This window comes from Peromyscus leucopus, chromosome 22 (genome assembly GCF_004664715.2).
Source record: "Peromyscus leucopus breed LL Stock chromosome 22, UCI_PerLeu_2.1, whole genome shotgun sequence".
NCBI lineage: Eukaryota > Metazoa > Chordata > Mammalia > Rodentia > Cricetidae > Peromyscus > Peromyscus leucopus.
Window position 1 is genome coordinate 35,596,007 of NC_051081.1, and position 125,340 is coordinate 35,721,346.

Here is a 125,340-nt window from a genome sequence, read left to right on the forward strand (position 1 = left end):
AGTTGTTCTAGTCTCTGGAAGGCTCACCTTTGGTAGCTTAACAACATTTGCTTGAGGATGGAGACAAAGGCTAATTGAGAGTTCTGAGCACATGGCTGGGGATAGCCGAGTGTGAGCTTTCCCGCAGAATGCTCAGGTGACCATTTTAGAGAACGCTGCACGCCCCAGCTGAGTGGAGGGGAACTGATACCCATATTCAAAATCTGTGCATACACCTTCAACGTGTCCCCCGGCTTTGGCCTCCCTGCGTCCAGAGGCCGTCGACTAAACTGACTCAGTACAAAAGGACACCGGGAAAGGCAGCTATGTAGTGAGTGGCGGGGAAACTTGTAGGGGGGTGTTTGCTAGTCACCTTGCAGCGAGCCCTGCCCGGCTCTCACTGCTCCAGTGGCAGAGGGATTCGATGCCATCACTTTGGGGCTAGCGATGGCTGTTGTGTGGGACGTGCTGGCTCAGTTCTGCCCCTGCGGTCTTAGGAGCTGCTGAAGTCAGAGTCTACTTGTCCATCTGCTTTGTAACTTTCAAAAGTGTTGCTGCCGCTTTTGCCTCTGTGGTTCTCCCCCATCTTTGTGAGACTGCGATGATGTTCTTAACTCCATAGAGAATCGTGTTTGGGCAATTTTCCTTCTTGGCGTGAGAGAGCTGACTCCATGGTTTTCTGGGTTCTCTCTGTGCTGCCGGGAAGTCGCGCCAACCATTACTCTTTGAAGCTAATACTATTTCCTTGATTTTTCTTTTCTTCCGAGATTTCTCCTTGTTGCTGGTGTTCTGCAGTGTCATGATGCTGTGTCTAAATGCAGGCTTCTTCTCACTTTGCATGGCATTCATGGGGCCTCTTGAATATGAACTGATGTCTTTTCATCAGCCCTCACCCGTTACCTCTGCAAACACTGCCTCTCCCCAGTCTCGCTCCTCTCCTGAATTCCCAGTCACCTGCTCTTCAAGCCTTTCCCCTGCGTCCTCTGTCGATGCTTTCCGATGATTTCTTCTGCCCTACTTCCTAATTCATTGAGGGTTGTTTTTTTTTTTCCTGCAGCTATTCCTAATCTACCTTTAAACTTTTCCATTTTCTTTTCATTTCGTTTTGTTCTATTTTGAGGCAGGATCTCACTCTACAGCCCTGGCTGGCCTGGCACTCACAGAGAGCTCCCTGTCTGCCTCCCAGTGCGGGGATTAAAGTGTCTGTCAACAGTTCTGTCCTTTGTCCATTTTCTTGATTTCAGTTGTTGTGGGGTTTGTTTTCTTTCAGTTTTAGTTTATTAGTTTTATGGTTATTATTTGGTTTTTTTTTTTTTTTGGTTGTTACTGTTTTGTTTTGTTTTTGAGACAGGGTCTCACATAGCCCAGGCTGGACCCAAGCCTGCGTGTGGTCAAACATACCTTGAACTTCTCCTCCTGCCTCTGTTTCCCAGTGCTAGAGTGGTAGGCATGCACCGCCGTTCCCAAACCACCGTGCCCACCATTCCTTTTAATTTTTTATGTTACTTTTTATAGATTCTTATTCCCTGCTGAAAACTCCAAGTCTGGCCTCTTTCTCTCTCCTTTAATAATGTAAGCAGAGTTGTTTCTGGGCTGCTGGGTCTGATGTTTTGAGTCCCTGTGGATCTGTTTCTATATATGGTTTCAGTTAGTTCTCAGGTGTGGTCTCCTGTCTCTTCAGTGCCTGTCACTTCTAGATGAAGAAAGGAAATGAGGTCTCAGGTGCCTTCCGGAGAGGGTCCTTTCTCTCCCACCAGCCACCCCGAGGCACTGAAAGTCCACAACACCTCAATGACTTTCACTCACTCACTCCACAAGAGCAGCAGCTTTTTCTGGGTGGCATCCTGTGCTCCAGCCTCCAGCTCCCTGTTGAATTTATTTCAATGGTATTGTTTCTAGGAATTGAAACATTCCACTAAAAAAAGTGTGTGTGTGTGTGTGTGTGTGTGTGTGTGTGTGTTGTTTGTACTTTGATAGTATAGGTGTTTGTATCTGTGTGTGCAGAAGCCAGAGGTGACCTCGTCTATCGCTTCTCCACCTTATTCCCTCGAGACAGGACCTCTTACTGAAACTGGAGCCGACTATCCCTCAACCTCAGCAGGGCTGCCGACGGTAAACCCAGCAGACCTCCTGCCTCCAGCCTCCTCTGCCATAGCTCCAGGGTTACGAGTGCATAAGGCCATACTCAGCTGCTGGGGATGTCTGTCATTCTGCATGCTGTGAATGTGTTGCTCTGATTGATTGGTAAATAAATGCTGATTGGCCAGTAGCCGGGCAGGAAGTATAGTATAGGCGGGATAAGCAGAGAGGAGAATTCTGGGAAGCAGAAGGCTGAGTCAGGAGACGCTGCCAGCTGCTGTCACCATGAGAAGTAAGATGTAAAGTACTGGTAAGCCACAAGCCACGTGGCAACTTATAGATTAATAGAAATGGGTTAATTTAAGATATAAGAACTAGATAGCAAGAAGCCTGCCATGACCATGTGATTTATAAGTAATATAAGTCTCTGTGTGTTTACTTGGGTCTGAGCGGCTGCGGGCCCGAGCAGGACTGGAGAAAGCTCCAACTACACCCAGCTTTTTACTTGACTGTCAGGGATCCAAACTCGGGTCCTCATATTCACATGGCAGGTACTTTAACAGCTGAGCCCTCTCCCCAGCTCCTCATTAATTTTTTTTCTTTTTTTTTTGGTTTTTTGAGACAGGGTTTCTCTGTGTAGCTTTGCGCCTTTCCTGGAGCTTACTTGGTAGCCCAGGCTGGCCTCGAACTCACAGAGATCCGCCTGGCTCTGCCTCCTGAGTGCTGGGATTAAAGGCGTGCGCCACCAACGCCTGGCCTAATTTTTTTAATTGAAGTATTTGCATACCTTTGAAAGGCAATCACAAATCACAACTTCACAGCTCTGAAACACCAGTATAACAGTGCTTGGATTGAGAATCAGACATTTCCAGCTTCCCAGAAGCCTGCCCTGACCCCACTCTGTAGATGCTTACTTGGCAAGGTTGATAATCCTGACTTACAGATCAGTGCAGGGTGTTGTTAGAAGAAATGGTAGACGATGTATTCTCCTGAGTCCCCTCCATTTGTGAGATCTGTATTTTTTCATGCAGTCAATTCTTGTGGCTGTGTAGACAACCCTCTATATGAGTTCTCCTTCCTTGGTTTCAAACAATCTGGATAAGAAAAAATCTGGGGGGAAATGGCATCTGTGCTGAACATATACAGATTTTTTTTTCCTGTGACTTAGTCTCCCAAACAAGTGTAACGACCATTTTACATTGTGTTATGCATTAAAGTGGCACTGAGATGAGGTTGTGTATATGAAGAGGTGTATATGGGTTATTCGCAAATACTCTGCTTTAAACAAACAAACAAAAATTAGTTCTTTCTCTTGTAGATCAGGCTAGCCTCCTGCCTCAGCTTCCCAAGCAGGCATTCACCACATCAGGCCAAACTACAATGCCTTTTTATATAAGGGACTTGAGTATCCATCCACATGAGATCTTGAAACCAATTCCCTGTAAGCACCAAGAGACAAATACAAAATATTCCATTGCATGGATATAGCCAAAATTGTATTGGACGCTTAGGAAGATTCGTGTTTAAAGCTATTATAAATGTTGGGCGTTCATTCTGCTTAAAAATTTATGAGTGCAATTATTTGTAAATGTTTTATAAATATTGTAAAGAAACCATTTCAATTCAAAAATATATTTTGAATTTCCACATAACTCTATGAATACATATTTCATGCACTTTTGAGAGATGAGCCATAGCTAAAATTAAACCTTAAGGTCCACCATCCGTGGACAGTTATAAACCCCCACTCTAGAATTAGACGACCTATTTTGTCTCAAACCTCATATTCTGGATAAATACTGCATTTTGGGGAGTTTGTTTGTTTGTTTTGTTGTTTTTTTGAGACAGGGTCTCACTATATAGCTCTGGCTGTCCTAGAGCTCACTATGTAGACCAGGCTGGCCTCAAACTTATAGATATTCCTGCCTCCGTCTCCCAAGTGTTGGGATTAAAGGTTTGCACCACTATGCCCAGCTTAAATATTGCAATTCTTTGCTGTAGACATTTTTATATGTTCAAAGCTCGCATGGCATGCGTTTGTGGAATAGCTGCCTCAATTCTCCATCCCATAGGACACCCCTCTACTTGGGTAGGAGTAGTGATGGGTCCGTCTTTCCAGTGATAATGGTCTTTAGCCCCCCATGTGTGTTCATGATGACAGACAGCACATCATTTCCTGGAGACAGATCTGGAGCCCAGCAGCCGGGCAGCAGAGTGTTTTACCAAGGGTTTCTCTCCCCTCCCCCACCCACACTGGGCCAATATCGCTGTCCCACGTGATACCCAAGGGAAGAAGTTGATTCCTAATTGTTTCCAGGATCGATTTAAAGTTATTTCTGCAACCTCGGTTACTGCCGCAACCTTTAAATCCATGTCCCTGGGATTTGATTCAAGACGCAATCTTGACTACCTTGGCATCTCCCAGCCTCCCTCCTGACTCCAGTCTACTTGGCTTAACTCACCCCATCCAGTGGGCTCCCAAGTTCCTGTCTTCTTCCCAGCCCCAGGCAGCCCCTTCCCAACACCACTTAAAGATTGATTGCTTTTTGACAAAGAAAACAATCATTCCCATTTATCCCCATGTACCTGGGACTCCTTGGCTGGGCTTGAGTGCAGAGTGTCTGCAGCTCTGGGCTTTTGCATGGGCTGTAAGGGCAGAGCTTTAGGTGTGCACAGTTGTGGAATTTTCCAGGGCCATGGTCCTGGGAGGCAAGATTGACTTTCCATCCTCGAGGTAGTGGCGTTCTCTAGGGGAGAAAAGCCAGAGGGTATCCAAGGTTCCACCTTTGGGTGGTGTGAGAGGCAGAGAGTCTCCAAGTGCTGAAAGAAAAGGCCAAGGCACTCCCCAGGGTTACACTAAATCCAAGTAAGTCACTATGTCTCACGTTTGTTTTTTTTTTTTTCCTTTGAGCTAAAAGGTCCTTTTAGGAGGCCCCTCAGCTGTCTTTGTTCCCTATACCTTACGTTTAGCCCAGATCCATCACAGATTTCAGGGTCCAAAGGTATCTGAAGTCATTTAACCCAATCTTCTAGCAAATGTAAATGTCTTCTGTTAACCTAGCCTTTGTTCCCAAGCCTTACTTAGTGTTGGAAGACTCTGTATTTACCCACGGGATCAAGTTTTAGAAAGCTGTCTTGACGTTTAGTATGCACAGTGTGAAGTATGTCCATAGTTTATTAATCATGCTCCCTAAGATCCCAGAAAACTATTGAATGTCGACTCCCTTTAACTAAGGAGAGAAAACACGTCCTCAATTGATGGATTATCACGGTCAAAATTAAGGGGTGGTTGACTTACCACTTTTCTTTTTAAAGTAGGTTGTGGGCTGGGGATGTAGCTCAGAGTCCTTGCCTGGTTCAATCCCCAGCACCACATAAACGGGGTTGGTGTCACACATCTGTGATTACAGAGCTCAGGAGGTAAAGGCCAGAGGATCAGAAGTTCAAGGTCATCCTTGGCTAAGTAGTGAGTCTGAGGCCAGCCTGGAATACATGAGGCCTTATCTAAAAAGGACCCAGGCTGAACAGATGCTTCATGCTTAAGAGCACTGGCTGCTCTTGCAGAGAGAGGACCCAGTTCCATTACCAGAACTCACATGACAGCTCACAACCATCTGTAACTCCAGTTCCAAAAGATCAGGTTCCTTCTGGCCTCTGCAGGCACCAGGCACACAGGAGGCGCCCAGGTGTGCATTATATTCAGGCAAAACACCCATACACATAAAACGAAGTAAATAAAAAGTTTAAAACACTATAGATTTTATGGGGAAAATACATTGACAGGAACATGTCAAAGTCTGGTTCCTAAGTCTGTGAGAGATGATTTGGGGACTGGTAGTGTGTGTACAAGAGCTCTCTAAACCCAGAAGAGATGTCTATGGCTTAACTGGAAATAAGGGAAGACGAACTTCCATTTTAAAAGGCATTGGCAGCCAGGCAGTGGTGGCACACGCCTTTAATCCCAGCACTAGGGAGGCAGAACCAGGCGGAGCTCTGTGAGTTCGAGGCCAGCCTGGTCTACAGAGTGAGATCCAGGAAAGGCACCAAAGCTTCAAAGAGAAACCCTGTCTCTCGAAAAACAAACAAACAAAAAGAAAGCATTGGCAACTGATGGAAACTACTCAAATGCTGTGGTATTTCATGACTCCTTGCTATATGCTATTTGGGAAAATAAATCTGGAGATTTAACCTGACTCTGGGTGGGTGGGGAGATTTTCTCTCTGGTGAAGGTTCTGGGTAGTTATTTTTTTCCTTAGTTTTTTTCCATGTATGTATGTATGTATGTATGTATGTGTGTATATATATATATGTACCTATATAGACACACATCCTCCCTCTGTCAGACACTGTATACCCTGGGTAAGGACAGACTGACATGGGCTGGAAGGCAGGATGGGGGAGATGCTTCCAAGCACCTGTTCTCCATGGAGCAGAATAGATTGCAACAGTCAGAAGGGACTGTTGTGACCATGACCACACCTCTGGCGCCTGTGCGTCATGGTCGAAGAACTAGGGAACTAGGCCAGAGGCAAAGACCCTGGGTGGGACATGTGATCACCAGAGAAGTTCTCTCATTTCTTCGATTCTTGAGCATGTGTGCACATTCTTGCTTGCTAATTGTAAGCGTGCTTTATTTAATATTTTCATGGTAGAGCCTACAAACACCACGGTGTATATGCAAATCATCAAAATGTAGGTGAAATGTTAATATGAAATTAAGAGAAAGGAAGCGTGCGCATGTCTTTTTTTTTTTGTTTGTTTTCTTTTGAGAAAGGGGTAGCCTCGAAGTCACTATGTAGCTGAGGCTGATTTTGAACTGATGTAGCTGAGGCTGACTATGAATTGATGTAGCTGAGGCTGATTTTGAATTGAGCCTCCCAAGGGCTGAAATTACAAGTGTGTGCTACTGTGCATTTTGGTACATATTATGGAGCAATGCAAACAGCAGGGAGTTTCCATGATATATCTCTCTTTGTACAAGTTACATAGACACGCCGTACTGATTCAGAGTTGAGAAACGCAGCTCCGGAAATCCTGAGATAGCCACCCGCTGTGCCGCCTTCCAGGAGGTTGGTAGGTTCTGTTTCCATGACAATGAGGTCAGCCAGGGGAAGCTGCAGAAGATGCTGGGAGACAACAGAGAACAACCTGGGTCAAAGTCTTTAGTATCTGGAGACCCCATTTCTTCTCCCCTTTCTTGGCAGGCCCTCACAGGAGCTGTCCCAGGGCTGGGGCTCTTTGTACCTTTACAAAGGGACCAGACGTCGCTGGGAAAGTAAGGAACTCAGTTCTAACTCTGACAACACTGTTGCCATGCCTATCTGGCATCTTGACTTCATTTCCAGAGTTAAACTCAAAAGGCAGGGATTTCCCAGGTAACATTATTGTTCCTGGAGAGCAGAGCTCTTGGGTGACATGAAGCCATCCATGAGCTATAATCTGCACCTTTCTGTGATGGACCAGAAAATGTTCAGCAGATGTCCCAGGAATAAATTGATGGGTTTTTTCCCTTCAGAATTGAGTTTGCAGGCCAGCCTCTTTGCCTCAGCGTGGTCCTTGAGGGCATTTTCCAGTCTTTGAATTCTGCAGCGTTCTGAAACCACCAGGGAAGTCTGCAAGTAAGTATGGTAACACCCACAGGTACAAAACTCATGACTCTTCCCAATGATGTCTGGTGTTGCTGATGTGCATCAGGCTCACCAGGTACCCCATGCTGAGCCCATGGAGGAAGGTTTGCACTTTCCAAAGACACACATTGTGCCCCCTTTGACAGCTTCAGCCAAGTAGAGGAAGTCAGGGACAAGAGGCACTTCAATTCAGTGGGACAAGGCTGAGGTGGAGGGTATCTGTGACGCTCATAGGAGATAGGTGGGTTCCTCTTCTGAAGCTGGCTTAGTGCCACAGCCTACAAAGAGGACCTGCCTGCAAGGGGCTGTGTCTTACCTTCTTTTCCTGTTGCTGTGATAAAACACCTTAAAAGCAATTTAAGAAAGGAAGGAGCTAGCCAGGCGGTAGTGGTGCACGCCTTTAATCCCAGCACTCGGGAGGCAGAGCCAGGCGGATCTCTGTGAGTTCGAGGCCAGCCTGGTCTACAGAGCGAGATCCAGGAAAGGCACAAAGCTACAGAGAGAAACAGAGAAACCTTGTCTTGAAAAATTAAAAAGAGTGCCGGGCAGTGGTGGCGCACGCCTTTAATCCCAGCACTTGGGAGGCAGAGGCAGGTGGATCTCTGTGAGTTCGAGGCCAGCCTGGGCTACCGAGTGAGTTCCAGGAAAGGTGCAAAGCTACATAGAGAAACCCTGTCTCGAAAAACCAAAAAAAAAAAAAAAAAAAGAAAAAGAAAAGAAAAATTAAAAAGAGAGAGAGAGAGAGGAAGGAAGGAAGGAAGGAAGGAAGGAAGGAAGGAGCTATTTTAGTTTGTAGTTCAAGTCTGTCAAGGCAGCAGGGCCTTGAAGTAGCTGGTCACATCTTACTCACAGTCAGAAGACAGCACTGAATGCATACTGCTCAGTTCCCTTTCTTCACTTATGGAGTCCAAGATCCCAGCTAGGGAATGGTGCCCCCCATAGTGGGCGGGTCTTCATACCTCAATAAATACAGTCAAGACAATCCCCTACAGACATTCTCAGAGGCCCAGCCAAATCCTACCAAGGTGACATTTAACACTAACCACCACAGGCTGTACAGTCTTGACCTCTATGGCAGGCTGCCTCCTCGTGAATCCCCCAAGACTAAGAAATAAAGCAAACCTCCTGCATCCTACAAGATTACCTCAGTGAGTACTGCAAACTGCAAGTCAAAGCAGGTCACCTTAGGGAGCTCAGGCCTGTAAGAAGACCAGGTTCTGACAGGGTAGTTATCCTTGAAGATCAGCAAACCACAGGTGTTACATTCCCTACCATATAACAGTTTCCTGGAGAAAAACCAGTCAGGAGCCAAACCACTCATGGTATGTTGGGAGGGATCGGGGACAGTTCCCGGGGAGTAAACGCATGAATCCTGAGCCTTCAGCCAGCAGAGGGCGCCACGCACCTCAAGATCAGGATGGGATAAGCTTGGCTGAGGACCAAAGTAACAGCTGCTGACAAACAGGATGTGCCTGTGGCTTCGCAGGGCAGATACCAATAGCCCAGACACGGAGTACTAACCCCGAGAAGCCCCTTACTACAATTCATTTTAAGGTCCTCAATGAAGCCAGTCACGGTTATGTGACAAAGGAGCCATTCTTCTCGGAAGAGATGAGCAACCACACCCTAGAGTCTAAATGCAGTAAACGTAAGATTTTAGAATGATAGCTGGGTGGTGGTGGCGCCTTCCTTTAATCCCAGCACTCAGGAGGCAGAGGCAGGTGAATCTCTGTGAGTTTGAAGCCAGCGTGGTCTACAGAGCGAGTTCCAGGACAGGCTCCAAAGCTAGACAGAGAAACCCTGTTTTGTGGGGAGGGGAGGGAAGATTTATACTAGATGGCCCTTCAAGTCTATCCTACACACACTCTTTGTTAAGAATGAAGACAGGGCCAAGGAAAGGAGAAGTCTTTTCGCTACAGTTGGCTCGACCCCAGGCTTTTGCAACACAGAGCCTCCACATGTGTGTTTGTCTTCCCAGTTCCTAGCCCAGGTCTCTTAGAATAAACACGGAATGAACAAATGAGCAGATGGATGGATGGATGGATGGATGGATGGATGGATGGATGGATGTTTTGTGGCTGGAATGCATGTTATCCTATATGCATTAGAGTCTGAGTTTCATCCATCTGTCATTTTAGGAATCCTTTAGTCCCAGAGGTCTGATCCATGCAGGTTCATTTCACAGTCGGAATATCTAGAACCCAAAGTAAGGGGATTAGAGATAAGAGTTGGCACCAAAAATACTTAATGTGTTTCCTTCCTTCCTTCCTTCCTTCCTTCCTTCCTTCCTTCCTCCCTTTCCTCCTTTCTTTCATTTATTCATTTGTTCTTTCTTCCGTGTGTGTGTGTGTGTGTGTGTGTGTGTGTGTGTGTGTGTGTGTGTGTACATGCATATGCAGGTGTGCCTGCCGCTGTGGGCCAGGGAAATCCAGTGACTGACACTGAGACATCTTCCTCTATGGATCCCCCCAGCAGGCAGTATTACGATGTATTTGGGGGCAGGGTCTTTCACTGGAGCCCTTCATTTCTGTTAGATTGGCTGGTCAGTGAGGCTCAGGTCTTCCTGTCTCTGCCCCCCCCCACCGGGGTTATAAATGTGCACCACCATGCCCAGTTTTTAAGTAGCTAGAGATCTGCACTTATTTGGGCCTCAAACATCACTGAGCTTCTTGCTCCCATGGTTAAACAAGCCAATCAATGCTGATGTGAGTCAGTTGTATTTTTTGGTTGTTTTTTTTCTCCCAACCCCCTGTCTCTGCTTCTCTCTCTACACCACCATGGGGTTGGCAACTGCTTTGACCCCAGGATGTAGAATCTGATTAACATAATGAAAGGGAAGGCAAAGTACTTGACCCCGAGAAATCAAAATTATAAGGAAAAAGGTGCAGTCACTCCAGAGGGGTCTGTGGCAGCTAGAGGCCACTTGGTCTCTCACTGACCAACCCGGCAATGAGCTACAGGGGAAGGAATGTTAGCGCAGGCATGGTTACCAGCGTGCAGAAAACTGTTGGTGACCAAAGATGTGCCATGCTACAAGTGTGGATCAATGGAGTGGAAACTGTCATTGAAGAAGATGGCATTGAGAGATGGATAGACACTTCTCATAGCAAGGTGTTTCGGGAGTGACTGAAGCTGTTGGAGGATACACTGGGAAGCAAGGACCGTATAAAACTCAAGATTACTCGGCACTGCACGGAACAGAAAATGAAAGAAGCCATAGACGTGGAAGAATATGAAGACTGCATTGGTGGAGACACATGGGGGTACCCTAGACACCAGGAAACAGTAAAAGTGTGGGCAGGGGGGGGGGGACAAGAGGCGATTTTGCACACTAGAACTCATGCCTAGATGGCAGGACCGTCCGTGGTTGTTTGGCTATAATGAGCATCAGCAACCTTTGACAGCTAGCTGAGCAGATACTCGGTCAAGGTCACGGGAGGAAAACAGTGACCACTGAAAATGAGCCTCATGGCCCATCACCTCCTGTGTAGTTCGTTCAGCCATGTGACATGCTGAAATGACAAAATCACTGAGAGTTTCGGGAGAAAGAGAACATGGCATCTGTTTGTATGTTTTAATTTGAATAAGCTATTATTCCAGTGATAGACTGCATAAGACACCACACAATGTAAAACACAAGGCAGAACCTATTATTATTATTATTATTATTATTATTATTATCATTTTAGACAGTGTCTCACTCTAACCCTAGATGGCTTGGAACTCACTATGTGCCTCAAACTCACAGACATCTGCCTCTCTCTACCTCTAGAGTGCTGGGATTAAAGGCCACCACACCCCTTGTGTTTCTGATTTTTATTTTTTATTTTTTGGTTTTTCGAGACAGGGTTTCTCTGTGTAGTTTTGCGCCTTTCCTGGAGTTCACTTGGTAGCCCAGGCTGGCCTCGAACTCACAGAGATCCGCCTGGCTCTGCCTCCCGAGTGCTGGGATTAAAAGCATGCACCACCAACGCCCGGCCTTGTTTCTGATTTTTAAAGAATTAACACATAAAAGTGACCATTGATCATATTCACCTGCGACGCACTCCTCGGCCAGCGAGGAAGAATGACCACCATGCGAGGATTCTTCTCAGATCACACTTTATTGGAGCGCCTCTTGGTTAAGGGCGAGCGGGAGATGAGGGGCCCCGAGGACTAAACTGCAGCTGCTTATAAAGGGAATCAGGCAAACATGCCGTACTGTGATTGGGTCCGGCCAGAATGCTAGCATGGGGAGCCACGGGATAGGCTGAGGACATAAGGCCAATTACCATACTCGTGCATCATAGCCAAATATGGAGTTGTTTACATCCTCTACTGACTGGGAGCTGGCTCATTACCTCCCAAGGTCGTCTATTCATCAACTGTTTCTACCCCATTGAGACTACAGACCAGACCTCACACCTCTCTGGCATGACAGGCATCCCTATAAAAACAGAGAGAACCCTGTGAGACCTTCAATATCATGCTATTCAAAGTGGCTGGAAAGAGAAGGCACCAGGCCTAGATGAAGTCCCTCCCTACCTATTGCTGTGATGAAACACCATGACCAAAAGCAAGTTGGAGAGGAAAAGGTTTATGCTTCCACATCCATAGTCCATCTCTGAAGGAAGTCAGGACAGGAACTCAAACAGGACAGGAACCTGGAGGCAGGAGCTGATGCAGAGGCCATGGAGGGGTGCTGCTTACTGGCTTGCTCCCTCAGGCTTGCTCAGCCTGCTTTCTTATAGAATTCAAGACCCACCTGCCTAGGGTGGCCCCACCCACAATGGGCTGAGCCTTAACATGTCAATCATTAATTAAGAAAATGCCTTACAGGCTTGCCTACAGCTTGACGTTATTGGGGCATTTTCTCAGTTAAGCCTTCCATCTCTCCAGTGCATCAAGTTGGCATAAAACTAGCCAGCACACTCCCTCAGACCTCTGTCACGGAGCCTCCTACCACCAAGTCTTTCCTTAATCACTCTTGTGGCCTTTAAGGATGTGGCATTGGTGCTCAACTCCTGTCTCCTGGGAGGACAAGAAGGACCAAAGCCCTTGGGACCACCAAAGGTAAGTCCTAGAAGATATGGAGGATGCTGGGGACCTTGCCTGTGCCTGTCCTTGGCCACTGCCCTGACGTAGACGACTGTTCAGCTGCAACCTCCTGCTTTATCCGGAAAGCTCCATTCCTCTCTCTCCAAATCCCACCCTTTCAGAGAATCTCCAACAAAGAAAAGGCACCCAAAAGCCCAGTTCCCCATTCTTGGTAGCTATGGCAGCTCCTACCCTAAAGTAGCCATTAGCCCAAGACCCCGCCTAAAGCGGCCAGCTTTTGACCACACTTGGGCACAAACCCAGCTTGTGGAGGACACGTCATCACCCCTCACCGACAGGGTATATAAGCTCCCTGCTTTAGTTTGGCCATGTGACTTCTCCTGCCTGGATTTCTGGGGCTGGAGAACTCACTGGGGAGTTTCTTTGCTCAAATAAACCTGTTCTTTGACTTTTTCAGTTTGGCTTGATCTGGTTTACTGCATCAGCAGAGAAACCTATTGTCGTTACAGAAAACCTATTAGACTAGCTTGGGGGATACCTCTAAAATATCCTGTTGGCCCTTGTTATGGGTCAAATTGTTTCCTAAAAATCCATGATGTTGAAGGCCTAATCGCCAGTACCTTCAGAGTGTGTCTGTACTTGGGCACAGAGTCTTTAAATCAATTGAGGTAAAATGAGGCCATTAGAGTGGTCCCAACCCAATGGGATTGATGTCATTATAAGGAGGATTAATTAATGCATATTATTAATTGATGCATAATTAACTTATAAGTGCATATACTAATATATTTTATTATGAGATTTTTACACATGTGTATAACGTAATTTGATTGTATTTGCCCTATGATCTACTCTTGTCCCCCGCCCCCTCTTGCTCATCTCAATTAGTCCCCTGGAGCTTTTATGTCTTTTAAAATACATGCCTAAAAGAAAACATACAATGTTTGTATTTCTGAGTCTGGCTTCTTTTGCTGAACATGATAGTCTCCGGTTGTATATCACTTCCTGGAAACTGCATCATTTTATCTTCCTTTATAGCTGGATAAAAATCTTTTTGTATGTTAGTGCATTTTGTGTCTGTTCATCTGTTCTCGGACTGACAGACGGATTCTAGGATGTGGCCATGTGATCAGCGCAGCAGTAAACACGGATGTGCAAGTGTCACTGGCGTGCTGACTTAGGGTCCTGCTTAGTACATTCTCGAGGACTGTAGTTGGACCATATGGTAGGTCTATTTTTAGTGTAGTTTTTTTGGAGGACCCTCCATTTCCATAGTGACTGCATTAATTTACATTTCCACTTAGAGAGTGTAAGGATTCCTCTTCATCAGCCCCTGCTTCCTCTCTAGCATGTGTGTGTATGTGTCTGTTTGTCTGTATGTCTGTAAGTTAGTGATGTGTCTGTATGTGTGTCCATGTCTGTGTCTGTGTGTGTCTGTCTATCTGTCTGTGTCTATCTGTATCTCTATCTGTCTATTCATGTGTGTGTGTGTGTGTGTGTGTGTTGTGTGTGTGTGTGTGTGTGTGTGTGTGTGTGTGTGTGTGTCAGTTTGTCTGTGTGTTTCCTTGACAATAGCCATTCTAACTAGAGCCAAAAATTCCATATAGCCTTGCTTATGATTTCCCTAGTGGCCATGGATGGTGACATGGTTCCAAGGAGAGGAAGGGTATTCCGAGACAGAGGGAAACCATGTGATGTCTTGGGGCAAAGATGGCCATCTGCAAACCAAGAAGAGATCAGCCCTGAGAAGTCCTTGACCTCAGGCTTGCAGCCTCTAGCCCTGGACTTCTTCATTATGGCAGAATGATAGTTCTGCAGTCCTTCATTACGGCAGCCTCAGGGGACAACATGGCTCCCACCACCACCCGAACCTCCACCGTGTAGAGGCAGCCACAGAAGCCACACAGAACAGGTGTGCCCACAGAACACAGGTGTGCCCACAGAAATGGACCCTGGGCCCTCCCAGAGTGCCTGTATGGAGGAAAGAAAGAGAAAACGAAGCATCACCCCAACAGCCCCCAGACATCAGCCGCGTGTCCATGCAAGAGAAGACACCAGCAAGAAGGCTGGACCCTGAGCCCCTGGGGGTAGAGGGTTGTCCTGCTGGAATCTGCAGAGGAAGGATTCTGTGTCCAGTAAGGGAATGTAGACCCTGTGGTGAGACAAGAGACCCGAAATGCCACTGCTCGACCCTAACTCCAAGGTGACAGAAGCCACACCGTGGGGAGAAGAGAGACAGGAGAAGGCTGGGGAGGCAAATATGAACAAAGCGTGGTACGAAAGTGTCGCCTGGAAGCTCCATTTTTGTACTTTAATTTTTAAAAAATTCTAATCTAAAAATTCAAAGAAAGGGAAACAGCATCGGGGCATGGGTGATGGGAGAAAATAAACCTGGTAGACCATCACATGACAGCAGCTATTAGTTAATGAGAGCCATGAGAAGGCCTAGAGGCAGAGCACAGTAACTCAGATCCCTCTGTGTTTTCAGAACTTTCATGTGGGCTGATAACCCTTTCTTCCCAGTGACGGCTGTGAGAGGGTGTCCAGAGCCTCGCTTTCCCAGGAAATAATGAAGCATGTCGGTGACGACGGGATGGAGCCCTGAGTTTGTAACCCCATGACCCTGGCCAGGGTGCTCCATTCCTTAATGATGACAGACCCTCCCTGCTGGAGCTGTGGATGAGAAAGCGCCTGGGGAGCCAATGGTGCCTGCTCCAGTCATCACTGCTATGTGGTACTAGCATTCGCAGAGACAGAGGTTAGTTATCTCAGGCTAATTCAAGTAGATCCAAGGTGCAGCCGTAATTACCAGGACGCGGCTAGTGTGGTGGCTGCTCTGGTAAAGATGCTCGCCACGGAGTCTGAGAACCTGGGTTCGGTCCTCAGCTTGCACATGGCGGGATGCAAGATCCAGACTCCCACAGGTCACCTCCTGACTTCCACACACCGTAGTGCGTGCACCCCTACACACACACACACACACACACACAAATAAACATACATACATACATACATACATACATACATACCAGGAGAGGACAGCCTGGGATAGAGCAAATAGCATGGTAACATAAACAGGGTTTCTGCTTCAAATCCCTGTCATAGGGAACCTGGTTTCAGGACCACATATGAGGGGAAAGCATGGGACAATAAGGAGGCCAGGCTCAGGGGTTTTAAGCACTTCCAAATGGTTGTCACTAACTATTGACCAGGATTGGTCACCCTGAGTAGCAAAGCAGGAAGACTAACGCGCTGTGACATCTTGAATTTACTTGGTGCCATCCTGCCAAGCAGATCAAAGCACTTCAAAGTAAGTTTTTTTTTTCTCAACTTCTGAGAAGAAGCCACTGAGGAAAATTCCAGTTCACCTACAACCTTCGGTATCGTAATAAATTGCCAAGAAGTGACAATTCTCTCTGGTTTCCAGAAAGGTTTTCGCACATGTCCTCAGTGACACCCTGGGGAAATGGGCAGGGAAGACTGGCCCCATTTTCCAGAGGGGTAAAGCAGAGAGCTCGTGGGCCTGTTCCAGAGAAGCCATCATCCATCCCAGCTTGTTGCTGCTGTTATCACGGCTCAGCATCATGCCACAAAGGTCACAGACAGAGCCAGTTCCTGAAGGCCAGAACAAGACTGGGAGGTGATCCCTGAGCACCATCCACCTGACTATTTCCTCCTCCTTAAGATATCCAGTGTCCTGGGTGATTTTGTGTGTCAACTTGACACAAGCTAGAGTCATCAGAGGAAGGAGCCTCAGTTGAGGAGATGCCTCCTGGAGATGCAGCTGTAAGGCATTTTCTCAATTAGTGATCATTGAGGGAGGGCCCGGCCCATGGTGGGTGGGGCCATCCCTGGGCTGCTGGTCCTGGGTTCTATAAGAAAGCAGGCTGAGCAAGCCAGTAAGCAGCACTCCTCCATGGCCTCTGCATCAGCTCCTGCCTCTGGGATCCTGCCCTGTTTGAGTTCCTGTCCTGACTTCCTTCAGTGATGAACAGCCATGCTGAAGTGTGAGCCAAAGAAACCCTTTTCCTACCAACTTGCTTTTTGGTCATGGTGTTTGGTCTCAGCACTAGAAACCCTAAGACACCTAGTATTTCTGTGTTCCCAACACCTTCCACTCATTTGATCCTACAGGACTCTCCTACATGCGCGTGCGCATGTGCGCGCGCGCACGCACGCACGCACACACACGCACCCCTAGACCTAACCTGTCTTCGCCTTCTGGCTTCCTGCAAGGACTCTTCTCCTCATCCATACGCACGGCCCTGTCAGTCCCCTCCAGTCCCAACACGCTTCCCCTGCATTAACCTTCACCCTTCCTGCCTTTACTCCCTAGCGACCCCCTGATCTAAGTGAAAATCACCCGACACGGACTGCAAGCGCTGTGCTTCTACCCCGTGCCGCCTGTGAGGTGGGCTCCACTGGCCCAGCTTCCCGGCGGTTCTCTCGACCGGGACATCAGGCATTCCCCAAGTGTCCTTCTTGTCCCTATACACCTCTCCCTAGGTGTTGCGTCACTTTCCTGGAGAAGTGTAAAGAAATGTCTGTTCATCCCAGGTAGAGAGGGCAATGGTAGACCCAAAAAACGATTCCTTCCAAGTCCAGCTTGGAGAACCAAGCTGGGTATCGGAGTTACAGGAGGAGCCTGCCCAGTCACACCGCTGTAAAGCCAATTGTTCCCCTTTTGGGTTGTGGCTATTGGGATCTCAGGAAGGGAGTAGACTTGAGAGGATCAAGGCCTGCTGAGCATCCCTGCAGGCTCTCCACACGGAAATGCAAATAGCCCTGATCTCTTAGGGCTTCTGGGTCATGACACTGTTTCAAGATGGTGGTGGTCCTGTCCAACCTGAAGGAAAACCAGGGTACGCAAAGGGCCCCAGGAGATGGACCCCAACACCACCCCGCTGGCTCTTGGGACCTCCCAGGTTTGGATTTCAAATTCTCAGTTGCATCATTTCACAGTCCCGTGGGCTGCTCAACTTCCGGTGTCGTTTTGGTGTGGTGTTTTTAGTTTCCAAACCCCGTTCTCTGCCTTCTCCTCAGGCCAGTCTCCATCCTGGAGCTTCCCTAGAAAGTTTCTTCCTTGCCTTCCGCCAAGAGTGCCGGGATCCTCAGCTGCCCTGGGCTCCTCTCCAAGCAGGTCCTCACATACAGGCAGGTCATAGAAGCCTGATTCTGCCCGGCTCTCCAGGCCAGCTCTCGTTTCTTCTCATTCCACAGGACTGAGCCACTCCCTGCCTGCTTGGAGGCCCCAGCTCTGGGTCTCCAAGACTTTTGCACATACTGGTGGCACTGATTCCTTTTAAGGAGGACCAAAGGGCACGAAGGACTAGGGGTTAGACAGATCCCCAACAGACAGACAAAGAGAAAGAGGCCACAGATAGATAAATGATGGCAAGCTTCCAGCTTTTTTCTCTCTCCCCATCTGAGACAAAGGCTTGGGGGGGTGGGAGGCTTTGTTTTCTACCAACAGGGCCATTGGCTGCTGCTTTCTGGCTAATCAATCCAGCTAGCCAAATAAGCTGCAGGTAGAATCTGGACTGTTTATCCCAAGATGCAGGCTTATCATCTACCCTTTCTTTGTCTAAACCAATGGTTCTTCAACCTTCCTACTGCTGCGACCCTTTAATGCAATTCATAAGGTTGTAGTGACCCCCCCAACCATAAAATTATTTTTGTTGCTACCTCATAACTGTAATTTTGCTACTGTTATAAATCATAATGTAAATATCTGTGTTTTCCAATGGTCTTGGGCAACCAACCAAGGGGTCATGACCCACAGGTTGAGAACCACTGGTATAAACTGACCGACCTTAAATTGAGATAGGATTCATTCCCAGCCACCAAAGACCCTTAAGTCCTTTAGTCCTCTAGGAGAGACAGGGCTTTGGCTCTGCATAGGAGGTCTTTCTGTGTGCCTTGGTCAGTATGTCTGTATGCTTCTCCACCTTTTTAAAAAATATTTTATTTTTTTAAATAGTTTATTTATTCTTATTTTATGTACATTGATGTTTTGCCTGCATATATATATATATCTGTGTGAAGGTGTCAGATCCCCTGGAACTGGATTTATAGGCAGTTGTGAGCTGCCACATGGGGTCTGGGAATTGAACTTGGGTCACTCTGGAAGAACAGCCTGTGCTCTTAACCACTGAGCCATCTCTCCAGCCCCCGGCTTCTCCACCTTTAATAACTTCTTCCCTCTTGTTCCATCCATCTGCCGTATCTGAAACGTTCCCTGCTGCCCGAAGTACTGAGCTTTCTCCTGCCCTTTGATTCTTGAATTAGTGGAAACAAACCTGATCCAGACCCTTAGATACGAACAGGCCCACTTCTCAATTCTGCCCTCCAGATACAAGCCCATCCTCCCAACCTGAGTACCACAGTCAGCCGCGTCCCACCCAAGTCCCCTGCAGGGAACATCATAAGAAAAGCCATCTTCCCTGGGTGGCCTTCCCTTTCCCCTGCTGAACTTTGGGACACTAGTGGCCTCCTCTGTGACTGACCAAGACTAGCCTGCCAGTCTCAGTGGGAAGAGCCGAAACGCACGGCTGAACTTCAATGTTGACAAAACACCCGGCATAGTACTGGCATCAGGTGGCGGCCAAATTGATAACACAGGCCAAGATACACCCAGTCCCACCTACCCTGACCCATACATGAGTTCCTCGGCCTTGGACATCTCTCTGGAGCAGGGAAGGCAGTGATGCCCCAGTCAGGAAACACCTGCAAGGGGACAGACAGCCTGTGACACAATGGCATGCCAATGGGAGGCAGAGAGTCATGTGCTTGAAAACTAACTCCATCCCAAGGGCTGCAGCAAATAAACAAAGCCTTTGTCTTAGGAGCGAAGGGCCTGGGCAGGCTGGGTGGCTGGGTGGCTCTCCCTCTAGGCGTAGGCTGAGCCCATGAAGGCCCTCCTTGGGCTGGATATCGTCTCACTGGGGGTGCTGTTAGGGGCTTGACCAGTTCAGTGTTCTTCCCTGTTGCCTTCCAATTCTGAGCTGCAGCTAGAAGCCTTCCCCCTGCTTCCCACACCCAACGTGGCTTCCCAGGCTCTCACTCAAGATCCCTCACAGAGAGTCGAGCTCCACGAGGTTGTAGACTCACACTACTCTACCAGACTTTCTACATGGGTGCTGGAGAGCCAAGCCCAGGTCCCCAGACTTGCACAGTAGATGCTTGACCAAGCAAGCCACCTCCCAAGCCTCAGAATTCAGTTTTTATTCCAGGAGCTATTCAGCTGGAGTAAGAGTAGTGGCCGCAACTTAATCCCAGGGAATGATGATTCTCTGGGGGTGGAGTACCTCTGCTGTAAGTTGGCTAGTTTTATAGGGGTAGTCACCACAAATGGGGGAGGGGCCAGGGCAAGTCATGGGGCCCTCCCTGGTACCCACAAGAGCAGCCCATCCCCACCACACCTGGAAACCTTTTTCATGTCCAAGCATGAAGACTTGCTCACATTCGTGATCTTCTGAACCTACTGACCCAGTTTCTTCCCTCCAGAGCCCTGGGCTTCAGAACCCCAAAGGAGGGGTTGCCTCCTTTTCCTCTCTGCTTCTGGCAAGTGCCTGCCTTCTTTCCCAAGGAAATATTCATACAGCGTCTTCCCAGGCACAGCTGTCCGTGATTAAAGCAAATAAAAACCACTCCTTAATTTTGCCCTTCATTATGGTCATTCATGTTCTGGAACAAACTGACACTTGATGTGTGTCATCCAAAGGTCCTCAAAGGAGCCCTCAAGATCCTCTTGGGGGGAGTTCATGAGGTCAAAACTATTTTCATAATCATAATAAAACATTGATTCTCCCCTCTTATTTTCTTTTGAGCATTGAATGAGACTATAAGACGTGTGAGAAATGAGATTGCATGCCAAAGCAGATATGCGAATCCCGCAATCTTCTATTCAGCTGCCCATTAAGATTTGAAAGTACAAAATGATGCCACTTCTTATTTTTGTGGAAAACATAGTATTTTTCGTAAAATGTGTTAGTATGCAGTGACTTCATCATTTCCACAAACAATTTTTTTTTTAAATTCTGAATTAATTTTCTGTGTGTTGATTTAGTAACTGTAGCCCACTGGGGCAAAAACTGTTTGGTACCCACAATAATTTTTAATGTATGCCCAGGGTCCTAAGACCAGAATGCCTGGGAATTGCCATATTAGGAAAAACTGCTACTCTCTCTCTTTTTTAAGTATGCACACACAGTCTTACTTTTTTTTTTACTATTATCTCTAGAATGTTCTCACATATCAATGATAGCCAACAATCAAAGTAATTTCTATTTCACAAAGAAAATCAGCAGCTGGATAGCTAAGACATGCCCGTCACATACATATTTTCTGAAGGACACATAACACGACTTTGCATGGCTGCACACACCCCCTTTATACCATTTGAAAGTGACAGAAATACATACCTCCAGCCGAATGTGGTGGAGCGTGCCAGGAATCCCAGTACTCAGGAGACTGGAGCAGGAAAGCCAGAAGTTCTCGGTCATCCTTGGCCACACAGCAAGCTCTAGACCAGCCTGGGCTCCAGTGAGACCTTGCTGCAGACAGACAGACAGGCAGACAGACTGATAGAATCCCTCGACTGCTACTTTTCCCCCATGGTAAAATACCTGAGAAAAGCGCCTTGAGGAAAGGTTTGTTTTGGCAATGGTCTGAGGGGTTCCGGTCCACTCTGATGGGGGAAGAGATAGCAACAGGATGCTGCTGGATGTCATTACACTCACCATCAGGAAGCAGAGAGAGGGCAGCCCCGGTGCTCATCTGGCTTCCCCTCTTTTCCCTTTTAGATGGCACCACCTCTCAGATTGAGGGTGAGCCTTTCCCAAGTTAAATTTCTCCGGGAACTCCCCCACAGACATAGCCATAGGTGTTTCTCCTAGGTGACTCCAAATCCAGTTGACAATGTAGACTAGTCATCATCTCATAGGCCTCAAAGCCAGACCTTCTCTATAATATACAAAACATAAAAAATGAGCACAATGTCTAACTGTAAAATTACCTTGATACTTTGTGTCGGTGTTCTTTATCATTTGGTATTAAGTAATCCATGACTATTAATTAACTCTTAGACTTCTGCTGAAGGTTTTACACTACCCAAATATCATGGTGAAAATATTCAAGATAACATCTAAAGAATTCAATTGCTGTTGGTGTAAAAGCTTATAGACATTACTGACACATAGATGTACAGACACATATGGTAGTTGGAACAGCTTTTATGGCAGACCAAGAGTACATGTAGGGACTGATATGTAGCTCAGCCATAGAACATTAATCTCAAATGCACCAGTCTCTGGTACTACCTTGTTGGTTGGTTGGTTGGTTGGTTGGTTGGTTGGTTGATGGATTGTATGTAGGACAGGAGATTGAACCCAGGACCTTGCACATTCTAGGTAGGTGCTCTACCACTGAGTTCTAAGTCTAGCCCAATGGCATTAGTCTCTGGGTTCCATCCCTAGAATCACACACAAAAAAGTAAGTTTGTACTTAACAATGAGTAAACACAAAATTTGCCGGTTCTGAGGTCAGGGGCTTGTTTTTCTTCCCAGTGAGCACGGTTGTCTCAATTGGTTCATGCCCCAGATAGCCACATAAACAAAAAGAAATTCTGTCACACCTTTCAACAGAAGAAGACAATTTCTATCATCCATCTATGGGGATCCTCAAACACTCAAGCTATAAACGTACATTTGCTGTCAAAATTGTTGCCACTGGGGGAATAACATCGGCCTGGCAGGCGTGAGAAGCAAAAGGCAAAACCTGTAAAGAGGCTGATGAAGGAGAGACCACTCAGGTTCCCACTCCCGCTTGGGAGTGCCCCGTCTGGATTAGACATGTTTCCCACAGGCTCATGTGTTTGAATGCTTGATCTCCAGCCGGAAGCCCTGTCTGATGGGGTTCTTACACCTGTGGGACATGGGCCCCAGCTGGGAGATGTAGGCCACTGGGGGCGGGCTTTGGAGGATTACACCTACCTCTGCTTCCAGTCTGAAGTTGCATACTTCCTGATCTATCAAGATGTGAAAGGCTGCTGCCTTGTGATCCCAGCACTGTGGAGGCAGCTGTCCCGGCCACCTCACCTTCCTCACCGTGACGCTGGTGCCTTTAAAACCATCAGCCCCAGGAAATCTCCCAGAAGTCACTCCTGCCAGGTGTTTGGTCAGAGCAACGAGGAAAGTGACTGAATATAGGTGATCACTCTGAAGGCCAAGGAGAAACAGGCCGTGCCAGCAGCCCTCAGGGGAGCTTCTCTGGCAACAGTTACCTGGTCCTGTCACGTGACTTCACCGGGCACCTTGGCAAGACCCCCCCCCCCCACAGCCATTAAAAAACAATGGCTAAAATACATTTTTCAAATGACAAAGTCATGACTCATGATTGGTTCATAATATAACAGGAACACACATCAAAGACTTATTTAACTTATGGATTGAGTGGGGATCCGTAACTTACACAAACTGGAGAAATTTGAGAGAAATTCAAAAGATAGAAAGCTGGAAATACTGGAAAGCATTGGCTGACAGAGGCAGGACTGGCTTCTTCCATGGAAATCGAAGTCAGTTTCATCTTTTTTTTCCCCAGGAAAAACTCACTTGCCAGCCTGTAGACAGGCTTCCCACAAGTGGATTTCTTCCATTGCTGAGCTGCAGAGTCTCCAAAGACAAAGAACAGCGTAGGCTCTTAAGAAGTGGAGAACCTAGGAAGGGTCTTCTAGAAATCTATGAGCTGTATTTTTTAAAGATTTATTTATTTATTATGTATACAGTGTTCTGTCTGCACATATCCCTGCAGGCCAGAAGAGGGCACCAGATCTCATTACAAGTGGTTGTGAACCACCATGTGGTTGCTGGGAATTGAACTCAGGACCTCTGGAAGAGCAGTCGGTGCTCTTAACCTCTGAGCCATCTCTCCAGCCCACAAGCTGTATTTTTAAAACTCAAAAAGCACCAATTAATTTTAAGAGCATAGTGTACTGAACCCAATCATTCCAACATGAAATTTCTGACGATGTACTGTGTGTTATGGGGGCACTTTTGAACTGTCTTTGTAATTCAGTGTATACCAGACTCGTCATATTTCAAGTGGCCATTGTGGTTTAGCAGCCTGATAAGTACCGTGAGACAATGTCTCATCCCAACAAAAGGATACCCAGGTGTCATTTTGCATATTTAAAAGCCATTCAGATTTTTTTCTGAAAAAAAAAAAAAATACAATGAGTTAAGACAGAAAGATTTTTTTTTGAGGCTAAGCAAATGTCATTTAAAATATAATCTCATTTTTAATGAGAAAAAAATTATGCTAAGAGAGTGGAGAAATTAGTTAGACAAGGTGGCTTACACCTGTAATTTCAGCCCTTGAAGATGGACACAGGAGGATCAGGGGTTCAAGTTCAGCCTTTCTAGGGCATCTGAGGCCAGCCTGGGCTACATGGGACCCTGTCTGTAAAAAACAAAAGTGCATGGGAGAGGGGTGATGTCAAAATCTTTGCTGTGATTCTCTCTGAAGAAAGGAAATGTAGGTGTGGATTTTTCCTTTTTTTTTTTTTTTTTAATTTATCCTCTATAATTTTCCCACAGCAAATAAACCTGCTTCTACAATAAAAAGAAATCAATAAAACGCAATTTTGAAAAGAGCACATTTTAAAGCTGCCAAGCTGGGTTTTATTTACCGTGAGCAAATTTTAGTGCCATATCGGGCCACGTGCTCCCAGGCCATTTATGTTTCTGGAATCTTCTTTGGGGGTTATTCTTAAACCTGGGACCTTATTAGAAAAAAGCCTCCAAAAATGATGAAATGAGGTTCCTGGCATGAAAACGGAATGTTCTCAGGAAGATTCGGGGTCTACAGCAACATGGATAAATGTTGCTTTTCTTCCTTCTTCCCGCCTCTGACCACATGCAGGTCAAATAACCTTTGAAGGCCAGTGTCCCATTCTTGACTTCCATGCCCCATGGATAGGCCGTTCTGGTCTGGAGTCCCGACCTCTAACCTCACCTGGACCTCTTCAAGTGTTATCCACTCTGGGATTGATTTTATCCCCAGTATCCTGTCATGTGAGTTAAGGGTATAAGGGACACACACCCAAGGTCCCCCACAGAACCTGGACCCACAGCAATTCCTTTCTCACAGAGAATCGGCCCTCAGAGATCAGGGCTACTGTGCCCTTTAGCACACTGAGCACATCACAAACTACCATGACTAGTTGCTGGGAGCTGGACCTGGGCACACCTAGAATCCCAACACTCAGGGAGCTGAGGCAGGAGGATTGTGAATTCAAGACCAGCCTGGGCTACATAGTGAGATCACGTCTCAAAACAAACAGCTTAGCGGCGGGTTCTAGTGTCTGCCCCCCCCCCCCCCCCCCCCCCGCACCTCTCTCACACTAGCCAGCTGCTACGAATATTTCTCCTACCATGATAAAAACAATTTTCTTCCAGCCTTGTGGACTCTATGACCACATTAAGCCGATATGGAACTATGTGGGACAGAGCTTGGCACGCATAAAGATGTCCTCGGTGTCGGCTGCGCACGTCACTTGTACACAAGAACCCTCTCTATCAAAAGAGCGAAGGGGTGTTGAGAAGGGAGTCTTGTGTTTTCCTATGAAGAATGGCAATCTGGGCTTCTCCAGTGGTCATCGGGGCGGTTTCCTCTGGCAGCAGATGGGAGCGGGTGCAGAGACCCACCGCTGGACGTTATGTGGGGAGAGAGTCTAAACTGGAGGTCTCTCTCCATCGGGTCCCTCCCCTCAGAGCTCAGGGAACCCTGCAGAAGAGGCGGAGGAGAGATTGGAGTCAGAGGGGGTGCAGGCCACCAGGAGAACACGCTGGCCCACTGCATCAACTGAGCAGGCCTCGTAGGGGCTCACAGAGACCGAAGCTGCAAGCATAGGGCATGCGTGGGTCTGCGCCGGGTCCTCTGCATACGTTATGGCTGGGAGCTCGGTGTTTTGGTGGGACTCCCGGACAGGGGGCGCCGGTTTGTCTCTGGCTCTTTCGCCTGCCGTTAGAACTCTATTACTCCTATAGGGTTGCCTTGCTCAGCCTCCTTACGAGGGCTTCTGCGTTGTCTTATTGTATCTTGTTTTGTCCTGTTTGGCTGCCGTCTCTTGGAGGCTTGCTCTTTGCTGAAGAGGAAATGTGTGGTGGTGGGGGGGTGGATTTGCGGGGGATGGGGACTGGGAAGAGTGGAGGGAGGGGAAACCGAGGTTAGGATATATTGTGTTTTTGGAGACAGGGTTTCTCTGTGTAGTTTTGGTGCCTGTCCTAGATCTCGATCTGTAGACCAGGCTGGCCTCGAACTCACTGAGATCCACCTGCCTCTGGCCCGCAAGTGCTGGGATAGGTTCTTTACTGCTTTCAAAAAATAAAATAAAATTGTATAAACTACTCAGGAGCAGAGGCTGGACTTCTTTCCAATGTCCTCAGCCCCTCGGGGGAGGAGGGAGTTATTGAGGCAGTATGCCGTGGGGTATGACGGGTGCAGGTCACAAAAATGACTGAAGATCTAGCCCTTACGCTCCCTGCTCTCCGAAGTGATCAGAAGAGTTGCTTCCTCGCCCTCATTATTTATTATTCTTGCTTAGTACACAAGCGAATTTGGTGGAGGGAGAAAAGAGCAGAAAACAAAGCTTCATTATCCTTGTCTGTATAATGCTGGCATTGTGAGACTCAGCAACTTCTAGGTGCCCTCCGACTTGAGGAATCTCTGTGTGTGTGAAAGAAGTCCAAGTTTCCAGTTGTGGGTTTCAAAGACGGGGCTAGAGCAGCTCCAATCATCCGGCGGGTTCTTCCAGGATGCAGGTTGGGACCGTTCTGATCGGAAAAAGAAGACGAACTTTTATTTCCAATTTGCAATTGAAAAAAAAATATAGTAAATAAAATCACACTGTAGGCTAGAAGGCATGGTCTTTAATTTCTGGAGTGTTCTCTGCATTTCAGGCAGTGTTGACACACGAGAACTAACTGATGTTTTCACCTCCAGCCCCTCTGGGTCCTCTCTCCTCTGTCCCCTGTGTCAGGCTGGATGGCCTGCATCTCATTTCCCACGGCCCCCATTTGTGTATCTGATTGTCTGCTTGCTGGGTGGCGACTGAATGCAGGACCTCACACATATAAGAGCTCAGCCCTTGACACTCCCCCATCTCACCCCACCCCATCTCTACAAATCTTTAGATCTTCTTCACGCTTTCTGTGTCCTTTCTTCCTCTCTCAGTATCCACCTCTCTGTTTTCTTGTCCCTGTTCTGGTTCCTGCTCCATGGCAATGACCTAGATACAGAGGTTTGACTCTCAGCTCACAGTTATTTTAATGGCTAAATAGATTTTAAAGTGTTCTCCACCTAGGGCTGTTGCTGAGGGATGTGAGGGAGTAGACGGTGAAAAGAGCAGGCTGATGGTAAACCTTTTTCAGGAGGTAGGGATTGAGACAGGGTCTTTCTGTGTAGTCCTGGCTGTCCCGGAGCTCACTATGAACTAGGCTGGCCTCAAACGCACAGGGATCCACCTTCCTCTGCCTCTCAAGTGCTGGGATTAACCATGTGTACCATCATCACATCCTGCTCAGTTGAAGAAGGATCTTAATACCACTTCTCACTTATCCTGGAGAACCCCTTTCCCAGAAGGAACCAAAGGAGAAACAGTTGAAACAGAAGGGGATAGACTGAGGCCAGTGGAATGTCAATAAGCCATCCAGGAATCATTTACTATTTACTCTGGAGAGTCAGCTTCCTGGGGTGAGGGCAGGAGCCAGCAGCAGCTGAAGAGGTTGGCTTTCCATCAAGCAGATGTCCTTTGGAATTCTTTTGCTCCTCAGAACAGTGCGACTTTCTGGGCATCTCAGAGTAAGTTGAACTGGTAAGAAATGATTCCTGTTACCTTGCTGAGTGGAGCTGTAAGGATGGAATGATGTATTGTAGACTAACTGACCCTGCTTGTAGCCAAGAGTTTAAGTCCTTCCTCCTCCTTTTATAACAGCCCCGACCTGTGCCTTGTTCTCATTTGTTGTAAGGTTATTTCAAGCCTAGTATGTGTGGACTTGTAACAAGTAGCCTTGGGGTTTGTGGGGTCTGTCTGGCCCCAATCTCTGCCTATTCCCTTCTCTTCCCACCACCTCCATTCGTGGTTGGCCTTGGCTTCTAAGCTTTGGGAAGGTCCTCCACTGTCTCCCAAACACCCCTAGGTTCCCTCACCCACATCTTATACTCCTTCATCCTGAATTCTCAGACCTCGGCTTCGATCTGCCCATCAAGTCAACAGCCACACGAAACATGGCTCCTCCATTCCATGGTGATGGGTTCAGAACCTGTTTCTCCCTCATCTGTTTCATTTTTTTTTTTTTTTTTTTTTTTCTGAGACAGGGTTTCTCTGTGCAGCTTTGGAGCCTGTCCTGGAACTCTCTTTGTAGACCAGGCTGGCCTCGAACTCACAGAGATCTGCCTGCCTCTGCCTCCTGAGTGCTGAGACCGCCCGGCTGATTTCATCTTATCTTTCATCTGACCTTATAAAAGGAAATCTAGAGTAAGTCACACCAAGCTGACCTTTGTGGCTATTCTTGTGGAAGTGTCATATGTCTTTACATCCCTCACATTGTTCTACAACTTTGAATAAATAATAGTTACATTTGTGAGTATGCTCTATGTATGCCAGACAGCGGGCTATGCCCTTTATATGAATTCCCTCACGAAATGCATGATGACTCTGGATACCATATGAAGAAGCTCCTTTTCCAAAGTCAGGTATCCATAATGTGACGGGAACAAGGATTCAAATTCAGAGATAGGTGGCTCTATGCTCTAAATCAAATAAAACAGAGAATAAATTAAACAAAAAACAAAATAGCTAAAAATCAAGCACTGAGGATATCTGAAACCTCAGGTGGGTAAGGTTTTTATCGATGTTGCCGGCCGACTAGCAGTCAGAAGTAGGCGGGTCGGAGAAAGCAAACATTTAAATACAAGCCCAACTAAATGCTGCAGAAAACGCTTGTTGCCACTAGGGGGCTCCCTCCACCTTAGGCAAAAGGTGATCAGAGGATCTTGCTCTGAGCTAGCTGGGTAATTAACTACATCTTCCAGAGGCGCAAAGCATTTTGCAAAAATTTCCCTGGATAGCTGGGGAGACCATAGGCAGGGCCCTAAGGTGGAGCAATTTTCACAGACACATCCCAGGCTCTCTAGGGTTAGGGGTGTTTTGAGGATGGCCCTAAGCTTGACTGGGAGGTTCCTTGCCCAAGTTCACTACCAGGAAAACACAGGACAGAGAGAAGGCAGAAAAAAAAAAAGCATTTTTCCTCTCAGAATTGGAGACCAAAATAGAGCAAGCTGGCATCCCCTAGATTAGCGGTTCTCAATCTGGGGGGGGGGGTGTCAAATGAAGACCATTGGAAAACACAGATATTTACATTATGATTCATAACAGTAGCAACATTATACACATGAAGCAGCAACAAAACAATTTTATGGTTGGGGGTCACCACAACACGAAGAACTGTATTAAAGGGTCGGAGCGTTAGGAAGGTTGAGAACCACTGCCCTAGATGCAAGCCGTGTGGCCCTAAACTCATCCAGAATGTATCGCCCAGTGGGACACACACACACACACACACACACACACACACACACACACACACACACTTTGGAGGACTGGGGTTTCACAGCTGGTGTACTGTTTTGTTAAAATTCAGTGGATCCCGCCCCCTCCAACCGAAGTTATAAAAGCACGGTTTTCTTTGAAAACATGCCTGTAGGGAAAAACACCTCAGGAAAGCAGCCGTGGGATTCACACCCACATCCCCACCCGCGGAACCAAGGGAAGCCCTGGAAGGAATCCTCTTCTTCAACAGCGGATGGAGATCCCCAGGAATCCAGGGCAGGGGTGAGGGGCAGGATTGGTGTTGCATTTCAACACGGCTTTGCAACACCTTTAGGGTGACATCGATTGAAAAAAAGGAAATTCTGAAGCCATGTTTAAGCTGTCACCACAGCTTCAGACGGAGCTCAGGGAAAGCCTTGGGCGTTAGGTCAGTTCAGGGAGAGGGAGGGGCTCCTCTGGCTCCTTTTACAGATTGTTTTGGTTAAATCAAGTGTGTACAAATGTGAAACTAAGCCAGGTGCGGTGGTGTACATCTGTAATCCCCGCACTCGAGAGACAGAGGCAGGAGGATCACTGCAGGTTCCAGGCTAGCGGGAGCTGCAGAACAAGACCGTTAAAACAACAGCCAGGAAATAAAACAAGAATAGGTGACGCCGATGTGAACTGAGTTCAACACACACACAAGTACGCATGCACACTCCATCAATTTCACTCTTTTAAAGGAGATGCCAAAAATAGGGTAGGCATCTTGAACCTGGTCGCTGCCCTGGACAAAACTGCAGTCACCCAGAGATCTCAGAGCGCGCAGATGCGAACCGAGGCGACCCAGAGTGGCCGTTCCCGTGGTCTAAGAGAACAGTTTTCCTGGGCCGACCACCCCTCGCCTTCTCCAGCCTGCAATCCCGCCAGCGTCAGACTCGGTGGGGCGCTGACCCGGTGGAGCAAGTGGGGACCCGCAGCCTCGGAGAGCCGCCGCCGCCGCATTGTTTCAGCCCCTCGGGTGGGGTCTTGCAGGGGGAGGGGAGGCGATGTGTCCTCGGGAGCCGCCCCATACCCTCCCAGGGGACCCGTACAGCTGCGCGCCTCGGCGCCGGGGCTTTGTGAAGTGTCGCTAGTTACCATGGGACCCGAAAGGAACGCGGAGAATGGCGCTTAGAGGGCAGGGGGCTGAAGAGGTTCTGGGGCCGTGCCCTCTGTCCCCTCTCGGACCCCCGGCCCTGCAACAGGGACTGTCGGGATTTGTAGTCCCAAAGGCGGCGGCCGCGAGAAGGATGCGGGGCGCTGCTGGTCCCGCCTCCCCCTAACCTGCTGGCGCGAGGTGGCTAGCGCTGGGGCGGAGCCCTCGCATCCGTGATTGGCCCAGGCGGCTCCCAGCCCCCACCCTCGTCCCCACCCCCGCTCGCCACTCGGGACTCCAGCTCCAGGCGCGCAAGGCGGCCACCGAGCGAGCGCGCTAGCAGCCGCTCCCGCCTCGTGCATCCGCAGCTACCGCGCCGCGGCGAGACCGGCGAGACCCAGAGACCGACCGACGGACCCGCACAGTCGCAGCATCCTGGAGGAGTGGGTGATGGCGAGGGGAGGGTGGTGGGCTTCACCTTCCCGGGGCCGGAGCATCCGTCCCGCTCTCTCCGTGTCGCCAAGAAGCGCACAAAAGGGAGGGAATTGGGATGCGCCTAGGCTCCCCGGGCCGCGGAGAGAGATGTTGAGGATTGGGGCAGCCATCCCGACTAAGGTGGGGCGCCAGTCGGGTTCTTTGTACGCCCACCGAGCTCGGCTTGGTGCCTTGCGGCGCCTTAAGGCGTTTAATGTGCGCTGGAGAGATTTACAAATAACTAGAGTGAGGAGGCGGCCGAGTTGAAGGGGTTCACGCCTAGCCCCCAGTAGTCGCGCTGCCGTAGCTGGTCGTCGTAGAGTAAATGGCTAAAAGGGTGGGACTACCGAGGAGCGTTTCTCGAGTGGCCGACCTGCCCTCCGGTATTTCCCTGGATCGCCACTGTCCCTGGTTCCCACCCACCGCCTAGATGCACGTCCTTGGTTCCTTTCGCCTCCGGGTTGAGGTCTGCCCAACCTGGACCAAACCCGGACGGTCTGTGTCTTCTGTCCCGCGGCAGAGCGGAGGCCTTCGAGGCACCTGCGGGAACCACAAAGGCCTCTTGCATCTGCCCAGCCCCTAGCGGCGCGGCCCTAGGTCCCTCCGCTGGAGCCCTATCGCCAAGTCTGCCACGCAGCATCGATCTTGGTGGGCGAGGGACGTCGACGCCCCGGGGGCCTGGGGGGAGCTGGCTGGAGACTTAACCGCGAAGGGGACCAACGGGGGGGGGGGGGGCGGAGACCTGGGTTTGAGCAAAAACAAAAAACAAAACCGGGGAGCTGGGTGGGGACAGGTGATCGCATCTGAGGGAGGAGGCTGTGGCTTGGGAAGGACTGAGGAGTGGATGGGGGGCGGGTCTGAAGCTCGGGCGCAGGTGGCGCGAGGCGAGGCTGGGCTGAAGAATGAAGAGAGGAGGAGGAGAGACGAGGGAGGGTGGAGACCTCCCGGGTTTGTGGGGAGCAGACAGGCATGGGGAGGGGACTGAGGCTGTGCAGGGGAGGGGTCCTCCTCCTGAAGGGGGGGGGTCCTCCATCGGGGGAGGGGCAGGCAGTCGAGGAGGGGCGAGTCTCCGCTCCAGCTCTGTCGCCGCACGGCCTGGGAGGCTGGCTGGGCGTGGTCCTTGGACTGGGCAAGGGAGCTCCGGTAGCGGGTCCCCGACGGGGCTGGGCTGGCTCGGCTAGGAGCTTTGTTTCTAAAGCTTGGAACAACCCATGGGGACTCGTTTAGAATTTTATGATAATCCGCAGCGCCCCCCGGCACACCCTGTTCACGCTTAGCTGAAAGGCTTTGCCCAGCGGCAGATGCTGCCCGGGAGGCGGATGCGGCGGAGCGGGGGGGCGTCTCCCGCCCCGGAGACCCTGAGAACAATAGCCTGCATAGTGTCCGCCCGTCGTCGAAGCAAGACACCCCCCCCCCGCGCCCCAGAATTCAAGTGCGAGGTGTTCTGGTGCAGAAAAGGCTCGGCGAGAGACCTCAGAGCACGTGCTTGTCTCTGGGGTTTGCCTTAGGGCACCTGGCACCCCTGGCAATTATGAGTAGGAGTCGCATGTTTCTCTCCCCCCCCTCAGGCTCCGAGGGCGGGAACAGCCCCCCCCCCTGGGTTCTAGTGTGGCTCGACCTGCCCGTCTCTGTCCCCCGCCGCGATTGACGAGTTTAGATAGTGGCGCGGAGCAGCAGCGTTGCAGCCGCGCTAGTCCCAGAGGCCGAAGGTCGCCGTGGTGCGAAACAGGCTTTGTCTGCCCAAACCGCCGTGAGCCCAAGTCTGGGGCCTGCTATGCTTCCTAAAGGAGCCCTCGGGGCTGGTGAGGTTTGGGGTAAATTGGGGAGAAGCCTTAGTGGTGGGGATTACGCGTCCAGGGTGCGGCTCTTGGGTTTTAGAACTTGCCGCCGGGGGACTCAAAGCTTTCTCTTGCCGGTGACCACACCCAAGCGAGGGCATCCTCTGCAGATTTCACCCATTTTGTCTGCCGACCTAAGAGTGAGAAGATAGCTGTGATGTAGGTGGTGGCTGCTTGCCCATAGGAAAGCTGATGATGAAGCGAGGGTAAGCACGCCGAGGTCTTCGGTCTAAACGCCCTCTCTATGGCGGGCTGGCCAAGCACCTTGTGTGTCAGGGGCAAACGAACGGCCGAAAGCCTGAATTCTGTTATTTGTCATGTTAATTCTGTGACTGAGAAGTTAAAGGTGAATCTTGGGCATAAAGTTCAAATCATCACCGATTTGCAGAAGACAAAAAGCAAATCAGACAGGTTTTTCCTGCGAGATGCAAAGACTAAATTTCAAAACGTCATAGAACCGACGTTATCTAGGTTTGCTATCAGATTAACTGATGAGCCATTTGGCCCTCCTACCCTGGCCCTGACGGTGGAGGTGGAATGTCGCCCACCTCTGGACCACTTCTCCAAGGACCTGACTATGGGAAATCAGTAAGTCAGAGCTCATTGGTTTTAAAAGGTGATGATTTGAGATGGTGCATCTTGGAATTTACAAAACTAGTCGCCAAAGGCTAGCTGGAATGCTGCTCACTGGATGTTTTTAACTACAGTTTTATTAAATCTTAAACAACACACACACACACACACACACTGTATATATGCACATGTATTTATATCTGAATACGTTCATCCTGGTATATGAAAACTAGAATTTTAACATTGCAAAACCAGAAATCTGACAATAGCTTTTCTTATAAAAGAGATGCTTATTTTTTTGTTTTTGTTTTTGGAGAGGGACCGTTTTGTTGATTTGCTTTTTTTTTTTTTTTTTTTTTTTTTTTTTTTTTTTTTTGGTAACAAACCTATGAATTTAAAGGTTTGGTTTGGTTTTTTTGGAGGCAATTTAACCCAAACTGGCTTTAAACTTGCAGCAATTCTTCCTCAGACTCCCTAGTGCCAAAATCATAAGCATGAGTCACCGTGTTGGCCAATCGTATGGATTTTTCAAGAAGGTTTGATCCTGAGAGTGCTCTGTGAACATCCAGCACAGCGCTCAGGAAGGAGAGTCTGTGAATAAGGGGTGTGCCCAGCTGGCTTCTGCAAGAAAGAGGGAGAGAGAAAGCAACCTCCCCATACCTCCCCCTGCTTCTTCTGCTGGGGCTGCTCCTATGAAACCCCTAGAACATAGAACCCAGGAAGAACAGAGACAGGTGGCCCCAGAAAAGGACTTCTAGGGTGCCATTCTTAACTCTCACTTCCATGAAACCGGGGACTTCATTTAAGTTCACGATTTTGTAGTTGGCCCCGGGACCCCAGGAGTTTCCAGCATGGCCTCTGGGCGACTCTGGAATTAGCCTGTGTGGTTGCTTAATCCCCACACGCTGCATGCTCCTGTCTCTGGAAACACTTCCCACAGCAAGGTGGATTTACACAGTTGACCAAAATCAACTGTGAACCCAGAGTAGCCTTCATCCGAGATATCTTCACCGCTCTCCAGCTCCACCCTCCTTCTGCTTCCACTTGGCTCCTCGGAGCAGGATTCAGATGCTCGGCGCCAGGGGCAGATCTCCAAGGCAAAGGCAATCTACGTTCACCGATGTTTTTCTTTTTAAGTAGAACTTAGCAAAGTAGTCGGGGTGGCAAGTTGGAATTGTAAGACTAGAGTATCCGAGACCCAGTGTGTCTTTCTCATATAAAAATAATTCCCAGGGTTCTGATAGGATCTGGGGTCTTTTCCCCTTTCCTCTCTAAACCACGGTTTCAGAACGAGTTCCTGGGAGACTGTGGAGCCATTATACAGAATGCCTTGTCAATGTGAAATACTGTAGAAAGAAATTGGTACCATATGATAGCAAAGAACCATACGTGTGTTTCATTAATTTTTTAAGAGATCAGATATTTGATTTATTGCACTGCTTGTGAGTAAATAAGAATTCATTTAAGATTGCTTCAAGACTTTTACAGGGAGCCAAAAGGTTGAAATGCTAAGGTATGAATTTTATGAACTTCCATCTGTATGCCTGAAAGCGGCTGTCAATTTAGCAAAATAGATTCAGGAAGGTACGTTTATGACTTGTTCCGTTTCAGTCTTTGAAGCTTGTTTTATTTAAAAATAAATTGACTAACCCTCAACATCACTGGTGCCTGTGAAGGACTGCTGTCAGTCACTTGTTCCCTTATTCCTTCCGTCCGTCCGTCTGTCCGTCCGTCCGTCTAGGCCTGTACTCCTAATCAAGGCTCAGAGATAGTGTCCTGGTGGGAGAGCAGACCCTTACCCGCCGCCGCCGCTATTTCCTATCTGACTAACCTTAGGTGAATTGTCTTTCAGATACAGTAAATGTAGTTGGTGGGTACAGTGTGTACCAGAGGATGAGATGATTTAGTAGCTGTGTGGACCTGAGAACAGTGTCTGGCACCTAACAAGTGGCGCATAAAAATGATGCCACTACCACCACGGTCGCACTCTCCCCTGTAACCCGTGCCCACAAGCAACATTCAGAGTTCTCGTTTGGTCTTTATTCCCCAGGACAGGCTTCTGCCCTGTGAGGCTTTTCCCCTGCGAGTGGGAACACCGAGCGTGGTTAGGACTCCTTTCTGAAACCCCACCCTCGCAAATAGTAGGAATAGCATGACCTTAACACACAGCTGTTTAGAGCAGCTGAGAACTTGGAGAGTGTAAGAAAGTTCCAGAAGGGCACTGACCCCAGGTTTGGTGAATCGCCCCGACATATAGGGTCAACCTGCTGTCCTCCCCTCCCATGCCACCCAAAGGAGCAATTTAGTACCTGAGGGATGCTGTCCCCGAGCTGCTTTGTCCTGGGAGGTGGGAAGAGTGACCATGCTTAGTTAATGGTAAAATGTTGGGAATAAAATAGCTCTAGTTTTCCAGCTAAGAACTATACGTCCTGGGGCTGAGAAGGCTCAGTCGGAAAAGTGCTTGCTGGTCAGGCAGGAAGGCCTTGTTCGGGATCCAGGTTAAAAGCCAGATGTAGTTTGTAGTCTGGGGAGAGAGACAGGCTGACTCTCATTGGCCAACCAGGTTCAGTGGGACTCTGTCTCAGATAGAAATGAGATAGAAAGCCATTGAGGAAAACACTCAGCATTGACCTCTGGCCTCCTCTGTACCCCTGCCCATGCATATTCACCCAAAGTGTGTGTGCTCACGTCCACACAGATACGGACATACACACACATGCGCACCCCATGTAAAGAAATAAGGATCTCAGAATTGTTGACTTCCCAAACACGTTCAAAGCATTTTCTCCACCCAGGAGTAGATAGATCCCATGGTTATTACCAGTTTACAAATGAGGCCACAGAAATACGAAGGATCGCTCACCCAGAGAAAGAAGTGGTAGTCTGTGCTCAAACCCCAGGAGTCTGCTTACAGCTTGTGTTGTCGGATTGGCTTGGGAGCTAGCACGTCTGGTCCTTGGTAGGGCAGGCTGATGGGTTAGAAATATGGACGGGAGCCAACGGTCCAGTTGTAAGTTAAATCGCTTCTTGGTTTTCCTTGGGGGATGGCAGCCTGTGTTTTTCTTTCTTCAACTAATGAGATGAACACTGTTCACGATTGAGGAAATTCTCCTTTGCTTCCGGCCGACGGATGGCAGATGCTAAACACACCCTCGGCATCCATTCTGGGCAACTTAGGTGGTGAACTCAGTACTTGGACGTGGTAGCCTAACCAGGGTGACACAAAATCCGACCATCTGCACATTCCATGCTCTTAAAACAACCCCAAGCTTAAACAAAATTACTAGTTGGGTATAAGGTTTATAGCAAACTAAGAAATTTTCACAAGTACTGTGACACACACCTGTCATCTCAATGCTTAGTAGGTAGAGAGATAAGAGAATCAGGAGTTAAGGCAGTGTATCAAAATCAGGGCTAGCCTCAGCTACCTGAGACCTTGTCTCAAAACTAACTAAATAAACAAACCAAAACAATAGAGGCTGGAGAGATTGGTAGTGGTTAAAAGTGCTTATCGCTCTTGCAGAGAGGTGGAGATCGGTTCTCAGCACCCACATGAGGCTACTTACAATTACATGTCCCTTCAGCTCCAGGGGATCGAATGTTCTTGCTTGGCCTCCCAGAACATCCTAATGCGCACACATACAAGTGAAAATAAAGTTGATTTTTAAAGAAAACTGAAAATAAATATAGTGAATTGAGTGGTAGACCCTGAAATTACGCAGAAGTATACATCACCATGTTTAAACTGGAATTTGTTCCTCTTTTCTCATCTGTTTTCAACACAAAATACTGCTCACTTAATGGGCGGTACCAGAAGAGCAACTGGCTGACCGAATTAGAGGATATTTTGTGGAATTTGTCCCGCCTCTGAGACCTCCGGCTCCTCATTTAAATTTGCAGTCATTTGAGCTCAATGAAGTTAAGGTTTTGTGAATGGCCAGTTTCTCTTAGGGAGGTAAAAAAAAAAGAGCATTTCTACAATCTGAATTGAGCATTGTCGCTTCCCGCCCCCTGACATCTGTCCATTTTCACTGGCTTGGCACAGTGTTTTGGGTCTGTCCCTGCATCAGCTGTGTGTGTGAGTGAGTGTGTGTGTGTGTGTGAGTGAGTGTTTGTGTGTGTGTGTGTGTGTGTGTGAGTGTGTGTGTCCCACATATTCCCCAGTGCCCAGCACTCAGTCACGTCATGCCACCTTTGTGTCACACCAGGGTCCGTTTCCAGGCTGCCCCTTTGTTGATTTCAAATCCGCCATTGGCTTGCAGGAATTTCTCAGGCCTGGGATCTTTCTTCTCTCTCCTTTTGTCTGGTCCTGTGGTTCCCTTTGTCCTTCTGCAGAGCAAGGCCCTCTATTGATTCAGAAGCTGCCTCCTTCCTCATCGTTACTAATTTAGACCTCTGTCCACGGGGACTGTTTTGCCTAGTCTGTCATATAACCCAAATGCCACCTCGGATTTTAAAACCAAACGACCTGTTTCTAGCATGTGCAGCATCAGTCCCATCGGAGAGATGTTACTTGGACTGACTTAAGTTTGCCAGGTTCCCAAGTGGCAAAGCATATGCATAAAATGGCAACTTTGGGAGAGATAGGCAGAGTGGCTGGGGATGTATTTGAAATACATATGTGGGAGCTGGGGTTATAGCTCAATGATAGAGTGCTTGTCTAGCATACAAAAGGCTCTGAGTCAAGTCCTAGTGCCCCACCCCCAAATAGTTTCCAAATGGTTTATGGTCCAGTGAGATGGCCCAGCAGGTAAAGACACTTACTGCCAAGCCTGACAACCTGAACTCAATCTCTAGAACCCACATGGTCATGCCTTGCCATGCATGTGCCCCCTAATAAATAAATGTCAAAAAAGAAAAAAAATATGTATGTATGCTTGCTTATGTTTGTAGATATTTTAATGCTAGGGATTGAACCCAGGGCCTTGTGCATTCTTGGCAAGTGCTCAACCACTGAGCTGTACTTCCAGGCACGCGCGCACACACACACACACACACACACACACACACACACACACACACACCTTTTTAGTGAAACCCAATAGATACTCAGAAAAACACCTAAGTGTATAGCTTGATGATTTTTGCAAGCTAAACATAACAACATACAATAATCATCTTCAAAGGATCAGATAACCAAATATTCAAAAACTCCTGTGCCTGCTTCCAGTTATGAGCATTTCTTCCAGGATAACCAGATACTCTTCTGACTTTTTTTTTAAACTTTTTAAAGTATGTGTATGTGTGTGCGTACGTATAGGCACATGTGCCATGGCAGGTGTGGACAACTTTGGGGAGTGCTTTCTTGCCGTCCGCCTATAAACACAGGGTCTGGTTTCTGCTGCTCCGCTCTCCACCTCTCATCCGGCCTTAGTGATGCTGGGATTATTGGTGACCAGCACCATATCAGGCTGTTTACGTGGGTTCTGAGACGGCACTTGGATTGCCAGACTTGAAAAGCTAGACTTTTACCCACTGAGTAATCTATCATCCATCTCACAGCGCAGGGTAGCGTCACCCATTATTGAATAAAGGGGAATCGTACAGTGGACACCCTTCCTGAGTGGCCCAGAGTTTTGTGCGATACCGCCTACAGCCACTGTTTAATTTACCCAGGTCCTTGCTGTGTGGTGTGAGTTGTGGGAACACCCTGTAGTTTACTCACACGTTGTTGATGACCATCTGGGTAGCTTTTAGTTTGGGGATATCATGAACACTGCTACCATGAACTCTCAGGTGTGTTTCTTGATTGAACATGTGTCTCTCTCGAGTGTATACTGAAAAGTGGAGTTGTTGGGTCAAGGGTGTACCTGTGTGGTTATAGTAAATTGTGTCAAACAGTAAGATAAGTGGTGAGCATTTTTTAAAAGGGTTATTACATTTTACTTAGTGTGTGTGTGTGTGTGTGTGTGTGTGTGTACATTGTAGTACACATACACATGTCAGATGACCATCTAGGGGGGTTGGTTCTCTCCTTCCACTTTGTGGGTCCCTGGGATGGAACTCCGGTTGTCAGCCTGAGTTCCAGGGACCTTTGTCCTCTGTCATGAGTCACCCCGCTGGCCCCAAACTCTTTATCTTTGAGCAACACCTTAAGCTGTGTCTCTTGAGTCCACAGTAGCCTGTGAGGGGGTACAGTTTCATCCATGGTAAGTGATAAGGGTTTTCTTTTTATTTATTTATTTATTTATTTATTTATTTATTTATTTATTTATTTATTTATTTTTGTTTTAAGATAGGGTATCGCTATGTAGTCCAGGCTGACCTTGAATCCAGAGATTCACCTGCCTCTGCCTCCTAAGTTCTGGAATTACAGGCATGTACTCCTGGACCTGGCAGTGATTCTTAAATATAGAGAAGTTATAAGTAAGTGTTAGTTTCTTGGCTTGATCAACTTCACAAATCTGTCTGATTAGAGATTTCTCTTTTCAGTGCTAGAGAGGAAACTGTGCCTTGTGCATGCCTGGCCAGAGCTCTGCCACTGAACTACCTCCCCAGAGAATGCGTCCTAGACAGCCGCGTTGGCGAGATGGTCATCAAAGAGTTTGTGAGAAAGTTGGCATAAAATTGTCTGAGGTGGTGCTGGAGAGATGGCTCAGTAGTCAAGAGCACTGGCTGCTCTTCTGGAGGACCCAGGTTCAAGTCCCAGCACCCACATGGCTGCTCACAACTATCTGTAACTCCAGATCTAGCGTGTCCTATACCCTCTTATGTCCTATGGCCTCTTCTGGCCTCCATGGGCACTTCATGCATGTAGGTAGAACACCTATACACACAAATATAGGTAATAAAACTTTAAAAAAAACTGTCTGAGGTAATCAGTCAAGACGTGCAAGAAGAATTTGGAAAGACAAAGGACCCGAAGAAAAGGCTGATTTTTATCAGCAAGGTCTATCTAATGATACTATATCTTATTAGCAGGTAGCGCCAAGAATTGGCCACTGAGAGAAATTGCTGTGGGATGGTCTGTATGTCAAATTGCTCTGATTGGTCAATAAATAAAACAGTGATTGGCCAGTGGCCGGGCAGGAAGTAGGTGGGACAAGGAGAGAGGAGAGTTCTGGGAGGCAGAAGGCTGAGCCAGAGAAAACTGCCAGCCACAGCCATGACAAGCAGCATGTAAAGACTCTGGTAAGCCACCAGCCATGTGGCAAGGTATAGATTTATAAAAATGGGTTAATTTAAGATATAAGAACAGTTAGCAAGAAGCCTGCCACGGCCATACAGTTTGTAAGCAATATAAGTCTCTGTGTTTACTTGGTTGGGTCTGAGCAGCTGTGGGACTGGCGGGTGACAGAGATTTGTCCTGACTGTGGGCAAGGCAGGAAAACTCTAGCTACAAGAAATGAAATGATCTCCCTATTGTGGAGAGAGGAGACAGTTCTGGGGCTTTGGGTAGAGTCACAGTGTCTGAGAACACAGTGCCCACAGTCAGGAGCAGGGATGGATGCTGGCAGGTTAAGCTTAGTGTGGATCGACTTTCTTGCTGACTTTCTTGGACCGCCAACCTCCAAGTCATGTCACAGAGACATTATTAATTATGAAAGCTTGGCCTTTAGTGTAGGCTTATTCCCAACTAGCTCTTATAATTTAAATTAACCTGTTTCTATTAATCTGCATTCTGCCACATGGCTCAGTTACCTCTCCTCTGTACCCATATGTCTGACTTCCTCAGTGTCTCACTGGCCTCTCTTTGTGTGCCTGGATTCATCCCGAGTTCCTCTCTCTCTCTGGAAGTCCCACCCGTTCTCTCCTGCCTAGCTATTGGCCATTCAGCTCTTTATTAAACCAATCACAGTGACATATCCTCACACCGTGTAACCAAATAATTCCGCAACAGCTTAGTAACCGGGCATTTGGAGGAGAACTTGACTTTCCTCAGAGCTAATATTTGAAATGAGCGTCCTCTCTCAGGACTGCCTGCATTTGCTGAATGCCTACAGCAGGCGCTGATCCATCCCCAGGAAGGAGCTAGCTCGAGAAATGGGGCCTGGGCCTTCATCTCCCTAAAGCCTGTTTCTTTGTGAACTGAGGGGTTGTTAACACCGTCTTCACGGGTTTGTTAAGGCTAATAGGACGAGGTACTCAGAGCCGGAGGGGTGTTGTAAGTGTTTGGCAAGCGGGGCTAATGATACTGTTTAGGTGATGAGTGGGAGACTTTGAGCTGTGTAGAGATGCAGGTGCATAAAGACAGAGGGTCCAGGTGGAGCTGGGGTAAAGAACCTGTTAGAAGCAGGGTGGGTGACCTGGGTGACCGTGGCCAGCACTGCATGGTGTGGCCCTTCCCACTCTGCGTGACCCATTCCAGAAGCCACTTCAGTTCGTCCCCCGTTGCTCTGGCTGTGCTCTGTCTGAGTGAACTTGACGCATCCCAAGCCCTCCTTTTGGGAAAGCCCCCTGTGCCAGCTGGCCCGTGGTCTTGGAGGTTTCTCTCCACCCGGGAAGGAGATGCCTCTTTTCCCTGCTCTCCGCCTCCAGAGGCATCTTCCTCAGAAGCCGTCTGGGGAGCCTAGCCCTTTCCCACACGCTGCGTGGCTCCGTGGAGTTGAAGGCCCTTTCTGTCCACCCCGAGTCTGTCACCCCAGTCAGCCCATTGTGTGAGTCAGAGTCAGCTCTGCTCTGTCACATCCCTGTGCCTCAGTGCCTTTGCCACGACTCAATGTGGGCTCTGGAATGACCCCTTGAAACGGCTCTCGATTCTTGGCCCTGGTCCCTCTTCACACTGTCCCTGCTCGGCCACTTACCAGGCAGGACCCGTGCCCACAGTCCTGACACTCACTGCCCCCTGTCCTCTTTCTCGATGCCCTCCTGAAAAGCCTGGGCCTCCTCCACCCCCTTCACACTTCACTCTACCGTGGAGGAGCATCCCAGCCTGAGAACCCATTTTCTTGACTTGCCCAGGCCAGCCTGGAATTTCCCTACTTTCCTATTACTGCTTCAAGTTTGCCCCGGGCAGCCAAGAAAAAGCCCAAGCCCAGGGAGCCAGGGCCTGGCCTGGAGCGGCTCTTTCATGATCTGGAGTTAGACGTGATCTGAATACCGTAAAGTTGCCCTGTGTGCAATTCCACGGGCTCCGATATGTTTGCAGAGTGGCACAAATGCCACCATATTCTAATGTTAGAACTTTCATTGCCCAGGAAGGAACCTCAGGCCCAACAGCAGTCACCCCCATCCCCCCCCCCAATGCATTTTCTCCCTGCCTCTTCACCTCCTAGCTACCATTCAGCTACTTCTGCCTGTGTGATTTGCCCATTTGGCCTTGTGTGACCATTGAAGCCCCATGTTTCAATCACTTAAACAGTAAAGCGATGTCTTCCCTCTAGTCCACAGTATACGCTTTTATTTATTTATTTATTTATTTGCTTTAATATAATGATTAAAGTCATTTGGGAAAGTGCATGCTAAGGCTAGAAACTAGCTCAGTGGTTGAGGGTGTGTCTGTTATGTGTGAGGCCCTAGGTTCAATCCACATTAAAGAAGAGGAAGAGGAGAAGCCTGGTTATCTGGTGCCACACTGAAAAGGACAGCTGATAGGACATCTAGACCTCTCTCTGTCCAGAGCAGGAACAAATCCCACAGTAGAATCCTTGAAGTAGATGGGGCCGATGGCTGACATCTAAGTAGCTCGGAAGGGAAAAGGTGATTGTGTTGTTTCCATCACCGTGGCAAAAAAAACCCCGAGAAAACAGATTTGCTTTGGATCACGGTTTCAGAGGGCTCACGGTGGGCTGGCGCCATTTGCCTGTGGTGAGGTAGAATATCATGGCGGCGGGAACTCGTGGCAGGGGAAGCTGCCCACCTCAGCAGAGTGACAAAGAACATAGGAAGGGCGAGGATAAGAGCATCCATCAAAGGCATGCTCCCAGTGATCCTCTTCCTCCAACCAGGCCCACCCAAAAATCTCCACCCCCACCCCCCACCAAGAATGCCATCAGGTGATGAACCCATGCATGAGTGGATCCGCTGAGGTACAATGACTTCTCCAAAGCCCCACCACTGAGCAAGTCATTGCTCGGGGCCCAGATCTTCTTCAACAAGTGAGCCTCTTGCAGAGACCATTTCACATCCATCACCGTAACAAAGCGGCTGTGGGGGTGCCAGCTGCCTTCTGGGTAGAGCCTGGCACTGTGTGGCTGCAAATAACTAGCGCATAGCACAGCTGTAGGGCTGCCCCCAAGAGGACCTTCTTGGCTGCCGGGATCCAACCTACACTTCGCTGGGCTGGTGTTGGGGTGGGTTTGGTAGGGAAAGCGCTCCATGCAGAGGGCTAGGTGTGAAGTGCCCACAGATCGGAGGAGCTGGTGGGATCAGAGTGGCTGGGAAAAGGGGGCGTGAGAGGCAGAGAGAGGGAAGCAGACAGAGAGGTTAAAGGCGGCCGAGACCATGCCATGACACTGTTTCGATTTTTTTTTTCCTTGGCTCTTCCTTACTGGCACCTATCGGCTTTCTAGAGTCCAGGGCTGCTAGGCCTGAGGAGTGGGGTTCGAGACGTGGGACATGAGCAGCCCTTGGCTTCATCTACATTAATTTGGGTGAAATTATTTACCTTAAAGTCCAGGCATTGCACTGAGTCTCTAGACTGCCCTCAGAAAGTACCTTCCTTTTCCTGTGCATTAAACTCCATGGCAATGCCTGGCCGCATTGGGAAAAAGTCTTTAGTATCTGTGTATGTTTAAGAAAATGCTGTGCATACATGCAATGCGTTTATTTCCTGTGGACCCTGAGTAAAATAACATCACACATCTGTCTTCCCCTTGGGAACCTTCCTTAGGTCTTTTGTGCTCCAAGTAGCTAACAAATAGCATGAGACACGTGGCCTCTCCTCGACTATAGCATCTTGTTCCAGTTAAGATGTCACGATTTTTGTGTTGTTCCACCTTTAGGCTGACCTTGGGGTCACCAGAGCATATTTTATGATATACAAATTTTATCATAATGTGTGTGGACCTCAAGAAAGACCCTGCGTGGAAAAGAGAGTCCAGAGGCTGGAAAATGTAGCTCATGGTTTCTTGTGTTTGAAGCTAAGAATTTGTCAATGACTAAAGGTTTACAAGGGCCAGTGCCAAGTATTACCACCCATGCTATGATCGAGATTTCTGTAACACAGTCCTCTGCCCTCCCCCAGGCACCACAGACTGAAACATTAGCAGTCAGTGGTTTTATTTTATTTTATTTTATTTTATTTTATTTTATTTTATTTTTTGTTTCTCGAGACAGGGTTTCTCTGTGTAGCTTTGCGCCTTTCCTGGGACTCACTTGGTAGCCCAGGCTGGCCTTGAACTCACAGAGATCCGCCTGGCTCTGCCTCCCGAGTGCTGGGATTAAAGGCGTGCGCCGCCGCCGCCTCGCATCAGCAGTCAGCAATTCTTGACGGCAGGAAGAACCCATTTTGAACCCTGCCATCAAGGGTATTGAGGGCCACCACGTGTGCCCGTGTGCGTAGATCTTGCCTTGTCGTGTTTATTGATCATGTGTGTGCTATGGGTCAAGTCACTTCACCTTTCTGAACGTGATGGGCCTCATCCATTGCAGGGCTGCTGTGAGAATTAGGAATAAGTATACTTAGCCCTTCATGGCGGCAGGCTCTAATTCCTGAGATTATTCAACCAAATGGGGACTGGAAGATATTTTGGGGAAAAAATTGCATGTCTTCAGCATGTACAGACATCGTTTCCTACAATATAACAACTACTTAGGTGGTGTTAAAATTATATTAAGGAATTGTAAATAATGTAGAGAATACTTCTTTTATATTATTGTATGTGTTTAGTGTGTGAGGGTAAGGGGGTGTTAGTGTGCCTAGGGAGGTCAGAGGACAACTTGCAGAAGTTGGTTCTCTTCATCCAATCTGAGGGACTGAACCCAGGTCATCAGCCTTGGCAGCCAGCACCTCTCCCCAACCGAGTCATCTTGCCAGCCCGAGAATGTCTAAAGTACACAGGAGGCTGTGTAAACGTCCTGTAGAAATGTATGCCATTTCTGAATAAGCTGCTTGAGCATCTTCAGATTTTAGCATCTTGGAAAAGGGGGAACCTGGAACCCAGCCCTTTTCAGGGATGACCGGATGACTGCATATAAAACCTACAGCCTGTGCTCGGCGTGTGATAGTGCTGAGCAAAACCAAAAGGCTTTCAAGGGTGAGAAGTGGGACAGCCAGACATGCTGTAAGAAAATACCACGAGGAAGGGAGGAAGCAAGAAGGGAGTGAACCCCTCAGGTAGCCGCCATGAGTACTGTGCCGACCATCTTTGATGCCCCGTTATACAAATGCGTACATACAACACCCATTCTGGTATTTTTTTTTTCTTTTTAGATTTATTTTTATTTTTATTTTTTTAAAGGTTTTAAAGGTTTATTTATTTATCGTGTATACAATATTCTGTCTGCATATATTCCTACACCCCAGAAGAGGGCACCAGATCTCATTACAGGTGGTTGTGAGCCACCATGTGGGTTCTGGGAATTGAACTCAGGACCTCTGGAAGAGCAGTCGGTGCTCTTAACCACTGAGCCATCTCTCCAGCCCCCTAGATTTATTTTTATTTTTAAATTATGTGTATATGCCTGTGTTTGTGCATGTGACCACAGGTGCCAGTGGAGGCCAGAAGAGGGTGTTGGATCCCCTGGAGCTGGAATTACAGGTGGTTGTGGGCCACCTAATGTGGGTGCTGGAACCAAACTAGGTTCTCTGTGAGCTCAGTACATGCTCTTAATGGCTGAGCCACCTCTCCAGCCCCAGGTCCATTGTTTTAGTGGTTGATATCTTTCTTTTTTTAAAAAAAAAAAAAAATAGGAAAGTCTTCTCATTTGACCATCTAAAAATTACCACCCCAACATGAAGCAACCCATGGGGTGTCTCAGTCCCTATTTACACCATGCACATACACGCCAGTTTATGTTTATAGAAGTATGAAGGAAGATGATTTTTGTCTTTGTTGATTTGTGGAAATGAACAGTTTGCAACGATCACAGTGCCTGCATTGGATTTCCATGTTAGTGAAATACATGTCTGTAACTTGTCTGGTCCGGTGGAGTTCTTGTGTACATATCTCACATTCAAAGGGATGGAGGCCACTGCAGCTTACCCGACCATTGCCCACGGACGGCCATCCCATCCGCTTCCAGTGCTAATGTGTGAGGACAAGCAGTGTGGCTGCGGCCGTCCCTGTGGCTGTCTCCTCAGCTTCCAGTGTCTTTATCTGTGTGCTTAAAATCCTAGCAGTGGAGCCGCGGGGCTTTCAGAAATCGTGGTAGCGATCTCTCCCGACATCTCCAGAGAGGTGTGACTTCCTCAGTACCGCCTGAGACTGTCCTTATACCAAACCTGTGCTCTCAACGCCTGCCAATGTCAGGAATCGCCTCACTGCTACCTTCCTTTGCATGCCCTGGACTGCTGCAGAGGCCGGACGTTTAGATTTGCTCCATTGTGCATTGCTCAGTCCACACACTTTGTCTTGTTTGCATGTGCTGTTCCGATCCGTGTTTAAGAGCCCAGAGCTGTCACGCGGACCGCACTCGCTTTCCCAGGGCACTGACTATTTGCTTGGTGACTTTGTTTCTGTGACGCTGTCTCGGTTTCTTTTCCTGTGGCTGTGATTGGGGGGAAAACGGTGCATTCTCTCTCACAGTTCAAGGTAGGGAAGTCAAGGCTGCTAGAACCTGAAGCAGCTGGTCGCATCCCTGCTGCAGTCAGAAGTGAGCAATACGTGCATGTGTGTGTGCCCTTCAGTTTCTTTTCTCTCCATATACACACCCCAGCATCCCCACCCAGGGAAAGGGAGCCCACCCGTAGTCAATGCAGTCAGGATAATCCCCCTACAGGCCCGTTTCCTAGGTGACGCTAGACCATGGGTTCTCAACCTGTGGGTCTCTGGACCCCTTTGGGGGCCAAATGACCCTTTCACAGGGGTCGAATATCAGATATCCTGCATATCAGATATTTACATTACGATTCAAAACAGTAACAAAATTACAGTTATGGAGTAGCAACCAACATAATTTTATGGTTGGGGGTCAGCACAGCATAAGGAACTGTATTAAAGGGTGGCAGCATTAGGAAGGTTGAGAACCACTGTTCTAGACTAAGTTGACAGTTAACACTAACAGTCAAAGGCGCCTTTTACTTTATCAAGTTAATTGCACAGTATCAGAAAGCTGTCCTGTCCTTGGTGGTTTGGGTTTCCAGATTCAGCTGGAAAGTCTCCTCGGCTCCTTGGTTGGGGGTGTCATTTTTGTGGATCATCCACCTTCTAGCGTTTATAATGTTTAGTGTTTTACATTCAGATAAATTCCAGGTGGATGACCGACTCGGGTGTACTATAAGGTGGAATGCAAATTTAATGTCCTTCCTGAGTCATAACCAGTTATGCTACCGTTGAGGGCATGAGTCATTCTTCTCATTGATGTGAATTATCACTTCTGCTAGACAGAGCGCTTTGGAGTCCTCCGCCAAGCACTGTGTCCCCACTCATGATTTTGACTAATCAGATGCTGCTGCCTCAGTTTTAACGACAGGGGTTTGAAAGAGTGTCAGAGCCCCCAAAGATTTCCTAGTGAGACCTGAGCTTGCTTTACACAGCAGGGCTGCATTAGGGGAGGGCTGGACCACGTGCATGGTCACCGGGTGTCTGGGATGGTCTGCCCTTGGCTGTGCTGGGGGGAGGTCTTTTGCTCCACCCCTTGGCATTCCTTTAAAAGCCCTTTGGAAGAGACAGAAGGGGCTGGTGGGTTTTGATCCAGGCTATCCTGAGGCTGTCCTGTATTTCTATCTAAATATTTCTCACTTCTCCCTCCTCAACAGTACCCTGGAAGAAAAACTGAGAGCTGGTCTCCCACAAGAGAGCATATTTTTAATACTTACTAAGGTAGTAGTCTTTAACAATCACCCACCCTAATGATGCAGTCCATTGATGATTAGAAATATGTAGCCGTGGGACTGGAGAGATGGCTTAGCAGTTAGGAGCACTGGCTGCTCTTCCAGAGGACCGGGGTTTAATTCCCAGCAACCACATGGTAGCTTACAACTGTCTGTAGCTCCAGTTCCAGGGTGTTTGACACCCTCACACAGACACACATGAAGGCAAAACACCAATGTATAGAAAATAAAAATAAATCATAAAAAAAAGAAATATGTAGCCATGATAGTGAGGAAGCCTTCTGTGACTGAAGGACTGAATCCTTTAGTAGCCATTTACCATGACTTCTCCTCCCATCCCCAGCCCTAAGGGAAAAGTTTCCCTACTCTGATATTGGATTTCTCCACCAACGCAATAAATCAAATCAGGCCGAATTAAAGTCCAGGTTTTAATCTGAGTGAAGCATTCCCGGGTGGTCTCAGAGGATGAGGGGAAACCACCAGGCCAGTCTATGGCCGGGTCTTAATTAAACACCCTGTAGGCGTGGTCTTTGAGCAGCTCCGGGGTGGAGCTGCTGTTTGGCAGGCTTTCTCAGGGGGCGGGGTCTGGAGAGAGGCGGGGCCGGGGTGGGGCTTCCACCTAAACCCCAAGGAAACCACCTATCAAAACAGATCCAAGTAGAGAAGGTGCTGTCTGTAGAGGTGGGCCTTTTCTGGACCAGTCCCTGCTGCTGTGGTTTTTGTTGTTTTTTTTTTTTTTTCAAACGTTTTTCCCTATTTCAAATACAATGTTTTCCCATTTTTTTCTGCTACCCACTTGCTAGGGGAAAAAAAAAAGCCTACTGTATTTATCTTATTTTACTAATAAGATAATTTTACTAATAGACTATCAGGCCTTTTTGGGTTTTTTAAAGATTCATTTTATTTTGCCGGTCAGTGGTGGCGCACGCCTTTCATCCCAGCACTCGGGAGGCAGAGCCAGTGAGTTCGAGAACAACCTGGTCTACAGAGCGAGATCCAGGAAAGGCGCAAAGCTACACAGAGAAACCCTGTCTCGAAAAATTAAAAAAAAAAAAAAAAAAAAAAAAAAAAAAAAAAAGATTTATTTTATGTGTATGAGTGTGTGCCCGCATGTATATATATATGAACCGTGCATGTGCCTGGCTCTTGAGGACACCAAAAAAGAGCACTGGATTTCCTGGAACTGGAGTTACAGAAGGTTGGGAGCCACCATGTGGGTGCTGGGAATCAAACCTGGGTCCTCTGAAAGAGCAGCCAGTGCTCTTAGCCACTGAACCCCCTCTCCAGACCCCTACCGTTAGTTTTTAAACTACGTAATTGTAATTAATTTACTCGTGTTTATCCTGAGGATTTTTCTTGCTACATTTTCTAGTAGCCTTAAATTATTACTTAATAATAGTGGTTAGAAGAGTCACACACACACCCCCATCCTATCCCTGTCTGTCTATTGTAATGACTACAACTTGTGTGTGTGTGTGTGTGCATGTGTGTGTGTGTGTGTGTGTGTGTGTGCGTGCGCGCTCGCCCGTTAGGGTCTCACGTACCCTCAAACTTTCTATTTAGCCGCAGAAACCCTTGAACTCCTGATGCTATCTCTCCAGATTGCACGCATGCACCACTACACTGATTCTTGTGTGCTGCTGGGGATGGAGGCCAGGTGCGGTGGTTTGAATAAGAATGGCCCCCATGGGCTCATCAGGGAGTGGAACTCTTTGGGAAGGATGAAGAGGCGTGGCCTTGTGGGAGGAAGTGTGTCGCTGGGTGGGGGGTGATGGGCTCTGAGGTCTCAAAAGCCCGAGCCAGGCCCAGTGTCTCTCTCTGCCCCCCCCCCTCTTTCCCTGTAGCTCACAGCTACTGCTCAGGTGGCGGTCTACAGGCCCCCCTGCGCTCTGCCATGGTGATAACGGGCTAACCCCCCGAAACTGTGAACAAGCCCCCCAGTTAAATGCTTTCTTTCATAAGAGTTGCCTTGATCTCTGTGTCTCTGCACAGCAATAGAACAGTGACTAAGACACCAGGACCTTGTGCTTGCTAGACAAGTCCCCTACCACTGAGCTACATCCCCTGCCCTGGAATATTTCTTTTTCATGTTTTCGTGGAAAGGTTTTGTGTTTTTTTCTTTTTCCTTGGAAACCTGACCTCCTTATACTTCACAGTTCTGTTCCATGGTTAGAATTTTTACTTGGAGTGGCTTTTCGGCAAACTTTTCAGAACTTATTAGTTCTGTTTACTTGCCTATTTTGGGGTGGATTTGTTGATGTAAAGAATGGTGTTCCATGATCAGGAATTGTCCTTGTTTTGTGTAACAGACCTCAGGAGGCCAAAGCTTAATAAATCTTTCGATATTTCTTTTTTCTTCTTCTTCTTTTTTTTTTTTTTTTTTTTTTTTGGTTTTTGAGACAGGGTTTCTCTGTGTAGCTTTGCGCCTTTCCTGGAGCTCACTTGGTAGCCCAGGCTGGCCTCGAACTCACAGAGATCCGCCTGGCTCTGCCTCCCGAGTGCTGGGATTAAAGGCATGCGCCACCACCGCCCGGCCTTTCGATATTTCTATGTACCCTGTTTGCTAGACTGTTTTACGTCCTTTATTGAATCATCTTGGCCTTTTTGTCAAAAATCAATTAACCCTCTGTAGGTGGTTCTATTTCTAGACTTTCTCCTATATCTTGCCTGTATCTGTCCAGTCTCACACCAGGACCACACTACCTGGCCCTATATCTTTATAGTAAATCTTGAAACAGGATTGATTGCCTTCCTAATTTATCCCTTTTCAAAATTGGTTTGTTTATTCTAAGTCCTAGATTCCTGTTGGAATCTGATTATCACTATCTACAATGGCCTATTAGGACTTTGATTGCAAAGTCCTAGGGTGGATAGGGTGGATCCAGTGACCCCACAGGGGAGAATCGACTCCTTTATAGGAAGTCTTTACAGCCTGCGAACTCACTTTTTCTTGAATCTCAAATTCTAGTACTGTATCATCTCATTATATAGATTTTACCTATATCCTGTTCAGTGTGCCTCTTTAGATGTTATTTCAATGAGATGAACACATTTTAATGTGGAGACTGGTCTCACTCTGTCAACTTTCAGAGTGGCAATAGATCACTCGATTACCTCCACAGAATAAGGCCCAGTGGGACAAGCTAGGCCTGGAATAGCTGGGGTGGGGTAGAGGGGTGACAGATGACAGACACTGGAACTGCTTCGCTCTCCTGGGAAGAGCAGCTGTGATGGAGAGGGACAGCTGGTCGATAACCCGCAGGCATGTGGTGTGGAAACAGGTGGGCAGGCACCGTGGTGATAAGAACCTAGGCGCAGGTAGGGGGGAGGCAGGCGGCTGATGTCAGGAGAGAGCATCCACAGGAGGAGTCCCCCAGACACAGACAAGTCCCTTCTCCCTGCAGGAGGGAATGTCACCAAGCAAGAAGCCAGTTTACCACTTTACAGGAAATAAGATAGTAGCCCTTTACAACCAGGGCCCAGGGCCAGGAACTCAAAGCGGGACTGGGGAGCTGGGGTCTGACTGTCAGGGCCACAGAGTTGCTATCAAGGCTGGTCTAGCACCAGACGTCCCAATCTGGAGTCTCAATGTGATGGACTCTAAACTTGCCTTAAGAGATGGCCCATAGGGCTGGAGAGATGGCTCAGAGGTTAAGAGCACTGGCTGATCTTCCAGAGGTCCTGAGTTCAATTCCCAGCACCCACATGGTGGCTCACAATCATCTGTAATGAGATCTGGTGCCCTCTTCTAGCCTGCAGGGACACATGCAGACAGAACACTATATACATAATAAATAAATAAATCTTGAGAGAGAGAGAGAGAGAGAGAGAGAGGAGAGAGAGATGGTTCTTAGCTTCAGTCCAGAATGGCCAGGGACCAGGCACAAAGGAAGACTGGCCAGCTCTTCTGGGAAGTCAGGAGGGATAAACAAGCATTGATAGGAAAGAATCGTGGTGTCTGACCGTCGGTTCAGCACTACAGCTCTCACGGCAGGAACAGTGAACTGGCGTTCGGGATGGGTGAATTACACACGCAGACAGCCACACCCCTGTTCCCACATTGGACTGGCTTTTGAGGGACAGCACACGCATCTCTTCTGATATATATATATATCACATTCCTGCTCAAGACACTTCATAGCCCTGCCCTTGTGTGGAAGGGAAGGCTCTGGAACGCTGAAAGGTGACTTCCGCTTTGCAGACTCGCCCCCTAGGAAGAGCCTGGAGACTTCATTCTATCTCTTATCTCTTCCCCCATTTGTTCAAGGAAGGCAGCCTCCGGGTGGGCGGGATCACCGGGTGGGACGGGTGCCTGTTTTGCGGCCATGTGGCACACGCCACATGTCCGAGGTTTCAAGAAGCACAGTGGAGAAAGGGGGCCACTCGCCACTGCTTGCCCAGGTGGTCCTGCCATTTACTCTTCTCACTGAAGATGATGTCTTGCTGCTAGGGCCAGGCAGGGCGAGGGTGACTTTTACTAAAGCTGGGGACACTGGCACCAGAGCCAGGTGAAGGCATAGCATGATGATCTTTGTTGGGACCAGTGAGAGACCAAAGCAGACATTGCCAATAGGCCAGCGGTTCTCAATCTGTGGGTCGCGACCCCCTTTGGGGATCACATATCGGATGTCTAGCCTATCAGCTATTTACATTACAATTCATAACAGTAGCAACATGACAGTTATGAAGCAGCAATGAAATAGTTTTATGGTTGGGGGGGTCACCACCCCACAAGGAGCTGTATTAGAGGATTGCAGTGTTAGGAAGGTTGAGAACCACCGCAATAGTTCACATGCCGCACATGTTCATTGTTAAATAAGTGTGCAAGGGGCAATAAGTAGGTCACCAGGGAATTTGACTGCCCCGGCACAAGTTTCTTCCACCTGTGTTTTTGTGCTGCTGACCCCACTAGCCAGGGCTCTTGCTAACTACACCACCACATTACGGTACAAATGCCTTCAAATCCAAATAGTGAGGCAAGGCTGTGTCCTGCCTCAACCACACCTCCCTGTGTCTATAACAATATGCGATATATATTACATATATAATATTTTTTATTTTGAGGCAGGGTCCCGTGTCACCTGGGCCAGCCTCAAACTCACTTTGTAGCCAAGGATGACCTCGAACTCTGATCCTCTTGTCCTCACTTCCTCTGAGTGTTGGCAATATAGGCATGCGCCACCGGCCCTAGTTTTCTGCAGCTCTGAGGGTCAAACCCAAGGCTCTCTGCATGCGCTGTATCTGCTGAGCTACATCCCCAGTTTTCAGGGTTTATTTATTTGTTTGTTTGTTCGTTCGTTTGTTCATTCATTCATTCATTTATTTATTTATTTATTTATTTATTTATTTATTTATTTTAAATTAAGATGCTTTAGCTAGGGCCGGGCGATGGTGGCACACGCCTTTAATCCCAACACTCAGGAGGCAGAGGCAGGCAGATCTCTGTGAGTTCGAGGCCAGCCTGGGCTACAGAGTGAGTTCCAGGACAGGCATCAAAACTACACAGAGAAACCCTGTTTCGAAACCTCCCCCCCCCAAAAAAAAAAGATGCTTTAGCTCACATTCAAAATCAAGTTTTCACTATGACATTTTCATATTTATATATCACTGTACTCCGTTCATATCCGCCCCATTACTCTCTCTTGTCTCCCCTCCCCCTCATTTTCATGGTATGTGTGTGGCTCAGGCCGTCTTGAACTTGCAGTGTGGCCCAGACTGACCTTGAACTCACAGTCCACTTGTGTCTGCCCCCAAGTGCTGGGACTGTAGGCGTGTGTCGCCAGCCCTGCGTGGAACCTGCCTTCCTCACTCACTCCGGGCGTTGTTCCTTTTCCTCTGGGCCCCCGTGACAGGTGTAAAATGGAAGCTCACCTTGATTTGCATTCCTCTGAATATTAATAAAGGTGAACATCTTTTCATTTTCTTGTTAGCTGTATGTGTCCTCCTCTCCCAAGAGCTTGCTGCTCAAATTCTTCTGTCTTCTCTACTGGAGGATTTTTCCTCGGATGATTTGTAAGCAGGCCTATATGTTGCAAATGTTAATCCTTGATTTTATGTTGGGAACATGTCAGGACCCGTTTTTATTTATTTTTATGGAAAGCAATTTGTAGTACCTTTTGCAGTATTACAGTTTCCCAGTATCATATAGTCTTAGCTAAATCAATCTTATTCTTTCTGGTTTTGGATTCCACTGTGGAAATACCCATCAAGTTTATAAATACCTCTTCTATGTTTTCTTCCAGTGTGTGTGTGTGTGTGTGTGTGTGTGTGTGTGTGTGTGTTTTAATCTAATGATGACACTTCTTTGCTCAAGACCCTGGCAAACCTTCCTGCTGCTCTCAGAGTCCTGGCCACATGTGGGCCCTGCCCTTGAGATTCCCACGCATGACATGTACCAGTTGTCGAATGCAGAGCCAAATGGCCTCTGGGGCTGGCTCCTGTCTGAAATTCCCTTGCTTGGCCTCTCCCATGCCCCAGGGAGCTGAACAACCACCAAGTTTCAGCTCCGAAGCATTTCCGAGAGGCAGTCCTCTACTCCCGTCAGAGATGAGTGTGTACCCACCTTTCTCAGGGCTGCCATACCACGTGTGGTTTCCATCTCATACTGGAACTCTCTCTGACTATGCATTTCTTCTGCTATAAACGTCTGACTCATTGGTTGTTAATGCTGTCTGTCACCTTGTACAGTGCCATCATGTGGTGGGCAGTGACCTTGCTTTTGTTTGTTTGTTTGTTTTGTTTTTTGTCCCATCCCCGTCCGAGTGTGTGTGTGTGTGTGTGTGTGTGTGTGTGTGTGTGTATCTGTGTGTCTGTGCCAGCTATGATAAAATACCTGTAGGAAACAACTTAAAGGACAATTTGTTTGGCTCGGGGTGTGAGAGGACGGTACCTGGCATGAGCGGGGGAGGGCACAGTGGAGTCCGTGGCGGTGGACCATGAGGAGGCTGCTTGCTCACATCTCACACATCACGCAGCAGAGAGCTCAGGCCATAAGCAGGTGGCTGTCACCTTCAAGGCTCACCTCCCGATGACCCAGTTCTCGAGCTAAGTTCTACCTCCTAAAGGTTCCACAACCTCCCCCAAACAGTGCCACCAGCTAGGGACCGAGTATTCAAACACATGGGGCAGAGGAGGGGGTCCCCACCAAACTGAGGCCCCCTGTCTCTGTAATCTGGATTACAGTTAAGCAGACTCACGGTTAGAGCAGTGTAGAGATCCACACACCAATTAGAGTATTCAGGAAGTAGCAGTGTTGTAGTTCAGGTAAGCCATAACGGTCTGGCTTGAGCACAGTGGGACAGATGAAAACATCTGTTTAGTAGACAGGAATGAGCTGAAAGTGCTTGAGTGCCAGGCTGGATTTGAGGTGTCTCCTAAACAGTCCACGTGAGAGAGAGGGGGGGTCAATGTGGTAGCCCATTAGCACCGTCCAGACCTTGGATCATTATATAATTATTTAGAATTACTCCTGTCCTTACCCCTTTTCACAAAGCCTGTGACCTGGCCTGGTCATTACCACCACATTATCTGTTGAGTGAAATTAGCATCACCCAAGGCCAGATGTGAGGCAGGCATCCTGAAGGGCCATGTACTAGAGGAGCAGTACTCAGGGCCAGGTCTCTGTTCTCCGCCTCCTCCTGATCATTATGGGTTAGTTGCCATCTCCTGTCTGGACTAAGGGATTTCAAGAAAGAAAGTAACAATCAGCTTTTTGAAAATGTGTATTTATTTAATTTTCAAGACAGACCCTGGCTATGTATAGTTTGGGTGACCCCCTCCATTCTTCCCCTAAAAACATTCGATCCCTTCCTACCTCTGTTCCTTCCTTTTCTATTCTGCGGGCCACCTAGTTAACTCAGGGCATCCTCAGCCCCGACTGCCATGGACATGGCTTTTCTGCCTCCAGGCAGCTCAAGATCCTAAGGCCGGCGTCCCATCACATTTTCATCCATGACCACACTTTGGCTGCTGCTCTGGCTGCTGCTCACACCCCATGCGTGAACCGTGTCTCTCAGAGCCGCTGCTGCTGGTTCTGCACTCGTAGACTTCACCCCGTGTCTCGAAGCAGCTTCCTCATCCCAGGCCCACTTCTAAGGCCCCAAGACTATGAACGAACTTGCCACCCCAGCCCACACTGTTGGCTCCTTCCAAAGAAATGAGAGATGCCTCCTGTGGTCCTCTCCCAAGTCCTTGGCCCGCCACTGGCCCACAGGACTCTCAGTGAGAAGCCTTCGTGACCATTTCTTTCGGCTCTTCTTATGACCCACACGTCTTATAACCAACCCTTGACGCATGCAAAGCGCCACCCCCGTCCTCTGGCCCGTGTTTAGTGAGCGCCTTCGTCTCTCTCAGAAGGATGCAGTGGATTCAGCAAGGCTCAACTGTCAGGGGACTGATTCCCAGGAACTCGCTCAACCCTCCTCGGCCACAGCAAGAGTCACAGTGGTTTCCTCAGAGGGCTCTTGTCAGCGTTATTGAGGCTGACATGCCAAGGCGCTCAAGAGTTAGGATGCGCTGATAGGGTTGATGTCACCCGACAGCCACAGCTGTGTGTTCACAGGGGTGAAAGCAATTCCAAGGCTCCTGGCTCTACCTTATGCTGAAAGCCACCCCGTTCCCTCCTCTCACACATCCTCGGAAGCCTGGGTCTCTTCACTCACTCCCTGTTTGTGTCCCCCTAAGACAGGGGCCCATCCTGATTTTGTTTTGTTTTTATTTTTAAATGTTTAATGAATGGCAATAGTTAGTTCATACTAATTTTCAGTCAAAATGAGAAAAAAAAAATGCAGTTCTTTTTTATCTTCCAGTTCAATCTAAATCTAGATTTTTAGAAGGTAGTCCAGGCTCGTGGTAATTTTGCAGTTAGGAAAACTTGGGTTTTGTTTTTAATGATTTGTTTACTTTTTGTGAGCGTTGGTGTTTTGCCTGTACATGTGTCTCTCTGAGGGTGTCAGATCACCTGGAACTGGAGTTACAGACAGCTGTGAGCTGCCATGTGGGCACTGGGAATTGAACCTGGGTCCTCAGGAAGAGCAGCCAGCACTCTTAACCACGGAGCTATCTCTCCAGCCCTGGGTTTTTGTTGTGTTATTGTTGTTGTTTTCCTGCTTGTGACTATCAACCTCAGAACATAGGTCTCCACTTGAGAAGGATCCATTGCCTGTTCCCTCCTGGCTCGGGACATCTGGCCCTCTACACCGTGGCTGGCTTCTGGGAAGCAGCCACTCTGGAGGTCTTTGAGCCGCAGCTGCTTCCTTCAAAGGGTGCTGGGGAAATTCTTTCTAGGGTCTGGAGACAGCTGGCTGGGGCCCTGGAGAGCTCAGCAGAGCTGAAGAATCTGCCGGGGATCAGGGAGGGGACTGTGGGATGGTAGTGAATGCTGGTCCCTGGTTTTGGGTGTTCTCTGGCTAAAGCCTCGGTCAGAGGTCTAGAGTGCTTGTCCCCCGTGTATACATACCTCTGTCAGCCTTCTCTGGGGTCTGGGGGACCAGGATTGTGAATGTGGGGTTTTGTTGTACTTACATTTTTTCAGAATACTTGACCTCTAGACATTTAGAAAGAACCAGTGTCTGCCTCCGTGGTCAAGGCAGAACCCAGGGACATCCAAGATGCTTATGGGCATCGACACAGTGAAGGTTACCTGTCCCAATCTATCCCAACCCACCTCAACACACATGCACACATGCATGCACTCTCATGCGCGCGCACACACACACACACACACACACATGTTGATCTCTGGCTTCTGACAGCTGCCAATGTTTCCCCCCCTCACCACCCCCCACTCCGTGCCTTACAGCTAACCTCCCTGAACAAGTGTTCTGTGATCCGCTTCTTCCCACCCTCTCACAGCTAATCCTTGGGAATGTAGCCTCTGTCCTCTTCAGACTGCTGCTGCTGCCTCATTAGGGCCGGCCACGCCGATCCAGGCCAATCCAGATGAACTGCTGGGATTAAAACCTCTTACTTGCTCTTAGCCTGTTAAGGACTCAGTGCCCTTGGATTCCACTTCCTGAAGTGGACTTGTTCCTTTATCCCCTCCCTGGCCTGGGTGGAGGAGCCAGCTGCTCTTGGGTGGGTGGGGTTTGTAGCAGCAGCTCCTTTGCCTTGAGTTAGTTTTTAATCTTTTCCAAATACAAAATACCTGGTCCAGCCATCACATGGGCATCCTAAAAGCAGGGCTCTCTTCCTTGAAAGTCCCTTAGGGTGCTGGCTCTAAGTCCCGACACCTCAGGCCTCTCCCACTTTTCTTTGTGGTGCAGTGACCCAGGAGGGACACTACTACAGATGTAGATGCTTTGTGATCCCTGGTTTCAGACACCCTGTGCAGTCCTCCACCTAAACGATACCCTCTACAGGCCTGAAGCTGCCCAGCCTCCAAGCTAAAGAGAGAGAGGTCCCGGGGCTCATTAAGAGGGTTCTTTATTAGCCAGTCTGGACTATTAGTGTGTTTGTGGGTACAAAGGACCCAAGATGGTGTCACAACTTTCTAGTTGCTTGTCTAGGTATTCCTTGTCTGTCTGTTTGGCCTTTCTTCGTGTCCAGATCCCTGGTGTCCAGATCCCCAACCAGTCTTTGGAGGTCCCAGACAAAATACAAAAGATCTGCCCTTTGGTCCTCCCAGTTCCTCTCCCCGTGATGATGAGGTTCTACTTGCAGGATCCCTCAAAACATTTTGCCTGAGCCTCCCAGCTGACCCAAATCAGGCCTGTCACTCAAGCCAGCTCTGCTGGGCAGTCACACTGTCCTGGGGCTCACGGAAAAGGCCAGTTTTCTGGGAAAATTGACAGGACAATAAAATTTGTTTCGGACGAGCTGTGTCCCTACTGCCTGTGGAACATTCCAGAAGGGTCTGATGGGTACCTGGATAATAAGAAATGGAATGGGTTTGTAGATTCCTGCTTATTTAAAAAAAAAAAAAGGAAAGAAGAAAGAAAAAAAGGAAGGAAGGGAGAGAGAGAAAGAGAGAAAAAAAGAGAACCAGGGTTGGTGAAGAGCTCCGCCCAGGGCAGGTGGGGTTTGCTTGTGGAACATCTGGGGAAAGACACAGGAGTGGAGACAGCTGTGGCTTTTTTCTTCTTCTGTGATCACCTAGTTGTCACTGACACTAAGGAGTGCCTGCCTCTCTCAGAGGAGCTGGCTGATGGCAGTGCAGAGCTTCAGGGCCACCTGTCATTGCCTGCTTGCCTTACTTGTGTGTCCTAAATATTCTACATGGTTTTAGTTTAATGCTGGAGATTGAACCCAGGACCTCCCACATGTTAAATGCATGTTCTACCCCTGAGCTGACCCCATAAATATCATTTAAAATCTACTCAATTGTTGATAAAAAATTAAGAATTAATTATAAAATTTTACTGTTTTATATTAGTTAAGTACTACTTTGTGCTTTCTAAATTTAGAAATCAATTTTACTTTAAAAAAAAAAAAATTGAGACTGGAGAGATGGTTCAGTAAAGAGCACTGGCTGCTCTCTTCCAGAGGACCCAGGTTCAGTTCCCAGCACCCACATGGCAGCTCACAACTGTCTGTAACTCCAGTTCCGGGGGATCTGATGCCTTGTTCTAATGTCCATAGGCATCAGTCATGTACATGATACACAGACAGACAAGCAAGCAAAACACCCACACATCTAAAATAATTTACCATATTTAACTTATTAATGTAAACTCACCATTTCCCCCACTTGCCTCCAAGTTCCTGACTCTGCTTTTCAGGATCTGTTGAAGCTTTGTTGTTATGTTTTTAACTCAAAAGCAGAGATCCTTTCCCGAGTGGCTCGAGGGTGCTGGTCAACTCTCCCAGTACGCCCTTCCTTTTTTTTTTTTTTTTTTTTTTTTTCCTTTCGGTGCCAAGATCAAACCAAGAGTCCCACATACTAGGCAAGCTCTACCACTGAGCCACACCCCCGTATCCTCACACCCTTTGAGGATGGCTCTCTAATGGAGAAAGCTGCTAAATACCATGTCTCTGTTGCTTTCTTTTGTGCTGATTAGAAGGGAAAAATAGCTGCAGTCTTTCTGCTCGCGTTATTCTGAAACAGCTGTGAGTGTTGATCCCCAGGCAAGGGGTAACTAACGACTTAGGTCGACACCAGCCAGCTCATGTCAGCTTCAGATTGCACCAGCGTCTTTCAGCCCTCAAATTGCCACCCAGCTAGCAGTTGGGTTAGTTTAAGTGCCACGGGAATGCCTTTTTTTTTTTTTAATGTCTTAGGATCAAGTTATATGGTAAACCACATTCACTACCCCCTCCCCCGCATCTCCCCCCCACACCGCCTTCTCTCACCTCACTTTGCAAAACAGAAGCAAGCTTTATTAAGACTCGTCACAGAAAAGTGAAGAAATCAAGCGGAAAGAGACACACCCCAGAGTGGGCAGGGTTCCCAAAGGGAGGAAACAAGTCCCCACACACTTTTGTGCGGATTCTCTTAAAAGAGAAAATGGGAGCCTGTTAAAAAAATAGGAATCTATGTCTTAAAAACCGATGCCGAGTTCGTGTTGAGGCCCCGGTGCGGGAAGAGGCCCCGTTGCACCCATGTGCCCGTGCAGCCTCCATGTGCCCGTGCAGCTGAACTGCGGCGGGGGAGGGCGGGCCAGCTGTGCGGGACAGACTGTGCGGGCTTCCCTTGTCTGGCGCCTCCCCACAGGCCCGGGGAGCTGGGGAAGGTGATGACAGCAGACATTTCCCAAGTGCAGGCTCGGGGTCGGCATTTCCTTGGCAGAACACCGCCGCCTTCGAGGAGTGCAGGGTGTGTTTTGGTGGCCGCTGCCTTCACCTGGACGGTCTCTGTAGGAGGCAGGATGATGCTCCCAGGGCGGATTCTGCATTGGGAACGCCCACCTGCAGTTTCCAAGGGGCGGGGCTTCTGCCGTTCAGCACGACTGTTGCTGGATAGCGGTAATTGTTGCTATTTTGAGCCGGAAGAGGCTCACTCCGAAAGACCTCGCTTCCTGCTCACAGTGTTGCCTGCCGCCCAGAAAGCCCGGATCCCAGCTGGACATGTCCCCTCAGCACTAACCCGGGACTGAGTGAGGAAATACAGACACCAGGCCACAAAATCAGGAAATCTGGGGATGCAAGCTGTGTGCCGTTAGATAAATCTTGGCACATCAAGATAGGCACCATCTTGCTGTTGAAGGCCTCACTGCTCATGAATAAATTTTAGGATTTTTCAGATGCCTCGGTTTGCAGGAGAACACTACCCTTGTCCCTCCTGGAGAATCCTTTGTTGATAAAACTCCGGAGACTGGAGAGAAAGTCTCACCAAACTGGACAATAGGTGCAGTTCTGGAATGCCATTCTTTATTCCTTCTAATGGCTTTAACTATCTGGCATTTTTTTTTTTTATCACTTCTGCCCGAGACAGACATGTGTTCTGAATTCTTTTGCGCACAGACAAATGACCATCTGATTAAAAATTTTTGTTGTTGTTAAACGTAGGGCCAGAAGCCACTAAATGCGGTGACATTTATTTCAAGGCCCAGTTGTCCCTTAGTGGTGTTTTAATTATAATGCCCATTACTGTCTAATGTGATGTTTAGGCCATTCAGAATGACAGAAGGAAAAAGCATGGATTTGGTGATTTGACAGTTCTGAAGCCTGGAAGTGCTGAGGTCAAGGTACCCACTGATTTGCCTTTTGCTGGGGGTTCTGTTCCTGGCTTTTGGGGACAAATGCCTTGATGTTGTATCCTCATGGGGAGGAGAGTGAGAGCGAGACATCAGACTCCTGCCTCTTCTAATAAAGACAGTAATCCCACCCGTAAGGGTTTCACCTTGTAACCTAATTACCTCCCAGAGGCTCCATCTCTAAGTACCATCCATAGCCCCGAGGAGTCAGGTTTCAAGCTTGGGAGGGAGACACACAGCGTTCACTCCGTATAACGAACCCGTGGGCCGGATATGGGCTCTGCCTATGGCGTCGCACCGTGATTGGGGGATAAACTGGGTGATCTGGTTAAAAATCAATACTAACATCCTGTACGGTGTCTCTGTTCTTTTGATTGGAACCTTCTGACTAGAATGCTGCCCGGGCCAGCTGGCTCCACCAGAGCAGAGGGACAGAATAGGCAGGGGCATTGATGGCGGTGCTAAAGAAGATTTGAAGGCTATTTATTACAATGGACGGGTGCTAAAGAGCGTATGTTACAGTTTGCCTTCAAACCTCTCCCTTTTGGACCAGCGTATCCACACCGACTCCATTCTGTCCCAGACCCTTCCACATGCAGGCGGCTGGCAAAGCTGTGGAGAGAAGCCAGGAACACGCTTCTTCTGTTTAGTTCAGCAGAGCTGAGCAGGGCAAGCTGTAGGAACAGGTGCTAATGAGGTTACAGGGGAGGTGAGAGGCATAATGAATGTCAACAGCCCACAGCAGGGGGACCTGGAAGGGCTTGGCATCTTGGCAACACAGACTTGAAAATGTAGAAACCCGTGGGAGGATCCTGATGTCAGAAGGCTTCCTCCCTACCATCACTGGACAAGCTGCTCTCCCCCATGCCAGCTCTGGTCTGGCAGACTGGGAAAGGCACCCAGTGTGAACCAGTATCCATCAGGGTTTATCTCTTTACCATTTGGTGCGTCTGCGAAGTGGTGACCCATGTCTCCCTCACACGGCAGGCTGGGTATCCTCAGAGCAGGCCTTGGGTCTTTTCCACAATCATGTCCAGTAAAAAAAGGAAGAAGTTACGAACGATTTCAGTATTGCATTTAAAGAAATAGTCTCCAGATGCTTGAGCCGGGATGTGTTAAACAACTTTGCCTCGGTATTATCTGAACAAGGCAAGGCAGGTTGAGGGTGTTCCAGGATAACAGTCCACTGTGCCAGGAGGAACCAGAAGTCAGGATGGTGCTTACGGAACCGGGTCCAATCCTGCCTCAAGGCTAGGCTGTGGTTAATACCTAAGTGGCTCCACTGGGCAGCTGTAGATCTAGGGGCTAGGCCATCCACGTCCATATTGGTAGCATAGCTTAAGGCTAAGAGTGTGTGCATTCGTATTTGTATGCCAAGGATGCTGTAACAAAATGTCACAGACTGGGTGGAGGAAACAGTGAAAACTTAACTTGCTTCTAGTTCTGAGGCTGTAAGTCTACTTTGGAGAGGGCCTAGCTGGTAGATGGCTACCTTCTCAGTGTTTTCATATGGATTTCCTGTTAGTTTTCTGTCTGCGTTGTGTTCTTACCCTGTAGGAAACGTCACAAAACACGACAGAATCCGCTTATAGAGTTTATTAGAAAACAAAGGACAGAGAGTGTGCAGGCCTGTGGGAGAGACACGTGCGTGGAGAAGAAGGGGAGTAGGGAAAATGGCGCTGGACTTTTAAAACCGGCTGGGGGCGTGGCCAGGTCACGTCACTACTCTAGCGTGTGCGTAGATCACATGGTCACGTTGCGCGCTTACATGACCATGCAATGCCACGGACTCTTGATCACGCGAGACCCCTTGGCCCGGAACTTGCTAGGCGGAGATATCCGGGCCCATCAGGTATCCTAGCTACGGGACGCTCTTGATGCGGAAATGGCTAGGCGGAAGTGTCCGCCTGGTAAATGTAACCGTGTTGTGAACCCTTCATTTCCATGTTTATTTTTTTAACATTCTTAGAAAGAAAAAGAAGAAAAAAAAATGACCATCTGGTGTTTCTTACAAGGGCACAAGTCCCATCAGGTCAGGGTTTCTTCATCCTATTTATAACCTCATTTAACTTTAAAGATTCACCTGCAGATACAGCCCCCTGCCCCTGGGGCATAAGGCTTTGGCATACACACTTGAGGGTGGGGAGATATGAGGGGAGGGGCAGATGAAATCCCAAGTAAATACGAGTTGACACCAGGACAGCCATGTCAAGGACCCCAATGCCTCAGGATCACAGAAATGGCAAGGCCATCCCGAGGTCTGTGTGCAGATGTTGGCCGTGTGGTGCAGTGTTAATCACAGCTCACTCCTCCTGTGGATGAGTAATGAAAGAATTTCCCCCTCAGTGGTTCTAAGTGCAGTCCAGCCTGGCTATCCAAGGCTGGCCCAGCCCTGGAGGATAGTGTCTCCAGATCAGGGGTGGGGGGGTGGGGGGATGTAGGATTACTTGCTATTCTTCAGGGGAGCTGTCAGGGCTACATTTGCCTTCAGGGATTACAACTGGGAAGTAGCGGGGAGGGGGGGGACCACATGTTTAGATGGGCAGCCCAGAGATAAGGGGAGGGTGTGCTGGAGCCCTCTGAACAGCAATGGCTCTTCTGAGAAAAGAGGACATGGGCTGAGTCCTGCCAGCTGGCCTGGACCACCTTACATCCCTCCTGCCTCTCTTTAGGAAAAAAAGCAAAGCTTTCACACATCCGTTGAGCACATTGGTGCAAGTCTTTAGTCTTTGGAGGCAGAGGTAAATGGATCTCTGCGAGTTCAAGGCCAGCCTGGTCTACATAGGAAGTTGCAATTCAGCCAGAGCAACATAAGGGAGACCCTTTCTCAAAACAACAGCAAAAGGCCAAACAAACAAACAAACAAACAGGGAGAGTCAGAGGAGGTGCCTTCGCAGAGAGGACAGTAGGATCGAGTCCTGAAGGACAAGACATTTACCATGTATGAAAGTGGACTTCAAGCTGGGTATAGTGGTACATGCTTTTAATCACAGCACTCAGGAGGCGGAGGCAGATGAATCTCTGTAAGTTCTGGTCTCCAGAGTGAGTTCCAAGCCATTCAAGGCTACATAGTGAGATGATGTCTCAAAAAAAAAAAAAGTCCCTTTGAGTCCTAAATCTCTGGGGTTACATGCTTGGCCATAGGTCATAGGTGTTTTTTCAACAGTTCAGCAAGTTTACTACTTGGTAGCGGCCAGCTGCCAAGGCCTCATGGGTAGTAGACTTTTGAGGCGTATCCAGGGCCATGAAGGCCCCTGACTACATGAAGAATGTCACAAGTTAGACAGTCATGGGGTCTGGAGAATGTGGCTCTCTGAGACATGCCCTGGGAGCCATGTATATACCATAGAGGTCTAGAGAGATACTGGTCATATAAGCCAGATTGGTTGACCTGGTTATTTATTAGCCACAAATTCCTTAGCAATTTCAGATTTCTCACCTGTAAAATGTGACTCCACAAAGTAAAATTTTGGAAATAAAAGTAAATAGTGGATATGGGAATATTTCAAACTCATATAGCAAGCTGGCATAGGGTTACATACTTGAAACCCCAATACTTGGGAGGTAAATTGGAAAGAACAAAGTTCAAAGCCAGCCAGGACTACAGAGGGCTATATAAATTCAGATAGCATTTTGGAAAGGTGAGAAGTGATGTCTCAGGGGCTGGGGAAATGACTTGATCAATAAAGCGCTTGCGCACAAGCATGGGAACCTGAGGTCAGTCTCCAACACCCATGTGGAAAGCTGGGTGTGGTGGTGTACCCTGGGGATCCCAGAGCCCGACAGCAGAGACAGGAGAATCCTGGGGCCTGCTGACCAGCCAGCCTCACCTAATTGGAAAGCTCCAAATCCAGGTGAAAGAGCCTTTCTCAAGAAACTCAGTAAATGGGGCTGGAGAGATGGCTCAGCGGTTCAAAGTTCTAGCTTTTCTTCCAGAGGACCAGGGTTTGACTCCCAGCACCCTTATGGTGGTTCACAATTATCCTTAACCCAAGTTCCATGAGTTCCTACAACCCTCTTCTGACTTCCTTGGGCACCAGGCACGTACATGGTACACAGACATATATGTAGGTAAAATACTCATATGCATAAAATAAATAGACCTAAAAATAAACTTTTTTAAAAAAAGACAGTGAGCAACACCTGAGGAGTGACACCCATGGTTGACCTCTGACCTCCACATGTGTTTACACCCATGCATGGGTACTTGTACACACCTAAAAGTGATGTTTCTGTGGGCCCCAGGGCCCCCTGCTTCTATATTAATACCATTGTGTCACGATTTCCCATAAGAACCCACTGTGAGATCAGGGAAAGGCTTGTGATCGAAGCTTCCCATAGGACCAGTATTTTCAGGCTACCCGTCTGTATTCCCTGGCTGTGAAATTGAGCTCTGAGAGGAAGGGGGATGGACTTCAGGGCCTCTGAGGTGTCACTGGATGAAGTGACCTGAACCAGATTCCACTTACCTTCCCCAGGAACATGCTTGCCAATTCAGCCAGTGTGCGGATTCTCATCAAGGGAGGCAAGGTGGTGAATGATGATTGTACCCACGAGGCAGACGTCTACATCGAGAACGGCATCATCCAGCAGGTGGGCCGTGAGCTCATGATCCCCGGAGGAGCCAAGGTGATTGATGCCACCGGGAAACTGGTGATCCCCGGGGGGATTGACACCAGCACCCACTTCCACCAGACCTTCATGAATGCCACCTGTGTGGACGACTTCTACCATGGGACCAAGGTAATGCTCCTTTGTGCCCAAAGTGACTTTCTCATTGTAGCTTTATCCTGTTTCTGGGACTGCTCCAGATGAGACCCACGTGAACCAATACTTCCCAATACTGCCACGAGGGCTGGAGAGATGGCTCAACCCCCATGGTCCTGCACCCTAAATCCCCCAAGCTCAGGACTCTCCCTGTGAGGTTCATTCTCTGGGGGCTCAGGTGTTCCTGCTGCTAAGCAGTGACTGACAGGTCTCCCAAGCCCATCCTGAGGATTCTAGCTGGGGCTTGAGGGAAAAGAGAAGCAGGACTCTGGGGAGACATCCCTATAGGTTTGTCCATCAAGGCCTATAGAGGTCTCCCTGGGGTGAAGACACGCCCACTTCCGAACCCAGAGGGTCACACATCACAAGAGCCACCGCCTAGCCTCTGAGCTGAGGTAAGATGTTTCCTGCCTCTGAGGACGGCCTCAGCCTGGGGGAGAAAAGGCAGCAGACACTCTGCCTTCTCCTCTGAGAACCTCCCTGCATTCTGCAAGTCATGCTGCCCTGGTGAAATAGGAAACCCCATCCTCATAAACCTGGGGTCCTTTGCAGGATGCTGTGGTGGCACTTGGGACTTTTCTTAAAAGTGTATCTGGTCACCACCCTGAGCACTAAGGCCAGGCCTGTTTGGTTTGTGGTTATTTTCTTTCTTTTCAGTTTTTCAAGGCAGGGCTTCTCTGTAGACCTGGCTGGCCTTGAACTCAGAACTATCCGCCTGCTTCTTCCTCCTGAGTGCTGGGATTAAAGGTGTGCGCCACCACTGCCCGGCTGTTTGTGGCTATTTTCACTGCCCATTTTATTAAGGTACAATGTACACACAGAGACATGCACAGGCACCCAGCGTCGTCACACCGGAGCATGCTCTTGTTACCAGCTCCCTTTCAATGAACCAAGACCCAGAAGCCCCGCCCAGTCTCCACCAGGGGTAACCACCATCCTGACTTCAAATGCTACAGATTTTTTAATATAACAGTGAGGTATTAGTCACAAATCACATAATTCACTATGTGAAGTATGCAAGAGGGTGGGGGGGACACATCTGTGATCCCCGATCTTGAGAGACTGCAGTGGGGGGGGGGGTGTCGAAAGTTTGAGGCCAGACCGGGTTCAGCCAGGGCTACATAGAAAATGTCTCAAAATGAATAAATAAAACCGAAGCAGCTGAGTCAGTGGTTTTTAGTATATTTGTTATAGGTTGGTTTTTCAGTATTTAACCTAAGGGTCTTTATGTCACATTAGTTTTTTTTTTTTTTTTTTTTTTCCACTCAAAACTTCCCGCAAGTTGCTGCATGTTGTTATCTGTTGAGGGGCCCGGCTCTGTGGCATTCCACGTAGAACTCATCCACCCCGCTGCCAGTGAACATCTGGTCCTACAGTACTGTTGCCATGGCTGTGGCTGTGGCTGTCTTTTGGCCAGCACGGATGTACACAGTGCTGTGCATATCCCTGGGGATGTAACTGGTCAGGTCAAGGTGTGTTTCACAGACGTGTTCAGCACTCGTAGACTCTGCCCGATAGCTTCCAAACTGGTTAGGGCAACTTCAGCCCCTAGCAGGTAGTGTGGAAGCCACGATGATTGACATGACCGCTCCAGTCTTGGGGCCCCTTCTGTAGGAAGCTCGGGCTTTGAACCAAAAAGCACAGCTTGCTGGCTGCTGCCCCTGCTTTTGGGAGACCTTTCATCCTGAGCCGGATGCCACCCTGTGTCACTGTGCTTTCCGCCAGCCTCGCAGAGGTCGAGGTGGCCTTCTCTGTCCTCGTTTCCACGCGGTCTGGCCAGGGCCTCATTAGCCAGGAGTGACAGGTTTTCCCCGGAGAGCCTCCAGCTCTTTATAACTGATCAAGCGTTCTGGGCACGGCTCTCTGTGCAAGGTGGAAGGGAACTCTTGATCATTCCCAGCCTGCTCATCCATTAGGACAGAACATACCAGAGAATATCCAAAGGCCTCTGTGGGATTAAAGGCCCCAGTGCTGCGGGTGTGGGCTGCTGCAGACACCCCCACTCTGTGTAATGGGAGTTTAAATTGTAGACGCCCCTCCCCCAAGCCATCTCCTGGTGACAGCGACACCTATAAATGTGTGTGTGTGTGTGTGTGTGTGTGTGTGTGTGTGTGTCTGTGTGTCTGTGTGTCTGTGTGTCTGTGTCTGTGTTTATGTATCCATGTGTGGTGTGCACATAGAGGTAAGAGGATGACTTGGGTTCTCTCCGTTACATGGGTTCTGGCATTGGAAATTACGTTGCCCAGGATGGTATAGCCATATACCTTCCCCTGCTGACCCATCTCGCTGGCCTCTATTTTTTCCATCCATCTCCTAAGCAAGCCTCTATGCCCCAGCCTTCCTATTGCCCACCATTTAGGTAACAAAGGCCCTGACCTCCTCAGAAGTTCTGCCTCAAGTCTCCCAAGAAGAGACCACTTCCCTGGTCTCTCCTTCACTGACCCCCCACACTCCCCCTCCAGCAAACATTCCAATTCCCTGTCTCAATGAGTCCCTAGTAGACAGCTGCTTCCCTGCAGACACTGACTGACAGGGACCTGTGGGTTTAATTATGCCAACTTGGCCTTCATGCAAAGGCTGTACACTCCGGAGAAATGGCCACTGATCTGCTTAGCTCTCACCGGGAAAGACTCATTGACTCTAAGGGTCTGAGTTTACAATCGAATCACAGGCCGGAGGAAAAGCTCCTGTGTGATTGGCCAGCAGAGCAGAGAGGGCTTGAATTGCATCTCTTCTTGCGTGTGGGTTCCTGGCAGAACCACTTGGGTCTTGAACCCTGCACCTCATGCCCCCCTCAAAGTTTGCATGCTTGATGTTTGGAGACCAGCCATCAGGCTTAGGGGGAAAAAAAGTAGTTGAAAGCCTGGCTTTGCCAGGAGCCTCTGGGTCTCCATTGTGCTGGGTCTGAGGAGAATTCTCGGCCGCACTGTAGCAAGCCAGCGGCAGGCTCTGCCTTGCTCTCCCACTCAACAGCTCCTAGTCTCCTGCCTGCCCCACACCGCCTCCCCCACACCACCTCCCCCACACCGCCTCCCCCACACCACCTCCCCCACACCGCCTCCCCCACACCGCCTCCCCCACACTGCCTCCCCCACACCACTCCAACCTACCGGCTTCCCCTCCAGCGGGACCAGCTACTTGGGATAATCCAGATCCCATTCTGGAAAGGCTGTTTCCCACTGTGGGGAGGCAGATGTAGAGAAGGGAACATCCAGTGGCCCCGCTGTGTTGGCTGAGGGGATGGGATCATCCTCTTTGTGTGCACCTCATGTGGTGCCACCAAGAACAGTCACAGGGATGCTGGACTGCTGCCGCCACTCAGTGGTTCTCATGGCCAGGTGAAATAATCAGTATCCGTTATTTTATTTTAAAAAAGTGTGTGTGTGTGTGTGTGTGTGTGTCTGTCTGTCTGTCTGTCTGTCTGTCTGTGTTTTGCCTCCATGTATGTCTGCGGATCCCCTGGAACTGGAGTTACAGATGGTTGTGAGCCGCCATGTGGGTACTGGAAATTGAACCCCGGTCCTTTGGAAGAGCAGCCGGTGCTCTTAACTCCCCAGGCCAAAATCCGTTTTTTAATAGGCACCAGCCTCTTCACGACCATGCTGATAGACGGGCAGACGTGTACCACCACCGTCAGACGCACCCTGTGTGCCTCCCATGCTTCGTCCAAAAACTATTATAAGGACCACGGCCTAGGCAGGCTGATGGCTGTCAGTCCTTGGAAGCAACCTTCATTATTAGAAGCACGTGGGGAGTTTTTAACAGTATTGTATTGCCAGTATTAGACCCTAGCCCAGACCAGTTAAATCAGGTCTGCCCCCGCCCTCATCCGTGTTTTATTTTCCAAGGTACCCTGGTGACTCTAACCACTGGCAGGAAGACTGTTGGGGAACTTTCTCGGCTGTTGGGAATGGCGCCGTGCCTTGGCTGCGCTATGATGCCCATCCGACTGGTCCTCAGCTTACGTGCCAAGGCTGACAGCTGAATTCCATTTGATGGCATAGCCTGCCTGCCAATCTTATTTGCATCTGTTTTTCCACTCACATTCCAGGCTCCTACACACGGGCTCCCAAATCCCAGCCCAAGCCTGCTGCCCCTACACTTCCTGAGCACCCCTGGCATCATAGTCACCTTTCTCTATGTGCCCTGCAGAAATCATCATAAAGAAGTGGGCCTCTGGTGAGAGCAGTTATCACACAGGATGGTGGCTGAGACTGGCCCACTTCCCGGAGGTCCCAGAGACAACCTCCTTCCTGTGCCGAGGGCTGTCCGGTCACAGAGACCACCTTCCGTGAAAACGTTGGCATCGAGAGATTTTTACAGTCAGCCCCCCGGGGAGGAGTGCTTGTCGGGTGTGGGACAGGCCTGGGGGCTGTTAAGTGGCATAAGACATTTTAGGACCGTCATGTCCCCGCCCTCCCTTTCCATCTCCCACTGCGGAGCCTATCTGGTAGGGTCCTGCGATATGCCAGGCTCTAGTTCATAAATGAACTCCCTGGGATGTTCAGCCTTCTCACCATCATTCCCAAGGAACCCGTTGGTCCATTGGGCAGGCTGGTTTTTGCCTCTGAAGTTTTCTCTCTTGAAATTAAACCTTCCAAATGGCTGCTTATTGCCTTTCTTTTTGCTTGACCCCGGTTTCTGTCTGATTCTGGCTGAAATAATCTTTCTAGTCTTTAAGTACTGCAGTAATGCTTCCTGCCCGTGGGAATCCGGACTCATATGGTCTTCTTCATGAACTGATGTTCCTAAGTTCAGGTATTTCCTCATCCCTGAACAAAGCTGGGCGAGACCTTTGAAGTCATGTAATTCTATTCCCTTTTGGTATGGAGACAGAGAGAGGAGGAATGCATCACCCCACCCCACCCCACACACACACACACCTGCCCAGTCCCAAAGTTAATTGAATCAGGACATAGGTTTCTCAGAATTAGGTCTTGTTTGGTTTTGTTTTGTTTTGTTGTTTGTTTTGAGACAGGGTCTCACTATGTAACCCTGACTGTCCTGGAACTCATTATGTAAACAAGGCTGGCCTTGAACTCACAGAGTTCTACTTGCCTCTGCCTCCCGAGTGCTGGGATTAAAGGTGTGCACTACCACACCTAGTGGAACTGGGTCTTTTTTTTTTTTTTTTCCAAAAACTCTCTCAGAAATTCCTTAAATCGTTAGTGGTTCTCAACCTGTGGGTTGTGACCCCTTTGGAGTCCATGTCCACAGGGGTTATATGTCAGATGTCGTGCATATCACATATGTACATTACTGTCCATAACAGGAGCAAAATTACAGTAATGAAGTAGTAGCAAAATAGGGTTGTGGGTCACCGCAATATGAGAAAGTGTATTAGGCCGCAGCATTAGGAAGGCTGAAAACCACTGCGTTAAACAGTGTACAACCTGATGACCTCTTGTACAACCTTATGACCCCTTAGTGGACCACACACAAATAATTTTCTTGGCACTCCATGCATTTTAAGTTGTCTGGACCAGAGAAGGATGTCACAGAACTGGCCCACGAGACAGAAACTGTTGAGCCCTCCACCCACCCAAGATGGCAGCCTGATTATCCCCGTGTTGACGATCATGTGGATGTCAGCACTTTGGGATAGGATAGGTCATACCATTCTAAATGTTAGCGAGGTGGTCACCCAGCATTTGAGATGTCCCAGATAGGGTTTACTACTTCAACCCTAGGCCATCTTCCAGTGTCTTTGGTTCCCCGAGGAAAGATCCATTCACTTTGGCTTTACCATGGAAGCGTTCTATGATTTTTTCTTTAGAGATTTTTATTGTTATTATTTGTATATGTGTGTGTGTATATATGTGCACATGTGTGTGATGCTCGCCGAGGCCAGAAGAGGACACAGGATCCCCTGACCTGGAGTTAGAGGTAGTTGTCAGCTACTGGATGTGGGTGCTGGGGACGGCATGCAATCCTCTGCTAGTGAGCAGGCGCTGTTAACTGCCAAGCCGTCTGTCTCTCCGGCCCCTCTTCCGCCCTCCTGAATGCCCTCCGCTGCCTGTGTCTCTGGCTCTGCCACCCACCGTGGCGCCTTCACCGGCCTTCTTGGGGCGTCATCCCTCAGTCTCTCAGCAGCGGCTGCTGTGCCTGGCTGCCCGCCCCCTGGCTCGCCTGGCTGCACTGGTCGGGATCAGCGTAGCTCCGCCCCTCTTTCTGCCTTGCCGTCTAGGTCACCTGCGGTCGAACCAGGAGAGTTCGGTGAGTGCTTCATGGTCTGACTCTCCCTTCCTAGACACCTGGAAGAAACTCCGTCCCCCTCCCCGATGGTGCCTAGTCCACTTACAAAGAATATGTTAATTTTCTGTGTAACGAATTACTGTATTCGTCGTAATTTACAATAGCCATTCATTAGCTGTTTAGTAGGTGGGAGATTTGGACGCAGGTCCTCTGCCACCCACAGTCTCACAAGCTGTCATCAAGGTGTCGCTGGAGTTTAGGGCGCCCTTACACTAGTTGTAGAGTGCCATCTCTTGCAGTTGGAGGCAGCTGAGGTCCCTGTCCTTGTTGGCTCTTAGCCAAGGGCTGATCTCAGCTCCTTAGTGGCTGCCCGCCATGTCTTGCCTCACACCGCACTCATCTTCAAAGCCACTCTTGTCCCAAATCCCCCTCTGTCATCAAATCCCTAGCCAGAATCTCTCCCATCAGGATAAGCCTTGACCCGGGATAGGTTCACCTAGTTAACTGAGGTCCTCTTAGAGTTTGCTCCCGCCGGGCGGTGGTGGCGCACACCTTTAATCCCAGCACTCGGGAGGCAGAGGCAGGCGGATCTCTGTGAGTTCGAGGCCAGCCTGGTCTACAGAGTGAGATCCCGGAAAGGCTCCAAAGCTACACAGAGAAAGCCTGTCTCAAAGAGTTGGCTTCCTTTCTGGAAGACAGCATGCTGTCTTCTTCACTGAGTCCCTTCCTTCTCCACGGAAGGGTGTGCGCGGCAAGGTGTGTGTCCCTGTGAGTTCACTTATAATTTTCCCTGCCTTGTACAAGGCATTATGTACACAGTCACAGCCATTCTACCATCATTCTGCCCTCCACTCACCAGTTTCGTTAACTACTTAAGCTTTTTAAAGATTCTGCCCCTGGGCTGGGGAGATGATGGTACGGTGGATAAAGTATGAGGACCTGACTTTGATCCTCAACGCCCACCTGAAACCCAGGCACAGCAGCACAAACTTGTAAGCCCACTGCTGGGGTTGGTCACATGGACCCCGAGAGGTTGATGGCCAGCCAGTCCATCCAAAAGGCAAGCTCCAGGTTCCTCCAGGTTCAGTGAGGGACCCTGTCTCAAAAAAATGAGGTAAAGAGCAATGAAGACAGACACCCAGCATCAACCTCTGGCCTCCACCCAGATGAGCGCACTGGTGCACACATTCATGTACACATGCATGTAACACACAGGCATAAATAGATCAAGAAGGTTGTACAAATACATTTCAAAACGTTTAAATTAGTTTTATCCATTCATCACTTCTCGGCCTTTTGGCTAAGATTGGGTGCAGATTTATTCATGTTTTTATGTGTGAGGGTTTTGCCTGTCTGTTTATTTGGGCGCCATGTGCATGGCTGGTGCCTGAGGAGGTCGGTCATTGGGTCCCCTGGAACTAGTATTGCCACCCCAGTCCACCTGTGGTACCCTTCCTTAGTACCCCAGTGTCACACTGCCTACAGTGACTTCAGGCCCAGCCTCGTCATCGTCCTGGGCTCTGAGATTGCTTCCTGGCTTAAGTGTCTCTCTCAGCCAGGTGGAAGTCTCTGAGGGCCAGAGACCGTGGTTCGTTTACGTGTGGTCTGTGACTGCCCGAAGGCTCACACACACACACACACACACACACCCCACAACTGACTGTCAGCTCAGTGGAGCAGTTAGGAGTGGAGCCGAGGCACGCTGCCCAAGCCTGAAGGCCCGCTCCACCTTCGCAGACTGTGGCTTACACAAGTTAATGTCTCCTGGTCGCTCGATGTCCTTATCTGGAAAACAGATTATTAATGGCCCTTCGTTTACATCTATTGAGTTGCTATGTGTGAAGAACGTAAAACAGCACTTGATGCTTATGAAGCATTAAATAAGCATTTGTTAAATGCATATATTTATTGTGTTGACTAAAGACAGAACCTTGAAAATCTGTTTGTGGCTGGGCAGTGATGGCGCACGCCTTTCATCCCAGCACTCAGGAGGCAGAGGCAGGAGGATCTCTGAGTTTGAAGCCAGCCTGGTCTACAGAGTGAGTTCCAGGACAGGCAGGGCTGGCTACACAGAGAAATCTTGTCTCAAGAAAGAAAGAGAGAGAGAGAGAGAGAGAGAGAGAGAGAGAAAAGAAGGAAGAAAGAGAAAAAGAAAGCCTACTGTGGTGGTCTCTCATGCATTAAAGCCGTGGGCATCAGTTAGGAACTGAAAAATTGGATTCCATTTCTACTGTTAAGGTACCTTGCTTAACAAAACCTTGCTGGCAATTTTCAGTCTGCCTGCACAATGATTGGCAGCCCAAAATGGAAGAAGGCTAGATCAGTCCTTCGTAGAACAAGCGTAAGGGAGATCTGTCATTTCTTATTTCAGCTTTTACATCTGTGATTGGAAAGGACTCCCTTTGCTGACCTCCATCCTGCTTCCCAGAATAAAGGGCGTTTGCAAAGAATTTATCAATATAGAGTGCTCCCTGCATTTTGAAATCTGGAGACCAGGATAGAGCTTAACAGGCCCATGTGCGTCTTAAAAGACTTCTAGACCCAATACAAAAAGCTCTGTGTCTTCCACTTGGCCTCAGACATTGTAGAAAGAAGAGCTGATGGGATGTTCAGCCTGTAAAAGTGCTTGCCGCCGGAGTTCAGTCCCTGAGACCCACACGGCAGAAGAGAGAGAGAACCGACTCCCAAACATTGTCCTCTCACCTCCAGGCATGTGCTATGGCACCACACACACACACACACACACACACACACACACACACACACACACAAATAAATACAATCTTTTAATTTAAAAAGAAGACAATTAATATATTTTCTTTGATATTTCGAAAGAGATTTTATGGGGTGTGTGTTGTGTGTGTGTGGTATATGTGTGCATGCACATAGGTAGATGTGTGTGTTCATGTGTATGCATGTGCACACACCCATCTGTGTACATTTGGAGGCCAGAGGAGGATGCCAAGGGTTCTCCTCTATTGCTCTCCACCTTTCGCTTGAGACAGGGTCTGTCACGGCCCCTGAAGCTCACTTTTGACTAGGCTGGCTGGACAGCAAGGTCCCGGGATCCACCTGTCTCCACTTCCCACCCCTGGGGTGATAGGCACATGCAGCCATGCCTGGTTTTTATATAGGTACTAGGGGTTTGAATTCAGATCCACACGTTTGCATGACAGGCAATCTATACACAAACCCACCTCCCCATTTCCCCAAAAACGTTTTAATGTGGTCTTGCACAGAATTTCAGAAGCACTCATTTGCAAGTTTCTGCCCTCCCAAGCCTTGCTGAGGTCCTCTGGAGTCACCATATTCCTGTATTGAACATGCAGTGCGTGTCTTAGGATGGCCATGCATGTAGACACTGACTCTATCCCCCCGAGGGGGGTTCCAGCCTTGCTTTTCTGTTCCTACGGCCAGCAGTGTTATCTTCTCCTTTAGAACCCTTTTATTTAAAGGCTAGGAATAATGTAGCTCAGTTGGTATCTAGTTATCTAGTGTGCATGAGGCCCTTGGGTTCAATCTTTAGTACCACATAAACTGGCCATGGTGGGCATTGCCTGCAATTCAAGCACCTGGGAGGTAGAGGCAGAAGGATCCAGGAGTTCAAGGTCAGCCTCAGCTGTGTAGCTGGTTTGAAGCCAGCTGGGCTTCATGAGACCCTGTCCCACCAACAAACAAGACAAGAAAAGTCTTCAAAGCTGGAGGATGCTTACCTAGTGACTATGGAAGATAAGGCTGTGACCTGACTACAGGAACAGCTTTCTCACTGACTGATACTTAGGTCTGGTGCAAGCTCTGGTCTCACAGCCCTAGGCATCCTTGTGGTCACACATCTAAACACACAGTGATAGAGCTGGAAGATGACATTGGAAGTGAATTAATTCGACCTCTAGCCACAAATTGCTTGTCCTGTTTAGATTTAAGTACCATAATATTTTCAACTAATATTTAAGAATTCAACGAAGCTTGCTATCTTATTGGCGAGCGCTATCCTTGGGGAGACCCTGTATAGAAAGTAACAGTTATGATTGGGTACTCAGGGCTCCCCACTCCCTTTTTTTTCCCCACCAATGAAGAGATGGCCCAGGAGCACTGGCTGATCTTCCAGAGGTCCTGAGTTCAATTCCCAGCAACCACATGGGGGCTCACAACCATCTGTAATGAGATCTGGTGCCCTCTTCTGGCATTGAGGCGTACATGCAGGCAGAACACTATATACATAATAAATCTTTCAAAAAACAAATAAATAACTCCGGCTGGAGAAATGGTTCAGCAGTCAAGAGCATTTATGGCTCTTGCAGAAGACCTGGTTCAGTTCCCAGAACCCACATGGCCACTCATAACCACTTTAACTCCTGTGCCAGGGAAACTGATGCCCTCTTCCGACCTCTGCCAGTGCTGTGTGCACTCGAGGCACAGACATACCCAACAGCAAAGTAACATACACATAAAACAAAAATAAACACGTCTTTAAGAAAAGGAAACACTGGGGCTGGAGAGATGGCTCAGAGGTTAAGAACACTGGCTGTTTTTCCAGAGGTCCTGAGTTCAATTCCCAGCACCCACATGGTGGCTCACAACCATCTGTAATGAGATCTGGCGCCCTCTTCTGGCCTGCAGGGATACATGCAAACAACACTGTATACATAATAAATAAATAATTTTAAAAAAAAAAAGAAAGAAAGAAAAGGAAACACACCGGGCGGTGGTGGCGCACACCTTTAATCCCAGCACTCGGGAGGCAGAGGCAGGCGGATCTCTGTGAGTTCGAGGCCAGCCTAATCTATAGAGCGAGTTGAAGGACAGCCTTGGCTACACAGAGAAACCCCATCTTGAGGGAAAAAAAGAGAAAAAAGAGAACAAGTTTATTAATAAATATTATATATTTATCAGTATACAACAAGCTACATTTTTTTAATTAAAATATATCATTTTCTCCCTTCCCTTTCTTCCAGCTCTTCCTGTATACCCTCCCCCTTACTCTATCTCAAATTTACAGACTCCTTTTCTGTAATTGTTGCTGTGTGTGTGTGTGTGTGTGTGTGTGTGTGTGTGTGTGTATTCTTAAATATATAAATATAACCTGTTCAATCCCTATAGTGTTACTTGTATGTATATAGTTTTAGAGCTGACTGTTTAGTATAGGATAACCAAATAGAAGCTACATATTTTAAAAATATATTTATTATGTACACAGTATTCTGTCTGCATGTATGACTGCAGGTCAGAAGAGGCACCAGATCTCATTACAGATAGTTGTGAGCCACCATTACAGATGGGTGCTGGGAATTGAACTCAGGACCTCTGGAAGAGCAGCCAGTGTTCTTAACCTCTGAGCCATCCCTCCAGCACCAAAGCTGCACATACAGTATAGTACCTTTTGATACATGTATATACTGGCATGGCATCCCAGTTAATATGAGAAACATCTGCCTTCCCCTCCCAGAGCTTCTTAATATCCTTGTAATCTTTCCAACTACTTCTGGCCTCCCAGGCCCCAGGTAACCACTGACCTTTTTCCCTGTCGATATGGGTTAGTTTGTATTTCCCAGCATTTCTGTATATATGGGATGACGAAACACGTATCCTTACTCTCCCCCCTTTTTAAAAATCTGCTTCCTGGCTTTTACTATTAAGCTTGTACTATTTAGCTATTAGTTATCAGTCGCAGATGCTACTGATATGCTATGAGCTTCTGTGTCTATGTGTTTGTATGGACATGAGCTAACATTTCCCTTTGGAAAGTACCTAGCAGTGAATGTCTCAGTCATGCTGTGGGTGTATGTTTGGCTTTTTAGGAAATCGTCAAACTGGTTCCCACGCTGATTGCAACAGTTTATGTTCCTCCCAGCAGATGCTCTGCCTCTTCGCAGTCCTTCATCACGGTCCGCTTGTTGAATTTTAGCTGCGCTCGTGTGTGCTGCAACTCCTTGGACTATTAATGGGCATTTCCCTAAGGACTGTGTCTGAATAGTTTTCCACACTCATCTGCCTGTGTGTATCTATGGTGAAGGGAAGTGTCTGATGTCTTTGCAAGTTTTCTTTTCTTTCTTTTTTTTTTTTTTTTTTTTTTTCGAGACAGGGTTTCTCTCTGTAGCTTTGGCACCTTTCCTGGAACTCACTGTAGACCAGGCTGGCCTCAAACTCACAAGAGATACACCTGCCTCAGCCTCCCAGATGCTGGTAACTAAGGTGTTTGCCACCACAGCTAGATGACACAAGTTTCTTTTGTTTCTGCTGCATCCACTGAGCTGGCTGGCCCTGGACTTCGGGGGAGCCTCCCCTCTCTGTCTCCCACTTTCCCTGTACAAGCTTTAGGATTACAGATGTATCTGACTCTTATGCGGGTTCTGGGGATTCGAACTCAGGTCCTCACGCTTAGACAGCAAGCACTTTTCTCACTGAGCCGTCTTCCAGGCCCCTCAGCAATGGCTTTTAAAGGGCAAGTTTTTTTTTTTATTTTGAAGTTCTATGTGTTGACTTCTTTTTTGAATTCATTTATTTGTTGTAGAATCTGGACGTTTTTATAAAATCCATGCTCACTAAGATTTTCTCCTGTATTTTTTTTAAGGTATTATTTTTATTTTATGAGTATGGGTTTTCCCCCTATGTATTAGTTAGGGTTCTCATTGCTGTGAACAGACACCATGACCACAGCAACTCTTATAAAGAAAACATCTCCTTGGGCTGGCTCGCTTACAGTTTCAGAGGTTCAGTCCATTATCATCATGATGGGGAGCATGGCGGCGTGCAGGCAGACGTGATACTGGAGGAATAGCTGAGAGTCCTACATCTTACAGGCAACAGGAAGTCGACTGAGACACCAGGCAGTATCCTGAGCATAGGAAACCTCAAAGCCCGCCCCCACGGTGACTCACTTCCTCCAACAAAAGCCTCACCTCCTAATAGTGCCACTCCCTATGAGACTATGGGAGCCCATCAGTTACATTCAAACCACCATACCTCCCATGTATGTATGTGTACCACCTTCATGCCTGGTGCTCAAGGAAGCCAGAAAAAGACACCGGATCCCCTGAGACTGGAGTTACAGTTGGGTGTGAGCCACCATGTGGGCTCTGGGAACTGAACCCCGGGTCCACTGGAAGAGCAGCCAGTGCTCAACAGTGGAGCTCTCTCTCCCAGTCCCCTATATTTTCTTTTAGTCTATTTTTTGCTGCTTGAACTAAATGCCACCAACTTTGTAAAGAATAGAGGCGGATCGGCGCATGGTTCTGGAGGTTAGGAATCCCAAGAGCATGGCACTGAATCTGTTGAGGAACTGCTTGCTACATCATAACACGGCAAAAGCCATCACTTGGCAAGAGAGGGCAGTTGTGCCGGACTGGCCACTCTCACTCTTTAAAAAGCCACTGCTGTTAACGTCGGAACCCGATCTTCACGACTCCATTGAGTCCTAATGTATTTCCCAGAGGCTCCACCTCCAAAGCCATCAACCTAGGAATTTAGAGATGACACTTGTAATATGAACTTTTCTTGCTTGTCCTGTAAGACAGGGTCTTGGGTCTACAGCGCAGGCTGGCTTTGAACTCTCAATCTTCCTGCCTCTGCCTTGCAAGTCCTGGGATTATAGGCATGCACCACTACATCTGACCAGCATGTGTCTTTGGAAGAGACACATTCAAGTCATTAGGGTTTTCTTCTATCATTTTAGCCTCAGGTAAGTAGGCCTGTGGCCATTCTAAGTTAGTTTTTTCTGCACAGCACACGGTTAGGGTTGGTGTTCAGGTTTCTTATACATGACTCTCAAGGTGCCCCAGCACCATTTATATAAAAGATTATCTACCCCCTGTTAAAAGTCAGCCGATCACAGATATGGGGGCCTAGCTCTGGTGTGTGTGTGTGTGTGTGTGTGTGTGTGTGTGTGTGTGTGTGAGAGAGAGAGAGAGAGAGAGAGAGAGATCCTTCACCAATTTGTCTGTCTCTACACCAGAACCACCCACTTGGTAATTGCAGCTTTATTAAGGACGTTCTTCAGAGTATGTAGCACTAACCCGTCTAACTCTGACCCTTATTTTCAAAGCTGCCTTTGTCCATCCACATACAGAGAAGCCGCCATTTTTAGTGCAGGCTCTGAACCTTTAAGAACTGAGAGTATAAGCCAGGCACCTGGCAAACATTCTTGGTCCCTAAAACAGTTCCTCCCCAGGTAGACAAGAATTAATCATTTTCATTCTTTTGGAGACAAGGTCTCTTGTAGCCCAGGCTAGCCTTGAACTCACTATGTACCCGAGGGTGACCTCAATCTTCTGAGCCTTCTGCTGCACCTCGCAGGTGCGAGGATTCAGGCCAAGATGCTTGTTTCTCATGGTGCTGGCCATTGAACCCAGGGCATTGTGGTATGCCAGGGGGGCTCTCCACCAACCGCTACATTCCCAGACCTTTTAAGCTCCTTACGTTACTCCAAGAGACATAATAATAATAAATAATGGTATGATTATAGATAGCGATGTAAATGGATGTATGGCCTTTGTATAACCTGGTTCCGGTTTGAAGTGTGAAAATGTGACAGCAACCTGGGAGACAGTTCATTCTGCGCTCCCTATGCCCTACATTCAGGGTCGGTGGGTCGGCTAGAGGCTCCCGAACCAACTAGGCAAGGGTAACTTCCCAGACTGAAAGTCTAAGCACTGTCGGGTTCCCAGTGTGATCCATTTCCCATCAGGCCTGGGCAAAGCTTCTCTCTTCATGCTCACTTGCTTGACTCTCCCTTGGCCAGACGTGACACACACTTGGACTTCCGTCTGTCGTCTCTAGGCCCCAGACTCAGGGGCCCTGAGGTGGTCTGTTTTCCCTGCCATGTGAAGAACGCAGAGTTCAAACTGGGGCGTATTCAGCGCCCAATAGGCCGGGATCTCAGACCTCTGCTAGCACCTGGAAGCATGTAGATCCCCCCAGGACCTGAAGCTTTCCACGTGCATCCTCTTGTTTTGATAGCGGGGCTCCTGACCCCATGTCTGAGCCGTCAGGCCGTGACTTGCTGTTCAGACCTCCCTTCTGTCTGTCCAGCAGGCACCTGATTTGGCCTTCAGAAGCCGGCTCAGGCAGACCTTGCGATCTGTCTTTCCTGGGTGGGAGGCTGGGCCTCAGAGGTCACATCACTTGCCAGGTGGATAAATGCAGGGCAGGCCTGGCATCCTTCCTTCACAGCTTCGTGGCCTTGTTACCACTTAGCCGTGGGACTAAAGGAAGGTCCCCTTGAAGCAGACGATGCAGAGAGGGCAAGCGGGGTCACACGCACTTCACTCTGAGCTGCTGCTGCTGCTGGCCAGCCCTCCTCTCGGGCATCTGTGGACAGCCTGGGCTTTGACTAGGCATCCGTGTGGCCTGCTGGTCGGTCAGCTTTCCCACTTTGAGACCAGGAGGGGCCCTGCCGAAGAGCAGGGTGACAAAGGGTCCCTCTGTGCCGCTCCACTTTAGAGCCATTTCCACGGGGCCCCTTGGCTTCTGGAGCGCTGGCAGCCACGTTCCTTCTGCCACACAGCTCCCTTTGAGGATCATCTCTGGTCTCCATGGCAACTGCATGTCGGGAGACAGTCTGTGCCGCGCTGGGGCTTTGTATTAAGCACAATGAATTTAAATCGGGTGCTCGGCCTGTGGAGATAATCGTTCTGGATCAGAGCGAGGCCCCAGGCTCCTCATTTCATAATTTTAAATGTTGGTACAATTCTTGCTGTTAGCCCTGTAATTCAAGCCCCAGCCACACCCTCTCCTCTATGACAGCTACAGCTAGGTCTCCTTTCCTTCTCACTCTTTGCCATTCTTGGAATTTTGGAAGTGGGGAGCCCCTCGGTCATGCAGGGCTGGCCCGAGCTGAGGGGTAACTGAACTGGAAGGAGTCTGGAGCTGTGGTCAGATGGGCTCTCATTCCGTTTGCCTGTGTGGTGACCTTGAAACCCCACTATAACCCTTAGCCTACAAGAATTTTTAAAAATTGCCCTGGTAAATACACCTAACGTAAATCTTCCCACTTTAACCGTGTCTGGGTATATCATTCTGTGGGATTCAGGCACGTTCATTTGGACACATGGCCACCAATGTGTCCAGAGCTTTGAGTCTTAATTGCAGCTCCATGCCACTAGGGGCTAACCCCTGTCCCTCTTTCCTCCTTGACACCACCATTCTGTTTCTGTCCCTGAGAGCGCGCCTACTCAAGTTCTGCGTTTGAGTGGCATGGGACAATGCTTGTCCATCGCGGCTACTTCTTTCCCTTAGCGCAATGCCTTCCAGGTACATCCGGGTTGTAGCATGTCAGAGTACTCCACTGTATGCATAGACCACATGTTCTTATCCATTCATCTGTGACTGTGGATGGAGTCTTGGGTTACCCCATTTTTTTTTTTTTTTTTTTTTTTTTAGCTATTGTGAGTGCTATAGACGTGGGTGTACACGTCTGTTCAAGTCCCCACTTGTAATTACAGGGCATTTTTCCATTGTTGTTGAGACAAAAATCTCACTATGCAGCCCTGGCTAGCCTAGAATGCACTATTATTGAGTGACAAAACTTTCCCTGGGGAGATGAAACACCTATGTTTACTCACCCCAGACAGGGATCCCAGGAGAGACAGTATGGATACCACCGAAGTCCGGCTCAGTAACCAATTTGAGTTTTGTTGGGGTTACGTACAGGAGTGTGGGTGAAAGTTTGCTTACAGGAGCAGACGTGACTCAGACAGACAGCTGCATCCCTAAAGCTCACCCCCGAGCATGAGTGACAGCTCACAGGGCGGGGGAACCTGGAGCACACTGCACAGCCAGTTCAGCAGGTCAGAGAGAGCTTTCTAGTGCTTTGTTGCCCTCAGCCTCTTCCAGGCAGCTCAGCTGGTCTGGTCTGGGAATCTTCTTGGCAGCTTTTACGGCTTACTCTGGCAGGGCGGGACCTCGTGAATCTGGTCAGTTTCAGGGACTTCCTGAAGCTATTTTAAGTTGTTGTTGTTTTTAACCTTCTAGGTTAAAGAGCCTCCCTGCAGGATGAATGTTACAGTCTCACAGGAGACTGTCACACAACAGCTATGTAGACCAGGCTGGCCCCCAACTCACAGGGACCCACTTCTGTGGCAAGGTCTACACTGCTGTTCCCAACTTACAGAACCTTTTAAAAAAGAAAGCGTGTCTTTTATTTATTCTTCTGCAGCTTCCTACATGTATACAATGTATCTTGATCATACTTGCCCCCAACTCCTCCTTCCTTTTCCCTCTATACCTCCCAACATAGCCCCTTCCCACCCTCATGACTTATTTATTTATTTATTTATTTATTTATTTATTTATTTATTTATTTTGGTTTTTCGAGACAGGGTTTCTCTGTGTAGCTTTGCACCTTTCCTGGAACGCACTCTGTAGACCAGGCTGGCCTCGAACTCACAGAGATCCGCCTGCCTCTGCCTCCAGAGTGCTGGCATTAAAGGCGTGCGCCACCACCGCCCGGCATGACTTAATTTTTTTAACAACCATTGAGTCCAGCCGGTGCTGCCTGCTGGCTGAGCTTGATGGTGTGAGCATGTGTGGGGAACCACAGCTGCAGGGAGCTGGTGCATGCCACAGCCACGCCGTGACCAGACAGGTGCATTCCCAGCACCCTCCCCCCAACTTACACCTTTTTCTCGCTTTCCATCCTCTCTTCCACCGTGTCCCCTGAGCCTTGAGGAGGTCGATACAGAGATGTCCCACTGAGGGCTGAGCATTCAACAGTCACTGATTTCCAGTCCTTTGGCCAGCCAGCTATGCGTATGGAGCCGTTCTGAGGATCAAAAGCAATCGTAAACATAAAGAACGCTGCACACAGTAGGCTATCAGTATTTTTTTTTTCCTGAAGTTAAACCTAGGAATTACTCTCACAGTAGACCAATGACTTCAGTGAGGGTGACAGTGTCTTGCTATGCTAGTGACAGGCTGTGTCTGTCTCCCTGGCCAGCCTGGCGGAAATTCCTTCATTCTGGGACTTACAGGGAATGTCTTAACCATGGGCCTGTGTGTCATACCTCACAAAAAATTCACGCATGCTTTTATTGTCCTCCCACCAAGTGATATTCATGTATTCCTAACTTCCAAAATGGAAAAGGAAAAGAAAAAAAAAAAAAACAGTTAAGCCCTCTGTGTACACTTTCTTGTTCACAGTCTATTTTAAGCACACCCTCCGGGAAACCCTGAAGCTGGGGTGGGACGGCTCGAGGCACCTCACACCTGTTAGCACCGGAGAGTGTGGGCTTGGTAGTACAAATGCCTAGATTGCAGCCTGGCTGGTCTCTGAAAATCTGGGATGATGGCCACGTCTGCCACATGCAGCTGTGAAGATTAGAGAGACCTGCTCCTGGATCCATCCATGCGTGGAGCCATGAAGGACGGGGCCTTGGAACGGTGTGGGGTCTAATTTCACCAAGTCTTCTGTAGGAAGCACTCTCTTGCTGCCCTGGAGCCGTTCAAGCGTGAGCATCATCTTGGAAGCGTCTTTTCACTGTGGGATCTGCCGTGAGCCTTACCAGGCTCCTGCCAATGGTCTTCTGCCGGCCAACCTCGCTGCACACAACAGCCCCCAGCTAGGGCAGTTCCCTTTGTGTCGTGGAATTTGTGTCGGAAGGGGAGGAGAACAGGGGCCCGTGGCCAGCCTCCTTCTGACCAGTGCCAGGCCTGCATGCCCCCAACAGCACTCTTTATTAAAAGATGAAAGGAAAAGAAAGCTTGGATTTCATAGCGATTTGCTGCAGGCTGTGGGTGTGCACCTGCAGAGCTGGAACCAACGGATAAGAAGCTCACTGTGTCCAAGTGACAGAGGGCCCCGCTTTTGACCGTCTAAACTCCCCTGGAAGCCAGGGAGTCCGGGAGTATCAACGCCTTGGCTTCTAGAGCTGGAACTCCTCAGGAATCCCTTGCTAGTCTTCCAGTTCTTGTCTGTGCCTGTGACCCAACACTGTTTGGCTGCCTCGTGGGTCTAAACCGGGACTCTTTTCCCTCTGAGCCCTAAACTTTCCCCAGGAAATCTGTACCCCATGCCTCCTCTGTTTAACCAAAGCCCGACAGCTCTGGGCACCAACTCAGACGCCCTCAAAACAAACCAAGGTCCTCACTTCTGGCAACAGCCATTCCTCTGCCAGGGATGCCTCCTTCAGAGAATGGTGCCACAGCCACCCAGGCTGGAGCTTCCTTACCCAGTGTCTTAGTTAGTGTCCTGTTGCTGTGAAGAGACACCATGACCAGGGCAACTCTTACAAAGGAAAGCATTTAGCTGGGGCTGGCTTACAGTTCAGAGGTTTAGTCCGTTATCATCATGGTGGGAAGCACAGTGGCCTGCAGGCAGACATGGTGCTGGAGGAGGAGCTGAGAGGGCTGCCGATGGGCAGGCAGCAGGAAGTGCAAGTGAGCCACTGGACCTGGCTTGAGCTTCTGAAACCTCAAAGCCCAGCCCCTGTGACGCACTTCCTCCAACAAAGCCACACCTACTCCAATCTCCAATAACGCCGCTCCCCGTGAGTCTATGGGGGCCATTTTCTTTTCTTTTTTTTTTCTTTATATGCATTAGTGTTTTGCCATGGGTCTCGGGTCCCCTGGAACTGGAGTTAGACAGTTGTGAGCTGCCGTGTGGGTACCGGGAGTTGAACCCAGGTCCTCTGGAAGAGCAGCCAGTGCTCTTAAGCCATCTCTCCAGCCCATATGGGGGCTATTTTCATTCAAACCAGCACACCCAGGGTCCGAGGACACTTCACTGCTACAACTGAGAGTCTAGTTCGGGCCTGCCAGCCCAAAGTTCCACCCTGTGCCTCATTGCCCCCAGGTCCCGTGCGTCGTCATTGCACTGCATTTCTAGAAAAGCCAAGAGCACAGAGGGGTCTAGGATCATGACCCAGTGGTAGCATGTCTACCTAGCAGGCGTGAGGCCCTGGGTTCAATCCACACCACTGCTTTAACCATGTGTGGTGGTATGTGTCTGTCATACCAGCGCCGGAGAGGTAGGGGCAGACGGTTCAAAAGGTCATGGTCAACTTCAACTATTTGGGCATGTTTGAGGCCAGCCTGGGCCGTAGTGGCTGGGGGGGGGTATAAATGACACCTTTAGCCCAAACAAAATTTAACCTGCCCCAGGAGCCCTCTTCATTTTGTGTCTGAGCTGGATTTCTGCCTGGCTCCTCGACCCCTTTGTCAGTCATTCTTGGCTGTCCCTGCTCAGCTACCTCAGCCTGCTTTCTCTTGCCCCAGCTCCTGGCCTTGGGTGAGCCCGGTGACTCCCCCAAAGTGAATTTGCACGTGCTTTTCTTGACCCTCATCCTGGCTCACGCCAGCTTTCAGGGCATTTGGTCTCACTTCCTGTTCTGCTAGGAAGTCTGGAACCGAGAATGTGCCGTCTCAGCCCTCCCCATCGTGGTCCCTGGGGGCGGTCACCTTCTGTATCCACACCCCCTTCCCAAATGGATGGCAAGAAGTAGCTCAACCTAACAGGTGTGAATAGCAACTTAGCTTCCTCATCTGACCAGTGAGAATAGTGTATCTTTTTCACAGGCTGTCATCCAAAATATGTATACAGTAAGTGCTCAATTATGTTAGTAACAGCAAGTTTCGTCTCCGCTTGAATGTCCCTTAATCAGCTCTGTCCCATTTTATTAAAAACTCCCTCCCCCTGCACATTTGATCCCCTCTCCTAATACTCAACCTCGCCTGCTACTTATTTTCTTCCTCCGTTGTCAAAACTTGCTTCTTCAGGAAGTGTGTTTCACATTCACCCTTCCCATCCCAGTCCCAAAATTCAGACCCGTCATCCCCACGCTGGCACTGAACTCTCACTCACACAGCCAGAGTAACACTCTTGTCTGATTGTCATGGTCGTCATCTGAGGCCGGCTGTGGCTGCATCTAGCTTATAGCAGAAATCAAGGAGAGCCGGGCGGCGGTGGCGCACGCCTTTAATCCCAGCACTCGGGAGGCAGAGGCAGGCAGATCTCTGTGAGTTCAAGGCCAGCCTGGTCTACAGAGCGAGTTCCAGGACAGGCACCAAAACTACAGAGAACCCTGTCTCGAAAGAAAACAAGAGAAAAAAATCAAGGAGAAACGCATCCCAGCTCTCAGAAAAGCCTCTTCCTGGGCCATAGACATGTCCAGGGATGGGAGTGAGGCCAGGGTTCTCTCTACAGGAGCTCCTAGCCCCATATTCCTGAGCCCCATCATTGCTACCACCTCGGTAAATACAAGTTGACAACATTGCTAGTTGCATGAATTCCAGGTTAATCAAGGTTCACGCACTCGGTCCTAATCAGAATTCCCTCAGCCCAAACCAAACAGGTCCATTCTCCATCCTCTTCCTGTGCCCTAACTTTGCCACACCACTTCCTGCTCTGGTTGCCATACCCACCTCCCTGGCCCAGTGTGAACCTCCCTTCCTCGAGTCCTCTTGAAAGGTGACGGTCTCCATCATCCTTGAGGACCTTGTCTTGTTCTGCCTTGTGTCCCCCATAGCATCCTGAAGTTGTTTCTACTGGGAATGAGCGTTTCCCCCTCATTCTGTTTCCCAGTTGGACTCGGCTCCAAAAGGTATTTATATTCTTGCTAATGAAGCCCCAGCTCCACAGAGGACAAATGACGCCACTTCCAAGTCACCGCTGCCAACAGTCACAGTTTATTGAGCTCCCCTGTGCAGGCACAGAGCTAGGTACATGACATGCATGATGCCACTGAATTCTTTTTTTTTCTCCCCCCTGCATTAGTGTGTTATATGCGGTCAGATTTGGCAGCAAGCATCCAAACCCCACCCCACCCCCAGCCATCTCTCCAGCCACTCCTCTTAATTCTCATAGTCACCCCCATGAGGGCTGTATTCCCACCTCCGTGTGTAAAATGAGCATATGGAGTTCAGAGTGATTAAAAATTGCTCAGGGGTGTAACAGCTACTAAGCTGCAGAACTGGGGGGGGCTTTACTGAAAAGTCAGGGTTAACAAAAGCGAAAAGGGATGAAAATTTATAAAGTGTAGTTTAAGAAAGAATTTGGAAGGAAAAACGAAGTCAGATTTTCACATAGTGCAGGCCCGTCTCAAATGTACTGTGTAGCTGAGGCTGCCCGCAAACTCTTCCGCATCCTCCTGACTCCGCCTCCCAGGTGCTCAGGTTGCGGCGTACACCACTACATCCGCCTCCGGAATAGGATTTAAGCCTCCGTCTGCCCTTCCGCCCCAAGTTTGATTCATGCCAGGGTAATTTTGCCTCTGGGTTTAGCATTTGAGTCCCTGAAGTGTCAGGCACACAGAGAAGAATGTGTTTACCCTAAGGTGTGTTGTGAATGGAACGCTGCCGGTTTCCTCTGAAGAAAGTGATACGGTGTGAGTTTTCCATACGGGAATGCTGCAGATGTGCGCACTAAAAGAAGGTCATGACGACAGTGTCCATAGTCAGCCAGAGCTACTACACCAGGAGACTGTGTCTCAAAAACAAACAAACAAACAACAACAACAACAAAATGCAATGCCGTCCAAGAGCTAGTTTCCAAGAAGGCCAACGAGCACCAGACGACTAATAGTGAAGGATGTTTCCCCAAGTATAGAAACCACGGAGCCAATGATATTTTTCAGTCCTTCTAGAGGATGTGAATGCTTTTAAAAGTGAAAGAATTTGGCCATTCTTGAGAAGCAGATTCACATAAACAAATGCTAGCTTCAGCAACTTAATGGAGATGCATTTACAAGGCAGAGCTGCATGGGCCTGATTACCGCTGCTGCAATGAAATACTTCTGGCTGCATGATTTGTGCTGAAAAAGGCTTAGTTTGGCTTGTGATTCTGGAGGTCTAAGGCCAAGGGGCTGTGTCTGGTGGTGGCCTTTTTGCCAGCAGCGTCCTAACAGAGTGCAGGGTGTCAAGGAGACAGAGAAGACAAGCATGTGGCTCTCTGTTCTCTGGTCTTGCTCCCTGTAAGACTATCAGTATTAAGTCATGAGGTCACACTCCATGACCTTGTTTTAATCGCCTCCTAAATCCCCCCACCTCTAAAACATGGTAATGGGATTGTTTCTACCCTTCCGGTATCTCTCAGTGGAGATTAACTTTTGACACACAAAAACCACTGGGAAGTGGCATTCAAATTATATCCGCACCATAGCAACATCAGATACCTTGTCATTTGAATCTCAGTATAACTCCCTGTAAAGTGAGTTTTCCTCGGGCCATATATCTGTAAGCAGTATCCCAACGTTTCTCTTAGATACACACCCTTGTGATCCTGGGAGTGTGTGCACTAGGGAAAACCGGTGGATTGGCCTTGGCCCAAGTGCCTTCTCAACAGCAGAGGACAATGGTTGGTTGGTTGGTTGGTTGGTTGGTTGGTTGGTTGGTTGGTTTTTGCTTTGACCTGTTCATTCTTGGCCATGGAGCAAGACAGCCACATTGGATAGGGAAGCATTGTGGGAGAGGGTCAGGGGGCATCACTATAGGAAACTGGAGGAAACAGTAAGATCTGTAGCAATGTGAAAGATTTTAAGAGAATGTCCCTTCAAAGCACTTTGCCCTGAGAACGCTAAGGAGGACCAATTCATTGTTCCATCCTGTGTCCGAAAATAAACACCTAAATGACTGTAGTGTCTGTGCAGTTTGAGGGTGGGTGTCTGGTGAGCATGCAGACCCCTGCCTTTCCCCCATAGGGTGCTCTGATGGAATGGCCTTCTGACGTATGAAGATGGCATGCGTAAAAGACTGAATTTGAGTACCGGTTCCTAGTCTCGGCTAAGTCTATGCATGGAAACCGTGTCATAAAGTGGATTATCATTAAGTATGATTAGCTGTTTCCAAGAACAAATAAAAGTGGCATCAAATAAATCCAGATTTACCCAGCAGTATGCCGTACATGTCAAGAACAAAGTATCAGTAGCCTTTGGGAAGTAGTAAAATGATGTTTCACGCCTGCCAAATGTGCACCGTGGTGTATTGTGACTACTGGTTAGATAAATGGTCTTCATGTCCACATTAATTGATAGAGATGTGAAGTCCTACAATAAGGGAAAAGTCGTGTCCATGGAAGGCCTGGTTGGACAGGTGTGTGTGTGTGTGTGTGTGTGTGTGTGTGTGTGTGTGTGTACGTGCAAAAGGAGTTTTGGTCAGCCACCAAGTTCAAGGAGTCCTTGATGGGTTCAGCTCTTCCCTGTCAGGCCTGGGTTGGTGAAGGTCTGCAGACCCCATGAAGTTGCACTTCCACTTCCTGCCAGTGTGCATCTGAGTGTGGGCTCTGCTCACACGTGTGTGAGGATGTTCAAGCATGAGGTGAAGCAGATCATGTCCACGGGAACAAGTTGCCAAAGGATGCGGACAACTTGATAGCATCATGTACTAGATAAACACAGAGAAGTACGTCAGCCTCAGAGCAGGTAATAGTGGAGACCATGGGGTATATCAGAATTAATATTTGATTTAGAAAGTACCTGAGGCTGGAGAGACACTCAGCAAATAAGCCACTTGCCGTAGCGTGAGGTGGGTGTGTGAGCTCTCCTATAATCCCAGCATTTGGGAAGTTCAGTGACAGGAACCCTGGGGCAAGCTGGCTAGACTAGAGCCTTGCTCAGCCAGAGACTCCGCCTCAGTAAACACAGTGGAGAGCAATTAAGATGCCTAAGTGATGTCAGGGTTTGGCCTCCACATGCAGCCACACATATGCAAATGTATGTTTGAGCACATGTGCACACACACACACATGTAAATGCACATCTGAACCCGAAGATGCACACATATGAGCATGAAGCCACACATGCATGCACACCACGGACACATACATACACAAAGGGAAAAAAAATCTCATCTGGGGTGTATCTTACTGGTAAAGCAAGGGTTTCACATATGAGACCCTGGATTCGACCTCTCCCACTGCCCCCCCCCACATGATATTTTTAATAAAAATTAAAAGTTTAAATTTTAATATCTGAAGCAAAAATTATAAAATTATTAGTATCTGATAAATGTATGCGGTAGGTTATACGGGCAGGTTTTCAGTCCTCTGTGACATTACTCTGCATCTGAAATATCTCATAACTGCAACATCTTTTACACATGGAGACATGGCTAACTACATTTAGTTTTGGCGTGTTCCAAGCTGATTTGTATAGTGCATATTATAAAGATGACATCGCTTTCCGTGTGTGTTGTAAAATTAACATATCCCGTTCAATAGATTTTAGAAAAGAAGGAAAAGCAAACTATCAGGACCAGTTACCCCCAAACAGCCGTCATTAATGTACTTGGCATGCTTCCTCCCATGTTTCCTGTGTGTGACTTAGCGTAGCTCCAAACGTCGTGTGAACACAGCGAATCTGCTTCTCCACTCCCTGCAGCAGTGCCCTTTTATGTTATTACTTAGCCTCTCCGCTGGCTAGCGTCTTGTTTACTTGACATAAGCGCGAGTCATTTGAGAAGAGGGATCCCATTGAGAAAATGCCCCCACCAGATTGGCCTCTTTTGATTGCTGATGGATGTGGGAGGTCATCTCACTGTGGGTGGCGCCACCTCTGGGCTGGTGGTCTTGGGGTGTATTAGAAGCAGGTTGAGCAAGCCGTGGCCTCTGCATCAGCTCTGCCTTGAGTTGCTGCCCAGGCATCCTTTGAGGATGGACTGCGATGTGGAACTTTCCTCCCCCAGGGTACTTTTGTGGGTGGTGTTTCATCACAGCAATGGAGCCCCTAAGACAGCATCCATGATCATCATCTTAACTGCCTGTCGCTAAGCATCATCCACAGCTCCCCTAAGCAACAGCTTTTGTGTAAATAGTCATGACATGTGACAGGCCCACAGCCAAGTATCCTTAAACACGTCCTTCCGAAAGCATGGGGACAGGACACAGGGCCTTGATCAGTGATGATCTCTGCAAGGCCTCTAAGTGGGGTGACGATGAAAAGGTCTGTCACGTCTCTGATGGCGTCCTGTTCTTGTGAACACGGAGCCCAAGGCATTCATCCTGGGCATCAGAACTGTGCCTGTTTGAAAGGTCGGCTCCGCGTGTGTGTGTGTGTGTGTGTGTGTGTATGTGTGTGTGTGTGTTCCAAGCCTCCCACAGCTGCTGCCCTGCAGGTGTGCATGCACATGTGTGGAGGTGCAGAGGGGGGCCCGTGGCGGCTCCAGATGACACCCAGTGGTCAGGGAAGTCAATACCACAACTCTGTATGTTTTCGAGAACTCTTCAGTTCCCATAGTTCGACTCCAGAGGATGCTGCTTGGGGTCTCTGGCGTCTTGTACTCCTTTCCCCACAAGGTTCAGAGGCTGTGTCTGCCTAGAACCCCGGTAACCCATATCTACACCATTGCTGGTCCCTGGAATTCCCTGACTAAAAGCCAAGAGCCCTTCCAGGATCCACACAAGCCTACCCTCTCATCTTGGGGATCAGAACACAAATATGTGATGTGCACACTAGGTCCGAGGGTAGCATTTTACAGCAATAACAGTTTTGGGACCTGTGTGCTCAGCATGTATCCAGGATGGAAGTGGTGAGACAGGGCGGAGTCCAGGGAGAGTCAGCGTCTCTGCACTGTAGCTCGGTTTCAGAGGCCCTTGGAAGGAAATATTTGTTGTGGTAGGAGGATAACGGTTTATCAGCCTGATGTGTACGGTCATGCATGTGAAGATTTGCAAATGATTGCCTTTTCTACCCTTGCCTCGGGGATCCTAACTCCTTTACCACGGTGCTCTCCGCGGGTCCCTTTTTTCCCCATCCACGGCTGCCGCTGTGCGGTGCGGAAGGGACACAAAAGACAGCACCAGAGACCCAAAGAACAAAACAATGTAGGGAGTACCGTGCTAGTACACCAGACTCCCCCGCGTGCACGTGGACAGGCGAGAAAGGCACGGCAGGCCAAAACAGAGTACATGCACCTGCTGTGAGGATGAATCAGCCCGGCGGGATCCAGCAGAACCAGGAACAGAAGCCAGCTCGTAAACTACAATCTGTGCCCCACCCCACCCCCTCCGCTCCCACCCCCACTCCCACCCCGTCCTTCGCGTATTACACAGAGCTAGCGCCCTCTGTTGGCTGCTTTAGGCAATGCAAGAAATCAGACCACCGAGAAGGGGAGATTTTTTTTTTTTTTTTTTCCATTCTTAATTGTTTGGCTGCGGGAATTTTTTTTTTTTTTTTTTTTTCTGGTGCCTTAGTCCCGAGCAGTTTCTCTGATTTGGGTTCAGGGAATTTGACTTTATAGAGACGTCAGCTTCATCGGGCTTTTTCACCCCTATGGAAAGGAATGTAATTAGGATGATTAAACGCACCCATCAAGATGGCCCTTTACCACTCCATAAAGTGAGATTTGACTCTCCCTTCCAATTGTCTAGCCAGGAAGCGAGCTCCGTGTGTGAAGAGCCCTCTCTTGGATATTTTAATCATAACAACAGGGTTTGGGAAAAGCACGTTTACCTGAAGCATCCTTTGGGAAATGTCAGTTTCGGGAAGTTCACAAAAGTCACATGTTCAAGCAAGTTTTCCTTTTTGAGTCATAGAGGAATTTAGTATGGGTTGAATCATTTTTTCCTGGGGGTTTGCCTTGTGATTGTGAGTGAAGCTTCTTAAAATTTTCTTTTTAGGCTGCCGAGGAGAGGGCTCTATGATCAGAGTGTTTACCTCACAAGTGCGAGCACTAGAATTCAGATTCCCAGGACCCAGCCTGGAAAGGTGGAGTCAGGAGACCCCAGAGCAAACCTGCTGGCCAGACTGTCTATACCAGCAAGCTCTGGGTTTGATTGAGACACCTTGCTTAGTGGCCAAGATGGAAGAGCAATCAAGGATGACTCTCAACATCCACATAGAGTCTCCACACACATGTACACCCACGTGCATGCACACCCCACACACACACTTGTGCCCACATACATGCAAAGAGGCATGCACAAACACACATGAGAAATGAAGGGAGGACCTTTTAGAAATAGTAGCGTGTGGAGCCTGTGAATTGAGTCATTTTTTCACTAGTAAATTAGACATGCATCTAAAAGCGCTCTAGCCCAGACAAGACAGATAGAAGTGAAGCTAACAGGCAGATCTCTGTGAGTTCAAGGCCAGCCCGGTCTACAGAGTCAGTTTTGAGACAGCCATGGCTACACAGAGAAAGTGTCTTGAAAAGAAAGAAAGAAGGGGAGAGAGAGAGAGAAAGGAAGGAAATAAAGCTAATATGCTAGCAGAAGGGAAAAGAGGACCAAAGGGCTGATGTTGAAGATGTATATGAATTTTAAATAAAACTGCCTCAGAGTAAGTGACGGAATAAAACAATATCTTCATACTACCTTATTACTCACTATGGTTTGATGTATGTGTGTGACTAGATCACCAAGTTTTATCTTACACACTGTGGTTTAATGTAAGTGTGTGACTAGATCACCAAGTTTTATACATGAACCCTTGGTCATTGACAGATATATACATATACTCGGACCTTTGATCATGTTGTCTCTATATTGAAGTTAGCCGAAAGTCACTTGGAGAGAGATCCTACTGGGAAGGTGGGATCCGGCCTTGTGACAGGAAAAAAGCTAAGTGCTTTTTCCAAAGGACCAGGCTGGAACTCTGTGCGAGGAAGAAGCGGGTTTGTTTGCTCTGAAGAAAATCATCCCTCGCACCTCTGAATCACCCCTTCCGGTTTCCCAAGCCTTGCTGTGTTGGATCCTCAGAATCTCTGTGGTTGTTCCTAGTGCACCCTGAGCAGCGTGTCCCACCTTGACAGTGACAGAGTGTGGCCTTTCCTCTTGTTCCTTCAGGCGGCACTCGTTGGAGGCACCACGATGATCATGGGCCATGTCCTGCCTGACAAGGAGACCTCCCTCGTGGAAGCCTACGAGAAGTGCAGGGCTCTGGCTGACCCCAAGGTCTGCTGTGATTATGCCCTCCATGTGGGGATCACCTGGTGGGCACCCAAGGTAACAGTGCTGGTGGAACCCCCAAAGAAGACCCCAGTGGTCTGGTGCACAAAGGGGTGTGTGACTGAGCTGGCTGGGGCCTGATGCTCTTCTGTGTGTACAAACCCTCCCCCACCACCACTCTGGCTTCCCTATGTGCCAAACAGAACATTTAGGAGTCCATAAAGGTGGTGGGGAGGGGGACTTTCCTGCCTATCTTAAAGGACCCATTAAGGGATACCTGCTCCCTCTTTTTCCCCCCACAGGGTACCTTGAGCAGGGAGAAATGAGGATTATCTAGGTAGAAATATAGAGGGAGAGAGACAAACAGAAAACACAGGATAGCCTTAGAAGGACCTGGGTCAAAACCCACCTGCCCCTTCTGTCTCTACTGAAGGTCTTTTAAAGGAATGCCAAGGGGTGGAGCAAAAGACCTCCCCCCAGCACAGCCAAGTGCAGACCATCCCAGACACCTGGTGACCATGCACATGATCAGGCCATCCCCTGATGCAGCCCTGCTGTGGAAAGCAAGCTCAGGTCTCACCAGGAAATCGTTGTGGATCCCCACAGCCTATTTTGCAGCATTCACAGTGAGCATCACATTGCAGCAGAGTCCAAAGCCATGGGCCAAACTCAGGAGCGTTGGCTCCTTGCCCTGACTGCCGGGGCTCAGGATGTCCCGATGTGTACGCGAGGTACCATGAACAGCTGACGGGGAGGACCACTGAGCGGTTGGCTCAGGCACAGAGGGCCTGTGTGTGCTGGAGTTTACAGCGCTGAGACAGAGTTAACCATAGCCCTTCTTAGCACTTCCTGGTCCGTCTCCTCACCGGGCCAGCACCTGCCAGTCCTCCCTGGCACTGACTCTGCGATTTGCTCCCCAGGTGAAAGCAGAAATGGAGACACTAGTGAGGGAGAAGGGGGTCAACTCCTTCCAGATGTTCATGACCTACAAGGACTTGTACATGCTTCGAGACAGTGAGCTGTACCAAGTGTTTCATGCCTGCAGGGACATTGGGGCGATCCCCCGAGTCCACGCTGAAAATGGGGAGCTCGTGGCTGAGGCAAGTCAGCAATGGAGGTTGTTGGGTGGGGGTGGGGCCGATGGACACAGCGCACAGGGACACCCTGGTCACTTGTCACTGTCCTTCAAGGTTCGAGTAATTCAAGTAGTTAGATGGTGTGCGAGGTGAACATCTGGGTGCCAAATCTTGGTCTGAAATCCAAACTTTAAATGTGTGTGTGTGTATGTGTGTGTGTGTGTGTGTGTGTGTGTGTGTGTGTGTTAAAATATATATTAAAATCTCTCCTTATGTTGTTTTATAATCCAAGAGGTTTCTTAAGTCTTAGGTAATCATTTTGTATGAATGTTATGATGATGTCAGAAGTGAGGAGAGAATTAGGAAACGTTTACAGCATGAGATCCTGAGGTTAGTCTTTGGAAAGTGTGCGTTACAGAAGGAAGACATGCCTGGCGTACTTTACTGTCCCTGGGTTTGGTAGTTTCTTGTATCTCTGTAATTCGATTGTCTTTCTCTCGCTATTATTCAGGGTGCTAAGGAGGCTCTAGATTTGGGCATCACAGGCCCAGAAGGAATCGAGATCAGCCGTCCAGAGGAGGTAGGAGAAAATTCCTGTGTCTATGGTCAATTTTTTCATATAGACTTCCTGAATTCATTAGCTTGCTGTCACTGAAAATAAACCTGAGAGAAAAATTATTATTATCATTATCATTATTTTATGCATGCTCATTGTTTCAAAGAATTCAGTGGATGTTTCCACTTGGGCAGAAGGTCATGGTGACAGGAATGTGTGGCAGAGGAGAGCTATTGACTTGATGATCAACCAGGAAGGAAACAGAGAGTGAAACAGGAAGTAGCCAGGGAACTACCAAGGAAGGACCCATCCCGATGACCTCCTTCCTCCAGCTCAGCCTTGCCTCATGTTTCTAGAAATACCACCACTATCTAGGGACCAAGAATTTGTATCATGAGACCCTGTGAAACATTACGTATTCAAAACGTAACACTCATACAATCTTTAGAAGAAATGTCAAAAATATGTTACATAGCAAGCTTGAGGCCAGCCTGGGCTACATGAGACCCTCTCTCAGAAAATAAATAAAGAAAAATAGAATTATGTCATTTTCAGAGGGGAAATATATGTTACATCATTTTCCCCCATGGGTGAAATTCCCATCTAGATGCTTCCTGGGGAAAAACCCATGCTGAGGCTGCCTTGACCGTCCTTTGGAAGGACAGGGTAAACCCCGACATGCCCCATTTAGTTCTAATCTCAAGGCTTTGGTGAGACCATTTCGGGTGTCACTTTGTCCATAATTGAGTGCAGGGACAAAAGAGACAGACAGAGCCTTGATGTGTTAGAAGGAAATGAAGCCCGAAGCCAGGACTCTGCGCTCTGGCGATGAGATTCTAACTGAGGAAGACCTTGAGCCCTTCTTCCCACCAAAACCAAAGCATGGTGTCCCTGGCTCTCTCACTCATATTACTCACCAGGGTGGGCAGGAAAGGCCCTGCGGCCCTCTGCTTGTATCCCTGTGTGCACCTTCATAGGGCATTGACATGGCTATCCAGTAGTCTGCTGCTGAGAGCCACGGTAGATAAAGAACACCTTCCTGTGCTGGCCCCCTATTCAGACACGGTCACCATTTGCAATAGAAAGCAACCTCTCTTTTCTTCAAAGCCTAAAACGCAGAATAATGGGAGGGTAGTGTGGACTCTGTATTCCCAGCTCCAGCAAGGCTGAGGCAGGAAGGGCTCAGGTCCCAGGCGGGCCTGGGCTGCCTAGCAAGAGCCTCTCTCTGGTCAATCAATCAGTTATAGCGGAGTAGTAGTTGGAGCTCCAGGAGATCCGATGTGTGATCCCACCATCACCCACGAGCCAACTTGGCTTCCCTCTTCCCGCCTTGGTCCTGCCCCTGCTAGTCACTGGTCTAAATGTAGGTCCTGCTTGGGCACCTCAGAATCTGTAGAAAAATATGCACCAGGATTGGGAATGTAGCTCAGTTGGTAGATGTTTGCCCAGCAGGCATGAGGTCCTGGATCTATACCCAACACCACATATGACTGAAAGTGGGGTATGCACCCACAATTCCAGCTCTTGAGAGGAGTTCGAGGTCACCCTCTGCTGTGTTGTGAGTGTAAGGACGGCCTAGGTTCCTGGGGACTCGGAGCACTTGCTCCACAGGGTGGATCTGTGACAAGGTTGACGCAGGGCCGACTGGGACTCGGGCTTGAGCTGTCTGTGCCAGGGAACAAGAGGAAGAGCCAGGCTTGGTAACAGCAAGGGTTGTTACAGCCAGCATCTGCTGCTTAAGAGGGACGGACTTGGGTCTGTGCCAGGGCAGACTGGCCGTCCGGAAAACATCCGACAGTGTCTAATATTGGTTTTCGTTGGCCCAGTAGGGCCGGTGGGTAGAGTGATGCTGATCTCTGATGGATAAAGTCGAGGGGTGCTGTGAACATCCTGCGGTGTGCAAACAGCCCCAACCATAGAGAATTCGTGGGCTCCAGGGTCAGTAATATTAGGGTGCAGAAACTGGGATCTGGGCTAACCTCCATCTTGATGTATGTACTGCATTTCTGTGGTAGCCACTGAGTGAATGCACTAGCAGACTGGGAGAGGTGAGACTCTAAGTTGTTGTTTGCTTAATATTCTTTCATTGCCTGAAGACATTTTTAAAGATTTTTATTAATTACCTTGTGTATGGGGGGAGGGCACCATAGGACACCTGTGGCATTGCCTGAAGACATTTTTAAAGATTTTTATTAATTACCTTGTGTATGGGGGGAGGGCGCCATAGGACACCTGTGGCAGTCAGACGTCAGTTCTGTCGTTTCCAAGCAACGATTTCGTGTCACCTGCCTTGCCTGGCAAACACCGTTAGGGTACCGAGATGCACCTGGTGTCCTAAATCCTGGGACTGTCTTGCCGCGGAGGTCCTAGCGGTTGGGGCCCGGTGCCTGGCCCCCATCCACAGCCAGTGCCTGTGGATGCAGCCAGCCTCTGCTGTGGATGCTGTTCCAGTGCTTTCCGTACAGAGAGCTCTCAGGCAGGTGTGGCTGGCTTGAAGGAGATGGTGACGGTGGGTTCTTTAACCGCCCCTTGTTTTCAACAGCTGGAAGCCGAGGCCACTCACCGAGTCATCACCATTGCAAACAGGGTAAGTCACACCCCGTCCTCCACCCTGGGACCGTGGTGTGAACTCATTCTTGTCTGGAGGCCAGTGCCCCAAGTGGCTCCCCGGATGCCGCAGGCTGAAGGGACGTGTTAGTCCCAGAGTTCCGGTGTGCATCCTGCCCGCCCCAGCTCTCTGCCCCACCCCTTTGAGCTTGATGAAGCTGGAGCGCTAAAGCAGAGATTCACTGCTCAAGTATAAGTAGCTTAGGCAGTTAGAATTTAACCCTGTGCCACTGGGGCCTCGGTGTTCCAGCTTCTGTCCCGGGTTTGATTCAGGAAAAGGCCTTAACAAGGCACTGGCGGAGCGTGGCGGGAACCAGCTAGAGATGATGCCAGAAATCAGAGCCTTGCTCTTATCTGATAAATACATGCTTTCAACCACCTGCCCATCATGCACATGATCCGCTACTTCATCATCTGAAATCAGAGTGGCGGCATCACTTACTCTGCTCCGTACAGCTGCTGGGGCTCAGGGAGAGTACTTTGTGCCATGGAAAGGCCATCCCTTCCTGCAGGATGTCGCTGAAGGGTCTGATTTGCTCAGATAATCGGAACTACCGGCTCTAGAAGGATAGATTTCCCGCGGCGTGGTTCCTGGAGGGCAAAATCAGCACCATGTCAGAATTACAGATTCAGATAAACAAGCTCTCGAGTTCCAGAGAGACCCGGTAAATCAGAAACTGGGATAGTGCCCAGCATTCTGTATTGGGAGCATGTCTGTTTTCTCCCAACTCCCGTGATCCTAATGAGGGCTCCTGCTTGGGACCTTCCCCTCTGGAATGGCCTGGGCTGCCCAGAAGGATGGAAACACAGAAGTATGGTCTTAGGAATGTAGAGGACAGGGAGGCTGCCTATCAACCAATCCTAGGATTAATCAGCTCATGCTAGGCACCTCAAAGCCCCTGTCTCCTAACTGGCACAGAATGGCATCTCGGAAGGTTTCCTGTTAGCTCCTTAAAGGTCTGGACAACAGTTCTTACCAGCTACTTCCTGGTGGACACCCAGCCCACAATCAGGAAGGGTCTGACCAACCATCAGCTCCTTGGCTCTTAGTGCAAAAGTGCCCAAAGACATACATTAGGCCATGGACTATGTTTGCACACTTCTGTAGAACAGCTGATGCATATGACAGTCCAGATGTTACAAGATCAGCTTTGTCCAGCCTAGCCTCTGAGCCTGGTTTATTTTTCTCCTGGGTACATTCTGTCTGTTGATAAAGCGACCTTCGGACCATAGGCATCAAAATGTCAGGTGTAGGATGTAACACAGGACTGTTCCTGGGTCATCGTGCTTATGAACAGGGGAAAAAAAAAGGAAGCAGGAGAAAACCCATGAGATCAGAGAAAATCTGAGGTTTAAACTCACCAGCTGCAGCCTGAGGTCACCTCTTGGATTGGTGGTCCCCAATGCTGCCTTCCATCTGCTTCTGCCTCGCTCCACACAACTCTGCACCCTGTTGTGTGCTCAGACCGCCAGCCCTGCATCCCCTGAGCGTGAACTCTCATCTAGGGATGAGTGACGCGTGACACACAGGGATGTATGTTGGTGCAGGGCTGATGGAGAGGGTGGTTTGGGTGCATGGCATGGCGGCTTTCGGGGGGAAGTGGGCAGGTACCGCGACTTCCTGCTGTCTCTTGTCTTCAGACTCACTGTCCCATCTACCTGGTCAATGTGTCCAGCATCTCGGCTGGGGATGTGATCGCAGCTGCTAAGATGCAAGGTAAGGGTCCTGGTACCTCGTGCTGTGGGACCAGAGGAGGAGAAGGGTCCGTCAGCTCCCGTTCTGCCCGGCTTGGCTGCTGAGACCAGGGATAGCCTGCCCTTCCCATGTCTTCACAGTTGTCTGCCTCAGAGTGCCCTGAGCTAGCCTGGGCTCAGTAGATCCAAACCAGCCCTTCTCCTCACGTGTGTATGCATAGCAGCTTTCCAGAAATGTCTATTACCTTGGCCAGGTCAAGTAAAATTACAGTCCTAAATTGACTCGTTAATTGATGTCCTTTGGGTCTGTTATGTTGAACTAACAGTTACCTTGGCAACTAACAAAATGCTAAACCGGTTCCAGTGGGCATGTGGGTGGGGGAGCTGGGGGAGCAGGGTGAAATAACAGTGTGTGGGCCCCCAACTTCCCTTTCTCACCACTGTGAACCCTGCATCTGACCCCCGAGGGGCATTTGTGTGACCCCCCCAGTGCAGACCTCCGGTAGTACTCAAGCTTGTAGCCTGGGGTACTGGTAAGGGGTACTTATCAGGGGTACTGGTAACAGAAGAAACAAAGTCAGGGTAGAACCCTGTGGGTGTAAGAAGCGTGGGTGCCACAGCCTTCATAACCTCTTGACATCTGGGACCCACATCCTGCCTCTCCTTCAGCTGAGGTCCCTTGAGGGGTCCCAGCTAGACTATTGGCCCAACTTGCTGGATGGACCCTTCCCCTGACTTTCTGACTTCCGAATCTGCTTCTGGATTTCACTCCAGCAGCTCCCAGAACCGGCACACCCCCTGCCTGCCCAGAGAACAGCCTGGACTGCCCACTAGGCCTGGCAGTCCGTGCATGCCCGACCATCACCCTGCCTCAATCCCCCATTGCTGTCTGTACACAGCCAGGCCACACTAGGCTCCTCAAAATTCTCTCCTATGTTCCCTGGCCTAGAAATCCACGCCTGTCTCTGCCCAGGGTCAGCCCAATAAGAACGTCTCTGGGCCTTTCATGCCTAAGCTGGGGCGAGCCTTTTCCTGTTTGCTTTTGGCCTCTTTACCTGTGTAGTGAGATGTGCAACCCAACCACCTCACAGACCAGGGCCTTCCTTCCTGGTTATGCTTTCGCCTCTCCTTCCAGGGAAAGTGGTGCTGGCCGAGACCACCAACGCACATGCCACGCTCACAGGCTTGCATTACTACCACCAGGACTGGTCCCATGCAGCCGCCTATGTCACGGTGCCTCCTCTGAGACTGGACACCAACACGTCCACCTACCTCATGAGCCTGCTGGCCAAGTAAGGGCTTGGAGTCGCACAGCACTCCACGCAGGGGGGCTGTCGGTCTTTAAGGTGATGTCCTCCAGCTCTAGAAACCAAACCTGACCTGGGTTTGGTTCTGTTGGGCCCTCGGGGTGATTTTTCTTGGACCTGTCCCCAACTGTCCCTTGCTATCCTGTTGAGCATCTCTGACAACCTGATTTGGAGTGAGACCATTGACCAGCATTTCAGAGGCCATTGACACCTCACTCACCCTGAATCCCAGTGAGGAGCTGGGGGATAGGACCTGTCCTCTCCCTTCCTGACTGCATTAGTTAGTTACTGCAATACCTGAGAGAGCCAACTTTTAAGAGAAAAGGGGCTTCTTTTAGCTCCTTTCCAGAGATACCACCCTCCATGAAGGCTTTGGGAGCAGGCTGCTAGGACCCCACATCTCAGTGGGTCAAGAGACAGAGAGCAGAGAAGTGCAGAGTTACCCCGTTTTCTTTCCTGTTTATTCACCCCAGATTTTCAGCTCTCAGGATGGTACAGCTTGTATTCTTCTTCCCCCAGTCCTTTCTAGAAAAGCCCTCACAGACACACCCAAAGGCGCGCCTCATGATTGCCCTTGCAGCTCTTCATTCAATCCAGTTGGCATAGAGATTAGCCATGCTTACCGTCACCTCTCCCTATTATTGCCTCAGTTTCTCCCTCCTTGGGTGTCCCTTCCTCCTGCTGCACATTCCTTTTTTCTTTCTGTCCCCTTCCCCGTCTTTCTCCATCCCTGTGATACCCTCTCCCGACCTCCATTCCCAATCCCCTCTCTGTCTAATGCTCAACCCCAACCTGAAGAAAACAGTCCAAGGAACATTCTGGATTTGGCAAGCCACCGTCATGAAAAGGTTGGTTTTGTTTCAGGGACGGCTCGCGGCTTCTTTAGCCTCTGCTAGTGGCATTCTGGGAAGAGACATTACTTTCTCCTCCCTTTGGCTATTAAAGTCCTGTCTAGTTTATAGTTGGCTCCTTGACCAGCCCCCCCCCCCAGCTCTCTCCGCTCATGCTCGAGCAGGTGGAGGAGGAATGAAGGTAGGAACATCTTCTCCCTGCCCAGGCATGTGTCTCAGTCAGCTTCCAGTACCTGCAAGGGCCCTGGTGAGGCCACTTACTCCAGGACACTTTCCATAGTGCCCCAGCCCGCAGGAACCTCCTGGGGCTTGACTATCGCTTTGGTGGGAGAGCAGGCTAGACCACCTGTGTCTCACCCAGACGTGGATGTAGGCTAAATTAGCAGGGACAGTGTCCTAAAGCCCCTCTCAGCCCCTGGAAGAGAAGTCTGTCTTCTGGCCCTGACATGAAGTTTGGGTTTCTGGAGAGGGTAAGAGGCACACATAACTAAGCTATACTGGTCAACGTGTGGTCTTGCCCAACACTGACTCATCACTGTCCAGCTCCAATGTCTCCTTAAAAGATAGTCTGGCAAGTTGTCAGATCCGTGGGAAATCTCTTTGCAGAGAGACAAGTTTTTCCTCTTTCTCACCAAGCTTCCAGGAAACTCTCAGTATCTCAACATGAAGATTTCTGGGGAAACTCTTAATTTCTTGGGGTCCATTGTTTCAAGAGTCTGATAGCCAAATGGAGGTGCCCACGTGACCCAATAAATAAAGTAGAGAGCCACTGTGGAAGACACGTGATGGCAACTTTGGGCCTCTGCATGCATGGATGCACACATGTGCAGCCACACACATGCAAACACGCACAACAAACATTTTTACATATTAAAAAATAATACTGTAATAAAGTAGGTTCAAAGTCAGAGTGTCCTTTGAAATATTACACTTGCTACAAAAAAATTTGCCAAGGGAACAAGAATACAGTAAGTGTTCAGTCTACCCATACTCAGACAGGAAAAGGAAGCATTATTCATTGAATAATTAATCGACTTTAATTATTCAAATACATTCTCATGTAAGAATTATGATGTCATATGATAGAGAAATAGTCTTAGTTCCTTTTTAATCAGTGCACATTGTAAATGTGTGCTATTTTATAGGATTCAGGGCACAATTTTAACTATTTATAGGAATTTATGATTGCTATAATTTTCTCCTATAACATGTTGTTGGTATAATTTATGTGATGAAGAATGGGTAAACCCAGACATCAGTTACCTGTCCTACAAGAGAATCTGAGAGCCAGAGAGAGGACTCAGCAGTTAAGAGCACTGACTGCTCTTCCAGAGGACTTGAGTTCAAGTCCCAGCACCCACATGGCAGCTCACAATTGTCTGTAACTCCAGTCCCAGGGGACCAGAGGGTCTCTTCTGGCTGCTCAGGCACTGCATCTATATGATGCAGAGCTATCCATTCAGTCAAAACACCCATACCCATAAAATAAAAAGGAATGAGAGAGAGAGAGAGAGAGAGAGAGAGAGAGAGAGAGAGAGAATCTGAGTTGCTCACCCATCATTTCCTTTATGGCGTCATTTCTCAGGTTAAGCTTGAATAAAAAGTACAAGCCACATTTGTCCTTTAGTTTCAAGTCTGGTTTCCTGGGCAGGTAAAAGACAATGGCCACCAACCTGACACCTTAAGTTTAATCCCCAGAACCCACATGTTAGAAGGAAAGCTGTCTTCTGATCTCCGTGCTCATGCCATGATACCCACATGTGCACACACACACACACACACACAAATAAATAGATAAATAATAAATAACAAAAATTAAAATTTTACTACCATTTATTCACACTTGCTGAGTGGTACCTGCTTCTGAGGAAGTTAGGTGCTCATTTAAAGGGTGGGAGTTGAGTCTGAGTTTCGGGGTCCCTGACCTGTAACCCATTATTCTGTTGGAATCCCCTCTAGTCTAAGCTTCACCTGGATATCCGAGGATCTTTGAGAAGAGAGCAAACCCTGAGATCTCATCATTTCTTGTGGCCTCTGCAGGTTCACAGGGTATGGGGAGCCTCAGGGGTTCTAGAACACTCTTGTTCTCTGGACATCTCATCCTGTCTCTGTAGCCTAGGCTGAGGTCAGCCCTACCACCCAAAGAGCTGAGTCATCTTGCCGTGGACTTGCCAGGGACATTAGTCTCTGGCAAGAGCCTGAACTGTTGGGCCTGCCAGGTCCGGGGAGAGACAGCCCTCTGTGTAGCCTGTCCGGTAACTGCCCAAGAGCCTCAGAATCTGCCCCAGACCACATCACACCCTGTTCTGCTCCCAGGGCCCCTTCAGAGTGGGCTGCCCGTTTAGCCCATGTGCTTATCCCCAAGACATGAGACCCTCGGGGGCTCTACGGGGCACTCCCAGCAATGTCCCCACTTCCACATCCTCTCCTTGCGGCAGCCAGGTCCCTGCGAGGGTTCCTTTGCCCTGTGACATAAACATTCTCATCGCTGCATCTTCTGGTCCAGAAATCTCTGAAGGGAGGGGCGTCCGTCTGTCTGCCTCCCTCTTTGGCAGAGAGCTGGCCACAGGATGCTTCTCTGAGCACCCTTCCCTGGTTCTGTATCTGCCTGAAGACCTTGTCATGGATGGTACTGGTGAACTGGTCATCAGCTTCCAGACAGTGTCTTGTTAAGTCTTGGGATGCTTTCTCTTGGGCGCTGTGGCTCCCAGCCACTTAGCAAGTTTAGCACTGATTTGGAAACGCTTTGTCAAGCACCTACTAAGTGTGTCCTCCTGGGACAGTGTGGGGCAAGCGAGCTGGTGAGAACGAGTTGGCATGTGAGCCTTGGACATTAAGATCACTTCTGCCATCTCACCCCAGCTAAGCTCTAAACGGTGGGCAAGTTCTCTGCCCACTATCTTAACAATCACCAACCCAAGCATTTGCAGAAGTCTCCCGGAACATGCCCTGTGCATATGCCAATTCTGTAGATGGGTAAATTGCTTAAATGAAAGAAACAAATCACTAGAGCTCACCCAGCAAGGAAGCAGCAAGATCAGGTTGGAAATGGATTCTCCAGGTTCCCAAGCCCAGGCTTTCCCCTCAACCTGTCCCCCACCCCCACCCCCGGGGCATTGGCCTCCTGTCCCCTCACTGGCCACTTCTCTCTCCCCAGTGACACGCTGAATATTGTGGCATCAGATCACCGGCCATTCACCACAAAGCAGAAAGCCATGGGCAAGGAAGACTTCACCAAGATCCCACACGGTGTGAGCGGCGTGCAGGATCGAATGAGCGTGATCTGGGAGAGGGGAGTGGTAGGTGTCTGCAGCCTTGCCCGCACTGAAGATTCCAGCCAAGCCCACTCTTAGCGGGGTGTGTTAGTCAGGGTTCTCTAGAGGAACAGAACTGATAGAGTGAACACACACACACGCACACACACACACACACACACACACACACACACACATGCATATATAGGATCTTAAAGAGTACCTCACAGGCTGGCCCAACAATGTCTGTCTCCCAACAGAAAGTCCAAGAATCCAGTAGTCATTCAGCCCATGAGGCTGGATGTCTCAACCAGTCTTTAGTATATGTTGGAATCCCAACAAAGTAGGCTCTAATATCAGTGAAGGAATGCCCCAGCAACAATGTAGATGAACTTGCCAGCAAGAGTGAGGACAAGCAGGCAAAGAGAAAAAGCTTCCTTCTTCCATGTCCATATATACCAGGGAGTATGGCCCAGCATCGGGGTGGACCTGCCAACCTCAAATAATCCAGTCAAGAGAAATCCCTCACAGGTGTGCCTAGCTGCCTGGGTTTTAGTTAATTCCAGTCAAGTTGACCATCGAGATTAGCCTTCGCAGGAGAGCTGACCCAGTCACAGCTCGCTCCTGTGTTACCCAACAGCAAGGCAAAGAGGTTGGTAGTGTCACTAGGTGACAGAGGTCATGTTTAGCTAGCATAGTGTCACCGCACACTTATGGGGGTGGGGGGGAGGCTCACCCCATTTCATTAAGAAAGTGATAGGACCTGTTATTGACATGTGAAAAGTTCAGAAAAGCATAAGGAAAAAGAATCCATACAATTTGATACCTAGAACGTTAGCATTTTGGTGTGCTTCTAAAGTTCAGCGCATGTACTGGATCTTTCTGGTTTGGGAGGCAGGATCTCGCTCTGTTGACATGTTTGGCCTTGAATGTTCGGCGGTCTTCCTGCTTCATCCTCCCAAGTGCCAGGACTTTAGGTGGTGGCCACTGTGCCTGGCTATATACATTTAGTAACTGGATTCATCTTGATTTTCTTCATATTTTAAGTCATTGTGAGTGTCTTCCTAGAACTCCACAAAGTTGTGGGCTTTTTTTTTTTTTTTTTTTTTTTTTTAAGATTTATTTATTTATTATGTACACAGAAGAGGGCACCAGATCTCATTACAGATGGTTGTGAGCCACCATGTGGTTGCTGGGAATTGAACTCAGGACCTCTGGAAGAGCAGTCGGTGCTCTTAACCTCTGAGCCATCTCTCCAGCCCCAGTTGTGGGCTTTTTAAAAAGTTGGTTTTTGCTACTTGTGATCCAGCTTAGCTCTTCATACACACTAGGCCAGAGCTCCACCACTCCCTACGCCCCTAGGCTCAAAGTGTCTTTTTAAAAATTACTACGTAATACTCCCTCCAATGGGAATACTATATTTAATTCTTCCTTTGAAACTTTTGGCTATTTCCGGTTTTCACACTTCAAATGCTGCTGTAGGAGAGTCCTTGTTTGAGAACGTCACCGTTTCTAATTACTTCCTTAGGACAGATTTCTAGAAGGGGATTTTTGGGTCAAGGGATACGAATATAAAGTTCTGGGTATGTTTTGTCTAATTGAATTTCAAAAAAGATAGGGGCTGGAATTTCATTTGAATGCCACCTGTTCTGCCTACGGAGAGTTAAGTATTTTTTGGTCTTGGTCTATCATGGAAAACTCTCAACGCTCAGTAGGAGCTCAAGGAGATTTGAAGGCATAAACACTAAGCCATCTGCTCAGGGTAAGGCTGGGACCTAGCTCAGGGCATGTCCCTTGAGGAGAGATCCACAGCGGCAGAGCAGGTAGCTCTCTCAGAACACAGAAGATACTGTAACCTCTCCCAGCTTTCTACGGTGTCAGGTGGTCCACAGTCCACAAAACATTTAGTGGAAAATTCTAAAAATAGTTCGTAAGTTTGGGGGAGTTGTTCATTTGTTTGAGACAGGGTTTCACACTGTACCCCAGGCTGGCCTGGAACTCATTCTGTAACCCAGGCTGGCCTTAAATTCACAAGAGTCCTACCTCAGCTTTCCCAGAGCTAAAGTCACAGGCATGCGCTACCACAGCCTATACTGTAAGTATTAAATAATTTCTGTTACAGTGTCTTGTTCAATTATTCTAATAGTTCTTGTCAGCTTCCTGCCGTGCCTAACTTTGGAGTTAACTTGGTCGTAAGGTGTGCACGTATGTGAAGTAAGCCTAGTGTGAATAGAGCTCGGTTCCCTGTAGTTTCGGGCGTTCCGTGTGGGCCTTGGAAGAATACCAGCAAACAAGACAGGACGTAAGCTTTTGCACATGAAGGGAAGCCCCTTAGTCATCCCAAGTGGGCGTCTAAGTGGAGCTTGTCTTAGGAGGTGCGTTGGTCCCAGGCAGGCAGCCTTTGGCACAAGTCACCAGGGTGGCCGGGTGAGGGATAAAGGGACAAGCAGGCCCTCAAGCCCTGCCAGTTGACTCATAGTGGGACAGTGCCACTCACGCCGTTTGCCTTAGGACCACAGCTGTGGCCCTCTGAGCTACAAGACCACAGGCTGGGTAGCAAGTGCCTGGGAAAGGGAGCCACAGATCCAGAGCCAAGCTGAGCTGACACGTCTACCTCGTTCCAGGTTGGAGGGAAGATGGATGAGAACCGTTTCGTAGCCGTCACCAGCTCCAACGCAGCCAAGATTCTCAACCTGTATCCTCGCAAAGGCCGCATCATCCCCGGAGCCGATGCCGATGTGGTGGTGTGGGACCCGGAAGCCACAAAGTAAAGCTTGCCGCTAGTCTCCTGGGACTAGGAGGACTTGGGATTTTTAAGAACTTGTATTATTACAGAACTACAAAGGCGAATAATCTTTGTAGTGTTTCAAGTGTAGAGGAATGTGGCGGTGACATGCTGGTGATTGTCTGCCTCCCTAGCTCATGTATAAACCATTCCTTCGTATACCCATGTCCAATGTCTCTGTCCCCTCTTCTAAGGACACCAGGCAGACGGGAAAAGTACACATTTTTTATATACAAAAGTATATAACCTTTTGCATTAATTCTCTAAAGGCTCTGGGCCCAAATACGGTCCCATTCTGAGATGCTGGGGGTAACATTTTCAACACAAGAATTGTGAGGGGATGGAATTAAGCCCCTATCTGACAGTTCTGGGTATCATTCCTTCCCACGGGGCAGCATCTCTTTGCATCAAGCTGTACCGTCTTTCCCTGTGCTCAGATCTTCTCCCGCCCTCCTCTCCCACCAGGACCATCTCAGCCAGCACCCAGGTGCAGGGTGGAGACTTCAATCTGTATGAGAACATGCGCTGCCATGGCGTACCACTGGTCACCATCAGCAGGGGGCGTGTGGTGTATGAGAACGGCGTCTTCATGTGTGCGGAGGGCACTGGCAAGTTCTGTCCTCTGCGGTCTTTCCCAGACATTGTCTATAAGAAGCTGGTGCAGAGAGAGAAGGTAAGGCAGGGAAGGAAGGAAGATGTGGGGGACAAGGTCAAGGCCCCTGTTGGGGGGCATCTTTGCTTCCCTCCATTACCTCTCATGTTGTATGTTATTTTTGAATCAATGTGACCAGAATACCTTAAGAAAGGAAAGGAGCCGGGTGGCAGCGGTTCACGCCTTTAATCCCAGCACTCGGGAGGCAGAGCCAGGCGGATCTCTGAGTTCGAGGCCAGTCTGGGCTACAGAGTGAGATCCAGGACAGGCACCAAAACTACACAGAGAAACCCTGTCTCGAAAAACCAAAGAGAGAGAGAGAGAGAGGAAAGGGTTAACTGATTTCAGAAGCTTTAATGTAACCTGGTGTAGTTTACGATAACGGGAGTGTGTAAAGCAGTGGTTCTCAGCACATCAGATATTTGCATTATGATTCATAACAGTTGCAAAATTATAGTTATGAAGTAGCAAGGAAGTAATTTTATGGGGGGGGCAATCACCGTAACTTGAGGAGCTGTATTCAAGGCAGGCTGAGAACCACTCGTAGAGTGATTGCTCACATGCAGCAGGCAGGGAAGAAGCCGGAAGCCAGAACTAGAGGCCAGCTAGTAGCCTTCAAACGCCCACCCCAGTGACCGACTTCTGCCAGCCAAGTCCCAGCCAAGTTCCAGGGCCTCCAGCCAGGGAATGAACATTCAGAATGTGAGCCTGGGGGCAGGGGGGATTTCGGATTCAAGCCCTAACACAGTTTTCTCTGGATGCTATCGAACACCATCCATTCAGGAGCGTATGTGGCAGTTGGAAAATGCTGGTTTCCACTTCCCATTTTGCATAGATCTATTGTTATTATTATTGTTGTTGTTGTTGTTATTAATGTGTGCATGTGTTTGTGTACACATGTATGTACATACCTGTGAGTCAGGGTGCCCATGGAGGCCAGAGGGTACAGATGTCCCCGGAGCTAGAGTTACTAGTGATTGTGAGTCACCTCGCATGGGTACTGGGAATTGAACTCACGGCCTCTGCAAGAGCTGTGCACACCTTTAACCTCTGAGCCATTGCTACAATCAATCTCTCTCTCTCTCTCTCTCTCTCTCTCTCTCTCTCTATATATATATATATATATATATATATATATATATATATATATATATATAGGCTTTCGAGACAGGATTTCTCTGTGTAGTTTTGGTGCCTGTCCTGGATCTCGTTCTGTAGACCAGGCTGGCCTCAAACTCACAGAGATCCGCCTGGCTCTGCCTCCTGAGTGCTGGGATTAAAGGCGTGCAAAGGCGTGCACCACTGCCACCGGCTTAGATGAAATTTAAATGGGAAAGCCGAGAAGGGCCAGATTGCTGCAACTGTGCCCTGGAGGTCCATCCCAAAGGACACAGTGCTCACATCTCTGCCACTGCTGCTGCCCCCTCAGCCACCGGCACACACTCCGACACACTTTGCCCCCCTCACTTTTAATATAGTGAGTGAGTCACCACAACTGACCTGGGCCAGGACACCTCTAAGTGACAGCGCTGAGGTTGGAACCCTGGTGGTCTGGTTTGTGCGGTGTGACTCCTGACGGTTTGTTTAGTACTGCTTCCGGCGGTGTCCCGTGTCCAAACCAACTGTACCTAGCCTGAGTTTTCACTGCACTGTCAGACCACAGTGAAAGGTCTGGCCTGTTGGGATCCTGGCCTCGTCGGGACACCTCTGCATGCGCCCGGGTGTTTACTGTGGAGGAGTTCCTCAACTGTATCCCTGCCAGACTCCCCTGGAAGGAGTCCACCCACGTGGAGGGCAGAGACGGAGGCACTTCCTGCACACGCACACCTGTACGTGCAAGGCACACGCCCGTCTTATGCAGAAGCAAGGACGGCCTTCTTCAGCACTTGGACTGCAGAAGCAAGAAGCCTGTCCCCTGTGTGTCTTGGGTCCTGGGTGTCATACATAGCACGTGTCATGTAGAGGAGGCTGCCGCTGTGTGTGCGGGGCCCTGACGTCCCTGTCTTTTCTCTTCACTAGACCTTAAAAGTGAGGGGAGTGGACCGCACCCCCTACCTAGGGGACGTCGCCGTTGTTGTCCACCCTGGGAAAAAAGAGATGGGAACGCCCCTGGCGGACACCCCCACGCGGCCGGTCACCCGGCATGGGGGCATGCGGGACCTTCATGAATCCAGCTTCAGCCTTTCTGGTAAGGGTGTGGGTGTGGCAGGAGGGGGGAGGCCCAGGCGGTGGGCTGCAGCCTGCCGGTCCTTCGTAGAGCCGGGAGGACATGCAGCGTGTGCTGTTAGAGACCTAGGCTGGCGGCTGGGAGGACCGAGAGAGCTTACCAGCTGCTAGAGAGGCCACGGGCCACCAGATGCTCTCCCTGGCGCTGTTTTTCATCCCTTGAAACACCTCGAAGACATTGTACACAGGGTACCCCAGAAACATCCAGACTAGCCAGTGGCCTCTTCTGCCCCAATCCAAGAGCTTGACACAGTAGATAGACCTCAAGTTGTCTGCCATCTCTCGTCCAGCCCCAAGTCTTAATCTGTTGGAAATGGGGAGCACTGAATAATGCCCCCCTGTGATCTCTGGGACACGAGACCCTTCCTTCTGAGCCTCAGAATTCCAGAGGGTGGGACCTTTGGAGTGTGGGTATTTCATTTTCCAAAGTAGTTACCAGCTTCCTGTTTTAGTCTCTGGCCTACTCACTGAGACCTGTGTGTGAAGGTCTGTGTGGTAACTGGCTAATCCCGTGATCTAACAGCAGCGCAAGTATGTCGTTCATGTGAGTGAGTGGGGATGCTCAGAAAGTAGGCTCTGAGTCAGGAAAACCCGGGTTCAAACCCAGGCTCTTCAAATCCCTAAGACTGTAAAAACGTGGAGATTGTATGATGGCCCTGAGCCCTGGTTTTCTGGAATAGAAGACACTGGAATAGAGTCCTCAGGGTTAAGTGACCGAATTCCTGGGACCGGGGGAACGGCTCGGTCAGTAAAGCGCTTGTCTTGCAAACACAAGGACCTGAGTTCAATTCCGAGAAACCACGTTGAAAAAGTTAGGCATGGGCCGGCTCAGCAGTTAAGAGCGTGTACTGCTCACCCAGAGGACTTGGTTTCAGTTCCCAGTTCCCCAGCACTCACCGACCGCTGCCCGGCAGCTCACAGCCCCTAATTCCAGCGCCAGGAGACCCCAGCACCCCCTCGGGCACACGCGCAGCTCCAGGCCCGTCTTAAAATAGGTGGACAGCCTTCTCTTAAGGGAGGGGTGGGAGAGGTCTGAGCCTCGGTGGTGACAGGGGCCCTGTTAACCCAGGCAGCATCTGCGTGGTTGACCTTTCCTGCTTCCTTCCTGCAGGTTCTCAGATTGATGACCATGTTCCAAAGCGGGCCTCGGCCCGGATCCTGGCGCCCCCTGGAGGCCGGTCGAGCGGTATTTGGTAAAGGCTCTGACCAGCACCCCCCCAAGTGAGGCTGTTCCACCGTCACCCACCTGCGCACCTTCCGGCCACGGCTGCCGTGGGTGGGAGAGGCTGGGCAGGGCAGCGCACTCCCAGTGGGGGCTCCAGGAAGCGGAGAGCCCTCCCCTTGTCTGAACATGATTCACGGGGCTTTGACCCGCCCCTAACGAGGCACTTTGAGCTGTCTGTCCCTCCTGCCCTGCTCCTTCCTTCCTCGGCCCCCTCCCCGGGGTGTCTCTGGGCCCCAGAGACCACACTATGCACAGCACCCGATGCATATGCATAGCGCCCGGCCCCGCCCACCTCTCACCACAGCCTCCAGCGCTGGCTCTGGGAAGGCCCGGACTTGAGTGCCCTGCCCTGCTGCCCACCCAGACAGGGATCCAGAGCACTTTAGCAGACGTGTTTTATAAGTAAGGGCCTTCCCCCACTCACCCCTTAGGTCCCATGGTGACATTTCCCAAGCCAGACAGGTGTCAGCTCCCCCAGCCGTGCCCAAGATGTCCCATCTCTCCCGACTCACCCCAGCCCTCTGTGGGTTCGGTCGGGACACCCTGGATGTGGCCGTGGTTGGGACACCCTGTGCCCTCTGCTAGCCTCTTTTCCACTCCCTACCTGCACCCTCTGGGAGTCTCGGGCCCCAGCAGGGTAGCTGGGTGGGCCTGGGGCTGGTGCCAGGCGCGTGTAAATGGTTTTGTTTTGCACGTTCTGTTTGCGCAGTGGTTTGGTTTGACTTGTGTGTGCACCCTGTGGAAAATAACGGTGCTTCGTGTCGCTAGCATTAGCATAGAATCGGGAATAGATTTGGTTCTTAGGAGATGCTGCACTCAACCACCAACCAGACAGTACAGGGCAGGGGTGGGGGCAGGCTGTGCCCCTGGCCCCGTCCCTCCAATCCAGGGTCCTTCCTGCTACCAGAAGCCCTGGACCATGCCTCCCCTGTCCCACACCCCTGCCTCTCGCCACCCCCTCCTCCTTTCCTCCATTCCGATGGTCCTGGACGCTGACCCTGGGAACCCCCTCTCTCTCATCTCTGCTCCTGATCTCTCCCAGCACTAACCCCACACCCATAACCCTCACACCTACACAGCTTCCCATAACTTGCCCCCTGCTGGCCAAGGCCTAGCTACTCCTCCTGCGTGACTAGCAAACCCCCCCCCCCCGTACCTGCTGAGGAGGGGGAGTAGGAGAGGATTGGCCGGCCAGCCACCAGGGAAGGGGCTGCAGCACACGAGGTCCAGCTGGAGAATCCACCCCACCGCTCAAGTGCTGGAGGATCCTGCAGGATCCTACACGCAACACCATTTGTCCACTACTGGTTTGAGCCGCCCTGTCTCAGAAGCTCCTCGGAGCCTCTCACAGGCGGCCACACAGGCGGAGAAGCCGCCCAGCTGTTGGCCTTTGATAAGCCTCATCCCCCCCCTTGGGATGTGATCGCCCTTTTGTTTGAGCTCCCCAAACTTGCCAGAGGCCCCAGAGATCTTGGCACCCATCCCTGCACATTTTGTGGTGCTTTGGGCGCATCAAAGCACTTCCGTGTGTATCGGCTCTCATGCCTCCTGACGGTGGAATGCCTACCACTCTCCCCCAGCGTATAAACAAACAAAAAAAGCCCAGAGGCCCCAAAAGTTAAGGCCAGCTGGCCCCAGAAGTGTCCACGACTGCCCTTATGACCTTGGCTGTCTCACCTCGCTGTGGAAAACAGTGGTCCGACCCACCAGGAGTTTAACCAGAGAGAATGCTTTCTCCCTGGGGATGCATTCTGCCTTGCTTTGCACACCGTCGATTTTATCTCTATTGTGAGCAGACTAATGTATGCCCTTGGTTTGAGCCTGGACGAGAGAAGTGTTGGGAACCGGTGTGTGGTTTCAGTTGCATCCTTATCCTGATTGACCTCACTTAGGAGCTGAAATGATAACCCAGAGAACTGAGGTAGCTGCGGGAGACAGTAGGTAATGACCCTGGAAAAGCCTTCATGGGTAACAAAAACAGAGATACTGATCCCTGGTACAGTCTTAGTCTCTCTCCTCTTCTTCTTTTTGAGACAAAGTCTTGCCTATGTAGCCTGGCCTTGAACCCACAGCAATCCTGCCTTGGTTTCCCAAGTCCTGGAATTACAGGGGCAGGCTGCCACGCCTAGCTACACGTCATCTTTGTCTGTTTCTGCCCTTGCTTGGTCATGGGCCTTGGGCAGGTGCCAAAGATCCGTGGGATGGTAGGGCCGGCGAGGCAGGGTACCTTGGTTGGGCCAGGAAAGCTTTATCTGAGTGCCTCCACCCGAGACGTGCGTGCGTGTGTGCTCTGGGGTGGTGGGAGAGTACGCATTCAAGGGGCTGCTGTGGGCCCTTCCACTTCATCCGCCCCCACCCCGCTACAGACCCAAGTCCACCCTTCCATAGACTGTGTGCTCACCCAGGAGCTTCTGGGTGCGAATCAGGAGGCTCTAGGAGCTGAACAAACCATCACCCCCCCCCCCAGTGTCCACTCCCTGCCCCGTGCGGAGCTCCAGCCAACCCCATCACAGATCCGGGGGGCTGCTGGCTGGAGCCAAAAGGGTCTCTGGTGGCACCGAATGCAGCGCTCAAACTGGTCTTGTACTTGCTGAATAAATACTCTTGTTCTTGCCTTAGCCGCTCTCTAGGTTTGTGGGGTTAACTCACCAGAAAATTGTGCTACTGTGTGTGTGTGTGCGTGTGTGTGCCTGTGTGTGTGTGTGTGTGTAGTGCTAGGAGTCCACAGTAAAGGTCTCTTGTCAAGCCAATGCCGTGATGAGGGCATCTCTTAGATTGACCACCCCGAAGCCGAACCCCCTCCAGCTGCTGAGGTGGCAGGCGCAGCCTGGGGTCAGAACGGAGCTGCCAGCGGCACCCCAGCACCCAAGGGACTTCCTCCCTCCTCTGTAAATGTCATGGTGCTAAGATCGTGTCCATCCCAAGATGACACATGGGCCTGTGCTTTGGCCACCGTTTGAGGCGAAAAACCAAACAGCCCAACACGTTGTGTTCTGGTGCAGGTTTGTATTAAACTGTAGCTACTTCTCACTCGGCCTCTGTTGTGTTTATTCAAGAAGCAGCCCGGCGGAAAGCCTCGACAGCGGCTGTGTGGCGCTCCGGTTGCTAGGAGAACAGCTTTGATCCATCACTCTGATCCGGTGGCAGCCCACCGGGAGGTCTGGGCAAGGTCTGGAGATATAAAAATAAAAAAGTTTAAAAATAAGCAATGGATTGAAGGGTCATCCCTCTTCCCGAGAGCCCAGAATTTCTGATGGTAGAAAAGCAAAAAGTGAGCCAGATTTCCTGGGACAGTTGGCATGTTTTCTGAAGTAGGAAGGGAAAAAAATTGAGGAGACATTAGAAACGAAAAGGAGGATCTAGAACCCCCCCACCTAACCTTTGGCACTTCCTTTCCTGGCTATTATTTTGGAAGCCTACAGCCTTCCTTCCATTCAGCAGAAGCTGACGGACTATATCCTCATAAAGATGTGACAGGGTCATCCCCAGACCCCAGTGTGTCTTTGAAGGGCTTTTGCCTGCTCACTAGCTTCCTAGAACCCCACCTTTGAGTCTGTCTGGCCACTGGGCCCTCCAAACCCCTTGGATGCTGGGAGGGATTATCCCGTTAAGCTCACACTGAAATGAATGAGTTATGAGCTATCCTCACAGCATTTGGACGGTTTCAGCAGGTGGATCATGAGTATGAGGCCAGCCTGGGTCACACATAAGCAGACCTTGTCTCAAAGAGTAAGTGTAACATTCATTTTAGTACTGTGGGGTACCTTGTGCTGACTCCTTAACCCCCAAAGACAACTCTAATGAGGAAATAATTCTAGATAGTGGAGGAGCATGCACACTGGGAGCTTGGTCTGTTCTACCTAACTGTCCCCAAACTATAGCAAATATAGGGTTGGGGAAAAGACGCAACCTTTAGTCCCAGCACTCGGGAGGCAAAGGCAGGCAGAACAACAGCGAGACCCTGTTTCAACAAGCAAAAAGAAAAGGCACCCTCACGTGTTACAGGCCGTTTGCATGACATGAGGCAGTGTACAGACACACACTTGGGAAGATCCTGGATACCACAATATGTGTACAGTTGAGAAAGGACCACAGGTTTGGACTTGAAAATTGGGATCAGACAGGAAGATCTACAGTCTGGAGAGACTCCGTCCAGTAAGCGCGATGCAGCCATTAGCCGTGATCTCTTAACTTGGAATTACAGGTTATGGGAATACAGGCACAAGTGGTCTTAAGAACTGTGGGAGGGGCTTATGGAAACCCTGGGTTTGAAGAAGAAACACTATGATACTGGAAAGGGTAAACATTATTGTCCTAAATGATAAAAATAAAAAAAAGACTTTTTTTTTTTTTGAGACAGCATCTCACTATGTAGCCCAGGCAGGCTCAGAACCATGTAGACCAGGCTGGCTTTGAACCCACAGGGATTAAAGGTACGCACCACTACACCTGGCAATGAGAAGCTTTCACACAACATTGCCAACTAGCAACACATTGAATTTAACACATTTTAAAGTTTAAAGTTTGCTTTAAAAACACCTTGCTCTTCTCAGTGTCTGCCTTCAGAGTGACATCCGCATCCTGTATGAGCATTGTTTCCTGGCTAGTCACATGGATGCCTTGAAAACTGTATCCTTGAAATGCAAGATTTTCACTTTTTTTTTTTTATTAGAAGGAAATTCTTTTTGAGACTGGGATTTCTGTGCATCGTTTCTCATTGGACAGACTGACAACATTTGGTTATAGAAATTAAGGCCCTCCAAGTCCCTCAGAGGACACTCCCTGTAAATCCAAGGTCACTGAACTGAAAACTGGCTGCCGCATGCCACTCTACATGCTTTGGTGACATCGGCTGGCCAGTCCCTCTTGAGTTGCTGGAATTCTTCATTGTAAACTGGCCTGAGTTTGGCGGGATTGATGACCCCGGAGTTCCTCTCTTCATCAGCGCCCAGCTTTGACCCTTCAACCCTGGGGGAAGTGAAGCTACTGGATACAACTCTTAAGAGGACCGGGCATGTCTTGAGTCCCAAGGACAAGATCTTTCAGTGGCAAGGCCTTACATACCTGCTCTTGTGGTAGTGGGTCATCTGAAAGAATTCCTGGTGGCCCAGAAGAGGAACTTCAGGCCCATCGTGGGTATCTTGAGAGTTGCTATGTGAGGACTGCTGTTCAGATGTTCAGCAGGTCTCCATGAGTAAAACCATCTGCGACGTGGCCTAGTGATGTCTTTCCTCGGAACACTTTGTAATTCCTCCTTGACGCCTGCACTGTGGCTGTGAAACTCCCAGGAATTGGTACCAGAGGCAATAAAAGAATGATGCCTTCCATTTGTAATTCTGTTCTTCACATACAACACGTTCATCTGGCGGCATGGCCCTGAGAACTGGTATCCCAGTTCTGTTCATCAAGCAAAGCCAATACTTTGGGGAATCATACTGGATTACTTGGTGTGAGCAAAGTGGAGTTCCCTTCTGTACCCTCGGACTGAAGTTGCTCATCCAGCCCAGTGGCTCCCAGCCGGGGTCGGTTTTGTCCTCCAGGAGATAAGAGTAGGGAATATTTGGATGTCCTTTGGCTGTCTAGCTTAATGATGAAATGAGATCATTGCTTTAGAAAACTGTACGAGGAAATTTAAGAAGGAGGAGGAGGGAGGCAGAGTTAAGTTTATGGCACAACCCCGTATGCAAGACATTCTGGACAAAAAAAAAAAAAAAAACCATCATGAACAGAGCTGGACCACAGCATCCCAGTTGCAGTCAGAGGTAGGACCCCAGGGAGTCCTACCATGTTCTTTCCCACGGCTTTACCAGTCAGTCCTCTGCCACCAAGATCAGGAACCATGTTGTACAAGGTCCCGCTTGGCCGGTGTGCAGTACTACAGGAAACAAGGCTGCACGTGCGGATCTGAGTGAGGTTCTAGATGCCGAGAGAGGTGACATGGCACGTGGCAGCCTGATCGTTGTCACATCTCAATTCCTCAACCATGACCTCTACAGACTTTCTTTTGTACCTGGGTGTAAACTAAGCCCCTCTCCAGGAAACATCTTGTGGTCCGTAGGGGAAGGAAGGGTACTCAGGAGAGGGAATTGGGCTTTATGGCTAAAGCAAAATTCAAAGAGTACGTGAGCCAGGCGGCGGTGGCGCACACCTTTAATCCCAGCATTTGGGAGGCAGAGGCAGGCGGATCTCTGTGAGTTCGAGGCCAGCCTGGGCTACAGAGTGAGTTCCAGGAAAGGCGCAAAGCTACACAGAGAAACCCTGTCTTGAAAAACCAAAAGGAAAAAAAGGAATGCATGAAGGGTGACACACTACACACCATGTATCCAGTAGAGTCTGACCTGTTTCCTCGACGTCTTTTTCTCAGATGTTTAAGTGTAAGACAGACAAACCACTTCCAAGATCTTAGTGTCCAGCTTGATAAACCTAGATAAAAGGAATGTGTAGATGCGGACAGAACATTGCCAGGGCCTGAGAAATCTGCTTTGTGACCATTCCTGTACTATCAGTGTCCCCTTCCCCCATGGATCTGCTTGTGAATCTTTGCTGCCAAATCAGTGTCATCACACACACACACACACACACACACACACACACACACACACACGGACAACTGCTTTCCTGGCAAATGAGTGTTGTCTAGTTTTGAACTCTGATTAATGGAATCGTGCAATGCATACTCTTTGTCCTGGCTCCGTGTCTCCACATTACGTTTTTAAGATGTAAAGGACACACTTTGTTGTCTATTATGTGCAAGATTGTCTAAGATGGAGGGGCCGACTTTGTCAGCAACATGTACACACACCGGAACTTACATCCAGGGTGAAAGCATATATGCATGTGAAGCATATAAGCAGAGTGCTTTCCTGTTGGTGTAGGGTGAGACTTGTGCAATTCAAGAGTGAAATTAAGAAAGCAATTCCAGTAGCACCAAAAAGAATCAAGGGAGGGCTGGAGAGAAGACTCCGTGGTGCTTGCCTCTCTTGGAGAGGACCCAGATTCAGTTCCCAGCACCCACGTGGCAGCTTGAAACCAACGGTAGCTGCAGTTTGAGGGAATCTGACGCCCCCTTCTGACTGCCTCGGGCTCCTGCACACACATCCACATACACACACCCAGGCACACAAATGTACACATAAAGTAATGTTTTTAAAGTTAAAAAGAACAGAGTGTTTAGCAATAAATTCAACAATTGTACTCTGAAAACCATGAAACTGTTGAAAATGTTTTAAAGAGCTAAATAAATGAAAAGTCATTTTGTGGTCAGGAAGCAGATGACTTCTTATCATGAAGGTGGTCGTATTCTGAAAATGGATCCTCAGATTCTGTATAATCCCCATCAAAATCCAAACTATAAAAATGGATATCTGGTTTTTAAATTCATTTGAAACTGCAAAGGATTTGGAAGAGCAAACTAAGGAAAGTCCTAAAAGGAGCTGGTGAAATTGTCATTAAGCCACTTATGAACAGGGAGTCCCCAGTGACCTAATCGTCTTTCAGAAGCCTTCCCTCTTCAGTATTCCTCCACACCCACCCTGTCACACTGAGGACCAAGCTTCCAACACCACAGCCTTTGGGAGATACACTCAAACCACAGCAAGTACACACCAACGTGGCAGGAGAGAAGATATCCTAAACATGCACATGGTCCCCTTCAACTCTCAGACTATTGAGACAGTAAGCTCAAGGGAATTGACATTTCCCCCAGGAGTCTCATTCTGGGGAAGGAAAAGCCTGAGACCTTGACATCAGCCAGGGGGGAACCTGTCTCCTGGAAAGAGACTGCGCACTATGCAGGACAGACTGAGAGCAAGCGGTGGAAGTCAGTGATGGGCAGGACCACATCCTGACCGGAAATGCCCAGTTATGCATACCTCTTGCCCTCTATTTAAACCTCACGTCAGTACTCCAAAGATGGATTCAGGGCACAATTGGTCCTTATTTGTTCTTCACAGTCTGGACACATTGAATAAATCCTTTTCTACTTGTTACTATTATTCACTTGTTGATTGGTCTGTTGAGGAGGATGGCCCAGCCTTGCTTGTTAGAGTTGCCAGGGTCCAGGTTCTGACCTTAACAACTTCAGTAGCAATATCAAGATATTGCTCACACACACACACACACACAGAGAGAGAGAGAGAGAGAGAGAGAGAGAGAGAGAGAGAGAGAGAGAGAGAGAATCTTACTTCGTGACTTGGAAAGGTGTAGAGAACAACAGGAGAAGCCGAGGATTCTGGGAGAGGAAATCCCATGGTATTCACCTCCATTGTCATGCCTGGGCTGGAGCAGCAGCTGGCAGAAAGGTGAATCGTCTCTTGTCCATCCACTTCCACTCCTAGCTGGACCTCCTTGTCTACCATGGCTTTTCCAGGTTGTGTGGGCTGGACTCCAGCCATAGTACTACCTAGAAAGACCTCCAGATGGCGCTTTAAACTCATCAGTGACCATTTTGGTTTAAGCAACAGGCTATTAGGTCGTGAACAGGTAAGGTTGAAGGAAAAACAGCCAGTTTCTAAGCTTGGTCCTGGACCCCCAGAGGGGCTTAAGGTGGTGCAGCCAACAAATGAATGAGGGACCATAGCAGTTTTCCCCACATCTGGACAACTTTTAAGAGAATTGTCTCGCTCAGGAGGCAGAGGCTGGTGGATCACTGTGATTTCGAGGCCTGCCTAATCTATAGAGTGAGTTCTAGGACAGCCAGGGCTACACAGAGAAACCCAGTCTTGAAAATCCAAAAAAAAAAAAAAAAAAAAAAGAAGAAAAAAAAAAAAAAAAGACTTGTCTTTTTCAAAACCAATCTCCAATGAATAAAACAGGACAGCCACTAAAATTTGAATTTCACATAAAAATAAGTATGTCATAAATAGTGTTTGTGACATGCTAAACTACAAAGAAGAAGAAGAAGAAGAAGAAGAAGAAGAAGAAGAAGAAGAAGAAGAAGAAGAAGAAGAAGAAGAAGAAGAAGAAAGGGAAAACCAGAGATTCACATTTAATTAAGGTGTCATACATTCACCTAGCAATTTATGTCTGGCTTGCTGAATGTTCCACCTCCCGTTTAATAAGTGCCTACGGATCGCCTACTGGGCCTTCATTAGATAGTGCAAAAGCAAACCAAGGACAGCTCCTACGTTTAGAAGTGCGTTGGGGACAAGATGGATTGACAAATGGTCGCAGTCAGAAGAAGTAGAGCAAGAATGGAATGGAGGGGAGAGTGTAGGTTCTGGTGCTGGCTGTGGGTTCAGAGCCTACTTCTGACGTCCACTAGCCCTGCCTGTGACCTTAGGCAAGTGATTAACTTCTCCAGGGCTCTGATGTGAAAATGGGAGCATCACCACTATTGGGAAGTGACGGGAAACGCTGCCATGGCAGAGCCAGAGGAGGTAACCCTGAAACTGGTGTTGAGCAGTGGGTGGGTGTTTCCCTGAGGAGAGAGCACCCCACAGCTTAAGTCTCAGCCGTGAAACAGCTGCTTGCTCGTGCAACTCCAAGTAGTTATTTTCATGGGTGTGGAGCGGCATCGACATGGGAAGGACCTGAAAAGAGTGGAGAGTAAATAAAAATGGTTGCCAGGGGTCAAATCGTGTGTCTACTGTATGAAGAAGCCTGAACTTCTCTCTTTAAGCAAGTGCTTCCCAAACTCCATCATTAAAGTACCCCCAAAGACAGGGGCAGTGTTGTGTGAAGAACATCTTAGCTGGAACCCCAGATCTTCAAAAATCTTATGGTTTTGCTTTCTACTCCATATGTCATTTCAATGCAAAAGATATTATTAGCCAGTAGGTGGTGGCGCACACCTTTAATCTCAGCACTCGGGAGGCAGAGGCAGGCGGATCTCTGAGTTCAAGGCCAGCCTGGTCTACAGAACGAGTTCCAGGACAGCCAGAGTTACACAGAGAAACCCTGCCTCGAAAACAAACAAACAAAAGGACATTGTTGTCCTTACTCTCTAGACAAAACAAAACCCTGGAGAACGGGTATCTCTTCTATAGCTCTTCCATCTGCGGGAATTATATGAATTTCCCATAAGCCAGTTTGTGAGGGAAAGCCATGGGGATGTAAGCCTAGGGTTATGTGAAAGGCTTTAGCTGTAGAAAGAGCCGTAAGGCAATGGATGGTGCTGAGGGTGGATCAGAAATGGAGAGACTGACAGAGAGGACAGGTGTGAGATAATACGGAGATGGTCATGGTGAGAGAGATAAAGGAGGAAACAAAGGAGATGGGTGACATTTCAGAAGTAGAATTGATTATAACACAAAATCATCCTGGGGGGGTAGGGAGAAAGGGTGGATTAGGATCACGACCAGGCTTTTCGACACCACCGACAACATTAGGACTATAGAATGGGTATCGGTGGGTGGGAGGGGAAATCTGCTTAATCGGACTAGCTTTTGATGTCAGGGCTGCCTAGAGAGTCTAAGACTCGGGAGAACGGGTAGGATGGAGATGCACAGGTCCACAGGTCACAGGAAACGATGAGACCGTTCAGGGAATGTGTAGGAAGAGAAGGAAGCAGACAGAATGGTAGTCTGGAACAAGGGGAATTATTGTTGGAGGAGGGCAGAGTTTCAGTTTTACGAGATGAAAGGGTCCTTCAGGTGAATGGTGGTGATGGGAACCCGGGGGACCACCCAGCGTTTGAGTTTACATTATGGGACAAGGTAGAACGGAAAAAGAAATGTCAAAAATGTCATGATAGAGCATCAAACAGACAGGCAATGAAAGAAAACATGAACACATTGCATTCCATGAACATTTTTTAAAAAACTGGTGCATAAAAGAAACAGCATCAACAGAGTGAAAAGGAACCCACAGAATGAGAGAAATTATTTGCAATTTATATATCTGATAAGAGCTAATTGCCAGAAAACACTCTGAATACTGAACAACAGGGGGGAAAATCATAATTCAAAAATGGGAAAAAGAATTCTAAGAGACATTCCCCTGCCCACCCCAATATACAAGTAGCCAAGAGCATATGAAATAGTCTCAAATTAAAGACAAAACCAAATATTTTAAGATTGCAGCTCACAGACATTATGACAGCTACCAAAAACCAGAACTAGCGATGTTTCCCCTGAAAATGTAAAAACAGAACTACCCTGTGTTTCAACAATTCCACTTCTGAGAATATACCCCCAAATAATTTAAAACAAGGTCTCAAAGAGATGTTTGTGTGCCTGTGTTTACAGTAGCATATAGTACAATATCCAAAAGGTGGGTACAAGCCAACTGTTCACTGATGGGCAAATGGATGAGTGAAGTGTGATATGAACACACAATGCCACATCATTCAGTCTTTATAAGGAGAGAAGTCAGGTGTGGCACACACCTGTAACCCAGCACTTCAGAGGCAGAGGCAGGAGGATCAAGAGTTCAAGGCCAGCTTCAACTACATAGTGAGTTTAATCTGACTACTTAAAACCTTATTTCAAAATAAATAAATAGACAAATAGAAGGACCTATCTGTCATATGTTGAGCATCAAGATAAATTATCTGG

General features: G+C 48.8%; 1 protein-coding gene and 1 long non-coding RNA gene across 2 annotated transcripts; one reads left to right on the forward strand and one right to left on the reverse strand.

The window, feature by feature from the left end:
• The first annotated feature begins 30,477 nt into the window (after nucleotides 1–30,477).
• On the forward strand, nucleotides 30,478–116,463 carry Dpysl5 (dihydropyrimidinase like 5). The gene is made up of 13 exons (XM_028874437.2): nucleotides 30,478–30,891; nucleotides 66,318–66,582; nucleotides 95,510–95,668; nucleotides 96,532–96,711; nucleotides 97,199–97,267; nucleotides 99,786–99,830; nucleotides 101,492–101,567; nucleotides 102,681–102,837; nucleotides 106,861–107,002; nucleotides 109,582–109,724; nucleotides 110,208–110,415; nucleotides 112,414–112,582; nucleotides 113,732–116,463. Exons 2-13 carry the CDS (start codon nucleotides 66,322–66,324, stop codon nucleotides 113,815–113,817), a joined length of 1,695 nt encoding a protein of 564 aa, XP_028730270.1. The 5' UTR covers nucleotides 30,478–30,891; nucleotides 66,318–66,321; the 3' UTR covers nucleotides 113,818–116,463.
• Nucleotides 116,464–116,836: 373 nt separating this feature from the next.
• Nucleotides 116,837–120,001, reverse strand: LOC119086468. The gene is made up of 2 exons (XR_005089752.1): nucleotides 118,910–120,001; nucleotides 116,837–117,016 (listed from the first exon to the last, which is right to left on the reverse strand). It is a non-coding gene; the product is annotated as an uncharacterized LOC119086468 (long non-coding RNA).
• Between the last annotated feature and the right edge of the window lie 5,339 nt (nucleotides 120,002–125,340).

What these genes read in the sequence shown, in the direction of transcription:
- Dpysl5 (XM_028874437.2), top strand. Translation starts at nt 66,322, where the DNA reads ATGCTTGCCAATTCAGCCAGTGTGCGGATTCTCATCAAGGGAGGCAAG. An exon ending in AGATCAGCCGTCCAGAGGAG is followed by an intron (nt 97,268 to 99,785) that starts GTAGGAGAAAAT and finishes TGTTTTCAACAG; the next exon opens with CTGGAAGCCGAGGCCACTCA. An exon ending in CGCAGCTGCTAAGATGCAAG is followed by an intron (nt 101,568 to 102,680) that starts GTAAGGGTCCTG and finishes CTCTCCTTCCAG; the next exon opens with GGAAAGTGGTGCTGGCCGAG.